The sequence below is a fragment of the Genypterus blacodes genome, unplaced genomic scaffold, assembly GCF_046128005.1.
Source record: "Genypterus blacodes isolate CSIRO-AG114 ecotype Tasmania unplaced genomic scaffold, CSIRO-AGI_Gbla_v1 ptg000017l_1, whole genome shotgun sequence".
Classification (NCBI taxonomy): domain Eukaryota; kingdom Metazoa; phylum Chordata; class Actinopteri; order Ophidiiformes; family Ophidiidae; genus Genypterus; species Genypterus blacodes.
This window is the reverse complement of record NW_027466831.1, coordinates 1,549,712-1,684,995: the sequence shown is the minus strand read 5'-3', so window position 1 is coordinate 1,684,995 and position 135,284 is coordinate 1,549,712. Positions and strand designations below refer to the sequence as shown.

The 135,284-nt window shown below is 43.5% G+C and overlaps 18 protein-coding genes and 2 long non-coding RNA genes across 35 annotated transcripts in view; 15 read left to right on the top strand and 5 right to left on the bottom strand.

Annotated features, from left to right (window-relative positions):
* The window catches only part of LOC142991267 (uncharacterized), a 2,739-nt gene extending 119 nt beyond the window's left edge, over positions 1-2,620 (top strand). Inside the window, exons 1-5 of one of the 3 annotated variants that reach the window (XR_012960879.1) lie at positions 1-87; positions 756-857; positions 1,331-1,394; positions 1,505-1,578; positions 1,744-2,620. The exon at positions 1-87 is cut by the window's left edge and continues 118 nt beyond it. Coding sequence is in view for 2 of the 3 variants with exons in the window: in XM_076141333.1 (XP_075997448.1) it covers positions 33-83; positions 753-869; positions 1,331-1,394; positions 1,505-1,578; positions 1,744-1,815 (378 nt within the window). In the remaining variant the exon portion in view is untranslated. Of the gene's footprint in view, positions 88-752; positions 870-1,330; positions 1,395-1,504; positions 1,579-1,743 lie in introns of all 3 variants that reach the window. The other 2 variants (XM_076141333.1, XM_076141334.1) reach the window with 2 other exon arrangements.
* Positions 2,621-4,681: 2,061 nt separating this feature from the next.
* Positions 4,682-8,090, bottom strand: slc45a1 (solute carrier family 45 member 1). The gene is made up of 8 exons (XM_076140857.1): positions 7,670-8,090; positions 7,465-7,557; positions 7,155-7,379; positions 6,189-7,045; positions 5,937-6,090; positions 5,406-5,582; positions 5,058-5,263; positions 4,682-4,954 (listed from the first exon to the last, which is right to left on the bottom strand). The coding sequence occupies exons 1-8, from the start codon at positions 8,088-8,090 to the stop codon at positions 4,682-4,684; spliced, it is 2,406 nt and encodes an 801-aa protein (XP_075996972.1).
* A 1,791-nt stretch (positions 8,091-9,881) lies between these two features.
* On the top strand, positions 9,882-14,558 carry prxl2b (peroxiredoxin like 2B). The gene is made up of 7 exons (XM_076141180.1): positions 9,882-10,053; positions 10,538-10,742; positions 11,143-11,194; positions 11,302-11,365; positions 11,462-11,537; positions 12,310-12,428; positions 14,285-14,558. Exons 1-7 carry the CDS (start codon positions 9,922-9,924, stop codon positions 14,309-14,311), a joined length of 675 nt encoding a protein of 224 aa, XP_075997295.1. The 5' UTR covers positions 9,882-9,921; the 3' UTR covers positions 14,312-14,558.
* A 1,204-nt stretch (positions 14,559-15,762) lies between these two features.
* mmel1 (membrane metallo-endopeptidase-like 1) lies at positions 15,763-27,481 on the bottom strand. Its single transcript, XM_076140827.1, has 24 exons — positions 27,313-27,481; positions 24,563-24,736; positions 23,713-23,760; positions 23,447-23,506; positions 23,196-23,357; positions 22,987-23,067; positions 22,777-22,872; positions 22,315-22,433; positions 22,155-22,220; positions 21,723-21,857; positions 21,383-21,472; positions 20,965-21,101; positions 20,772-20,865; positions 20,551-20,679; positions 20,365-20,463; positions 20,184-20,267; positions 19,984-20,087; positions 19,590-19,648; positions 19,296-19,415; positions 19,009-19,142; positions 18,859-18,924; positions 18,672-18,767; positions 18,439-18,515; positions 15,763-18,192 (listed from the first exon to the last, which is right to left on the bottom strand). Exons 2-24 carry the CDS (start codon positions 24,717-24,719, stop codon positions 18,093-18,095), a joined length of 2,313 nt encoding a protein of 770 aa, XP_075996942.1. The 5' UTR covers positions 24,720-24,736; positions 27,313-27,481; the 3' UTR covers positions 15,763-18,092.
* Positions 27,482-35,192: 7,711 nt separating this feature from the next.
* miip (migration and invasion inhibitory protein) lies at positions 35,193-39,051 on the top strand. The gene is made up of 9 exons (XM_076141116.1): positions 35,193-35,523; positions 36,026-36,204; positions 37,272-37,374; positions 37,459-37,570; positions 37,676-37,755; positions 37,853-37,979; positions 38,246-38,342; positions 38,516-38,635; positions 38,746-39,051. Exons 1-9 carry the CDS (start codon positions 35,292-35,294, stop codon positions 38,872-38,874), a joined length of 1,179 nt encoding a protein of 392 aa, XP_075997231.1. The 5' UTR covers positions 35,193-35,291; the 3' UTR covers positions 38,875-39,051.
* A 2,645-nt stretch (positions 39,052-41,696) lies between these two features.
* Positions 41,697-45,719, top strand: tnfrsf1b (tumor necrosis factor receptor superfamily, member 1B). The gene is made up of 9 exons (XM_076141462.1): positions 41,697-41,936; positions 43,003-43,108; positions 43,329-43,454; positions 43,561-43,719; positions 43,946-44,039; positions 44,126-44,376; positions 44,501-44,584; positions 44,708-44,766; positions 44,846-45,719. The coding sequence occupies exons 1-9, from the start codon at positions 41,886-41,888 to the stop codon at positions 45,356-45,358; spliced, it is 1,443 nt and encodes a 480-aa protein (XP_075997577.1). The 5' UTR covers positions 41,697-41,885; the 3' UTR covers positions 45,359-45,719.
* Positions 45,720-46,430: 711 nt separating this feature from the next.
* trim62.1 (tripartite motif containing 62, tandem duplicate 1) lies at positions 46,431-71,224 on the top strand. Its single transcript, XM_076140864.1, has 7 exons — positions 46,431-46,503; positions 47,360-47,923; positions 62,465-62,560; positions 64,970-65,226; positions 66,008-66,123; positions 67,869-70,647; positions 70,727-71,224. The coding sequence occupies exons 2-6, from the start codon at positions 47,516-47,518 to the stop codon at positions 68,417-68,419; spliced, it is 1,428 nt and encodes a 475-aa protein (XP_075996979.1). The 5' UTR covers positions 46,431-46,503; positions 47,360-47,515; the 3' UTR covers positions 68,420-70,647; positions 70,727-71,224.
* A 1,065-nt stretch (positions 71,225-72,289) lies between these two features.
* Positions 72,290-79,665, bottom strand: LOC142990963 (uncharacterized). Of its 2 annotated transcripts, XM_076140863.1 has the most exons (4): positions 79,605-79,665; positions 78,767-78,959; positions 74,203-74,352; positions 72,290-73,749 (listed from the first exon to the last, which is right to left on the bottom strand). In XM_076140863.1, the coding sequence occupies exons 3-4, from the start codon at positions 74,348-74,350 to the stop codon at positions 72,662-72,664; spliced, it is 1,236 nt and encodes a 411-aa protein (XP_075996978.1). In that variant the 5' UTR covers positions 74,351-74,352; positions 78,767-78,959; positions 79,605-79,665; the 3' UTR covers positions 72,290-72,661. The 2 variants fall into 2 exon arrangements, with proteins under 2 accessions (XP_075996978.1, XP_075996977.1); XM_076140862.1 differs by lacking the exons at positions 78,767-78,959; positions 79,605-79,665 and adding an exon at positions 75,024-75,099.
* Positions 74,346-83,481, top strand: znf362a (zinc finger protein 362a). Of its 4 annotated transcripts, none has more exons than XM_076140860.1 (10): positions 74,346-75,274; positions 76,832-76,939; positions 80,186-80,249; positions 80,632-80,758; positions 81,094-81,219; positions 81,316-81,643; positions 82,263-82,487; positions 82,817-82,895; positions 82,992-83,150; positions 83,257-83,481. In XM_076140860.1, the coding sequence occupies exons 3-10, from the start codon at positions 80,187-80,189 to the stop codon at positions 83,374-83,376; spliced, it is 1,227 nt and encodes a 408-aa protein (XP_075996975.1). In that variant the 5' UTR covers positions 74,346-75,274; positions 76,832-76,939; position 80,186; the 3' UTR covers positions 83,377-83,481. The 4 variants fall into 4 exon arrangements, with proteins under 4 accessions (XP_075996975.1, XP_075996973.1, XP_075996976.1 ...); XM_076140858.1 differs by having other exon boundaries at positions 80,509-80,758; XM_076140861.1 differs by lacking the exon at positions 76,832-76,939.
* Positions 83,482-86,384: 2,903 nt separating this feature from the next.
* Positions 86,385-90,799, top strand: LOC142991092 (alpha-1,3-galactosyltransferase 2-like). Its single transcript, XM_076141088.1, has 6 exons — positions 86,385-86,597; positions 88,094-88,136; positions 88,287-88,376; positions 88,490-88,585; positions 89,103-89,240; positions 89,454-90,799. Exons 2-6 carry the CDS (start codon positions 88,132-88,134, stop codon positions 90,136-90,138), a joined length of 1,014 nt encoding a protein of 337 aa, XP_075997203.1. The 5' UTR covers positions 86,385-86,597; positions 88,094-88,131; the 3' UTR covers positions 90,139-90,799.
* A 1,815-nt stretch (positions 90,800-92,614) lies between these two features.
* LOC142991090 (coiled-coil domain-containing protein 30) lies at positions 92,615-100,428 on the bottom strand. Of its 4 annotated transcripts, none has more exons than XM_076141085.1 (21): positions 99,791-100,428; positions 98,783-98,959; positions 98,569-98,689; positions 98,242-98,453; positions 98,042-98,137; positions 97,463-97,628; positions 97,098-97,169; positions 96,664-96,779; positions 96,192-96,278; positions 95,783-95,875; positions 95,479-95,577; positions 95,173-95,283; positions 94,954-95,052; positions 94,751-94,848; positions 94,381-94,501; positions 93,915-94,027; positions 93,515-93,656; positions 93,280-93,410; positions 93,064-93,181; positions 92,917-92,972; positions 92,615-92,830 (listed from the first exon to the last, which is right to left on the bottom strand). In XM_076141085.1, exons 1-21 carry the CDS (start codon positions 99,803-99,805, stop codon positions 92,620-92,622), a joined length of 2,454 nt encoding a protein of 817 aa, XP_075997200.1. In that variant the 5' UTR covers positions 99,806-100,428; the 3' UTR covers positions 92,615-92,619. The 4 variants fall into 4 exon arrangements, with proteins under 4 accessions (XP_075997200.1, XP_075997199.1, XP_075997201.1 ...); XM_076141084.1 differs by having other exon boundaries at positions 93,274-93,410; positions 99,791-100,427; XM_076141086.1 differs by lacking the exon at positions 95,783-95,875 and having other exon boundaries at positions 93,274-93,410.
* A 1,114-nt stretch (positions 100,429-101,542) lies between these two features.
* emp3a (epithelial membrane protein 3a (MAM blood group)) lies at positions 101,543-104,803 on the top strand. Its single transcript, XM_076141164.1, has 5 exons — positions 101,543-101,666; positions 103,039-103,146; positions 103,334-103,436; positions 103,559-103,699; positions 103,828-104,803. Exons 2-5 carry the CDS (start codon positions 103,069-103,071, stop codon positions 104,001-104,003), a joined length of 498 nt encoding a protein of 165 aa, XP_075997279.1. The 5' UTR covers positions 101,543-101,666; positions 103,039-103,068; the 3' UTR covers positions 104,004-104,803.
* A 586-nt stretch (positions 104,804-105,389) lies between these two features.
* Positions 105,390-108,434, top strand: LOC142991177 (hypoxia-inducible factor 1-alpha-like). 2 transcript variants are annotated; one of them, XR_012960870.1, is made up of 7 exons: positions 105,390-105,571; positions 106,611-106,681; positions 106,776-106,924; positions 107,030-107,294; positions 107,378-107,468; positions 107,550-107,660; positions 107,747-108,434. XR_012960870.1 is itself a non-coding variant. In XM_076141209.1 (6 exons), exons 4-6 carry the CDS (start codon positions 107,257-107,259, stop codon positions 107,706-107,708), a joined length of 288 nt encoding a protein of 95 aa, XP_075997324.1. In that variant the 5' UTR covers positions 105,390-105,571; positions 106,611-106,681; positions 106,776-106,924; positions 107,030-107,256; the 3' UTR covers positions 107,709-108,434. The 2 variants fall into 2 exon arrangements, 1 of the variants encoding a protein (XP_075997324.1); XM_076141209.1 differs by having other exon boundaries at positions 107,550-108,434.
* A 745-nt stretch (positions 108,435-109,179) lies between these two features.
* On the top strand, positions 109,180-109,688 carry LOC142991316 (uncharacterized). Its single transcript, XR_012960881.1, has 3 exons — positions 109,180-109,363; positions 109,459-109,553; positions 109,601-109,688. It is a non-coding gene; the product is annotated as an uncharacterized LOC142991316 (long non-coding RNA).
* Positions 109,689-109,822: 134 nt separating this feature from the next.
* LOC142991187 (hypoxia-inducible factor 1-alpha-like) lies at positions 109,823-111,209 on the top strand. Of its 2 annotated transcripts, XR_012960871.1 has the most exons (4): positions 109,823-110,069; positions 110,153-110,243; positions 110,325-110,435; positions 110,522-111,209. XR_012960871.1 is itself a non-coding variant. In XM_076141223.1 (3 exons), exons 1-3 carry the CDS (start codon positions 110,032-110,034, stop codon positions 110,481-110,483), a joined length of 288 nt encoding a protein of 95 aa, XP_075997338.1. In that variant the 5' UTR covers positions 109,823-110,031; the 3' UTR covers positions 110,484-111,209. The 2 variants fall into 2 exon arrangements, 1 of the variants encoding a protein (XP_075997338.1); XM_076141223.1 differs by having other exon boundaries at positions 110,325-111,209.
* An 855-nt stretch (positions 111,210-112,064) lies between these two features.
* On the top strand, positions 112,065-112,463 carry LOC142991336 (uncharacterized). The gene is made up of 3 exons (XR_012960882.1): positions 112,065-112,138; positions 112,234-112,328; positions 112,376-112,463. It is a non-coding gene; the product is annotated as an uncharacterized LOC142991336 (long non-coding RNA).
* A 134-nt stretch (positions 112,464-112,597) lies between these two features.
* LOC142991197 (hypoxia-inducible factor 1-alpha-like) lies at positions 112,598-113,984 on the top strand. Of its 2 annotated transcripts, XR_012960872.1 has the most exons (4): positions 112,598-112,844; positions 112,928-113,018; positions 113,100-113,210; positions 113,297-113,984. XR_012960872.1 is itself a non-coding variant. In XM_076141240.1 (3 exons), the coding sequence occupies exons 1-3, from the start codon at positions 112,807-112,809 to the stop codon at positions 113,256-113,258; spliced, it is 288 nt and encodes a 95-aa protein (XP_075997355.1). In that variant the 5' UTR covers positions 112,598-112,806; the 3' UTR covers positions 113,259-113,984. The 2 variants fall into 2 exon arrangements, 1 of the variants encoding a protein (XP_075997355.1); XM_076141240.1 differs by having other exon boundaries at positions 113,100-113,984.
* Positions 113,985-116,498: 2,514 nt separating this feature from the next.
* On the top strand, positions 116,499-121,514 carry fam83e (family with sequence similarity 83 member E). 4 transcript variants are annotated; one of them, XM_076141439.1, is made up of 10 exons: positions 116,499-116,805; positions 117,122-117,610; positions 117,712-117,858; positions 118,587-118,711; positions 118,936-119,376; positions 119,746-119,802; positions 119,896-119,961; positions 120,099-120,300; positions 120,389-120,589; positions 120,940-121,514. In XM_076141439.1, exons 2-10 carry the CDS (start codon positions 117,140-117,142, stop codon positions 121,114-121,116), a joined length of 1,887 nt encoding a protein of 628 aa, XP_075997554.1. In that variant the 5' UTR covers positions 116,499-116,805; positions 117,122-117,139; the 3' UTR covers positions 121,117-121,514. The 4 variants fall into 4 exon arrangements, with proteins under 4 accessions (XP_075997554.1, XP_075997553.1, XP_075997551.1 ...); XM_076141438.1 differs by having other exon boundaries at positions 120,066-120,300; XM_076141436.1 differs by having other exon boundaries at positions 120,063-120,300.
* A 218-nt stretch (positions 121,515-121,732) lies between these two features.
* On the top strand, positions 121,733-125,203 carry utp3 (UTP3 small subunit processome component). The gene is made up of 16 exons (XM_076141322.1): positions 121,733-121,886; positions 122,139-122,226; positions 122,354-122,410; positions 122,493-122,549; positions 122,630-122,720; positions 122,800-122,868; positions 122,967-123,088; positions 123,190-123,345; positions 123,430-123,501; positions 123,649-123,689; positions 123,889-123,985; positions 124,123-124,260; positions 124,368-124,504; positions 124,582-124,648; positions 124,750-124,857; positions 124,956-125,203. Exons 1-16 carry the CDS (start codon positions 121,870-121,872, stop codon positions 125,043-125,045), a joined length of 1,407 nt encoding a protein of 468 aa, XP_075997437.1. The 5' UTR covers positions 121,733-121,869; the 3' UTR covers positions 125,046-125,203.
* A 19-nt stretch (positions 125,204-125,222) lies between these two features.
* Positions 125,223-127,316, bottom strand: ppcs (phosphopantothenoylcysteine synthetase). The gene is made up of 4 exons (XM_076141321.1): positions 127,153-127,316; positions 126,070-126,628; positions 125,888-125,991; positions 125,223-125,804 (listed from the first exon to the last, which is right to left on the bottom strand). The coding sequence occupies exons 2-4, from the start codon at positions 126,623-126,625 to the stop codon at positions 125,487-125,489; spliced, it is 978 nt and encodes a 325-aa protein (XP_075997436.1). The 5' UTR covers positions 126,626-126,628; positions 127,153-127,316; the 3' UTR covers positions 125,223-125,486.
* Between the last annotated feature and the right edge of the window lie 7,968 nt (positions 127,317-135,284).

Genomic DNA, 135,284 nt, shown 5'->3' with positions numbered 1-135,284 from the left:
ATCATTGTTTCTATTAGTTAAGAAAAATAACTATGGCCGACACAGCTGTTGACACAACCGCAACCGCAGAGGTTACAGCCAAGGTGCGTTTCATTCAGTTTTCAAAGGTGGAAAATGTCATGTTTAATTGGAACTTTACAAAGTTCTGGATTTTTCTGTGTTAACTGTTAGTTTTGGGTTTATTCAAAAGGCAGTCGAATATTAAATAATTACAACAAACGTTATCGTCCACCTTTTTCCCCGTGTAAATTAACCTGTAACAGAAAAAAATGCGGATATTGCTTTGATGACTGAATGAAAATGGGAAAAATGCCGCTTGTCTCGACTTCTTTGGTCGTGTTGACCAAGGACAACTAATTGTGTGAGGAGAAGCAGCTGTATGTGATGGTGGTGAAGTGGAGAGAGAGAGAGAGAGAGAGCCGAGTGTGGAGCACACAAAGCGGCAGAGGCGATACAGCTGGTGGAGCGGTGCTGCTGCTGCTGCTGTGGGCGGGAAGCCACAGTTAAAAGCGACGTTACATTACATTACTCACCGGTTCAATAAAGTAACGCTACTAGAAACGCTACTTCCTTTCCTTTTTTCTTTTTTCTTACTCGGTTCGGCAAACCATTCCCCTCTCCATTTTTGTAGATATAGCACAGCAGCTGCCTTCAAAAAAAAAAAAATAAACAAGGCGAAACTCTAAATTAAAATTTCCTTTTTTGTGTGTTGCCCGGATACGTTACATTTTGGGATTCCTTTTATTTTGTAGGAGCTGAAGGAGAAGAAAGAAGTGGTGGACGCGGCGGCGACGGTGGAGGAGACGAAGGAGAAGAAGGAGAAGAAGAAAAGCGAGGACGCACCTGCAAACGGCACAGTGAGTTCCGAGGTCGGGGGACGAGCCTCATGGTCTTTTGTCTTAATGGCCCCTCAGCATGCAGGTGTCGCTGCAGCCGCCGCCGCCTCCTCCTATCCCCCCCCCCCCCCCCCCCCTTTCTCCCTCCTGCCGCCTCCCGCTCAGCTGCTCTCATCGCCGGGCTTTTGTTTGGGTTGTGAGGCGGCACAGATGTTAGCCGTGGAGCTCTTTGGGTGTCTTGGCTCGGGCCTGTCGGTTCTCAGAGAGCTCGGTAGTTTGGTTGATCCTCTGGGGAGGTAATGAGAGCTCTACACGTGCCTCTCTTTATGCATCCCTAGAGGGGAGCTCTACGCCAAACTCTGGGAGGATTATTTCAGTTTGACCCCCCCCTTCCTCCATCCCCCCTGCTTCTCACAATTCACCCTCTAATATTTGCATGATCAAAGCTCGGCCATGACATGTTACTGGACTGACATTTCTCTCTGTTGGTTCAGAACGGTGCTGATCACAGTGACAAAGTGGAAAAAGCTGCAAAGGAAGAACACAAGAATGGAAATGGTATGTTCACATTAATATATTTATATAATATATAATCTCTTGTCTGCTGTCTGCTGGAGCTCCTTTTTACTCACAAGTAGAGACTAAGAAGCTACAAACTGTCATTACAGGCAAGGCAGAGGAGGCGCCCCCTGCTGAGGAGGCTGAAGCACAGCCTGTGAAGCGTGCAGCTGAGGAAGAGGAGGTAGGTTTTCTGCAGCCACATACAGTAGTTAAATCCCTCTTGATTGTAATTCATCTGTTCTATTTGTCCTCCTATGGAGTTCAATCAGAGTCTAGAGTCAGATTTGATTCATTGAGTGTTTGGTCTTTGAAGCTTTGTATGATTCATATATTCTTCTCCTATCAGGAAAAAGTGGAGACAAAAAAGCAGAAGACAGAGGAAAATGGAGATTCAAAAGAAGCAAAAGTGGAGGCTTAGAGCTCTGCCCTGCTTCTTGTTCGCAGCACTGTCTGAACGGCCTGGTCCACATGTTGTAGAGCTTGTGCTTTCTGTATCTTTGAGAGATTTTGTTTTTGTTTGCTCCCACGTTATCACATTGCACTGGAGTCCTGAAACATAGTGGCCCAGCCTCCTTTTTTATGAGATTTTATTTATTGGTCTACAAAATGAGCTTTTTTTCTACTTGTACAAATTGGGCCACATCATGAGATCAGTTTAGTCCTTTTTTATTTTAAGGTTTTGTATCAATATGTTGGAAGCACATTCTCTAAATCGGTGCGGACCAGATGATTCATATACCTAGGCAGCTGCTTCCTTTCAGGCTCATGTTGACCTCTCAGATTCACCTAAGGACCAAAGATAAGTTTTAAGCAGGGGCTAATGGACAGTTAGCATTATTAGTTGATGCTGAGGTTTTGTGTTGAGCTGCTAGTTAATCCTTGGCTTGGCTGCCCTGTTAACAGATGGCATTAATGAATAAAGGGGTCTCTATCTTGTGCCTCCATGATCAGATTGCTTGATGCTGTTTCATGGAGGCAGAATTTTGCAATGTTAATTAACCCCTCTTAAATCTTAAAGCTTTGGTCATTTGTTCTGTATGCATTCCACGCAAGTTTGTACCATTTATTCATCTTTGTTTATCAGTTTTTTCAGTGAGTTTATGTTATGGCTGGGTAACCCAGTTTTGTGTCCAAGACTGCCTTTCTCAGAACTAGAATGATTCGGTTACTTCAGCCACTGCTTTGTATATTCTGATGAACAAATAAATTGTCTTTTTACTTAATTGTTATATTTTTTTGTGTGCTTTTCTAATACTCACTGCTTAATGAGCACATTTCACCTGACCTATTTCTTTTCCTAACATGGAAAATGGCTGGCTTAGATGTAGGAATGATCTTTTATTTCACTGTAACGGAAAAGGCTGCAGTCAATGGTTGGTCCTTTGCCTGGTGTCCAGCTCCCCCATGTGGCGTAGTTTCAAATTGCACTATATAACTGCCGCTGAGAGCTACAAACATAAGAGATGAATTTAATACAATAATTGACACAGGAATCCAAACTGACAAAATTCTCATTTTAGTTTGGACTCAACCCTGAAGAAAAGTAGCTTTTACAGTAATATTGAGCAACAGGTGGCACTGTGTAATACAAGTACATGTTTTTTGCCTCAAGCAAGCTGCAACAGCATGATCCACAGACACCGTTTCCTCAGAAACATGAGCATGATGAGCATCCAACCAGTCCTGGAGGCTAAACTAGTAGATAATCACTGTAATTCTGCGGAGGCAGTGCCAGTTTGTATCTGATACGTAACACTGCAGTGCTCGGTGTGTGAGCTACTCACTTCAAACCATCTATGAAAGTCTGAGAACAGGCTATTCTAATGGTTACCTTTGTTAAGCCCAGAAGTCAGGCTCTGTATTGTGCAGTCAGACTGTTCAGACAATGCAAAGCATAGCTGCTGTTTGACATGGCACAATAGATGATGTACAGTAACTAGGATGGATGGAGGAATACATGTTTTCCTTCAAGGAAGTGGCTTTACAAGGGCATCACACAGCTGTGTGAATGTCAATGGGCTTCAAGTGGTGAAACTGAAGCTTACAACCTACAGCATGCGCCCTAGAGATGAAGATAAGCACTTGTTGCAGGCAATATGAACCCCTTCAGTCTTTCAGTGTTGTCCAACTTCGTGGTTACCCATAGTTCACACGAATCTTCTGAGAATTCTTGCCAGTCAAGCAACTGTTCTGGTTTGTTGAGTTTCCGACCGAATGCTGAATCAGACCTCAGTTTCAACTTCTCCTCTTCCTGATAATGACAAGAATCACTGTCATTACAAAGGTATGGCCAGGAGAAGGCTGACAGCTTACAGTGCTGTCCATGGCTTAGTGTGGGCCCAGAATCTGCCACCAGTACACATTTCTCTGTGTTTTTGAATGTGTGTCTGCGTGTGTGACTTGTTACTCTGTTAGCTATGGCTCAATTAAGTACAAATTTAGGGATATCCCAAAGATGAGTGAATTGTGTGGAGAGTGTGTTTAGTAGCTAAAATGTGGTTGTTGTGACGGCCTTCAAATTGTAAATGCGATTAAGCACTTAACCTTATGTGAACAATAAGTGTGTGTCTGCTAACTTATGCCACCAGAGTTCTTGACTTAATGGAAAAGGATCCAAGTTTTGTGTGAGAGGTCACTGGAATTACATTCGATAAGAAACACAATCCTGTGATGCTAATATGCTAACTCAGAGAAACAGGCAGGGAGACATTCCGTTGGCCATATGACCGCAACAAAACATTGAGATTACACAGCCGCTCATGCAAACGTTAGGCAACTGATATATGGCAGAAGGAGGGAAAAGCTGCGGTTAGCATGTGCATACTGACGTTTCTACTCTAAACACTAACAACCAAGGAAAGAGGATGCACGATGTTACAGCAAAGAAATCAGACATGACAGCTCATCGTTATGCTTTTGGAGGTCACTCACTAAACTGTCACATACACACGGATGCACACAGACACACTCAATCGAACCCAGTAACACCCCACTGCAGTTAAAAAATGTTAAAAACACTTGCAAAAGTTGAGAAAATGCACAGACACACACACACTACATGAAACACACTGGTCATGTACACATATTAGAGAAGTGGCCAATGTCTGTCTGTCTGTCTGTCTGACTCTGAGAATAGCAGTGCTGAATACTGTGAAATGATATATGGAACTGTGCTGTACAGTGTGTATGTCCTATCAGTGCTGTGGAGGTCACCACACTAAGTGCCAGAGGGAAAACGTGCGTCACTGAGTGTGTGTGTGAGGTCAATTAAATTAAGAGGCTTTCTAAATGTGCACCAACAGCGGCTGGGTCTCACTTTCGGGGGGCTCACCCTCAGCGGGGGGGAGGTGGTACACCACGAAGAGAGACGAGTACAGGCAGCCCACAAAAGACATCAGGCTTGAAAAGTACATCACTCCCTGGGCCCCACCCACCAGTGAGGTCAGAGGTCCCATCGCCACAGAGACGAGGATCTGAGCCAAGAAATACTGACAGCTGAGCAGAGAGATGTCCACCCCCATCCCTCGTCTGGTCCCTTCCTCTGACGAGCCACAAAACTAAAAGGACACGTAGAAATACTTCAGTTAGTCCTTTCATCTATATCGTTAAGCTCAAATCACTATAATGATTATAAAAGCAGTACACGTTATTCTAACTAACCTGAGGGCTCTGGTAGTATTCACAGAGCAGAGAGTAAGGCAGCGTGCAAAGAGAGGAGAAGAGCACCCCGTAGGTGACACAGAGAGAAAGTACCACGTAGAGGTTGGTGGACAGAGTGGCCAGACCTGTGCCCAAACCAAAGGCAAGGTAGGCGAAAAAGTAGAGAGTGCGGAGTGAGAAACGCTCCTCCAGCTTCTCCAATATGGCTGCAGACGAAGAGGGAAACCAGAGAGACACAGACAAAACAGGTGTTCAGATGTACACGCCAAGGAAATGGAGACAAATTGCTGTAACCAGTCTGAATATGTCAAGAAGTTACTCCTCCTCCTCCTCCACCTTTGGGCTCACCTGAGTAAAAAGCAGCACTGAATGCATAGATGCACATTCCCCAGCAGCCCATGCTTACTCCAGCATTGTAGCGTTTGTAAGCCTCAGAGTCATGGGGTGCTTTGGGGTCACCTTCAAACACCACCTCCCCCATGAAGTCAGTGTAGAAGAGCAGCATCCCTTCAAAGGACAGCCATCCTGGAGCAGAGAGACACACACACACACACACACACACACACACACACACACACACACACACACACAAACACACATTCTGAATAGACACATCAAAAAACAAGCCAGACAAAGACAGCTTCTTAATGTGCTGTAGGGCTGCTGAGATGATCTTAGATGTACACTGACTGGCCACTATTAGATGTACGTGTACAAGCCAATACACTCCAATATAACACCCTGTAAATGCTGCAGGGTAGAACATTGCCAGCTTCACCACGGGGCTTTATTGGCTTGTGCACTTGTATCTAATAAAGTGGCCACTGAGTGTATATTTTCAAACTCGTCGCTTCATTCAGATGAAGTAATCGATCTCACCCAAAAAATGATTAGTGCACAAGCTCCGCAGAGAGGGAGGCATCCTGTATATGGCCACACACAGCAGCTTCATTGACATCTGGGAATCTGCTGTCTCCACATTCTCAGTCAGATCGCTCTCATAGCGCACGCCATTAAGCAGAATGTTTGCGACCTTCAAACAAAGAGAGATTGGGAGTGTTTGAAATGCAAAACAGCCTACACACAATGTCAAATATTTTGGTGATATTTTTTGTTATCCATGTGTCTGACCTGCTGGCTGAAGGTCACTGTTCTCCTGCGTCCATTCTCCAGCCCCACTATCTGAGTGGCTGTGGGCTCCTCTATTAGTGCAAGACTCTGGGGTCTCTTCAGGATACCTGCAGAGGATGAGCGGTGTGGCGTCGGTCCCGGAGCTCCGGCCGTGACCTGAGGTGCCCCTTGAGGCAGCGTGTCTCCTCCAGGCTCTCCACTTGGCCGAGACACCTCCTCAAGTTCAGACTGTCCCGCCGTCGGGTGAGTTCCCGTCGCTTGTGCCGACCCCTCCGGAGCGGGGGAGTCTCCCGGGGGCAGGGGCGCAGCGGGTGCCAGGGCCTGTGGCGTCTGCTGACCCGTGTAGCAGTCTATGAGCACACTGTCTATGTAGGACGTCCCCAAGGAGGAGGCAAATTCATTGATGCCAGTGAGAGAGCTGTCCCTACTTATAAAGCTGCCATATTTTGGAGTGAGGGGGCTAAGGGGCGATATGGGACTGGTGAGGCCGGCACAGAGGCGCGCACTGGCACTGCATGAATGGGCCATCGGGTCAGAACTGCGTGGGTGAGGCTGTGAAAATTTGTAGCTATAAAGGCCGTCCTCCTCGTCTTCCTCATCCAGTCCCAACAGCGACGCTGGGGGGATGGGGGGAGAGGGAGGAAGAGGGAGGTTGGGGCTTTTCAAGTGTTTTTTGCTGGGCTGGGTCTTTGGTAGCGCTCGTTCAGGGATGCTGGTCAAAGTCATGACAGTGGCAACCACCAGAGTGACACTTGTGAAGAGGTATATGACCCTCAGCTGACCTCCCATGGACTTTCCGAATTCTGTGTGGTCCCAGTTGATGCCACCCACGATGTAACCAAATCCACCTCCTAGTCCTGCATAACACACACACACACACACACACAAAAAGGACCAATAAAACCTTTACTTAACCTCGACTAGATGACTTATACTGTTAAACACTATGATGTGGTGCTTTCTGACCTGCTAAAAGTGCATGTATGTTCAGTCCCCGATCCTGGTCTTCTGGACTACACACATCCATCATATAGGCATGACTTGGGTTGTCAGCTGAGTCAGCGCTGAAGTCCATAAGAACAACTCCACACACTGTCAGGATGATACCCCATTTGTGATTTGTTGCTGTGTCAGCCACTGCACTGCCAATGTCCCGCCCATTCAGAACCAGAGTTAGGCCCAGCAAAGCCCCTGTGAAGGAAAACATATCAATAACTACAGCTGAAAAACATTAGGTTTAGACATTCTGAAGACATACAAGACTAACATGTCTTACCTATAGCCAAGGCAAAAATAAAAGGTCTCCGCCGCCCAAACCGAGACGTGCAACGATCACTCCATGCTCCAATGAGAGGCTGAACTAGGAATCCTTCAAGCAAAAAGGAGAGGACATTTGTTATATATGTATATTCAAAATCACAGAGTTCAGTCTCACACATTATTGTCTACCAGGCTGCAATCTCCCCTTGCCTTTCACTTACCCAGTATGGGGCTAATGAACCACACCAGGCTGTAGAATTGATCCGGCAGGCCCATCTGCAGCAGCACAGGGGTCACATAGGCTGTTTCCATGGCATAGCTGAATTCAATACCAAACAGGACGCATCCATTGAAGACCAGCTCGGGGAAAGTACGTCTTGGAGGAAGCTCACTAAGGTCTAGTTGATCCAAGGGACAGGGTGTGTTTGGTGGCGGCGGAGGAGAGGGTCTAATCAGCTTCCGGCGCTTTGGTTGCCTTTTGAAGTTGTTGGCACGGTGACTGAGGTGCCTCGTGGTGGATGTTGGGAAGCTGGCGGTTTTGGGAAGCGAACTCCTCCAGAGACCCTCCTGACCTGAGGATAACCTCCCTCCAGGGCTGGCCAGGAGAGGGTCAGTGGGTGTTCCCATGCCCGGAGACGACATCTCTCAACCCAGCTTACTATGAGGCAACAAATTAGGGGTAAATCAGGAAAAACAGAATCAAAACTCACTTATGTTTAACACAATTGATGATAAAGAAACTGAATATTTAAGGGCATTCGAGATAATCACAATATTGCATCGTAATATCCACGTGATCTTGTGCCTCCAACAACATGAGGACACTGCAGTCTGCATCACACACAACCATGGCACAGCAGTAATGGGCACGACGCACTGCAACCACTGCGCATGTAGGTAGGTAGTGATGTGCGCAAAGCCCATGTGCTCACACAGCAGAGTGGTATGCGGCATCGCTCTCAAGCCTGACTCCGCTTTAATTTTTCATGGAGACCAAACCGGACACAATGGAGGCGCCGGGGCTGGTCCACACGAGCTACCAAGACATCTGGCTATAGATGAAGACGACCGAATAATACGATCGGGCTACGTTTGATCAACCACATAGTCGAGCGATTGCTTTTTTTCCCCCTCAACCGGTTTATTCAGTACAAGATCATCGTTATTTCCCCCCCTCGACTTGACATTTGGCTCCCAAGGTGAACACGGCGCGATCGAGAAGTGTGTTAGAAGCTGAGGCAGGCGTGCAAAGTGAAACGGTAAAGATGATAATTACCTTCTCGGGGCGGCTCGTCATTGATTGTGCCATACTGTCAGAGTGAACAGATCAAACATTATGCTTTAGAAAAACCGGAGGAGGATGAATGATAGGATTCATGATTGTTTTTCCCCCCTTTGATGCAGTGATCCCCCCGCTCTCTCCTCCTCCGTCCATTCTCTCTCCCCCTCCTCTCTGCTCCCCCTCGATCCGCCGCTTCCTCCCGGTGCCTCCCGTGACGTAACGCCCCTCCCTGCAACATCAGCACCGCAGACAGTTCCTGGTACAGAGAATCATCACAAACATTCTATCTATCTATCTATCTATCTATCTATCTATCTATCTATCTATCTATCTATCTAGGAAAATTTCATCTACATTTCAGAATAAGATATTTTTATATATTTTTCACTTGACAGCTGTATTTAAGAATTATTTTGCAGATTCAAATTTGCATTGTAGACATTATTTCAAGTGTTTTAAAAGTAAAAACAGAACAGGAGCATTTTATCTCAAATTTTGGGGGAACTTTATGATACAAGATGTTCCACAAGTAACAACTACATGTTAATGCGTCGTCAATTGAAGCATTCTTCAGAAAAGTTTACTACATTTTAATTATTTAGTTGACAATTAAGTTTTATTTTTCCATTGTGGCATTAATATTATTATTAATTCAGGTATTTAAGTACTCCAATAAAGATCCTGTCTACAATATGTTGCCAAAAGCAGCTCAAGTAAACAAAGACTGACTTCCAAGGGTTTATAGAGAAAGAACAGCTCAGAAATCTTAAACCTTGAACTCATCTCATCACCTTTGAACTCACCTGCTGCTCTTTATGCAACCAAACAATCATAAAACACAGGAATTTTACATGTGCAAGACACAATCTGTCACCCCTCAGTTACTTATTTGTGTTTATGTCAAGAATGATGAGCTGAAAAAGGAAGACGCTGAAAGAAAATAACGACATCCATTATATGCAGAAAGGTTTAAGGCAATTTTCATAGAAACACTCAACAGTTTTGGTGGTGTGGTTGCACGTGTTCATGTGTTCTTAATATGCCCCGCCTCGGACCCTAGCACTTTGCACTGTGATTGGCTGTTTTGCCAGCAGCTTTAGAATATGATTGGCTGTCAGTGTACAATGGGCGTGTCGGCACGCTGCTGTTTTGCAACGACTAAGTAGGCGTGCGTAACTACAAACTAATGTTATGCGTTTTCTCGCCCTACAGCTCCGTAAACTGTTACATCGGCGTGTAATCTGTAATCCGCGGGCGAAAATGTCAAACATTAATCTTTCTGAAGTGGGGAAGAGCCTGTTGAAGAGCGCTGAGACCGGAGAGGTAAGACACTTGAGTGTTAAATAGTTCACTTCCTCTCTTATGCCACATCTATTACGTCGATTGGTTTGTGATTAAAGATGCTGTGAGACTCAGTTGGGCTCCTCATGTATTCACGTAGAGCACATCCGGACCTATATAACCTGCCATTACCCATAATAACGATTTGTGTAATTGTTGTCAATGGAGCCTCCAGGGGATCATAAGGACGATCTGAAGGGAATTCATGGGACTAATGAGCTTGTTGTGTCGTCATTGCAAAAGTATTCACAGTAAATACACAGTGCACTCACACTGTTACATTATCAGGGTAAAAACTTTTATGATCTATGTGTTGCTGTTCCTTAATCAGTCTTTATTTTGTTATCCAATGTGAATCTGAACAAACTGGCACTTATTGCATTTAAATACAGTGCTAAATTGTAAATGCAGACATCTGGATATTCCACCTGGTTGTGTTGAATCACTATGTGACTCTGTGTTTCAGAGTGTAGAGCTCCAGTCTCTGTGGCAGGACAAGCCGGTGGTCTTGTTCTTCCTGCGCAGGTTCGGCTGTCAGGTGTGCCGGTGGATGGCAGCAGAGGTCAGCAAACTGGAGCCGGACCTGACAGCCAGCGGAGTGTCACTGGTGGGAGTGGGACCAGAGGAACTGGGCCTGAAGGAGTTCAGGGACAGAGAGTTTTTCAAAGGATGTAAGCAGCAAGAAATGTTCTGTTTGTACTTTGCTTTATTGTCTCTATTGTTTAGAATGCTGGATAATTTGGCTTTGGGTGTATTCTTATGTGGCATTTCAGATATTATTTAAAATCACATCAATATATTCCAGAATTAAGGTCTTAGGTCTATACAGTGATGTTATTGGAAGGAAACAAAACAACTGTTGTGTTTAAAGCTGCAGAGTGAATGCTGCTTCCTCTCTGCGGTTACAATCTCAGTCTTTTCGGTCAAAACTTTGAAAGAGCTTTTTGTTGTGCAAGGGTAACGTCCTTGCACAACAAAACCTATGTAACAGGATCCAGACTCCCAGCAGTCAATCATCTGGTACAATTACCAATATATATATAACAACCAATATGATCCTTTTCTCTTTAGCCCTTTATGTTGATGAAACAAAGAAAAGCTACAAGGATTTGCATTTCAAAAGGTGAGTTTGTTATATGTGTGTTCTCTAGAATCCAACTATCTTAGTATCCATAAACTGTCCTGGTAAATAATCAGAACCAATTGATGGTTAATATTTTTCCCACGCAGGTACTCAGCCTTAAGTGTGCTTCCTGCTGCACTGGGGAAGAAAGTAAGAGATGTATCTGCAAAGGTAGGCGGCCTTATGATTATGTCACCTGGGTTTAAATGGCTCAGAATCAGATTGACCGACTGCCTCCTGTCCACCTCTTATCTGTGCTGTTTCCAGGCCAGTGCTGTAGGAATCCAGGGAAACTTCTCTGGAGACCTGCTCCAGAGTGGAGGCCTGCTCATTGTGGCCAAAGGTACAGTTCAGTAGAGACTAAAACTAAAATATGGACAGTTATCTGCTCCAGGTGGAGGATGCTTAAAAGATACAATAATTCATAATGTTGAGTTATCTTTCCTAAGTGAAAATATAGACAGGAAATTGCAATGAAGTGGAACAAGCTCTAGTCTGCACTGATAATGTTTACCTAAGTCAAGTGAATGAGCCCTAGAATAGCATTGTCTAGTCTGTCCTCTAGATGGCAGTGCTGTATCACATCAATTGACCATAGTTGGAGTGCAGCACAGATGAGGCCTGCATGCTCCACAGAGCTGCTGTCCCTCTGCACCTCTTCATATGCTGCTTACTAACAGTAGCACTAATCATGATGACTTCATTGGATCTCTTATTAAATTAGACAGAATATACTAGGGCACAATGTAAGGAAAATGTAAAATATGGTCAAGGATTTTCGAAAAGAAGAAAAGAAATACGTGAAGGAGCGAAACATGTCTTTCTTGAAATTCAGTATTAAGAAAATTAGAGATTAGAGAGATTGTGGCCTGTCCTCTCTATTGTGGTGTGTTGCATGGCAGCTGTTTTTTAAGGAAAGGAGGAGCTTGGGAGATTAGATTCTGTTCTACAATCAAAAGGCCTTACATTTTGTTTTTGTTTTCACCCACATGAGCTCACGGAAAGCAGTTTACTAACAATCTTTTGCTATAATGGCAAAACTGCCAAGCTTGATTTTGAAAGCAAAACTCAATGTGTAATCGTGCACATTTTCTCTACATTTGTGCTCTGCAAAGGTGGCGGGAAGATCCTTTTGCATTTTATTCAGGATTCACCTGGAGACATCGTACCTTTGGAGGACATTTCCAAGGCTTTGGACATCTCGACCAGTGCAAAAGCAGGACAGCTGCCAGTGGTGAGACACAGAACCTGACTAGTTAGAAATAGAGGCAATACATCACATTCTGCCACTGAATGTGTAATGATGTCATTGTTGTAACCATGGTTTTCCTGTGTCATGGGTTATCATGTTTAGGTTAATGTTATGATGGAAGTCATGCTAACCTGAGCAATTCATACTATAGCATCCAGCCCCTCATATCCTTAAAAATCAAATATCCTGCAGGGATAAAGATCAGTGAAACAAAGACAAATGTGTTTTGTAAAGTCCTACATAGCACAAAATATTTAAATCCAGATTAAGTTAGATTTTAAGATCTATGCCGACTGAAGTCTGAGGCTCTTATTGCTTCCAGGAATGCCTCCTCTTCCTCCTCCTATGCAGTGCTTTGTCGTGGAGAAGTGTAATTTGTAGAAGTGGTTGAGAAAATCCAGGCCGGCAAGAAAGCTGTGAACCTCTTAGATATGAAATTTAATTCAGATTTATCGTCTTACACGTCCAGATCTCATATTGTAGTAGTAGAAGATAAAGAACATTCATAAAAATTTCAGCAATCCTTCATTTTTAGCAGGAAGACCATGATAACAGATCTCGGTGTCTTAGTTTTTCAGTTGAACTTCAATGCAATGGAAAACATTCTATAAAAATATCTTGGGTAAAACGTCTAATTTTTAACTAAATGTGGCATCCATTTAGTAGATCATGATTGATTGAGGAGCTGCATCATGAATAGTGAAATCGAGTGGAAAATAGCATGATGGCCTGAACAGTACTTAGGGGTTTGTCCTGTGATCATCAGGGCTTCAAAGTTGCCCCTGACTCCCAGCGCGTGGTCCTCAGCTCTGCTGGCCCCCGGCTCTGTGACGTGCATCGCACCGAGCCATCTGTGTCAGGGCTGTCGCGACAAATCTCTGCAGCCGAGGAACAGAATAGGGCTTGTTTTCCCCAAAGGTCGAAAAAGTGGCAGAATCAAACACGAGTCACACGCCAGTAGATATGTTTGTGTGAAAAGGTCCATGACCAAAAGTTTGCTGTCACGGTAAAGCTGCGGTAACAGGGTGAGGTCATCGGCTGATCTGGTTAACAATCTGATAACAGAATGTTCGCTCTGAAACCACAAAGTTCCACAGCTGATAGACTGTGTCCTCTTTCTTAGAAATCCTCTTATCTGTGTCTGCAGGTGGACATTTCCTTCAAGAATGCTTGTAGATTCAATTCCAGCTCGATTCCTCTGACCAGGATGTTGCCTCACAATCTGACTGGATGAACACATCTCTCAATTCATCTCAATACTCTATTTTAGTTCTATAACCTTTTTGTAACAAGTAAATATAAATTGATCAAGGGAAACCGATCCTGAACTCTGTCAACGCTCTCCTCAGTTATCTCAGTTATAATACACAGACAGTCAGACTCTCCAGCTACTGCATTGTCTTCTGTTGCAATAACATCCCCCCAACAAATACATGGAGCAAAGATCAAACAAGTTATACAGAATGTGAAAACTGAAACAATCATTCTTTGTCATGGGTTGAACTTGGGATTGAAAGGTTCAGGGTCCGTCCTCTCTGCATCGTCCTCTATCACCCGACAGCTAATTATGCATGGGATGGAAATGGGAGAAACAGCAGCGCTCATGCCTTTTCTGCTCCAAATTAGAGTGCATGCTGGGCAACTTAATCGCATTATTATTGATCAGACCTCTGCAGGTACATTCCGCCCATTTTGTTTTATCTCAATATAAACCCTTTTTCCTTAACCTCCTTTCAAACAGAGTAACCTACAGTTGGAGAAGATGATGCTCATTATAGACCCTGTTAATCACAATAAGCTCTATAATTCCATTCCTTGTGCTGTATTCTCTCTTGCAGTGCAACGATGACGTTTGTACACTCTGATGAGCGTGACCATGCTGACTGAAAATACCCAGAACATCATGGAACATCATGTAATTATAAACATGAAACCGATGCCAAATATTCGTTATTGCTTGTAATTTCTTTGTGAGAATGTGCTGTACAACCCAGAGTGATTATATTATTCTAGATATGGATTTGCATGTTTTTGTTTGTACGACCAGCGTAGAAAACCGATTAATTCAGTTTGTGTTTACATAATTCCAATAAAACATTGCAATATAAATCTATCCTCTGCATTATATGACGCAACGTGATTACTTTTTTCTGAGGCCTCTTTTTCAACCTGGAGTTATATTGAATAATCGTAACTTGAGGGAAAAAGGTTAGAAATGTCTCCTATGTTCTCATCCAGGTCCACAGCAGCACATATTTAACTAACTATAATGTATTTTACTTCATGTTATTACTTGAAGAATGACCAACACATATTTGTTTATGTATAGATTTCACGTGTACCTATAAACGTTTTCCAGTCAGAACATTTTTAATGATTCCTAGAAATGTTCTGACCTTTTTCTTACGTGCATGGTTGATGAATGAGACCCATTGTGTTTTCCTTGAATTCATCCCCAGTGGCTACCACCTACTTTACATTCACTGCGTGCATATTGTAGACAGTATATACAGTGTTTGTGGGGCTTGCTGTAAATTCCTTTGTGGGGCTGCTCATGCTCAGCCTCTGTTGACCCGGTGTCCAGAGAGCTGCTGATTCAGCTGAGTGGTAATGGTATGAAGACTGACTGAGCCAATACCTGCGTACAAACACCAATGAGCATCCAGGTTGACTCCTCTCAAGTCAATACCACTAAGTCTGCCAGGCACTTGGGTGTCACGATTGATAACCAACTAACCTTCAAAGATTATGTTGCTTCAGTCCCTCTGTCATGTAGATTTGCACTGAACAACATTAGGAAAAACTGAACCTAGCTGTCAGAGCACAGCTCCTTGTACAGGCTCTTGTTGTAAACCTGAGCTTCATAAATAATAAAAAATGTGTTTCAGTAAAGTAGCCTGAAATCTAGGAGAGGATTAAAGCAGAACAAATAAAACAAACAACTACGAGCTGCAAACCAACCTGTACTTTCCGGATGTAAACATGCAGTCACTAAGCAATAAACCCACACTGGCTTCCATGGCTTTAATACTAAAGCTCCAGATTGAGTAAAATTGTGGACTGCCAGTCATTAAACTAGCAATTCACTTCAGTGTTTCATCCTAAAGCTAGTCCATAGGTTGTTTGATATGCATGTACAAAGGATTGTGCAGTGGTGTACGGGCTGCAGAGTATTGATGTATGTGACATGAATGCTGAAATGCCTAAATGCTCAAAAACACAACCACGTCCATATGAAGCCTTGGTTGCTCTGCGGAAATAAATCATTGCAATGACAGCCAGGGGAGATTTCAGATTGTACAATTAAAGACGGTCACTTTAATGGCAATAATTACAGTTCTGATTCACAAAAATAGCAGTTAGTATAGATAATTACATAGCAGCATGAACATTCATAAAACATCTCTTACATGGGAATTCTTGCAAAGCATCTATATTTTGTATATATATAAATATTCATATAGATAAATAAATAACTCTGATGCATATAGATGAAACATTCATATATTCCAAAACATGTTTAGTAAGTATTTGTCACCATTTAACCGTGAAAGCTAGACGTGAGGTAAGACATGTATACTCATTATTTCTTACCCGGTTTAAATCTAAATACTGCAGTATAGAACATCAACAATTGACAGCAATTTGTCTATTACGTACACATTGTGTTCAAGAGGTCATTTTGAACAGTTTCACTATTTCTTGAGGAAATCTAGACAAACTATACCAAAGTCAAAGCCTTAAGATATTGTTGCTCAACGTTTGCCAAAGCCTCCTGCATTGTGGGAAACACATCTTTGTTGTTTAAGATGATAGAGTGAAACAGTCCAAATGTTTTCTTTGATCTATCAGCGCAACACAACAGTATTTGCCAATATGTGAATAAACACAGCAAGAGTATAAAGCTTCAATATGCACATTCAGTTTGGCTGCTTCTGCTGAGACCTAACAGTCATGTTCAGTTTACCAAGGCATCCTCAATGTGACCAACGTCCAGCAAACCCCATTTGTTTCTCCTGCTGCACTCAAAGCCTTCACAACAATGCCGAGGCTTTCTGATCATTCCCATCAGAACCTCCATTGTCCATCAGCTTTCCTCTGAGTACTGCTCTTTCTCTCTGCTGCCATTACTCGTTGATAAAGGAAGAAAATAACAGTCCTGGCCCTGGGGTCATTAATGACAAACCCTGTTACGCAGTGTCTCTTCCTGTAGGCTCTCGTTTCAGACACAGCGGTCACCACGCTTCAGCGCACTGCATTTCATCCTTTCATCTACAAAAAACTGATCAATGACAGATTAGAAGGTGCACCACTTCATTTGTGTGTCTGAGGGGCTGCTTCTCCTGTAATACCCCTGACCCTCAACATGTAATTGACCATGCACAGAGGCTTTGAGTCCTATAATTATGTCTGAGCTCTAAGATGTGAGCTTCCTAGTTTCCTCTCAGGAGAGAAAGAAAGAACAAACCTCCTTTACAAATACATTACCTTTTTATGTTAATTGTAAACTTACAGATACAACACAATTAATATTATAATTGTAATAAATGTGTGTATGTGCTGTCTAATTAATAGCTACCTGTGTAAAGTTTAAATAGCTATGTATCAGCATCATCAAATAAGTGAGTCCACATGTCCTCAATGTTTTGTATAAGAATGGGATGTGTGGAAGCAAATTTTGGATGTTTTACCAAAATGCAAAGTCAAAAACACATTATTTATTGTATGATTCATGGCATGACCTAACTGTCAGTGTACACATGTTGTTTTACCATAAAGCAAGAATCTTTGGCCAATGGCCGATGTGCGTGATTTTCCATGATCAATCTAGTTCCAATATATGCATTTTTTCACAAGCTTTGAATATAAAGTAGCAAGCCACCAAGAACATCTGAAATCTTAAATATAAACTTTCATGACATACCTACACATTTCTGAAGAAGCCTCTAAATGAGCTTCCCTAAAAATACTGAATAACTTTATCCACAGTGTGAAAATGTTGAAAGCTCTCCCGCAACGTTAATTTAAGGTAAAAGCTGCAAAGATTTAACAGTCTTAAAGTCTTCAGGTAATTGGTTTAATTTAACAGTGAATGACCAAAGTGACTAATTCCTATTGTAGCATTTGTATGGCAAAGCCCAGAGCTTCCATTTATTTCATGTTCTACACAGAGTAAAATTGTTCACGATTGTTCCATTTTAAATGGCACAATGCCCAAAAAAACATCAGAGGGACGATACCACGGCAACTCACAGCCAAATGTTAGTGGATAATCACAACGATCTACACCAAAGATGACAGGATTATTTAAGAGAGAGGCTTGTAAAGAACAAGAACCAGCCACAAGCTTGAACTTCTCACAAGTTTTACAGTCTATGCAGCCTTTTCACTCTCCAGTTCCCACTTATCAGCCATAGTGGTACACAGCCAAACAAAGAATGGACCCACTCATCCAGTGACAGCAGTGAAACTACAGTGTTGTCCAGGATCCACTTCAAACCCCTCTACATGCAATATGTGGCATCCTCTGCCCTCAAATAAACTGGAATTAGTCAGGAAGTCTCAGTGGATTTAAAAAGTATAAACCTCACTATTTTGATTCTTTCTGACCCCATCCAGAAATAAATATCTTACGGGAAAGACTTTCTACCAGACGCGACACTTCTGCTCGGGGTTCATCAGGCTGCCCTTTTTGCATTGGAAAGCCTCAGAGAATGCTTCAAAATTCTGAAGTGATCCTAGCACCCTAAAGACAAGAGAGACAGCAGAGTTAGAGGAGCTCACACATGTTCGGATGCCATATACACTATTATGTGTTAATGGAAGTTTCAATCCTACGCTATTTCAAATACTTTAATACTGTCATACTGGCAGATTACATATGTTGGCAGGTGCTATAAGGTCTAAGGTGCTTGTAAAATATTCTTAATTTCTTTTCCATTTAATAGCACCTTTAACGTGGATCATACCTTGTGTTTCTAAAGGGCCTTACCTGTATTCCAACGGACTGTGTGAGTCAGTCTTGATGGACTGACTTGCATATTCAGGTCGATAAGCACCACACCAAACCTAGAAAATGATATTAACTCAGTTTATGAGGAGTCCAGAGAAAATTCACCGTCCGTGCAGGTGACTCCAGACGGAGAGAAATTGGAGGAATTAAACGTGATGACTCATGACTTTTGCTGAAATAACAGATTCAGAAATGACATTATTGTGACTAACTTGGGCAAAGTTGAGAAAGAAAAGTTGTTTGTGGTCCAGGTCCAGACCAGGCAGGCGAGGCTCCTCACCCTCTCGCTCCACCCACTTCAGATAAGCCTGTAAATTAATTTGCACACATAAAAAATTACATTACAGAGTTTATAGCAAGTTCCTCATTATTTTTTTTCTACTTTTAAGACAAACCAACCTTATATGCTTGGCGAACCCCACCGTTGTCTGCAATGTTCTCCCCCAGAGTGCTGATCCCACTTACCTGCAATCACACACAAACCCACAGTCACTTCTACAATGGTTTGGATGATCAGGAATAACCAAGACAAAGCATCTCATTTCTTACATTTTGTCCACCCGCAAGCTTCCAGTTGAAGTTTCCATATTGTTGCACCATGCACTGTGACTGATCTTTGAAATGCTCTGCAGAGTAATTACTCCACCAGTTCAGCATATTACCATCCTTATCAAAATTACGCCCTGTAATGAAAGATATTGCAGCATAGCATTAAATAAAATTATGTTTTTATTATTCTATAATGACTATGACAATATTTTAGTACAACTCTAGCTGCAATTCTTGTCTCCTGAAATGTTCATGATGTTGATGTTGATGTTTCAACAGCGTCTCACCATTGTCATCAAATCCATGCGTGATCTCATGGCCGATAATCATTCCTATTCCGCCAAAGTTAAGGGCCTGCTGCTGATGCTTACTGAAGAACGGCGGTTGCAGGATTCCAGCAGGAAACACTGGACAGAACGAGCAGCATCAATCAGCTCAAACAAACATGAACGTCAAATACTTCAAAGGGCTGAAATCACTGCCAGCACTCAGCAAGTGCCTGAAGATGCACTTTGTTGTCATAAAAATATCTCATATGTGTCATAGAGGCAGCTGGTTTTTGTAACATGGAAAGCTCTTACCTATCTGGTTTATGTTGGGGGAGTAGAACGCATTCACCACAGCAGCACCAATGATCCATCTAAGACATGATTGGAAAATTAATTAGAACAGATAAACTCACTAAGATCATCAAACTTGATTATTATATTTATTATATTATATTATTATTATATATTTATATATTATTTTCTTTCCTAACAACCAAGGGTTTCATCAAAATCTCAAGCCCTTGAGTCTCCTGATAAGTATCCAATTATCCTGCAAATTATCCAATTACATGATTCTATTTATACACCCTTTTTCTAAACGGAAATCTGTTTCTTCCCCCACCCCTTGTCTTTGGTGTATAACAGTGCTGTATAATATGTGACAGTTTCATCTACGGGTGCAGTGTCAGATGTGACAACAGCTTACAAATCAGGGTCCACAGGTTCTCTGAGCTTCTTCAGAGTTTTGTGTGCCTCAGCCTCCAGGTTCTGCAGGATGTTTTCAAAATAGTGCTCCTCGCTAAAATTGAGCTGAAATGACAAACAGAACCTAGTGAGTGATAAGTGCTATGCTCTTGTTATCTATACTTACAGCCTGGATTGAAAATAAGCGAATTTCTTACTTACATGAGCATACTCCTCATCAAGCTTCTGATTACTTTGCTCCAGGATGTGGTCTGGATAGCCAATATGCTCCTTTATTGCCATGGCCTACAAGAGAAGCATAATCAATCAGTGTTATCTACAGAACATATGCCTTTAATTTCTCTGGAAAGAAATAGAATTATTGATCGGTTATGGATCGTACCTTCTCTCTGGCCTTCTCCTTTGAGGGAGCATCCATCCAAGATAACTCCTCCAACGTTTCCACATATGCTTCCTGGATCTTACTGATGAGGTCACTTACCTGAAAAACATGAAGTGTACTCAGAATTGCATGCATAAATGCACTTTCATTGTGTGACTGAAAATCATGATTAGAACACGGACTCACCATTCGTTTACTTTCTCCAGCAAAGGTCTCACGCACATACAGAGCTCCCACTGCGTTCTCCATGCTGCTCTGGACATAACGCACGCATTCTCGCCACCAAGCATCTTCCACAGTGGTCCCATACAGAGCCTGATCACACGCACGCACACACAACACACACGTTTGACATTTTGACCTATTTTACATGTATTTGTTTTTCTCTCAAGTCATTTCCATCGCACCTTTCTGTAACGGGCTCTGGCATCTTTGAAACGGCGGCTCAAGCTGTTTACTCTGTCGATGACGAGCTGCCAGGTGAGGTAGTTCTGCATAGTTCTGCAAGTATGAATTGAAACTGGAGTGGGCTGTGTTTAGCAATGAAACTGCAATAATTTCATCTTTATATACTCCCATGGGTGACGCCTTTGGACTGACCTGGTGCTGTGTCTGGAGAGGACGTCATTCATCTTTTCAAGGTAGGGGGAGCCGTACACTACCACCTCATCCTCTATTGTTACATCAATGGACACGCTGGACAGAACGCCTTGGATGAATCGGGTCCAGTTAAAACCCTGGAAAGCAACAAAAGGACTTACTTGTCTTTGGGTTTACTTTTGAGAGGACATTTCAGTAAAACTACATATATGTACAAGAAATATTCCTTTAACGTTGCACTTTAAATTTACCATGTGTAGCATTAACTGTGTACAAGGTTAGAGCTCACACTAACACCAACGTACTAGTGTGATAGAATACTTCAATCCTCTGTTCTAGAGGTGAAATTTAAGAAATATATAATACGTATGTAATGTCACCACCATATTATCCACACAGTAAAGCATCATACACTTACATTAAGGCTGAATGTGCTCTGCAGCTCACCCAGCGTCATCTTGTTGTAGAGGACGGTGACATCTTGTCGTTCCTCTGGTGGTAACGTGGCCTGTTCGGCAACAACAAAGTAAAAGAAATGATGCTGGCCTAGGTGCACATTCTGCACCGCCTCCATCTGTGAGCTATCATTCCTCAGGCTCCCCAACAGGAACAGAAACAGGTTAAAAGCCTGGTTGATTTACTGAGTCTACACTTAACACTACTTTTTCAATCTTAATTCTCCTAATTTTTCATCTTGTGACTCTAATTCTTCTTGGCTGCATCCCAGAGTTCCATTTCCTGTTGTGGCTGGTACTCACATTGGCAATGTCTATCTCCAGTTCCAGCACTTGCATCATTTCTTCCCACACACGGCTGTCATCTTCAGTCAAGTTCCTGTCCTCTCGGGCAATCTTGGCGATAGAAACCATGAAATGCAGGTAGGCCTCTCGGACCTTTGATACAATCACAAGCTGGAGTTACGTTACGCTGATGAGCTAGATTCCAAAAGGAGGGTTATGATGTTGACTGTAGACTAGAGTCAGAAGATTGCTTGTTAAGCTTCTCAAACGAAACAAGCAATCTAAAGACATTGACTTGGGCTCTGACAGCTTCTGATGGGTGCATGTTGTCATTATTTTTTGACTTCTTACATGCTTACAGATTACGCCATGAATCAGAAAATAATAAAGACTATACCACAAGCTCAAAATATATATTTCAAAGCAATACTTCTTCATGTATCACATCACCTTTTTGTAGTTTCCATCATTGAAGTAATAGTCTCTTGATGGCATTCCAAGTCCTGGCTGGTCGAGCTATTGGTTATCAGAATACAACACTAGCAATTAGGCGTTTTGAATCTCCAGCATGCATTCCTATCTTAAACTTTTAAGGCAGAAGGTGTCCTACGTAAACGATATGGCGTCGAGAGTCTCTGTCATCTGGCCACACGTGCATGTCCAGCAGAACCTTCTTGTGGAAATGAGCATTGAGCCTTGCCAGCGTGTCCTCGAGGCTCCATGTCTCTTCTGTAATACAAGGAGGAAATGAGCCTCAAACTTAAACAGTGCCTAAACGTAATGAGGCAGGATGTTGAGAGACTCTTATGAGATGCTGCGCATTTAACCAGAACGATACTCCTAAACTTGTAGGTGCAGATGCAGCTATACATGATTAGGGGACGTGCTCCTCTACCCACTCATCACACTTCCAAATTCAACACTTGACTGCCCAGCTGGCCCCTGAGATTCCAGCCTGTACAAATCTAACTACATGTGACAGCCAAGCAATGTCATTTGTCTGTTTGTGTTTGTACAGAAAATGCTGTGCAGACATAAATCCCAATGCGGTTAAAAAGCATTTTTACTCCACCTGTAGTGAGGTTCCACTCATCGGATGCAACTGGCCAGTCTCCAATAGATTCAAGGAGTTTTAGAAGTGGCTGGGAGTCACGCTGCTCTATGAGGCCTGTAGGTCAAATACCACACGTCTCAAAATATAACACCAATACTGCCTTTATTATTCAACCTGTAATCAAACTTTACACCTTCTTTGTTTGGGCTCCTTGAAAGTGACACTTACTTTCATTCATGCAGGAGTTGTAAAGGGTCTTGGCCTTCCTGGTGGCGTCCCTGTCCTGATCATCATCTGTCTCAAGGGCACCTGCAACAACAAAAAATGTCCTCTTTTCTTCCCTGAATGAAACCCACACAAATGACAGTGGTGCTTGACTCTGAAAACCGAGTAAATCCCTGAACCGTGCATCTGACTCTGGAAATGTGCCACCTGACCTTTGAGGACAATCTCCAGCTTGTCCCTCAGAATGTCAAAGACGCTGTGGCGGGAGCTGGTCTCAGGAATGACATGGCGCTCCAACCAACCCCCGCAGGCATACTGGTAGAAATTGTCACAAGGCTTCACGGACTCATCCATGTTTTGCAAGAGCCTGGCAGCTTTAATAGAGGAAGAAGAGAAGGAGGGGACGGTCAAGATCTAATCGCGGCTCGAGCTGTTTTTGAGACAAAGATGTAACGCTGATCACCTGCAGTAACGCACTCTGCAGCTGTGCACACATTGTTGGAGTTGGACTGATGCAGCTGCCCTGGAGAACAACAAAAACTGTCAACAGTTATCAAAGGACACATACATCAAAGACCCAACAGAGAGAGAAAAGGTGCTGTGTGAAGTACTTTAGATGGATCTGGATTGTGGCCTAAATCTAGTGTGTGAGTGCGTGACATGCAGCCTCTAAGTCAGCAGTGGATTTACAGACCAAATAAACCATGAGAAAGAAGGACTAAGACTCACCTCCACTCATCATTGTGATCCTTGACACGCCCTGCCTGCTGGATTGCTCTGAAGACACAGCATAGTGCAAATTATTGCCTCATTTTGGTGATTTGCAGGTAAAAGGCCTAAAATTGGTTGAAAAATCTGTATGTCTAGGTTACATTATTTTTTACTGCTATATTACATTGTGTGGAAGGTTAACATAAACAAAGCCTTAACATACAAACACCTCGTTGTTATTCTACATGTAATCTAGAAGTCTACCCTTCTAAATAAATGGAACCCGATTTTAACGTAATGCCGTCTGCACATCTGATTGTACACAGTGTTAGTTTGTCACGTCTAATTAAGATTAAATTAATATTATGCTTTGCTGTCTGTTTTATTTCTTCTTAAGGTTGCCACCAAAGGCCTTTTACAGTCTCATGATGCTGAATTTATTGTAATGTAATGTAAATTTTTATTAAATCCATTTGTCTTAATGATGTGTTTGTCAAAATCAGGGCTTCATTGATTGAATGTTACAGATGTCAACAACCCTTACAAATGACTTGGAATGGAGATTTGTATTGTCCAAAGGCTGAATCAGCATAAATGTTACATTGACCCTTTTGTTTACCTTTCGGAGTACAAATTGTTAATGATGTGATATCCAAAAGTGAAACATATTTTAGCACTAACATCTGATGACAGAATTGCTCCCATATTGTGCACATATTACTGCAAATGTTATGTAAATCAAGCTTGTCATGGTCCTTTCTATGGCACATGTGAGTGCCAGCTTGCTGCCACAGAGACAGATCAGGGAGACACTTTGCATTACAGCTGCCATCTGGATGTGTGGGTCTTTTACAGTGAGCCTAATTACCTTTCACAGCCGATGTGTAGAGAACCACCAGGCCGGCCAAGGCACAGCTGACCAGCAGCAGCAGCACTGACAGACCTATTTCTGCTGCAGTCCAACGACGCTTCCCTCCTTTACTTGATTTCTCCATGATATCCATCTGGCTTTCCGATTTGCCCATTCTCCTGACTGCCGGATCTGTGGAAACACACCATGGAGTGTGGGACGGGCCAATGTGTGTGTGTGTGTGTGTGTGTGTGTGTGTGTGTGTGTGTGGGTGTGTGGGTGGGTGTGTGTGTGTGTGTGTGTGGGTGTGTGTGTGTGGGTGTGTGTGTGTGTGTGTGTGTGTGTGTGTGTGTGTGTGTGTGGGGGCTGTGCAGTGTGATCTAACTGTGCCAGCTGACCTGCACTGAGTGAGTGAATGTACTTTGTAGTCTTTACATTGCTGTTTTTGAGGATTCTTGTTTAAAAAAGCACAACAATTATTGGAGCAACAGCAGAGGATAAACCCCTACACTCCCCCACCCATCCATCCTCATGTTTGTTGGGGGCTGGGAGGTCGATGGTGTGTCTTTTGAACAAGCATAGGGCTGGGTAGGGAACTGTTGATGTGTAGGCCTGTATAGGTCTTTGAGAAGTTGTATGTGATATCGCGCAATACAATCAAACTTGACTTGAAACGACATGATAGGTCACAAGCCTGCCTGTCACACGTCCTAATCACCATTACCCCCATCCACTACCAAACCATCTTGAACCTTGACTCAGTACTTTGTCTACTACCCAGATATCCTATGTTACCCAGTCCATGGACCCCCAATCTCGGACCTGTAGAAAGATTTCATATAGGCTTATTAGGATCTTGGTTTAGATGATTGTGGACTTTCGACCCTCTTGCTGAATCATGGCTCTGCTGTTCTCGTAACTATCTTGTGCTATTGCTACACCCTTTTTTCTTTCTTTGCAATTGCATTTTTCCCCCACATATGTCTCTAATCACACTGCTGGCCATTGAGGAAGAGATCTGTAAATAGATAAATAAATAAATAATGCATTCATTTTAGTGTTGGTAGCAGCTAACCATATTACCACTATATATAAAAAAACAAATAAACCCAGAAGTATCTAGTATTCCATCAATACTAAATGACCTTTCCTTTTGATTTTCCATTAAGAGTCAGTCCGCTGTGATGAATATAAATAAGACAATTTAACATGACTTTTCTTCACTTGTCATCATTCGCTTGAATAGATTTCAGGTAAAGGTCCGGTGGTTATCCTGATATTTATTTGACTCCATATTGATCAGCCCTAATGCCTCACTTGCTGCTTGCCTTGGCTGTTAAATTGTTTTTTTTTTTTTTAATATAACAGCAATAACAGTCATTCCCTCGGACTCGGCACGCGATTTTCAATAACCCAACTACATTCAATACATTTTGCTCAATGTATAATTGAAGATGGAATTTTTACTCATCTCTTGGTAACATGGTCCATAACACAGAGAGACATTTAGTGTGCCATTTACTCAGGAGATGATTGGCCCACACTAAAAGAGTGATCATTGTTTAAATATTTGCCCGGATTTACACAAAGGCCTCCTTGAAGAGAGCTAATTTCTATTCACAATAATTATGTATGTGTGAACACAATATTGCAAATGAGCATTTGTGCAGGGGACAAAACTACAATCACCCATAGATTTCAGCAGCATTGCTTTGCATCTTTTCACTCCCAAGCACCTGTTTCTCCATAACTAGCCCCATTGCCCTATCATTATGCCTGACAGGGACGTGCTGTAAATCAGGGGTTCATGCTGCTGTGCCCCATTAGCCCTTCATGTGATAAATACTCATAGGCACTGCAATGATGAAGAGCAAGCAGAGACTTTTTAAGCTTCACCGCCACATTCAGAAACAAGGCTGGAAACCCAGAACCACTTGGAGAGGCAGAATCCTCTTATATTGCATTAAAGAGAGCCGCTTTATAGGAAACTGTCCAATATTATGCAGTGAAATGATTTAGTATAACATTCACAGCTTGGAGGAAGACTTATTTATTGTGTATCTTCAGATAGCTTTGCTGTAGAGTCCTCTTCCTCTCCCTTACGGCATACATACAGAATATAGCTGTGCAACCAACACTTCAAGTTCTTTTTTATTTTTAAGTAAGCATTACTAAGACTGTCTTAAGATTAAAAGCTCCTTTTTAAAAATGTTGAAAATGAAAGAATTACAGAAAGTTCAAGTGCAGCAAGCTTATTATGTCACAGAACAAAGTTTACAATGTCGGAAAAATAATGTCATTGGTCAGAAGCTCAGTATGTCAAAACTAAAACCTTATTCAGATGAAAGTAACAGCTTATCTGTTCTGTTTTGTTTATTCGGGCCTTCCCTGCTTAGATTGCATGTGATTGTATCCAGTGACTGGTACAGTGCTTCACCAAACTTAGAGTTACTGCCAAAGAAGGATTAATAAGGAATGTCAGCAATCAACGAAATATCTTTCTCTGTTTCTTCCTTTATTCTAGTCACTCTTTTTGTCCCTCAAGGCTATAAAGAAACAAAAGATAACATTCAAGTGTAAGAATGGTCAAACATGCAACAGAAACTCTCAGAAAAAGCCTCAGGAAGTGCAGATCTGTCCTGGGACTGCTGAGGATCTGACATGATGCCGTTTCAGGCGTCTAACTTTGGTACCTTGTAAACACCTTCACTTAGGTTACTGCTGCTTCATATTTCACAGGATTCTCTCATAAGGACTCTGAGACTTACCTTTCTGTGTGGACAGTAGAAGTCCTTCAGACGTCTGTCCTTTCGTCCGTCCTCCCACAGTGCACTAATATCTCTAACACCCCTGCTGAGCTTCCACTCAGAGCTGGTGTGTGGAGAAATGAGTCTGTGCTGTGCGGTTGAAGGAGACACTGTCCAGTTCGTCGGTGTGTTGCTCAGGCAATGAGTGAGGCAGCAGTGAGCGGGAGGGAGAGAGAGAGAGAGAGAGAGAGAGAGAGAGAGAGAGAGAGAGAGAGAGAGCGAGGAGGCAGATGGGAGGCGATAGTACTGGATTGTTTTCTATCATAAATAAGGGAACAAAATAAGACAACAGACATATTGGTGAGATGGTGTGTGTGTGTGTGTGTGTGTGTGTGCATGGGGGGTGGCATTGGAAAGGTCAACAGGGTATTTATTGTGTTTTCTACAGAGAATCGGTTCCTTTTCCGCGCTGTGGAGTGTCTCCAACTGCAATGCAAAAAAAAGTGCAGCTTTGAAAAACAAAATCTAGAAAGCTTGCAGAGGGCAGATAAGACAAACAAAACACATGTCCATAAAGGTCCATGGAGGCCCTGCACACAGATAATACAGTGTTGCAGCCTTTCTAAATCTCTACTTGCTGCCTTTTTTGTCCCAGCTGACAGGCAGGCCTTGATTTATGCCCTCCTGCTACCATCAAAACAAACACTGGCCGCTTTTGCCCTTGTGTTCCTCTCCTCTTGTGTCTGTAAGGTCACTTCTCCACAGTGGACTTGGATGCCCATGGTGTGTCCCCCGCGGCTGGTGTGAACCCTGGCCTGGTGTCAGATTGAAATGGGATGACGCCCAGGCTAATTATCAGCCTGATTAACCAGAGTAATTAGATGATATTACAGATAGATTGGGAGCCACAGAGGCTGGCTGATATGCTTTCAGACTCACAGAAGCTCAGGTGCTGCTGCTGCTGCGGCTGCTGCCCAAGTCAAGATGAGAGATTAATGAGTGAACACATTTAGTGAAGAAAGAGCCTCATCAAACTAAAATAGGGACACTTGTGTTTTTTTTATTTTTTTATTTTATTGTATATGACCAAAACAGGGAGATCTCTAAAGGTGTGGGGTGTAATGTTTAAATGCATCATCGATAATAATAATAATAATAATAATAATAATAATAATAATATGATAATTACTTGATGGGCCATATTAATAATAATCATAATGTGTTTTCATATATTAGCCCCTTGAGTAAAGATCAAACTCACCTTACTCATCTTCATCCAACCTACTAAGAACATCCTCATTGCTAATATTACACATCAAAGGTTACTGAGCTGCAGTTTTGGATACTATAAAGGTTTCATGGTGTCTCATAGAGTTTGGTGCAGACTACATCCTCATCTGTGTCAGAACACAACTAATTACGTTCAAGTACGGAATCTCAAATTTGATTATTGGAGATTTATTTGCTATATTAAACGTAAGGCAGCATATGTTTGTTGTCACACAGGCCGTGACTGAACGCTGACTGTCAAACTGATTAGTGGATCTGAAAAACAAGCTTGAAAGCTTTTTAATTAGGCTTCTGTTGATGAATGTCTTGTATTTGATGAAGAGGGTTGAACAACTTTGCTAAAAGCCTGGAGCAGGAAACGTTTCATCTGTTTGGAAACTGTAAAGGGGAGAGGATTGCTGTTGTTGCAGTAATCCAGTTTGTATAATTTGGTCTGAATAAAAATGATAGAAAATGAAAACACAGGCTGTGTAATTTGGACCCAGCAGTGAAGCTTAGTTATTTTATTACAATTTTTTATATTATTATAACAAATCAGCTAAGAAAACAGCATGTTCTTATTTGGATAAATTCATTCGACAATAATTCACAGTTTATTTTTATTCCTACTGATTCTGGTTTTGCTTGAGGCTACTCTTAAAGACTTTGGCAGTAATCAGAGCCTCACACTTACTGCTGTCTGTTAATTATGTCTCGTGTTAAATATTGCAGGATTAAGCCAGAAGTTAACATGGGGCTTAACCATGCCAGCACATTTGATTTATCACATAGCTGAAAACTGTGTCATTTGGCCTGAGAAGCTTATTGTCTTCACCCGCCAAGGGCTTTATGTTTTCACCCACATCTGTTGGTTGTTTGTTTTCTTTTTGGCTTGTTTGCTTGTACAGTTTTATTGACTTCTTAAATACATATACATGGCAAATTTATTCTACAAATTATCAATCTGGTTCAAATCGGGATAAGGATGTGAGTCGTGCAGACTAAAATGGAATTGATGTGTTCAGGTATAACGGGACAGAAACATAACAACCATTAACATGTAGCTGAGATGATGCAATTCAGGTTAATATATTATTATAAGCACACAAGGTTTGCCCAGGCCTGTGTGTTGGTGGAGCTCTAATGAGTGTCCTTGCAGTTGATTATACAATAATTACCTCCCCTAAAGAGGCTGTGTTTACAGTCGTGTGTGTCTCTCTGTTCGAAGGAGATTTTAATGAAACTTGCAGGTTGGACATGATCTAGTGGAGAAGCCGTTACATTTTGGTATAGGTTGGCCGGTTGGTGGCGCTCTAATTACCATCTTTACCTATTGGCTTATAACGTTTAAAAACACAAGTCATAGAATCTCATATTTTTTCCCTAGAACATTTGACTCTCTGTGTATCGACTTCTGTGTATTTGAATCTCCTCCTACAATTTAGGGTTAGGGTTTTTAAATAAAGAATGTCTGGACTAAGCTGGACAAAAGTTTGGTTTTTGATACTATACCCCTTATTGCTCAAATATAGCTGTCTGTGAGATAGTGTATCTCATGAATATATTGTATTAAACCAAACTTTGGTGGGCATGTGCACTCACTACAAAAAATGTAACATCAATCAATCTGATGATGGCGCTGCACAGTTTAGGTATTATATGTCCCTTTACATAAATAAGCTTACATTAGGTTACATTAGGATGACTTGCTGAGCGCAGTTCAGCATCGATTGTTGTGTGACACAACAGTCTGTGTGTTACGGTGGCGTTAGTTGTCCGTACAAACTGGCTGACAGCTCGGTGGCACAGAGATTCATCGCCTGCCTTTAGTCTCGAACAAAGGCTGTGATTAACCGGCATGTTCCTCCACTGTTGATTTACTGCATGTGTTTAATAGGCCTCAGAGAAACGTATAGGCCATTAAGCACAGCCATGAAATTTAAAGCCCAATATGAGGTCCCACCACTGACCAACTCAGGGGTTCTAAAACTTAAAGCTCAACTCATGTTCTTTGTCCCGGCTCATGAATCACTGTTTCCAGGTATAACAGGTTGAAATATGGGGACCCACATCGTGACTGCTGGAGTCGCTATGGAAATTTTCACTGGCGCCTTCACTCCTAACTCTTCTTCAGGCAAAAGCCAAGCATGGCTGTGCATAATTGCTTAGAGGATAGATTTTTGGGGAGTGAGTATAAACATTCCTCACTCTGTGTGTCTATCATGTGTGTGGGGGGGTAGGGGGGGGTGGGGGTACTCACATACATGGGTCTGGTATTTTAAGTAAATTTGGTGCATTTTGCATCTTTATAAAGACATACTGTAGTAGATCTGCAGTCAGATCATATGCTGATGTAACACATATTTGAGCTTTTAAGGGGCTATTCCAGGTCCCCTCTGTGATAAATAAATATAATATAATAATGTTGCAGTGCCCAGCATGGTCTCAAGACGTTTAACACGAGATATTTCAAATGTAAAACACTATTAGAAATGGTCAAAACTTTGTTGGAATGAAAACGAAACTATCTACTGAATGAACACAGTCAGGCAGCTTGAAAGTATTAAAACTAATTTCACAAATAGTTTTGTCTGGGGTTATTTTAGCTCTGGGAAAGACTTGTTTATGCTGACAAATGCATTTTGGACTCCCCTTAATCTTGGCAATCATATTAAATCATTAAATGTATCTGATTGAGTCAGCCCTGCCTCAGACCTCTGTGGTCTTTCAAATGTCAAAGAACACTGGAGTCAGTTTCTCCCAGAACATGACCTGTCCACCTGTCTACCTGTCTACCTGCCCCTCTGGGTCTCTCAGCTATAAGACTGTGCCAGGGCTTATCCTCCTTATCTTAATGGCATCCGCCACTATCGCTGGAGCAGTGTGGAACAATCAACCCTTTGCCTTTCTTTATCAGCAAAACCACCTCTGTGACAATCCTGGCCTGTGTCCCTCTGTCCACCTGATCCCTCAACTGATCTTTCTCTCTCTCTATTCTCTCTCTCTATCTCAGCATGGGTAGTCAGAATCTTACCCGATCAGCATTTATTTAAAGAGCCCTGAGTCCAGGTAAATATAAAAAGCAAGCTGTGATACAGTGCTGATGTTGACAAAGACAAATAGCTGGAGTGTGTATGCTGCACACAGGGTGCAGGGGGTGAGTGTGTACCTCGGCTTCTGCTTATTTCCCTTTGCCTTCCCATATTCACACTTTGAGGACGGATGCAACACTGCAACAAGAATTTTACTGATAAAAAAAAAAAGATGATGGTAAAAATGGCTGATGTCAAAACTCAGTGTGCTTGACTTTGTATATATATATATATATACAGTATATATATATATATATATATGTGGTGAGATGATTTCTAAGCAGTTTAATAATATGAAAGTCTGTAAGTACAGTTTGATAACCTCTCTCCCATCTGAAAGTGATGACAGCTGTACACTGTACTTACAACTGTAAATGCATCAGTTCCACTGTCTAATGGAAATCTCTCTGATGGGTGGATGATGCGTCATTACAGGTAGATTTCCAGCACAGATGTGTACCTAATTTAAGGCACAGATTTGCAGGAAGTTATATTACATACCACACAGGTCAGTGCCTAAATGGGCTGTGTCTTAACGCCTTGATAAGCTAGTAATCGGCACGGCACAATTCTGTTCTCTTTGACTCTGGACTATGATTATCTATGATTCCTGTGATGTATAATTCAGTTCTTAAGCCTAAAATGTTTTACATTATTACAACATCCGTGCCAGGCAATAATGGGCAAGTACATTAGGTTGTAATCAAAGCCACCTGATTGCCTCTCACAGCGATAACTCAGGCCGTTTTTATCTGATTTGGATCAGACATGGCAGATTGGTTGGTCTTTCAGTCATTCAGTCTTACTGTATTGAAAGCTTATTTCAGAAACAGTACATTAGTTAAAAAGACAGATAATCCATGAGGCAGGTAATAAACAAGAAAATCCATGGGCTAGTCTAGAGTCCAGAAACGCCAGAAAAGAAGAACAGTCAAACACATGATCACTGGGAACACACGAGGAACATCCAGACCTTCATAAGGATTCCCATCAGATAACCTGGGGGACATGTGCGGACAAATACTGAGAAACTAATCAGCAAAATAGGATGATGCGTGTGATGAGGTGATTGATTGGTTAAGGAGTGGTAAGCAGGAACATCAAGCAGACACACACAAGTAGAGAGGGGAAGGGAAACAGGCAGGATGGTGACAGTGTCTGAGGGATCTGCTCATGTAGCCCGACTTTGTTTTTTGAGTCGGCTTAAATGTTTTTGCTCTTTAATTAAAACCTAGTAGTTTCCAAGGATGAAAGAACTTTTAAAATTAATGTGGCCCGTGAGCCAAAGAGTTTGCCTGCCCCTGCCTTGGAGGGTGGTATCACTTGGTCACCTTATGTGTCTTGGGATCATCAGATAGTTATCCGATTGTGAAAACATTTTCCATTTATACTGAACCACACGAGGACGTCTGTCCAGCTGTGTCCAGGCATGGATGACAGCGTTGGCCTGTTTACCTGCACGGCCCTCTGTCTCTCTCTCTCACTCTCTCACAAACATGTGAGTTAACAGGTGCAGTTGCTCTTCATTATGTTACCGAGATAGCTAATGAAAACATGCTGCAATAGCAATCACGGGCAGCTTAGACAACCTTCCATCATCCTCATCATCATCCTCATCCTCATCATCATCCTCATCATCAACAAAGCCATCTCCCTCTTCTATGCTGGTGTTATCTGCCGTCACCAACACATCTCTGTCCTCACAGCCAACTGTGATACAGGGAATAACCCATCAAGATGGAAACAGATGAATGGGATCATAGTCAAATACACGTCTCTCGACCCATAAGCTTTACATTATGCTGTCATCAAGTCAGACCAGCTGTGAGACAAGGTGAGCAAGCTAACATGGCTGTGAGTGAGTATCAGTATCACATTACAGCTAAAAACTACTATCAGGCACTCAGGGTCCCAAGCTCTTGTGTTTTTGCCCACTTTTCCCCAAACAGAGATTATGTAATTACATGAGCGTGAAAAAAACAACTTCATTAATTTATATATATTTAACATTTCTAATATATCCGTTTAGCAGAAATGTGAATCTGGAGTTAACCCCCTTTTTGTCTTTGTTGTTGTTGTGTCCATTATCTGTATCTAATGAACGATGAAGCATTCCGGCAGCATGCAGTAATTGCTTGGAGCCCAACAGTGGGGGTGTAATTAGAGAGTCAGAGGAGTGTATGACTTCATGACTGGCACTGTTTAATAATAATGGTGTGCAACTCCACACTACTGTGGTCAACTAATCATACTGAATTGGCCTGGACAGCTCTCAGTGCAAATGAGCCGTGACTGGAATACTGAACGCAGCCTCACCCACACAGTTCCACACCATTGGCTCCACGGGGGAGCGGGCATATCATTATGGCTGCAACCCTGTACCACCTGCAACACTATGATTAGGGCCATCACGGATGGACAGGTTTAATGTAAATAATGTCATAAAGCTACACACAGAGGATGAATGCACACAACTCCCACTTTTATAGCCAGTGGGAAGAAAACCAACATGCTTTACTAAATCCATCCTCAATCTTTCAACATATATTTCACAAAGAAGAACCGGAGGCGAGTGATAAATGACTTTCACATGGGTCCATTGTCATCTGTGCACTTCATGCACATGCATACCATGTTATGATGCATGCATTTGTTAGGCAACGTGCAGATTTCAACAGGAGGAACATGTTGACTGTTGTTCCACCCTGTCAAAAACTCCAGCCAGAGAAGCGACAGATATATAGTGAAACACAAACATATTGCAATGTGCCTGGGCTGTCTGCTGACATATATGACACTATTTATGGATGGAGGTACAATTCTGTGTACGCAGTAGGATGTCATGAGATATGTTCAGATTCAAACAGACCCTAACAGTACAAGCAAAGGCTCCCATTCTACCGTGAAATCCAAAAGAGTTGGATATTATGCAGCAAACAGCACATAATGTGACGTCTGATGCAGTCATGAGGGAATCTGGTTAGTGTATATTGACATTGACTCTGATTTTCTTTAATAACACTGTGCTTCTGCATGGTTTCTATGAAAGCAAAATATTCTGCAGTATACCGACTGTGACATTGTCTGCTGAAATGAAAAGTAATAAACCAGGGATTTCCTGTGCAGACTAACAGATTGATCACTCAATGCCCAGATCCATATATTGGGAATGTATTCAGTTGCTTACTCGGTTTTTTTTTTTGACGTTACTCAGCCCTGTAGAGGTTGTTGTTGTTCTTCCTCTACTTCATTTTCATTGTTGTTGTCATGTAATGCTAATAGAAGATGTTTCCTTGACATTTACGGCGATTCTCTGTACTTACGCTGCATAGCGTGTTAGGTCCCTAATTAAATGGTAAACAGTGCCCCCTGCTGCTCGATATTCTGTTTCGAAACTTAAGTCGGGTATGTGTATGTCTCTTTAAGGACAATCTCAGACTGTTGCATGGCATTATGGGTAGATTGTCTTCAGCCAATCAAATCGTTGTTGTCGATGCGTTGTTATGGAGTTTGAGGCATTTAAATCACAAAGAACCCGGAAGTACTTCCGTGTAGCCACATTGTTCATATACCCGTTAGAACGCAGGGCAAATTATAGTAGAATATAAGAAAGATAGAAAGATAGGTAACTTTAAAAACATGTCCTCCGTCGACCAATTGGACGTTTTGCGGGAGCGTTACATGGATTTACTGAAGCAGCTGAAGCGGCAGAGAGAAAAAATGCTTGAGCTGAGCTGTTTCAACCGCAAGAGGGGGAGAGAGAAAGAGGAGCGCGAGGAGAGTGTCGAACCAGTCCAGGATCTGATCCGGACTGAGGGGGACCCAGGTCCAGCCAGAGCGGCCCTCAGGAAACTAGCCGTCACCTTTGCGGGTAATGTAAGGTTTGAATGCCAACTAAAGTCAGTTACAGTTACGGCTCATAAACAGAAAACCGGAATTGTTTTTATTTGTAGTTATTTACAAGTTTAAAAGCAACAGTGTCCTATAAAAGGGACGTAAGATTTAAGGTGTTTTTGTCACATACCGATTGTGCAAATAGCAGCAATAACATAGACGATTAAAATTAAGATTAAAAGGATATTTACACAAAAGTTGTATAAAATTGTGAAACTAGTACTATACATTTCATTTCATTCTTTATCCTTATTCATATTACCATACAGATGTCACCCATTTATTTCCCAGTTTTCCATGATGTTCCAGACTTCACATATTACCTATTCCAGACTTTTCCATATTATTCCGGACTCTTCATCATTATCCCCTGCATGTCGGTTACATTCCAACATCCAGACTTTAATTCATGCCAGGCTCCTGGCTCTGTGCCCAGTCGGCCTGTTCAGTAATCCATCTCCTCTCTGTGTCACCATCAGATACAAGTGCAGTACAGGCAGACGCTGCTCCTACACCGAATTTGACCTCCAGTCACAGCGGCGCAAACGCTCAGCAGACGGCACCATCAGACATTTTAGATCACCGCAGCAGACCTCCTGAAGTCAATGACGGGCAACAGGACTCCAGATCATGTCTTGTAAATCAGGGCAAAGAACAGGTAAGCCAAAGAAAGCATAGGGTGACGTATGTTCATCACAGTTTTAATAGCTCCATAAAGTTACCTATCTTTCTTATATTCTACTATAATTGGAGCACCATTCCTCCAATCGCCTCCAAACCTGACAGAAACATTGTTAAGGAGTTTTTTATTTGCATTATGAAATTAAGTAATAGTTGATGTGAGTCATGAATGGAATTACGAATGATGTCACAATTGTTTTGTATTTGACAATGGCATGCTTGACACACAGACTACTTTGAGTATCATGAATGATGTCACCTCTTACTAAATGTACCCAGTGCTCATTTGAAAGTTGATACACTCTCCCTTCATTCGTCATTAACACTATTGAAGTCAAACTTTTTCTTTCCCACCCCCCTTTTATAGATCATAAGTTTTATGATCTATAAACCCCCTCCAACCGAGCGACCGACCGATGGGGGGCGATAGGGACGGTGGTCCCGGTGGCCGGAAATAATCTTAAAGCAAAAACGCGTTGTCCGTGACGGCGCCCGCGCGCGCAAAACTGATGCCGGTTGTAATATCGTCCCCCCTGTAACTCCCCTGAAACCAGAGGGTAACTCGTTGCAGGGGAGTTACAGGGGAGTTACACACTTGCCGGCAAGTGTGCCGGCAACGGACGTTCCCAGCACACAGCGCGCAAAACGGGGAACCTCCATTGCCGGCTTAGTCTAAGATGCATTTCAGCAGGCAGGGCTTTGGAACATTATTGCTGTAGCCCCTAATCAACTGCATACCAAAAGGAGCTTCAAACTCCATTTAAAGAAAAGATGGTTAAATTGTCCATCGTAGGTTTAATATGTCTTTCCTGACTTGAAGTTTTGTCATCTTGGTACACAGCTTCTGCATTTTTGTCTGTGACTATTCCAACTGTATGATTGGTCTGGCATGTATCTTGTATGTGTTTTCTATACATGTCACTTTGTGGTTCTCGCAGCAGAAAGTCATTGCTATGCAGCTGAAAGTGTTGCATTTGTATCCGGAATGATTAAACGGGAATGTACTCATCAGCCACACTCGGCCCCATTTGTCTGTGTTTCTAGAGAGAGACGCGAAGTCGAGTCTCATTTCATCCTGATAAATGGGAGGAAATGCCAGCAGATAGGCATCATTTGCGGTCCTTACTGGGATATGATTGGATAGCAGGTACGCCTCATTCATCTCCCTCTCACTTACACGCATTTATCTCTAAGGAGTAATAACAGCCAATGTGCATTTGTTCCCTGTAAGGCGTCCTGGATGTGGAGAGCTCCGTGACAGAGCACTCAGACGACTTCTACAATGACCTGCGCACATTTCGATCACTCAATAGAGACGAGTGTGTCCACAGCCCACAAGCAGAGTGAGCGCTTCTCACTTGGTTGCACTTGTGACTGATTATGCCTGGCAAGCAGAACGGTGATAAAGGGTGCTCCATTAAAAAAGTATTATTTGGCCTTCCTCCTAGGTTTGTGCAAGGGAATTCTTCATTCCTGCCCCTGCTAACAGACAAGGACAACACAGAGGCTAATGTGGAAACTCATCAATGTAATATTATTGTCTTTGCTTACTCTCTTTTTTTTTTTTTTTTTACTTTAAGACAGCTAGAATATTTCTTGTTTCTGTCTGCTCTCCTCTTGTACAGGTACATTCAACTATGTCATCAACAGCAGACTTTTCCCAGTTCCTCTTCAATCACAGGAGTGCTGCCCTTTGTGCGAAACTCCCAAATCCAGCTGCCCTCACACTCCTGCTGAGCCAGCTTTGATCAGGTGACCAAAATCTGCTGACATTTTGAGTAGAGTCAGTTTAAAGACAGGACTGACTGATGTGTTTAGAGCCCAAGCATTCAGAGGTGGAACATCAGATGATCTGTATTCAACACAGTCATTAAAATGTGTCTGCATTTGTCATCACCTGACAATGTGCCGAAGTTGCCTTAAATTTAATTGAGTGAAATCAAATGACATGTTACTGTCGCAGTGTGGGTGTGCAGTATATTGTCCCTCATTCATTTTCTTGATTTCTGATTTCTCAGGGTCGGGGTCCCTCGTTCCGTTCTCACTCCGGCTTACCAGTACAAAGCCCATCGGCGTCGCAGCTTTGACCCCTCTGATAGTTTGGGGTTACCATCGGTGAGTGTGTTATGTTCTGATGAGAAAAGTTATAAACCAATGAACTGTGACATATTCCCCCTGAGGCCTTCGGTTACCGTGTTCACTTCTCCCTAGTCATAGTTTTTTGTATGAATACACAGCAGGCCTCTTGCATCGCCACGGATCGTTTTACCACCTTTGCTCCTTTCCAGCACTGTATGACCGGCTGGGTAAACACCTCCCTTGGCAACGTGACAGAGCCCAGACCCCTCGATCTGAGGAGCAGTCTCCACGTGAAGAAACCCTGCGAGGTCCCTCTGCCAGATTCACAGGTGAGGAGACACTGTATGCTTCATATCGCAAAATAAAGACTTTTATGGTTTCAGGGAAGGAAGGAAAAGTGAATATAATTCTAAGATCAAGATTTCCTTATTATTTTCAGAATCTCTCGGCATCCAAAGTGTCCGGTAACCAGCGCTCTGGTCAGAGCGTAGAAGTGCCTGTCTTAAATCGGCACATTTTCCAACACTGTTGTCCGAAAAGAAAGGCGAGCACATCTACCAGAACCTGATAACCAATAACTGATCCCAAGAATTCTGTATAAATGTTGTTAATTTCAAATATAATGATTTTATTTTGAGTGTTTATACATACTGTATATATGTAGAAAATGCTGTTTTATTTTTTTGTAGTTTATCAGACAAATCATTTGTCCATTATTATGATAAAGCTTCATTTTTCAATTCAATCTGAATTGTAACTTGTAATTCAAATATTCATGTGACTGTCAGCAGCATCTTGCTAATGGAGGCTATGAACAGAGCAGGTGACTGAGGCTATTTTAGAATTGCATTGTGCATATTAAATTGTGCTTGCTCAAGTACATTTCTAAACCGTGAATCATCACACCAGTTTGTGTTTCCATTTCTATTTGCTCTACTTTGGCTCTGAAACTGATACACCCTTCTGTTTCTTTAAACTTCATTTGATACTGCCCCTCCCTGCACGCTGAGGAGTCCAAAATGAAACAGCTAAGAGTGATATGCAGAAATACAGTGCTTACAATTCATAGGAAACCACAACCACCTAGAGTTAATGTCACTGAATGTAATGGTTTCACACTGTGCAGTGTTTAACCGTGCTGTCTTGTTACTAGTCAAGATGGTTTACCAGCGACATACTTCCGACTTCCGATTGCTTCGTCTCATAGCTGTACTGCCATCCCTTAAAGGCCTTAGTCATACATGTGGCTTACTGGATAGCACTGGCCACGTGCCTGAGAAGATCTGAACTATAATCTCAAATTCAGTTCAATTAGACTTTAAATTTTTGTGATCTGAGTTGAAAAATTTGTTTTTGATCTTTTTTGTGTTTTATTATATGTAAAATTGAACAAAGATATAATCCATTATTAGGGGTTGACAAACTAACATATGTGTCAGTTTTCTGCCAGTGTTGCGTTCTTGCTGCTTGTTATTACAGAGCGGACCGATGCATTTGTGTCTCAAGCGACATTCAAGTCTCTACAAAATGATACAAAGTACCAAAAGTAGTGTAAGTCAATGGCTGCCTAGGTGACAGGAAGGCCACATTAAAGAACCCCAATGACTCATTTAGTGTGCCTGCAGTAAATTACCACATACTTGACATAAACACTGCAGGGAAGAGTGAGAGCTGATTGACAGGACTGTGATTGGTTTTGTTAAGCAACAGCTACATGTTGAGGATGTAGGAGGGGGAACTTCATTGTGAAATGTCATCGTCTCACACAGGAAAACACAGTGAAGAAACAGGCCATTAAACTTGGCATAAGAACAGAGTGTACAAATGTTAAATAACAGTGAGATGACTAACTGCAGTATGATGGAGCATATCAGCCTGGTGATAGAGTCATCAAATCAAAAAGGCCTGCAGTCAGAGAATTAAGTCAACTCTATTGTGTCTGATTTATTCCTTCACTTTTAAACTGCATGGGCTGATGGTTTAGGCCTTCAGAGAGTCAGTGGCACAGTTCTTTATCTTTTGTTAAAGATGCTGCCAGTAATATTTGAAAAGTTATGACTCATTCAGAATAGGCAACTTGGAAATGATGTGATGTGACGACTCATAATGATATGAGCCAAATCTAGGTCATTCATGCCTCATTGTGGTCTCAGTGTGTGACACAAAAAAGGCCATTTTTCACACATAACAAAACACTGTTGTGAATGATTGCATCGATCTGGATTGATCTGCATAATAAAAACAAGATGTGAGTCTGACTCCTGTTCCAACAGAGAATCTGTTTCAGTTCTCACACAGTCGAACAGCCATGTTGGGCTCAGCACAACATAAATGTCACACACACACCTGGTGGTGCGAGCACAGGTGATTGTTGTTGCCCTCATTACTGATTACAACAAAATTGACGTTTATAAGTCTGTTTACGTAGTTGTATCTCGTACCCAATTCTCAAGTAAAGTGCCATTAGCTCAAACTTATACTTAACCTATCACTTAACAAGATTAAAATGCTTTTGCTACCTTCCAGTGTTGTTGTCCTGTTTGAGAATCTCTTCATGTATCTGGTCTGATGCTCTCATGACTAATTGGCTGAAACTCAGCCAAAGGGAGATTGATATAAAGCCTTAGTGTGGAGCAGCAGCACTCTTCTTCTTCCCCACTCTGGACTTTCACTTCCCCTCACCGCCAACCAACAGATCCATATCCAGAGGGCATAGGTTGCTGAAGCGGGACGGCTTGCATAGATTCCCTGTGTCATTTCTGTGTGGCTCAAAATGCCTCATCAACTGGCGAATTCAATCATGAACCTTCTCTCATGATACAAGACCTCAGCAGGAGCTCTTAGAAGTTCTTACCACTGTAGCTGAATGACAGTGTAGTCGATCGGCAGCATGTTAAAAATGTACAGATATCAATATAAAGCACATAGCTGAAATTACAGTACAACAAAATGTGTTTCCATGAATGCTCATTTTGTTATTTTCATTTAGCAAGAAGAGAGTTACTCATTTAATCACATCTGACTCTTCCTCCCAGCCAGACATCCTGATTTGGCCTTCTGACAAATTATTGAAGCCAAGCATAGAAAACAGGAAATTCCCTCGAATAGTTGTGATGTCACAAAGCTGTGGTTATCCAGTCAAATGAGGAAATAGAAGGAGAGTTTAAAGGTTTGCCTTTATTTAAAAAAAATCATTCGACAACTTCAATCCCGCTTAGGATGGAGATATCTTTAACAATAGACTTTGATTTCTCCCATTCATAGCAGAAAGTATTGTTTTGTTTGTTTTTGATTGACATCCAAACATATACAACAGTAGGCTAAACCTGCATACCCATACATCTAAATATGGGAATCAAATCTTTTTAAAACCTAAGTTGTGGTGTTATTTCCTTTAGTTGACCACAAAGTTTGAACCCAAACTGTGTTTCTATTCATTACATCAGAAGAGTTTGTGTGTGAGCCTGCCTGGCTCATTTCCTTCCTTCAAACACGACTTGAGTTCAGGGAAATGACTCCTGTGTGCACGCCTCCTTAAAATGAAACGGACAGTGCACACAGCAGTCTGCTTGCTTCAAAATGAAGGACTTACTTATACTGCTCATGCTGCTCAATTCCCAAACTGCCGAGGTAGGCTGTCTGTCTGTCTGTCTGTCTGTCTGTCTGTCTGTGTGATCTAGTCTAATCTACGCTAATCTAATAATGAATAGAAAATAGAAACCCAATATTTTTCTCCAAAATGTCTCACAAGTGCATGCTCATTGTCATCTCAAATGCTTCCTTCAAACTAAATATTCAACAACAAGAAAAACAAAATAGAAACTATTTAACCCAATTTGGCACGGAGTTATCAGAATGAGTTCCTGAAAGTCTCTTCTTGGTTCCTTGTAGTCATGCTGTAGCTTTGCACAGTTGGAGTGATAAACCTGTCTAACTATTTGTGGAATCTTACATAGTTTAATAGTGAAACTCCTAATCTTGTAATTATAGGGTGTGTGTGTGTGTGTGTGTGTGTGTGTGTGTGTGTGTGTGTGTGTGTGTGTGTGTGTGTGTGTGTGTATATAGTTATGTTTGGCATATAGCCGGGTGTTAGAGGAGGAAACCAGCTGTTCTGTTGCAGTGAATGTTCATGATTTGTAGCATCTACCTTCACAAACTTGCACCTTTACCATTGCACTCTGCTGTCAGCGATCAGACCACTGCGAGATTCTGACCTCAGAGTTGAGGGCTTCACCTTGGCTGCCTGAGTTGCTGCCTCAGTTTCCTGTTACAGGAGGGAAAAACACACTGCTGTTGTCAGCATTATGTAACTTTTGCTTGTCATTGGAGGGCACTGTGGAAAATTCTCACCAAGGCAGTGTCAGTTCTTACACGCCCCGATGACGCATGTGTGAAGAAATCCATCAAAAACGTGCAATTCTGTTTCAGTTTGTGTGTGTGTGAGAGCGTGTGACAGAGCTGTACATACATTTCCTTATAAGTTTAAATGTATGTTAAATGCATATAATCACATGCTCATTGTTGTGATACTGTTACTGTGTTACTGTCAATAAGAATACATGATGAATGAAATACTGCATACCGTATACCCGTGTATTTCAACAGTTTGCAGGAGAAAATTATTTTTGTCTCATCTCTTGATCTGATCTGAAGCAGATAAGTGGCTCATACTGTATTGTGCTGTGCTGTACTGTAGGTTTGCCTTCTGCCATACCATGCAAACTCAAATGAACAATGTAACAACCCAGACACAGAGTATGTGCCATCTGGGTCTGAACTGTGCTGCAGGAGGTGCCCCCCTGGTAAGTGTTAAAACGTGAATACAGCAAGACGTTGATTCTATTTCCTCTTCCTGTTTACTGCTGAAAAGCCTTATTTACTGACACTACAGTCTTTGATGTTATATGTGGTCATTATTTTGGTAAGAGAGACATCTGCCTTTTATTGAATCCTCTGCAGAATTCAACTCAGTGCATTTTTAGTGAATACATGTGGATTGATGTGCATTTTGTACGATGACAGGTAAGCGTCTGAAAGAGCCGTGCTCTGAAACTGCTGACACTGAGTGTGAACAATGTCAGCCAGGCCAATATATGGAGGGTTGGAACTACTCTCCCAACTGCTTCTCCTGTCCAAGATGCAAAATACGTGAGTGGCTGAATTGAAGCCGTAAATCTTGTTCTTTTTGCTTTTCTTTCCTTTGTCGAGAACGTTTTTTTGGTCTTGTGACGCATTTCTTTCTATCTATATTCAGACAAAGGTCTGCAGAATGAGCAGACCTGCACCTCTACCATGAGGTCCACATGTGTGTGCCTACCTGAAAGGTACTGCATCATGGGATTTGCTGACCCGTATTGTGAAGAATGTAGGAAATACACACAATGCAAAGCTGGTCATGGAGTCTCAGTGCCAGGTACAGTGCCCGCTGTTTGGAAAGCTTAAACTGACCTTTTTCTACTAGGATTTGTGCCGGCATAAAGCATGTTTAAATCAAATAACTTTTTACATACAGCCATTATCCAAATGCCAAATACAAAGCTATTAATCCAATCCTAGTAGATATCATGACGGTGAAATGAAATGTGATCTGTGATAGTAAAGGGTAAATAAATTGCAATCTGCTGGGCTTTGGTTGTCAGGGGGAGCAAACTCAAATGTGAGGTGTGCACAATGCCCCCATGGGACCTTCTCCAGTACGTCCTCCTCCACAGAGTCCTGTCGGCCACACTCAGAGTGAGTGAAGCACATCACATCCATGTCCAGGTTATACGGAGGCTTTCGGTTGCCTGACTTGTCTCTCTCTCTCTCTTTCTCTCTAGCTGCGGTGGGCGAGCTGTGGTTAGGCAGGGCAACACCACCTCAGACACTGTGTGCGAGCCTCCGGCTACCATCCTGCGTCCGTCTGTGCCGAGTGCGACTTCACCTGGCTCTGTGTACGAAGCCAGAAGTTCATTGACGAGCACAGCTTCAGTGAACTCAAGCTTCTTGCTGTCCGTCAATTCAGCTATTTCAGTAGCAACGCTTGAAGACTTAACAAAAACACAACCGCCGATCATTGAGACGAACCTGGGTAAGGTTACTGAATCAACATAACAATGAGGCTGTGAGGTCTAATCAGCGTGTTAATAATTATTCTTTATCCCTTTCACCCTGTGTGTTTTGTGTGTATATGTGTGTGTTTACCTGTCCAACAGTTGCAGTCGTGACCTCTGTTGCTTGTCTTATTTTGATTCTTGCTGTAATTTTGATGGTCGTATGTCCAACAGTTCGGAGGAGAGGTAACTGTCTAACTATCTCAACTATCTTACCCATATTTATCCAACTTTTCAATATTCAATATCATAATTATCGGTTTAATATTTTTTTGGTGTATTCATTGATTCTGCATCTTTCTTACACAGACGAAGAGCTAAAAACTCCTAAAACTGATGCAAATGGAAATTGTGATAGCAGTGATAAAGTGAGTTCACCCATATTTGAATGTAGCTGTGAATTGACAAAATACACCAAAATAACCTTTCCATTTCTCTCTACTACAGGTCGATCCGACTTATTTAACAGACACTCAGCTCACTTCATTCACCGTAACTTCACCAGAGCAACACTGTCTGCTTGAAACACGGAATACCTGCAGTAACCCCAGGAACAATAGTGAAAATTTAATCAGAGCAGGAATCCGCAGCAGCCTGGGGTTGGAGTCCATCGGCCCTCTGCAATCCACTATAGCCCTGCACGATCCTGACACTGCTCTTTCAGAACCCATGCCCTTACGTTCCATCAATGAGCCTGTGAGCCCCCAGTCCATCATTCCCCCGCAGTCCTCCTCTCAGCCCACCACCCCACAGCTCATCAGCCCCGTGGCCAGCAATCCCCATTTCGACGTTAAAATCACTTTCAATATAGGAAACGGGGCTTATGGGACACCAGCAGTCTTGTGCAAAGACGATAGCCTCCCCCTATCAATGGAAGAGGGGTGCTTCAGCGTACCACAGCAGGAAGATGGCAAGCAATCACTGGTGGCAGTGCAGGAGAGTGACGGTTTAAAGCAATGACCTGTAAAAGTGCTCTATAGAATATGAACTTTATATCTGTGATGATGTTGTGAGGGTTTGTGATGGTTTTGGTTAAGATAAGAGATCCAGATCAAACCATTACATCCCTTGCAGTACAGAGAAGGCATGAAACTGCACAGGTCATTGTCATATATCACATATCGCAAAAGTATTGAAAAATATTGTGATGAATAAATGATTTTTTGGCCCGGAATATAACTGACCAAAAAAAAAAAAAACACGTAATGTTCCAAAGACCAAAGATCGAAGACATAAACTGCCAAAGTGGTTTATACTGTCTGTTTATGCTGTAAATAATATTGTATTTTAGTTATAAATTAAAAGAGGATTGAGGTTTTGACCTGTTGTCTGTCATCTTAACAACACTGGAACACTAAATTCAAGAAAAACTCAATTACACCCACAGTATTCACATATAATAGACTCAAATATATTTATATAAAGAGGAAGAGTGATGTGTTTCCACATGTAAAACATCAACACGATCACTGGTCACCATCTTAAAGCATGTTTCCTGTTTACAATCCTCAAATAGCTTTTGCAACGAAATAATAATGCTTTTATTGCCTTTATGAAGACCTGCAGCGCGTTGTTTAAAACATTCCTGCCACCTACTGGCTGAACGTGGGTAGTGTGGCCGATGACCGCCTCTATGGCTTTTGCTAATTGAAAACGTGTCGAGGAGGGACAGTCTGATATCATGTGGATTCATACATTTATTCTTAATGTTAATCATTTCTACTTGTGATGAAGTTGTCGTTATTTGTTACACGTTGCAATGCATCGCCAAGGAGCAAACCGGGGAAGAAAGGTGGGGGTAAGAGGAAGTCTGACTCACTGTGTCATACACAGGGGGAGCTGTCATTTATATTCTAAATACTTTCCAGCTCTTCATCACTCACAAACCATTTGAGGCACTTTATCAACGAAGTACAAATGGTTTTCTATTGTAGTCATTTACGACTCAACTACGCCACGCTTTGGAATATATGTAAATATTAATTTTCCATCGCACCCCTCCCTTTTTACCGGTACACTTGGTTTCGTCTGTTGCCGCTGTGTTGCTCTCCTTCCTGAAAGGAGACTCACAATTTGGACCTGCTGATGTCGCCGCTGGCAGGCTGGTGAGTTTGGACTTTTCCTCTGCTTTTCCCTATTTCATATGTCACACATTATTAAATTAAATTAAATATACCTTTGCGTACGCTGCGACACCGTTGCTTTCAACATTTTAACCCGTAGTTGATAAACTTACTGCTCTGCCCCCTTTTGTGGTTGTGTCCCTCTCGTCCCCTTGCTGTGGCTGCTGTCTTAATGTCGTGGTCCCGGTCGGTTATGTTTACAAATCCAAAGAGACACAAAGGTGAATCTGTGTGATGAAATACCAGGCATGCAAAAGCTCTACCGCTGGGCAGTTTGCAGGAGATAGCCAGTGTCAGAAAGCTCAGCCCGGCTCAAACTCTCCTTTCGGGGAATTTCTAGAAGCTTGGCCAGGAGGAAAGAGATGATCCCTCTGCAGGTGTCTCCCCCTGGCAACCTAAAACTACTTTACTTGTAGTAGTTATATTGTGGGCGCATTGACATATACAGGTGGTTTTTGTCAGAGCTCTCCAGCCAGAGGAACAAAACAGACAATGTAGTTTAATAATTTGGCTAAATGCATAACAATTTGTGGGATAATATAGGCAGATTCTGCGCCACATCATTAGACAAGGATCAAGATACTTCCAGAGTAAACGTCTCCCAGAGGAAAATCAAATTTCAGATATTGCAGGCAGTAGGACATGACAGCCTGCATGAGCAATCTGCTAGATTTTGTGTTCTCTGGTATCTCAACAAAGTCTATTTTGTTAATATGTAACTCAACAACCCCTTTCTGTTAATGATTTCTGTGTGTTACAAATGAATTAGACCATGTGCTGGATAACATCACTGCCTGATATTTAGTCTTGATGTTGTTGTCTATTACATTTTCAACAGAGAGAAACTAAAGGTGAAAGATTTGTAAACCAATTCACAATCTGTCAATCAACACCCACACTGCAACGCACCCAAGACACAACTGAAGAACAAACCAAGTGTATCCAGCTCCAGTACGTCGTCGCCTTAGATGCAGCTCAGTCTCTGTTTTTGCAAATGGCTTGCTGTCTGAAGGATGAGCTCCTCTGTTCCATCTGCCTGAGCATCTACCAGGACCCTGTCAGTTTTGGCTGCGAGCACTACTTCTGCCGCAAGTGCATCACCGAACACTGGAGCCGGCAGGAGCCTCACGGAGTGCGTGACTGTCCCGAGTGCCGGAGGACCTTCGCCGACCCTCTCCTCTTCCCGAGCCTCAAATTGTCCAACATTGTGGAGCGCTACTCGGCCTTTCCCCTGGACGCCATCCTCAACGCTCAGAGGAGCTCCTATCCCTGCAAGGACCACGAGAAGGTCAAGCTCTTCTGCCTGACGGACAAAAGTTTGGTGTGCTTCTTCTGCGACGAGCCGGCGCTGCACGAGCAGCACCAAGTGACGACAATCGACGAGGCGTACGAGGAGATACAGGTCAGTTACTGTGACAGCTGATTAGTGACAGGGATTGCACTCATTTACTGCCTGGCTTGGCGGGATTTACTCCCTTGCTCATGAGCACTTCAAGCCGGTAGCTCAAATGTAATGAAAGAAATTAACTTTTGCCCTTTCCTCGACCAGACACTTGCATTTTAACGGCCACTCTTTCTCTTCAAGTTGCTGACCTTGCCTCTTTGCTAAATAGGGGTGATTTACTTTCATCAACCATGCAAGGAATGGTAAACCTGCCCCCACATTGTCTCTAATGATTATTTTAACGAGGTCAGACGCTAATGTGGGGAATTATTCTTAAAAAAGTGCTTGGTGCGAACAATCACTTAAAGAAACGCCTACGTGGTTTAGATGCATTTGAGCATCATTACAAGAAACGTTTGTCTCAGTCGTGAGATCTTGAGTCAGCAGTGAGTGAAATGTAAGCGCACAGGCAGGTATGTTTGTTGAAAATACGGGGAAACGCTCCATAATCCCTGGATAATCACTAAACCTGTAAAAACAAGAATACATGGTGATACTCAAGTATCAAGACTCAAGTCGTTAACTTCATTAAAGCTCACATTTTGTTTATGTGCCATATTTATTTACGCTGAGGCAGATTTTCCGCATTTCCAGGAACTCTAAACCTCCTAATCGTCATCAATGTGGAACCAAGCTTCCTCTCAGGTTCTTTCTTTATTGAAGTATGTTCTCTTATATGCGGTCTTGTCCAGTTTTATATACTGCGTTACTGTCTCTGTCTGTGACAATCCTAGATGATGTCCAGGTTTGTTCAGATCGGTTCTGTGGGATTCAAAGCCATGCGGTCTCCATTTTCCCTGGCAGACTGCCTGTTGGGTTCTCTGATAGGACGCAGACCGACATGTTGGTAGTTAACGCTCACACTCGGGCTATAAAGGGCCTTACACTCTCTTACTGCTGCTCCGGCCTCTTTTACCGCATCACATCATCGTCTCTAGCCTGGTCTATCATTTTTAGTTATTTAACAGCTGGTTGAATGTGACCTTGACTGCATGTCTGCTGTGTTGTTTTTACTCTACAGTTGTAATTTCAGCTCCATAGTCCAAACTTGTTGCTGACACAGTATTGAGTAGGTTGCCTCAGCTTTGTTTGTTTTTTTACCACCCTGTCCACCTACACACTGAAACAGGCAAACTCCTTTAGGCAATAGTAAACACTGTATGCATATTCTTCAAAACGACTGTCTGTTCATGCAGGATAATAGAGGAAAATCAATTTAACACAAAGGTGGATGGCAGAATAAGACATTTAAACTCAACATAATGGACAAGTGCATTTATCTGGACTGTTTAATTGATTTGGTATGGAGTGTAATTCAGGGCTACATGATGCCCAAGTGTGTACAGAATGATTTATAAATGAAAGTACCACGAATATCGCTGCTGTCTACCATATTTTCCATTGAGACTCTGTGCTGGAAGCATGTGAAAGGTCAAATCTGTGGAAATCTTGGAGCCCAAGTAATTGGGCTCAGCACAAGATGTTTGTCTTTTCTTGGATGCGGCCTGGAGCTCTTTTCAAGGCAGCGTTTCTGGCATTTTGTGTTCTGGCAGGAGGTTTGGAGGCCTCCCAGATCTACAATACTGAAAAGCACGAGCACACAGAGGCCCTGTCGGAAACGACCATCTCCCATGATGAGCTTGGCTTGCCTCTCCTTTCATCTCTACAAGTGGGGTAGTTTGTTATGTGAGGTAGCGTCCTTGTCAGACAACCATAAACATCACCAAGAGGCGACAAATGGTGTTAACATCCTCTTCTTGTCACATTCATTTGAGATGATGAAGTAAATGAATAGGAATTATATTCCAGAAATGAAACCCTGTGTTCCTTTCAGTTTTATTGTAATTTTGTCTTTCGTTTCATGAATCAGATGGGAGCTGTGAGTCAGAAAGAAACAAATGAGCTCTATGCCTGCAGGCGCAAGTTTTTAGCATGAGTCTCAACACATCTTGGCCACCGTGCCAAAACAATACTGAGGTTGTGCTAAAGCACAGCAGTCGGCCACAGTGTTTTGACTATGTAGGCCAGAGGGTCACGTGCCAGTTTTTGTAGGGTGGGAAAGTTTGGATATGAGGGGAAAAGGATTCAGTGGATCCACAGCCAAAGCCTGGACCATGCGTGTGGAATTGTTTGAGTTCAGCACACGGAATTTGAGATTAATGTAAACTCTGTCAGTTTCTATCGAGCCATGCGTTGTTCTTTTGGTGACCTTCCGTGTTTGATTGTAGAGAGTGTGACTGGTTGTTTGGGTGGAGGAGAACATTTGTGGTTTGGCTCTCACGCATGTTTGAGTAATAACGCTCTTCTGCTGAATGTGCATGTTGTACTCTCACTCGATGACCTGTCAGGGGAGCAGAAAGACAAAGACGCGTCCACCCCCTCGTTGCTGTTAACCATCCTGGTATAGAACAACATTCACCAGGGTGTTATGCATGAGATGCCTTAAGGATGACGAAATCAAGATCCTACATCCGCAGTTGATACCCGATTATCTGATACCGACACCCGAACCCTTCTAGCACAAAGCTTGCATTGCAGTAATTGGCGCGCGTGCGCGCGTGCGTGCGTGCGTGCGTGAGAAAGTGTTTATGATGTGGCTGAAACCTATAATATTGATCTTTTCCATGTTTCAGCGTTTAGTGGTTCCTTTTTCTTTTGTTTGTTCCCGCTGACCTTTTAGGAAACTGTCTTTCCAACTGTTCTGAAGTCCAATCTGTTCCTTCAAGGGATTAGATCACACAGTTCCACTGCAGTCGGCCGTGCTTGTGTCATGACATCTCTCCCTTCACTGTGTTGACAGTGTGTTTGTCTGGCCAGTAGCCACAGACTAGAGCAGCTTTTGGTTTTGTGTGACGGACTGTAATCTCCTCAGCCTGGCATGTCACTCCACTGACCCCAGACCCTCGGTCTTACCGCTGCATCAAGGACTTTACCTCCCGTTGATTTGCATCCATTTTCCCTGTAAATGCTCAAACAAATCCAGCAACCCTGCAGGCGACGGTGCGGCTCACAGATCAGGCGGACACACGCAGACACGCACACACGCACACACGCGCACACGCGCGCACACGCGCACACACACACACACACACACACACACACACACACACACACACACACACACACACACACACACACACACACACACACACACACACACACACACACACACACACACACACACACACACACACACACACACACACACACACACACACAAACGTAATTGCCTGCTGCATATTTCCCACCATAAAGGAGCCATTTACTTCAAGGGTGAGAGATTTCAGAGGGAACTAATGCATTCTGATTAGGACAAGTTTTATTGCGCTGGTATGTTGGAGTTATCGCTCTCTAATCCAAAACGATCATCTCCAACTTCCAAACCTTCTGAGTAATAATGACACAAAACAAGGTTCAACCCTAGAATTATTCTTAACATAAAGCTCACAATGAGTGAAAATTCTTGGCTTGTCAGTCTTACTTTGAAGTTATTCAAACAGGATGTAACCTGGAAGCTATCTTCTATCTCATCTCATTCTATCATCCTCACGTTTTACTTTGTGTTTGTTCTATGTTTTGGGACACAAAGCCTTTATTTTAGGCCGCGTGATTAATGGTGACAAAATCGCTGCACAGTCATGCTACACTCAGAGTGCTGACGCCATCCAGAACAGAGGTTGTTTGGATCGCTGTAATCCCCGGTTGTAACTGGAGGAAGTTGGCCCTTCATTCTCAAAGCACTGCGACCCAAAGTTAGTGAAGTGAAGTCATGTAGAGAACAAAGCTGAAGTTGTTAAATCTAATGATTGAAAGTGTTTCTCGGTGGCATCACAGTGTTTTTGGGACCCAGACTTTCCGTTCTTGTGTTCCCGTCTTTATTCTCTGCGTCTCATTAGCTGTGGATATGCAGATGAGACGGTTTGCACTGCAGCCCTGATTACCCTGCATATTGGGCTCTACTTGGATACATAACTGATGATGAATTGGCGTATGATCAGTATTGGTTTGATATTGATTAGATACCAGGTCCTAATACTTTTTACCTTTTTATAATGAAACCTTTTTGCCTTTTTCTACGGTGACAGTTGTATTATATTTCTGAGTCTGAAAATTTGATAATGGGGTAACCTACTTGGGTTCTTAGCCTAGATTTTCAAAGTTGTTGCTAACTGTTTGGACGTTCAGAATGTTCACTATGCTGAAGAACTGACAGGTTCTAGTGGCCTTTCAGTCAACATGTCCATTGTACCGTGCTATTCCTCCATTCACGCCATTCTTACCTTGTTCCTCATTCCTTATCAGACTACAAACACAGGTGTTATGAATGAGGAGGTATTAGCATTTTCCTTGTCTGCTCCGCCGTAACACACAGTGGTTTTGAAAAGGAAGCGGAGGCAGAGCAGCACCCATTGGCCTCTGATATGATCCCCAGGTGGTGGAAAACGGTGCTGCCTTTCACCGCCAGAGTGTCGGAGCTCAGTCGAGTGTTCGCTACCAGCCCGACATCACTATGTACGGGCGCCGGCGCTGCTGCAGTAATGAGTCAGGCAATTTCAAGGGCACCCACGGCTGCCGTCTCCCCTGTGGTTCTCCTCAGTCTGCTCTCTCTTCCCGCCGCTCCATCTTTCCTCTCTCGTGCCATCTTTCCCCTAACCTTCCGCTCATTCCCAAGGCGTGTGGTTTACAAAAACAGAGAGATCCATTTTTTTAAGAAACTCCTCAGGGGGGGGTGTATAGTGACTCCCGGCGCACCCCTAACGCATTTTTCGTGCTGCCATCCACCCATCCAACACAAACAAGCTTCTCCAGCTTGGCAGTCGGGCAGGATGGCGTGTCAGAGAGGCAGCATTCATGTGGAAATGGAGCCATGGGGAGAGACAGGACAGTCATGTTCCATTAGAGGAACCCTGGCACAATGTCCTGATCCAGACAGAGGCGGTAGCTTGTACTTCCCTTGTTACTGATGCTGCTGATGGTGCTTGAGGCTGGACAGAGTCCTGTCTGCTGGTCACTCACAGAGCCGTGCTTTGGTAGATAAGCAGATAAACAACTCCTTTCACAGGGGGGAATAGAACTGCCGCATTCATCAGACACTACATGTGATCTTGTGGAGGTGTTTAGTTTGACCTGCTCATCCCCTTGATGTTTGGATTATGGCCCTTGCTATGCTCCGCAGGCCTTGTGTCTTCTGCAATTTCCAATGTATTGTATTTATACATAGAAATGGTCCTAATTAGGAAGGAATGGAACAAACAAAGGAAAAATGCCTGCAGGAAGAAGGAATTGAGTTGAATATTTATTTACAACTATTTTAAGATTTGATGATTCCAGCACTGAATTGCTTTTTTTTCTTCTTTTCATATTCAGTCAGTACATTTATAGGTGTATATATAAACTGCTCTCTTTGTTCTTCAGATGCTGTGAATGCTCTGAAGGCCCTAATGTCCTGCCCATGGTTTTTAGTTCCTGAATAATAACGTTTTCTGGCACCATTTGTCCTTTCCATGTAGCCTCCTCTTTCAGTGCTGTTCTGCTGTGTTTGATATACGTTGTCATAATTTCCATGACTGATACTGTCGCTCCCCGGGCAGCTTCTACTGTAAACAAGTGAGTCATTTGGGTGCACGTCAGCAGTCAGTGTGGTTGGGCAATTGTGGTCCTTTTAAGAGAGAGAGGATACATAAGAGAAGTACTTTACTACAGAGACGCTGCCTGATTAAATGTATCGGCCACAAAACTACAGCCTCAGACTCGGCCATTGGTCTGAATCAATATCTCTGGTCACAGTAAAAAAAAAAGAGGTATTGTTTTTGATTGGTTTAATGGTTATTTTGTGTCCCTGTGTGTTAAAATCCCAAGACTCGATACTTAAACAGTATGATGATATGATTGTGAAACATAGCTTAGCTGCTCCTGTATGACCTCAGTACTTTGACTTGTACCTCTCTCACTCATCGAAGGAGTCATGTGCTCGTAAGAGAACAGGTCTGGCAGGTCAAAGAGGAGTAGGAGGGATCACTGGAGAGGGAGCATTTGCTGGTAATTCGAGAAAATGCAGCTCGCCAGTGACTTCGCCGTGACAACACTGTCAAATAAAGAACAAAAGAAAGAAATCTAAAGGGCTGTTTTTATCTCCAGCTCCATCATAAGTAGAACAAGACCTACTTAAGATAAAATGAGAAAACCCAAAACTGAGCTGTAAATGTAAATGTTGTGATAAGTATTCAGTCATTCTTCGGGGGATGAATATTGGGTTATGAGCTCTAAGCCACCATCACCACCCTTAGACTCCATTCCTAGTGGTCCTTGATTAGCAGGGGAATTAAGTCAGATTACAGGCCGGCGTTCTCAGAGGGTCTGTGCTGACCTGGACTGGGCTGTAATCTCTTGTAATTCCCTGTGTCGATGATTTGCTGCAGATGATTTAATTAGACAGAACTGAAAGGTGTCCTAATTTACAGCCTCCCATTGGACAAACTCCGATATCGCACCATCCATGCGTACCGCGTTTGATGTAAAAGAGACAGAGGAAGAGAGATGAAGCTTTAAGTCGCCCTGCAGAGAGACCATTTGCTCTGTTTACCCACCAACCTGATTTCTCGTCGCGGCTCACATGCAGAGGACAGGAGGAGACCACTAATAGGCATGCTGGGAAACCTTCACATGCTCAGTCTGCCTCGTCTTCGCTGTATGTTTAGGGATATGGTGTCAAATTAAACTGCAGGGTCTTTGTGAAGCAGTTTCCTTATTATGAGGCAGTTGTGGAATGTAATGCTGGCTGTGAAATAATTGTTGTTTTCAGTGATTATCTTTTGCATGATAAACAACAGATGTAAGGTAATAAACGCCTGCCATGCCGTAACAAGTTTTGCAATAAGACTGTACCATAAGTTCCGCATCATTCACTTCAGCCTCTAAGTGTGCAATAATCCATAACCACATTAGCAATTTAAAGACTTCTCGGTGGCTGGTTGACGTGAAGCATGCTGACGCCTTGTTTCTCTGGCAGCTATTCTTAGTGCTTGTTTATTTCCCATAATACATTGGTTCTTGCGGTCAGGTTAATCACCAGGGAGCAGGTAGCTACACTAACTGGCCTCACCCACCTTTCCTCTAGATGACATTGCTCGCAATGAATCATCACATTTACAAAGGTTTCCATCTCTGTCCTCGGGGCCAAAGCAGTCTCTAGTTCCTTCAGAGCTTGCATCTGGTGAACATTCCTCAAGCAGCCAGATATTCGAGCGCTATGAAGACCAGTTACATCTCTCTTGTTGGCATTCTAATATTACTGAGGATCAAACTCCAAACCTCGGCACCTCCTATGTTATCTACAAAAAAAAATCACATATGCAAGGAAGGTGAAATTGCAAGTAAATGGCATGTACATTTACGCGGACAAAAGATTACAAATGTCTTTCAGTATCCTGCTGACAGTCACACAATCCCCTCTAATCTGGATTGACAGATTACAGTAGAATTTTAATCTAAACCTCTCTGATACATTTGAGCTTCAAAAGGTAGGGTTTAGTGCAGGGCTATTGTTAATGGATTGCATTAGATCCTACCTAATTCAGTGTATGCCGTCTCTCTTTCTATACATGTACATTTCAAAGGGGTGAGTTAGTTAGTGCCCAGTCCGTACAGTTCTGTCACTCATCGGCCAAACAAAACAGAAATAGCCTTCCATAATACAAAAGTGAAGCGTAGTGCAAACTGAACCAGGCTCGCAATCAAAGGCAGTATAGCACAAATGCAACAGCTACGACCACATGACTTCCAGCTGCGTCCACACCGCCGACAATAACCGGGGGCAAACAAATGTGTTTGTCATCCTTGCAGTCCTTCTACCTTGTGTATATATGCAAGGACATCATGTTTTTCCACAAGGGGATTTGTGTTCCTGACACATTCGCGGGTTTTTTTTTCTTAAACAAAGAACATGCTGAGGTTTTGCAAGTCCTTCTCTCTAAAGACCGTACAGTACATATCTAAGGGGCATTTTCTGTGTAGTCGCCTGAGTTAAGTAGGAGTATTATTAGAAAATCCAGGACTTCAGAGCCACGTTGTTGAGCCTGAGTTTGGTGTTTGTATGGTCGGGCAAGGTTTCCAAATATTCCTAGTGGTGGAAGCTGGTGAAAATTATTACAGAAATAATGGTTTGCACTACAGTTGGTGCTCATGCAAGTAGAATCATACCGTATGACATCACTTTAGGCCATCTGCATCAAATAGACCTACACATCCACCAGCCTAAAGGTATCACAGCAGCAGGCGCAGTCCATTTAAATCAGTCAACAAAACGTTTGACCTGAATCGAATCAATGCTGTTTTCACGTTTACCAACGGATTGTCTCTACATCATTAATTAATCGAATGTCAAAGCAGTAAACGGGTCGCAGATTGAAAAAGCACCACAGTCGACTCTGCCGGATGCAAAAAGTCAATACAGGGACATGCCCAAAGCACCAAACACAACATTTAACTTGAACACCAGAAGCACTAAGCAGACAGCAGGTGCGCAAACACACACACACACACACACACACACACACACACATACACATACACATATACACACAAAAAACTCCGGTTCTCTGCCTTCGATGGATCCATGAAATTCTCTTTGGCCTCAGGATTCAAAGCAGCCAGCGCTCCACTGCAGTCTACAAAACACACAACCGTCTCTCCTAGCACAACATCAACAACTCTGTCAGGTAATCTCAAAGTCCGTCTTTTCCTCTGTGTCCCTCTGTCCAACAGTTGCTTCCACTTCAAACTCACAAAGTTTCTTGTCGAGTGTGCGTCTTCTCTCTGTAACAGCCTCGGCGGTGTGAGCGCAGAGGTGTGCTCAGTTTCTGGGTGTATTCGGACGCACTCTTCACAAGCGTGTCCGCAGTGATCAATCCCATATCATAGTCCGGTTGGCAGCTCTAAACTTTCTGAACTCGGCGTGCTGTCGAACCAAAGCTGCGTTGTGCTCCGGCGTGAAGTAGACTTGTAGCTTTGACCTGCACCTCAGCTCCAAAGTGTGTTCTCCACCTCGGCTAATAATGTGGATGTATCGAAGAAATTCTTCAGCACAACACTTGACAGGTTGTCAAATGGCTCAGCTCGCCTCTGGTCATACAGTAAATATCTACTGTCTGATCACTTTCTGCTTGACTTGACTGCTGACTACAAACCAGCTGGGAGCTCGCAACTACAATCATGCGGGTACAGATAAACTGCGTTACTTCCTTTGTCAGGATGTCGACTGACTAGTGATGAAAAGCAATCGACTGTTTCTCTATTGTAATTTTGGAAGGAATATAAAGTCAGTATTTTTACAGTTTTAACAGAAACGTACTACACTTTTGTTTTCATTTCAAATGCAAATGATGATACAAAGGGCCATGTAAGATGATATTATTATTCAACCGATCTGGGCGCCAGTGGGGGGGACAGTTGCACTTCTGTGAGCGGGCCCGGCCCCCCTAAGGCCCCCCACCCCTCACATTACTGACGGCCATGCTTCAGATGATGTATTAGCCCTCTTTCCAGTGAGTGCCTTGCTCCCAGCAGGCGTGATTGATGGCTCTTCATTGATGAACGCGCTCACTGCACTGCTGATATTGTGATAACCGTTGGGAACCAATATGCTGCTGTCTGCCAAATGGATTCCTCATTTGAATCGAGGGCATTGTGCACCCAGAACTTGCTGTTAAAAACCCCCGCTCAGGTTAGCTCGACTCAAAAATCAGTAGACGATGAACTATCCGGGGCCCAGGGAAGCGGTGATTAGCTTCTGTCAAGCTTCTGGCTCGAGGCTCTTATCACTCTCTCACTCGCTCAGATTTCCACTTCCGTGCCAACAGCAAAACCTCCGATCCTCTTAAAACGGCTTCTCCCGCTTTGGGTATCAAACACTGAGGGCTCCGCTTGTCTTTCATCACTCCGACATCCTCCTTCCTCACAGCAGCACACATTGTCCTCGCTGCTCCTCCCTTACTGCTCAGTGGGAGAACCTGCGGACCAGTCAGCTATTCAAACATCATGAATCTTTTATTTTAAGGACATAAAATGAATAAAACTGACATGCGGTGGTGTTTTTTATATGCTGGGGTATTCACGTTTGCGATGATGCATGTGTGTACTCGGTGCCCTTCCTCGCTGTAGGAAGCGGAGCAGCGGCATTCATCATTTGCGGCCCATATTCTGAGCACTGAAGGAGACCAGCAGCATCAGCACTTCACCTCATCGCCAAATTCATCACGTGAAAGAGGATCGCACGTGATCCTAACACTCAGGATGTGAAATTAGCACTTTCACAGCTCACTTGACCTTCAAGGGGAACTGACCACTTCAATAATCTCATCATTATGAAACGGTTCTGTGTAGACTTTGCAGCGTGACTATCAACCAGTAGCACTAATATCTTCAGACAAGCAGACATCTTTCATAGCTGAGCGAGAGATTCTGGGCTGTCGGTGGGTGAGACCTGGCACCTGTGAGATAACAGAAGGGGGTGGGACGCAGGCAAAGGACAGCCCGTCTGCCTTCACCGGGACAGATCCTTAGACGGATGCGGGGCACCGAGGCTCTCCAACCTCCTGCCATCTCATCCAGCTCCGCTCAGTCAGTCGGCCCTCCCCCCTGCGCTGCTCTGCTGATGCTCCAGGAAACAAAGCGGTAGCAGCATGTGAGGCACAGCTTGAGCTCAGGTTCACGTCTCAGAAAAAACAAACACGCCGGAGTTTGCAGCCTGAGACAGCAAATTTGTTGCCCTGTTTTTGTTTAACTTCTCCCCAGCTGAAATCACAGAGGGGAGGGTCGCCAGCCCATCAGACAGGCAGGGGAAACCACACATCTTTATGAATAATGTATGTACTATATTCTATATTCAGGGGGAATATGACGAGTTATACTGCCTTACCTTCCTTTGCCATTTCCTCTGATTGTCATTTTAAAGTAATGACATCAGGCCTTTCCTCTATCCTTTTCATCTTTCCCTATACCATCCATCCATCCATTCTGACACATAAAGCCACACTCATTCACACTCATGTCTATAGGCAATTTCATTCCGTTCATTCCTTTCACCTAAGCTGCATGTCTTTGTGTAGGCAGCGGTGCGAGTGTGGATGATATACGTCTGGCGGTGTGAATCACAGTCTGTTCATAAACCCGGCCTGACTGTAATGGCTGCTTTGTGTTGGCTGCTGTGCCGTTTACCCTTCATGCCTGCTATGGGCCAAATCATGTCCCGACCCAAGGTTTGATGAAGGTTATGCTTAACTGCCCTTTTTTCACTTTTCACTTACGCAGTTGTGATGTCACTGTTGGCTGTGATGAGCACTCGTCTCCTGAAGAGAGGTGGCAAATTGCTTTCTTTATGGCTTTCAATAAGAGCCTTGGCTTGAATTGGAATGAAATGAAATGCCCTCCAGTTCAGGAAAACTTTCAATTTCAATTAACTGTTGCTCTGGATTTTGTGATATTTGATTGAATCCTTCCAAAGCATTTAAACGGGTGTAAAATCCAAGTGTGTCAGGTTCAAACGGCAATCGGAGAAACATTCACCTATTTGGTGTGTGTGTGTGTGTGTGTGTGTGTGTGTGCGTTCTGTGGCGCTGTTGGCCTTGATACACACTTTCAAAACAAGGAGGCATTTTGTGCTCTGAATCCTCCTCTGAGTGCTCTACAAGCTCCCAGCTGATCATCAGATTCACAGCATGAGTTTGGGGATGATTTTGCAGCTGTGTGTGCAGTCGAATGTAATCAATCTCACAAAAAAGAAGAAGAAGCCTTGAGCGATGAATGACTACATGCCTTGATCAGACCTCCGCACCGCCTGTGTGATGTTGATGAAACAGACACGCCAAACTGCTGTTATGAGAGGTCAGCAAGTGGTTGAATATTAGAATCTCCTCAGTTATGTTTATAGTAAAAAGCATAATGAGAAATCATCATTATTAGAGATGTAAAACATTTTTGGGCTTCGTGTTTGATCAAAATGAAATGTAAATTGTTTTTTGATTGTAGTTACATTTTTATGACTTAATTAACATTTTCAGGATTCAAATTGGAGCTAAATGGGGTGTGTGTGTGTACAAGTTCTTCGCCTCATAGGCTTTTTTTGTATTCCCGCTGTGACGCTGCGTGTTGTTGTGGTCCCGTCTTTATCAGCCTGAAAGCCTCTTCAAATCCCCAACAAGCTGCTGAATACAATAAAGCTCGCAGCTGTCAGGAAAGTTTAAGGGAATTTTAAGCCCTCGTATGCATTCTGCAGAAATGTGCACCCGGGGTGTATTATTTAATTTATTTAGCTGTAAATAATTACCCAAGGGCTGCAACCGTAACAAGAGGGGAGGAAGAGGGAGGAGATGACAGCAGGATGAAATGAGTTTCAGATTTATAATCCCCCAGCCGTGACCCCCATTTCCTTGCAGTGTGGCATCCTGGGGAAATGTCATATCAGACTTTTGTTGGCCAGATGAGAAGGACTCGCGAGATGCTTTCACACATGCCTAACCCGCACACACACACACACAGACACACACAGTACACTTGGATGCACAACCTTCCCTCTTAGTAGCTTTTTGCAGCAGTGTTCTTCTAGCTGTGTATCATGCTCACCTTTTCTTCTCCATATTAATCACATGCAGCTCCTCGCTCTATGAGTAAATAATGAACAACACAGCCGAGGCTTTACCGCTGCAAATGTCATCGCAGAAAATCTCCACCTGTGGATGAGTGAGAGGATGTTTTTGCTTCCAGGACAGTTTAGGAGGATCATGTAATTGCTTGTTATGAAAGTCATTTGGTGCCTAAGCACGAGAAGACCATTTCACAAAGGTTGTTTATTTTTTTCAAAAATGCATCGCAGTGCTTTCTTTACACACTGAAGTACGGCTGTAGAACCTTTTGCCATGATTGAGGGATACACACACGTTTACATGCACACTGTTATCACATTTTTGTCTGTAATGTGGTGAAGACAATGATTTGAGTAAGACGACCGTTATGGTCTTCATATGTAGTTTGTTATTGGACAGATTCTCCAACGTCTAAGCTGATATGTGAGTCAGTAGGAAGTTTTCTCTGATCAGTTACTGAGGTGAGGTGCATCTTAAAGTGTAGAGGCTTGTGTTTTCTCCGCCTGTGTGGATTTTCTTCAGTGCGTGGGAGTGCAACCTTTGACCTGCTGCAGACAAGAACCTGCTGTAGCTACGAGGCAGCGAGCCGGCCAAGCCTGCTGCAATCCTATTATTAACATGGAGAGTCACGCTCTCCCTCTGCAGCAACACGTTGTCTGTGTTTGTCCTTGGTAAAGACACCCGCTTCATCTCCAGCAGCCTTCCAATTCTCTCCATTTTTATAACGGAGGTCAAGGGAAAACAAAATGATGCATAGCTTTTTCCTAATCTTTCCATTTCTGCCATCGCCTTGTTTCTCATTTGCACTAAAGGCGGAGATCCTGATACCTTTTTCCGTCACTGGAGGTCTGGGTTGTGATTCATTCCAGCCTTGTAGCTGAGTGATGCCTGATTTAAAAGCCCTCGCTCTACTGACAGGCCCATTTAGTGGATTTTTGCTGCTATCGGTTTTCAGGGCCGGCGTCGCCCTCTGGATAACAGAGAAGGTGACAGGCGGCCTCCACCAGCAAACAGAGCGGGCAGTAGGGTCACCTAATGAGGAGACTAAGGACTGAACATGGGGGGTTGGGGTTTCATTTTATCGCTGGTTTCACTGCCACATACTGTATTGTCCTTTAGTGTATCGGGATTTTACTACTACTTGACGAACAACTCAAATCATCGGTCGATCATGTTCAGCAGCAGTAGTTGTTGGTGAATTCTCATAATCAGGACCAGGATGGTGCTGAAGCCAGCGTGTCTGCTGAGCTTCTCCCCTCGGTCACCGCACACCTGCGTTTGCACAGGGGACCTGCCAAAAACTCTGCCTGTCCATTTGTGAGAGCAGCCGGGCCGGCCTCCCAGCAGAGCCCCACCCCCGCTTTTTGGAGAACTGTGAGGTGCTTAGAGTCGCTGCCTCTGCCAGCCGGTCCCTGATTAGAGAGCAGATCCAGTTTTCTGTGACACAAACATCTCCAGAGATTTGGTTCACATTTGCTTGTATTGTACCCGAGCCGTAAGATTCGCTCCCAGTACCCAAATACGATGAGCAGTTGTGTTACTTCAAACGATTTCAGTACATATAATTGGAGTGCCTCAGCCCCCGTTTGTCCGTCTGTCTGTCCATCTGTCTCTCTATCACCAGGATTACCCGAAAAGTTATGAACTTTGTGGGCAGGTTGCACGTGAACTATGGAAGAACTCGGTGTTGTTCGGCCTGATGTGGATGTAATAACTGTTTACATTTTGGCCTATCAATCAAATTCAGGGTCTAGTCGATAACCTGTTAAATTTCATCGCTGAGAGACAGAGCCAATGAAGCTTTGGTGTAAAAGTGAATCCCTTGTCTGACTTGTTTGTTATTGGTGTTGTTGTGTTGCAGAGGGAGATGAAGGAGCAGCTGTCCACCCTGCAGGACAGTGAGAAGGGACACTCTGAAGCCCTGCAGCTCCTGCAGAGACAACTCACCGAGACCAAGGTAATGCAAACTAAATCCCATTCTGAGCCGTATCAGCAGTGATTATTGTAGATTAATAGTAATCTTTGATCTCACGATGAGAAGCATGTTATTCATCTGTTTCCAATCTGAATTTGATATTAAATGTCACTCAGCAAACTGCAGAGCAGGAAATAAATGAGAGTTTGATGAGCGCAGACTTTCACTCAGAGATTTTTCGTCTTTTAGGATGACTGATTTGAATTGACAGCGGAGCACCGACATGCAAATTGGTTTGTGGAGCAGCTCTTTAATCCTGACACCTTGTTTTAATCAGTGCAGCTGTAACATCCACCCCCCCCCCCCCCCCCAGGTATGATCTCTCCTAGCAGCTAGATTGAAGCTGTGGAACAGGAAAGGATCACTGGCAGCGATGGTGTCACTGCTGTCAGGAGAACATCTTTACTTCTCCACGTTTTGATCCACTTTAGTCCAATTGTCCCAGCATCACTTCTTCTTTCTGTTCATCTTCTGCACCCCAGGACAGGACAGGCCAGTGGCATGGCTGTCCATTTTAGTCCTCCCGTAGCCTCAGTACCTTTCTGCCACCCCCACTCTTCACTGGGAATGAGCTGATCTCATTAGGTTTACATCCATTTGCACAGAGTGCACTGCCTGGAACGAGGCCACATTGCCTAAAGTGATCTCTGCATCTCTGATGCTTTTAGGTAGCTGACAATGAAATGTCTCCCTGTTTCCACATTAGCGCATTTCTGTAGGACCCCATGATGTACACTGCAGTGTGACACTGCAGCACGGAGCAAACCAATCCAATCCAAACATCAAACTCTGCATCACTAATTCCAAGAATGTCTTAGATTTTCGTCATCTAATTAATTATAGGATTAGCAGAAGTCGTTTCTATGTGTGTTCCCCATTATACAGTTCTGACTTGATTTTACGTGGCAAATATTTGAGTGAGCTGCGTCTCCCTGAGTGAGATTGAGAGGAGACGAGTAGGAGGTGAAGCACTGCAGCAGCCCGGCTCAATTTAACTAAATGTGTCTGCCTGCCTGCCCTCTGCTCCAGTTTGAGTCCTTGGCTCGTGTCTGGGAGTGTCTCAGTCTGAAGGGTAGACATTGTGTTCTAATCCCATGCCCACGGGGGGAATCGCTTGATAATCGCATGCTTTCCTGAAAGGTAGCCAGCCTCCTGTCTCCAAGGGCTGCAGATACCTGCACAAAGCCATCACAGTGTGTCTGCTGGGCCACACCAGCAGACACGTCGGTGAGACTGATAGCTGGGCTGCTGCATTCATCCTCCTCCTCGTCTATATCGCCAGTTTTCAACCCTTAACTAGGTAGGAGGACTAAGACACAGTGATCCTTAATGACACAGCTCCCATGCTTGCACAGAAAAAGAGATTTTAATCAGTTCCCACTGGCAGAGCGAGAATGTCCACCCTCATCTCTGAGAGACCAGCAGAGACCAGCCTGCTGTTTGATGGTGATTGATCAGAGTTTCTGGCACATCATAATTAAACTTCAGATCACAGTTCCTAAATCCTCCTCCTCTTGAACACATCAAAGAGCAGAACACAGAAAACACCCCTCCTTCATCAAAGAATCTCACAAACATGTTATTTAGCTTGTCTAGCGGTTCCACTGTGATTCATCCGTTCTCCTTTCATCATCATTTGCTCTTTGTACACGCAGACGTTGGAAAATCAAAACATTTGTCAAACAGGACCTGCAGTAGGTGTGTGTTTTGATTAAAATAAGTCTCCGCATAGTGATGGAAGATGAATCTTAAGGTCATAAATGTCTGAACAGCGCCTCAGACTCCAGGCTGCTGCTGCTCTCTCCCTCACCTCCCGCTATCTTTTACAGCCTTTTCACATCACAATCTTTTATTCCAATCAAAGACCCAGGCTGCGCTTTGGTACACTCTCTTTGATATCCATCCTCTCCAAATTTTCTCCTCCAACAACAAATCAATGTCTTCATCTTTTTTCTCCTCGGCCCCGCCGCCTGTTGCCCCCTGAAGGCTGCAGCTGTGTAATTGCTCGGGCTTATCTGACTGGCAGCAGGGTCTCTAATCACCTGGCGTCACGTACTCGCCGTCCTTCTCTGACCCCCCACCTGATCAGTATTTTAAAAAGGCTTCTCCAGGACACCAGCATTTGTTTCTCCCTCGCAAAAAATATGTCAACTGCACCGTATCGTCTCCTTTTAAAGCTTGAAGTCGATACTGGCACAAGTCGAATCGCTGAACAAATGACGGTTTATGTTATATGAACTTGAATAGAGCAATTTGTAAGTCCTACAGATATGGAGCTTTGTCTGCTTAAGAGTCAGACTAGAGTGACAAAAACTCTCCAGTGAAGTGGAGCGACTCGAAGGCCAGGCTGAGAGCGGTGTCATTGTCTTAAGTAGATCTTCTCTTTTTCAGTCCTCCGCCAAGAGTCTGCGCGCAACCATCGGCGATGCGTTCGAGCGCCTCCACCGCTTCCTGCGCGAGCGGCAGAAGAGCATGCTGGAGGAGCTGGAGATGGACACGACCCGCAAGCTGGCGGACATCGAACACAAGATCCAGCGCTACAGCCAGCAGCTCCGCGACGTCAAGGAGGGCATCCAGATCCTGCAGGAGCGGCTCAACGAGGCGGGGCGCCACGACTTCCTGGAGGGAGTGGCCGTCACGTCTGAGAGGTGCGTCAACCTTCACCTTCAAATTTACCTGTAGCAGTATTTGGCACGTGACAAGCCAGCAATCCATCCAAACATCGGATACGCAGCATGATTGGTATTCAACTCCTCGTGGTAAATGTGATGCTGGTGATTCTGCTCAGACCTCAGCTGCAGCAGCAGCAGCAGCTTCTCCTTGAGCAGATGGTGCATTAGGCCTGAAATAGACCAGCTGTAATGTTTAATCTTGGAGGGGCACTTGAGGACAATTTAACAGAACAGTTTGTTAGAGGAGCTCGATAAGGTCAACCACCGAGCTCAGACTGAGGCCGGCAGAATCAAACCTCACAATATTTCAGCTTCAGTACCTCGCTTTTTAAATACTCGGTGTAACAAAGGGGGGCGAGTGGGAAACGACTTTTTCTCTATCAACTTATTGTGTGGAATTCCTGCACGGCAACCGCGTGATTCAGACGGCCCAGCGACCGGCCCGGCACGTAGGAGTGCACTGAATGATTTATGTGGAAGTTGATTTAGTAACGTCATAACAGCTGACCCTGCCCCCCCCCCACTCCCCCCCTCCCCTTCACTGATAATAATCTCTGTTGCTGTGGGAAAATGACAAAGGAGATTGATGAAGTCATTGCGTCAGTTGTTGAACATCAATAAAGGCACATTTCAAAGACACAAACCACATTAATATCTGGAGACGTCGACTCGATGTGAACAAGGGGCAGCGTCGTCGGAGAAAAGGCAAGAAATTGGATTTGGAATCTTGGTATTGATCTGTTTTTGTCTGTTACAGGATTAAAGGGAAGATACATGAGACCAATCTGACGTACGAAGACTTCCCGACATCCAAGTACATGGGCCCCTTACAGTACACAATATGGAAGTCCCTCTTCCAGGATGTCACGCCAGGTACGTGTCGCCGCACATAAAATGGGAATAACTCAAACGTGTCCGAAATGATCCTGCGTGGGATTCAGTGTGGAAGCCCCGCAGGTGTCGTCTAAATTAGGTTTTCAAATTTTCCCTCAGCGGAGGAACGGCACGCGCTGCAGGAGCTGATCCGTCCCTACATGAAAAGAAAAAGATTTCTCGGATTCCTTTTCCCCCCACCTTTAGATATGAAGCGTTCATTGAACTGGGAGCGCTGCGATGGCCTCCCGGAGCAGAGACGAGCTAATCTCCCTCTCCGCCCGCAGCCATCGCTCACCCAGATCATTTCAAATAATGTGCTGAGGATTTTAATTTACTTTCTCTCTTTTTTTTTTCTTCTCTCTCCCTCAATGGACTCTCTCAGCTGAGCCCGGCCGCCGCTGAGGGGAGGTCGGGCATTTTTTCGGCCTCCCCTGACTCACCGCCAAATGGAACCATTGGTTCCAATCCATCACCGGCAGTTGCAAAAGAGAGAGAGAGAGAGAGAGAGGGATGAGACCGAGACATTCATCTCGCCATCCTCCGTCCCACTCATCACTGATGGGTTATGGGGTGGGGTTGAGGGGGTAGATGGGGTCGGGGGGGGAGGGGGGTAGTTGGCAAACCAGGTGGGACACTGTTTAGCCACATGGCACAAAGATGCACTCAGATTATGAATTTTTAATGAATCGTCTGTAACACACACTGGAAAGGTCTTTGATTAGAGAGGACGTCGTCTCGTCCGTTGGCCATCTGCCATTCTCTCTCTCTATCTCACTCTGCCTCTCTCTGTCTCTCTGTCTTTATCTCGCTCTGTCTGTCTCTCTCTGTCTCTCTGTCTTTATCTCGCTCCGTCTCTGTCTTTCTCTATCTCTCTATCTCGCTCTGTCTCTGTCTGTCTTTGTCTCTCTCTCTCTCTCTCTGTCTTTCTCTCTCTCTGAGCCATAATTGTTCAGTCTGGTACATTTTGCTAATGGCAGCCTGCTGAGCTCGGGGTTGCAGCGGCTCCCCTCCCTCAACTGCATAACTGCGCCACCTACCAGCCTGGAGCCTGTGGAGCCGTGCCCCTCCCCTCAGCTGTAATTAATGCTGGCTGCTACAGTTGTTTGCGCTCTTTTGCGCGCTGTGATATCGCTCGGATTGAGTCACGCTACCCAACTCGGGAGAGCAATTGACTTTGAAGGTCCATGTTTTTTATGCATGAAGCGTAAAAACAGGCTGTGGGAGTGCGTCGCGTTCACACTCGCTGCTCTGTTCCTCGTTTGGTATTCCTGGAAATAAAGCAGAGAAGCAGCTGGGCGCACCACATAATAACAAGCCGTCAGTCATCTTTGACCACAGGAGGTTACTTTGATCATCTCCTGATTCTGGCACCAATGGCGCACACTGTCATGTTTCTTCTTGTTTAAACGTACGATCTGTACGTCTGATCCCCAAATCCACAAACTCATTTCATCTCATCTCACAATCTGCCCTGTAATGACTTTTTGTTTCAGGTGCAGCCATTTTGCAGATCAGTTCCTAACCTTGACCCTGCATCTCCTGTAAAGTGGCTCAGCAGCCCGGGTGCATTTACTCGCTGCCTCAGCATGAAAATCTCCCAACAATAAAGACAAATGAGGCGATTCCAATGACACTGCAGTCCTGGATGTTCTGTTTTGGATCTCTCCTCTGTGTTAAATGTACCGGCATGCTAACACCGTCTGTTCTGTTCCCTCCATTCCCCCTTTTTGTCGTCTCTCCAGTGCCAGCGGCGTTAACCCTTGACCCTATCACAGCTCATCAAAGACTGATCCTATCAGATGACTGTACAATTGTAGCTTACGGGAACCTCCACCCGCAGCCCCTGCAGGACTCCCCGCGTCGCTTTGACGTGGAGGTGTCCGTTCTGGGTGTGGAGGGCTTCGCGTCAGGCATCCATTACTGGGAGGTGATGGTGTCGGAGAAAACCCAGTGGATGATCGGCGTGGCCAACGAGACGGTCACCCGGAAGGGGAGCATCCCGATCCAGCCCAGCCGCGGCTTCTACTGCATCGTTATGCACGACGGCAACCAGTACAGCGCCTGCACCGAGCCCTGGACCCGCCTCAACGTCAAGAGCAAGCTGGAGAAGGTGGGGGTCTACCTGGACTACCACAAAGGCCTGCTGATCTTCTACAATGCAGAGGACATGTCCTGGCTTTACACCTACCGAGAGAAGTTCCCAACCAAGGTCCTCCCCTTCTTCAGCCCCGGCCAGAGCCACGCCAACGGCAAAAACGTGCAGCCTTTGCGAATCAACACTGTGCGCCTTTAAGAGCGGCTCGCACACGACAAATAAATTGCAAATGACGTCATAGGACCTCTGTAGGCTTCAAAAGAAGTGTGTGAAAACAGTTAAAAAAGCGTAATAGGGTGCTTCAAATGTTTGTTTTTTTCAGTACAGTGAGATTTGTGCTTGATGTTGCTCTTAAAAATGTGTGCTGGTACTTTTTCTGCGTCTAGACTGAACCCTGACGACAGCCTGAGCTCCGGCCCGGATAGGAATCTTTGATTAAAAAAGACGAATGGAGACAAGCGACAGCAGGGATCCCCGGGCTCCTCCGGGGGCCCGCGGCAAACTGACCCGACCGGTCCCGGGCCCACCTCGCACACTCCCAAGGGGCTCGGCTCTCCTTATCAATCTCCAGGCTTGTCGGACAAAGTGTGCTCCCAGCCCAACACCGCCAGCTTATCTCGCCCGCGCTGTAACAGCTGGCTTTGCTTTATCCCCGGAATGTGGCGACGGGACTCGACACACAACTCGCCGTTGTCCGTCGACACTTCTGTCTGTCTAGGACCATGATTGCGATAATGGCTTCGTCCACACGTGTGTCTGTTGGAAGTCGTCATCATTGCAAGGAGAGCTCTTGTTGACTTTGAATAACTTTAAAAGTAGTTTATAGGTGCGTATGTCCATGTGCTCCACAGCCAGGCCCTGTGTGGTAGGAAGGTAAGTTTGGAGGAGGAAGAGGAGGAGGAGGTTGGTGAACATGTGCTGCTATTGTGGGAGTGAGGACTTGCATGTTTGTATATATAGTGGAATTCTTATCTCAATCTTAATTTTTTTCCTCTTTCCAGGGAACCTTACACAAGTCTTACTCCAGCTTAATCAAGAATGTCTGGACTTTTTTTCAACGACGGCAAACACTAAAACCAGCTAAATACATTGGCACTTAATGAAATAACTAAAATAAAATGAATGATTGACAAGTTAGTCGCTTAGGAGAGAGATGGCAGAGCTCAAATCTGAATGGTATAAACGTAATATTGCTTGATTTGCCATGAAGACCCAACAGTTCAATCATATTTTGCAGATAACTGCTGTATATTTGGCAAATTCCAATTAGACTGGTAATGGCACTGTTGTGTTATTCCCGTGCCGCCGGCATTCACAAGCATGCTGCTGCTGCTGTGTCTCCTAATGAAGAAAGACTCAGATGAATCCTTCTCCTTCCTCAAGTGCTCTTGGTTTTACACTTTACACTACAGAATCTACTGTGAGGATCTTTGTCCCATAGCCAAGTCCAGCATGCTGAGCTGTGTGTGTGTGTGTGTACTTGTGGGTGGGTGGGCGCACGCATAAAGGCATCAAGTACAAATTTAATTCCAGCTTCAATTGTGCCCATCTGCTTGTGTTCATGTCGCAGCCAAAAGTGTTTATTACAAAATACTTTTGGCTTTTCTGAGCAAAAAAAAAAAAGGGGAAAATGAAAAGAAATCACCTCACGCTTCCTTCCGCTGCTGTACATTTCTGCATCTGTGTGTGTGTGTTTGTGGTCTGTGTAGCCCATTTAATAGAAGATTGGGGCAGTGCCTCGGTATAGTGGGATGTCTCCAGTATGTGCAGTATGAAGTAAACTGTAGGTTTGGATTTTGTGCTTTTGCAAAAACAAAAGTTAGTGTTTGTTCTAACATGCATGGATTAGCAGATGTGGGCTCCGATGGATAGGACCAGACGGTTTAGACAATCCGGACAGGAATATATTTAAGGTATTTAACCATTTAAAAAGTTAAATACTTCATCCTGACCGCCTGGTGTTTGTTGCAGGTTAAAACAAATCCTAAATATTGTACATAGTATTTAAGCCCACTTTGTCGTGGGGTTTTGCTTTAAAGTCCGATTTGTGGATGTTAAAATAATGAGATTATTGTGAGACGGTGATGGGGTATGTTGTGGTGGTAGTCATGGTAATGTTTAAAGTAATTATGATAACTCGACACTTTTAATGATTATAATTGTCTCTTGATGATGGTCGCTGTGCACCCATCATTGTGTGAACGCCCTCTAGTCGCTGCTAGAGGGCCGTGGGAAAATGTTTTACTCAATGTGCTATAATAAAGGACTCAAATGGGACCGCACTGTTAACTCTTGTGGTGATTTTCCTGTGACGCTGCAGAGGATTTAAATGTGCTCCAGTGGAAAAACATCTGGCCTGCAGATGACTCCTGACTTAGCGAAGTGAAGTGGCTCAGCTTGTCGATACCTGCTCCGCCTCCTGCCAGGTATTTCACTCGCAATCTGCCAAACCGTGACTCCACTCAGCTGCAATGACGACGCTTTATTTCCGCTTCCTGTTTTCAGGCCCCGGTGCGTGCGACATGAGGAATTAGACGAGATGTCTGCCCGAGTTGTGCCCCGACCCCACCCCATCCCTCCTTACCGCAGGCGAGCTGCAGCCTTCTATAGTTCCTCCTCGTTCGCCATCTGTGCAGGTTTGAAAGGCTGGGACAAATTACCATAGAGTCATTATGAACCGACAGTGACATCTGAATCGCAACACCGCAGAAACCCAGAGAGGGAAGCGTTCCTTTCAGCAACACTGACTCCTGCTGTTTTATTATTTCACACCCTCAATGCAAATGACTCTTGTTGCGTTGTGATTACCGCAGTTACAGTGTAAACCCCAGTCAGACACATGCAGCCATTCACTCGCACACAAACCCTGGACAAGAGGCTTTTATCCTCAGCTCTGATACTGAGGCACGTTTCTCTGCTCGCTCAGCTTTCACTCTAGAGATGGAGACATTCTATCTGAGACGGTGTCCATACTTGTATTGGACATTTTACTTCAGGCAAAGACGTCCATTGAAAAGGCACCGGGGTCTATATTTTTTCTTCTTCTTTTGTCGGAAATACCCGGATCTTATTCCAGGAAAATGTGGCCCGAGCTCCTGAGGTGCAAACGTAAGATGATGCAAAGGATCATCGGGGGGGGAGAGAGAGAGGGAATTCTCATCTATGATTATGGGATTGGGTATCAGATAAAATGTGTCTTGGAGCAAAATAAAGGTCACACAATGCACACGTTATAGAAGCAGATAGAACATCCTTGCTTCTCTCCTGCGTGTGTATGTATGTGTGTGTCAAGGCTCCTCCTGAACTCGGAACCTGGGGGCACAAATGCAGCTGAATCCAGATTAGTCATCACGCTGGCAGCTGATAAAATGCATGTAGGTGTGCTAAGAGGGCAATTAAATAACATCACAGGCAAGATAACGGCCCGTCCCACACACACTTATAAGCTGGCAGAATGGACACATCAGAACATCTTGTATCTCAAAATGACAGATTTGCCTTTGATAACACTTGAGCATTAAGAGTCCTCATCTGTTCTAACACGGCAAGAGGAACTTGGCTTTCTCGCCTCAGTCTTGTGTGCTGCGGTTCAAGTATTTGCCCGCACAGGCCTCTTGCACTTTGACACAAAACAGTGTGTCATCCTCCACTCACTCGCCCTGCACCCTCTGGCTTCATCAAGAGACGGAGACAACCTTAAAAATGGGCTCTTTTGTTCCCAGAATCCCCCTCGTCTTTCTCCTGTTTCATCCTAAAGCTCGCCTGTCAAACCGTCAAAGGGCCTGGACGTCAGCTGCTGTGGAGATGTTGTGCCACAGTGCCCTCTGCTGTCTATCTGTGGTCCTGCCCGGCTTCAGATCCCAGCATTTGCGAGCCCAAGCTTAATGAGATGAGTGTGTTTATGTATGAACACACAGCAGATGCTTGCTTTCAAAAGATCCCCATCTCCACTTACATGTGCGTCTCTTTGTACCACCTTTTCAATCTAATTCTATGAGATGTGCACAGAAACCAAACAACAAAGACATCTGTGCTACACACCTTTTGTATTTATTTTTTGCTTTGTGCTTAGCCAGGTAAGCACATTCCACATTGCTATTTTTAAAATGGTGTTTGCATCTCGACTAGGCTTATTTAAATAGGTGATCCTGGTTTTGTGATGACTAAATGTTGCAGATCTTGTGCTTGTGAGGAGTAAAAGCCTCCTGGCCGTCTGTTTCGCCTAGATTTGGTGTCTGCACGTCTCAACCTGCCTGCTCATTACCTTCCTACTTATTATTCCACACATCTGAATAGCTGCTTAGAAATGCTTATTTACATTCTGACACCACACTTGACAGCCAGATCCTGCTGTGTGCATATAGAGGCGATATTAATCTGATGGTCCTGTCGCACAATTCACGCCAATCTGCACCCGTTCTGCATCTCATCAGCCGGGTTTTACAGACGCTGTATCGTTGTTCCCGATTCTATTAGGGATTTGATACATGATTCCAAAAAAGTCTCTACAGTCCTGATCAGAAGAATGTTCACGCTGAGGTTCAGAGGCAGAATAAAGATGGAGAGCAAAGCCACGCACCCTATCATTACATTCACCCCCAGGCAGGGAAAACCCCTCTGTAGCTGCACATGTGGGCTCCTGAGTTGTAAGTCTATGATGAATGCCAGAGGTGTACCTCTCAATGTCCTCTGTCCTCCCTTTTCTGCAGACAAACATTCAGGGGAGACGAGGACAAAGTCTCCATGGTGACATGCTGACATCTGCACACTGTTCCCGGAAAATATCCTGTGAACGTTGCAGCTGCTGTCTGTTTTCTCTGGGTCAACAGACGGTGCTGCCTCTGACTCTGCAGTGACAGGGCTCAAGGGCTTGGATGACCCAGAAGGTTCTAGAGCCAGGTCTTGCCAGGCACTATTGCTGTTATTGTTATCTCCATTCTTCTTTCTGTGTGTCCTTGCCACCTGGGTCTGGTGCATCAGGCCTGTGGTAGCGGTGAGGAACAGGAGAAGGGAGAGGAAGGCCATGCCCCAGCAGGGATCCAGGGAGCGGTGCATGGGGCTGAACAGGTTGGGCAAACATCTGATCAGGGAGTTTGTTGTGTGCAAACAGGCACCAGCCCACAGCTCCTCCACCTTCCACTGCCACCTGACATTCAAACCAACAACAATCCACACTGTCAGGCAGCAGAGGTAACCGGCTACATGGGACATCCTGGTGCCTTGGTCTCCTTCACTGCATTCATTCCTGTCCTCCTCCTCCTCCTCCTCTTGTTCTATTGTCATTTCCACAGTGCAACTAGATTGTCCCACAGTACCATGACAACCCTGCTCACCCACTGTCCTGTGATTGACAGTGTGAGCCTGCAGGAGCCTGGTCGTTGTCTCCACAGCGATCACAGGAGTGAGGAGAAGCAACACTGCCCCATATGTGTGGCTGAGAAAGAGCAGGAATCTCAGGGCGATGACATCACTGCGCGAGGACAGCCGAGGAAGCCACCACTCCGAAATGTAAAGGAGGCTTAGGAACACTGTGGAAAATGAAACAAAGGGTCAGTGAGTACAAGGGAAGCGTGTCAGTACGTACAGTATTAACGCTTCCATATAATCAGATTATCCATTTGAAGCAAAACATTGCACTTTTTACTAATTTGATCTATTTTCACTCCACTTTAGTTTGAAATAAGATCATAAAGCTTTCTAAGTTGATAAATAAATCAGGAACTCAGATCAGTTCCCATTTTATGTTTTGATAACAGATTAATAATACTACAATTCAATACTGAAAACAACCAGTTTACCCAGTAACTACTCCTAAAATTTGATTTTAAGATTCAAAATTAAGACTTGTTTTCTTTTAATTTAAATACAGGACTCGTATTTTTCCACTCTCCTCTTGTTCCTTTGACCTAGTTAAATGCAAATGCTTCTTCCGCCTGTAGTTTTGGAGGCAGCGGGTCTGTTGGGTTCGTCCTGATACCAACCTGTAACCAGGGCGTCGGTGAAGACCAGCAGACAGCAGCAGCAGAAGCTCACCGGGGAGACAGACTTTGACAGTGTGGGCAGTACGAGGACGCTGCAGGCCAGTTTACATGCACACAACACAGCAGCTCCTTCCAACACACCGTCCATGGCTGAAACCAGAGGACACACACACATACATACAGACACTAGGGTTAAAATACCAGGAAAGTGGTTTTGTTTCCCTCCTGCCTCAGGGTGGAGGAACACTGGTATGCCGGGAACTCAGCTGACAGTAAACCCCCCACGTAAGATACTACTGTAGCATGTTATGAACCCTCAGAATGATGAGTCCACTTTCAGTCTAATGACATTTAAATGTTTTGACCCATAGGTGCAGATCAATATGCCATTGTGTGCATTCGTCATGGACCCTGGACTAAACTAGTTACACTTTATCTTAAGTAAACTGCTGTTCTCTATATAGTTACGCAATATTTGTATCAGTTTCACAAATTCTATCCACCACAGCTCAATTAATAATATTGTGTAAGTGGTGTAACACCGTCGAACATTTAGGATCTTGTTTCCATACACACGCTGCTCGTTGTTGTTGTTGTTTTAACTCGGTGAAGCTTTAGATCCTTATGCAAATCAACACAACACTCCCTCAACATTGTTTTTGTAACACCAGACTGGTTCAACCGGTAAAATAATGTTCCCTCAACTCTTGTCGCAAAAATGTAAGGAAAATGCAAATGACAACATAGTGCATGCAAATAAGAAACAGAAGGGAGAAACCTGAACACAGATCCAAAGTGTGGTTGCTATATGAGTTTCCTACCTGTGCCCTCAGAGCAGCATGTCAGCGTGTGAGCCTCAGATCTATCATCCAGCTTTCCTCACCTCCCCTTTGCTCCACCTCTCAGGGATAATGACACACCTCGTCCCCACCCACTCGTCCCCCCTCACCCGTCTGCCCTCCCTGCACCTGGCCCGTGTGAAGGTGAGGCAACATGTGCGATTCAGAGGGTGTGGCTCTGTTTGTACAGACAAGAAAACCTGCCAGACCAGTGACTGAATACCACAACACAGGTCAGTTCCTTTTTATTTTATTTATCATTATAGTTGTATGACTGTTTCGGGGTGGGACGCCATCTCTCTGGTTCTTTCCTTTCCTGTTTGTTTCTCCCCTATCTCTCTCTCTCTCTATCAATCACAACCTATGATGCGATTTGTACTAGCCTACTTTGCTGTTTGACATCATCCTGTAAGTTCTGTATGTACCCTATGACATCATTGCAACTCCAGCCCACTTGTACTCTACCTCAGGGTCTATGTATAAAGTTCAACAACAATAGTAGGGATAACACAACCTTCTCCTCCCTTCTCTCTCTCTATCTCTCTATCTCCCCCACTTTCTATATAAAAAATGATCTCCAAAATACCCTACACCTGTATGCACAATGTCATGTACATAATCTGCTTCAATAAAAACAAATTGCAAAAAAAAAAAACCTGCTGAGCAACTCACTCCCTAGCCAGAGTGTCCTGTGTGTACGTGTGTGTGACATGTTGAAATAAGCAGTTGACATTTTAGATGTCTTGCAGTAGACCATAGATACAATACACACAATACACATGATACACCTCTGTGTTACACCCACCGTGTTCAAACTATCTTAAGGTTGAAGTGAACACACCTGATGGCTGTTCCATCATTACAATGTTGGATGGATGATGAAATGTTTGTGAGATTCTACAATGAAAAATACTCTTTTGCAAGTAAAAGCAAAGTTTAATTAGTTTTGGTCCGTTTCAATTAAAAAGTAATGCGTTAATACATTATTATGTTAACAAATGAAAAAGAAAACCCCCAAATTTGGACAAAGCAGGCTGCCTCATTGTTACCTCACTGTGTTTGTCAAAATAAAGTAATGTGCTATCTAATCTGCTAAATAAAGTGGTTAGATGAAGGCAAAGTGCAAGTACCAATTGGAAAAGTACTTCCAGCTGGTATTGAGCTCATTTGTATTGAAGCAAGCAGATACTGGAATTCAAGGGGAATTTTAAGGTGGAAAAACAAGAATATAACAGTTTCAGTATTTGGCACTTTGACACTAGAACGTATTCTTATATATAATTGATTATGAGGCTACCTGGTTTATTTCTATATCAAGAAACAGCCTCGTTTTTATTCCCCAGCTCAACCTCACACACACACTTTGGGCAAAGGCCAGTTCCACCTCTTGCTGAGCTCAGCACAGAGCATATTAGAGACATGAGAGGATTACAATTCATATCAGCTGCAAGCGTCCATCCGTCTGACACAAACATGCAACACTATTCTCACAATTACAATACAGTGAAATCTGAGCTTTTATGAATTCTGCGATTTTTTTTCATTACAATTGAAATTATTAGAACATTGGATCACTGTTAACACTCTCTCTTCTATCCATGCACATGCAAATACCCGCTGTGCAGAGACGCCAGGACACCCCTGCGTACAGTTTCATATTATGTACACGAAAACGCCAGTAGGCTTTGTCTTTATTGCGATGTGAAGGCACAAAGTGGGCTCAGAGATGGTGTGGGCTCACTATTTGACGCCGAGCGGGGTGTTTTTTTTGTTTTTTTTGTTGCTTGCAGCACCCAGAAGTGAACAGCAGGCGACCCGGAAGGTTTGAACTCCGGTTTAGAGACACAGAAAGAAGAGCAAAACCCCATTATTTAACATTTCTGCTCCCCCAGCTCCAGGTATGTGCTTCTTCATCCCTCCTTCTCCCCTTTCCTCCTCTTTCCATCGCAATCTATTCCATTCTCCTCTCCAAGTCGTGCAAAAGTTAGCATAGAAACAGACTATTTTCAGTGCGTGTGTGTGATAACAGATTTCCCTCCTCTTGCTCTTATTACGCGTCCGTGAACGCATCGGCGTATGCTTTAACAGTCTCCGCGGCTATCCTATGTTGTGTAAAGGCACGGTGATGATGGCGATGATGATGATGATGGCTGATGTAGGAAGTGTCCGGGTTTTTTTCCCTCATTGAACCGGGCTATTCAAACCTGCAAATCAAAGTAAACAATCATCCCTGCGCGCAATGCAAATAAACGCGCGTCTACGTGCATCCAGAGCCTTTGAACGCAGCATCGCGACGTCTTATCGCCGTATAATTTCACATCTGCAGAATATGGCGTCCAGTCCTTTATAAAAATAAGACCGGGCTGCCATTTTTGTTTTCCTTTTGTCTGAATTTTTTAATAAACCGTCTGAGAATGTGGGAGAGGCGCTGCGGAGGATCTGAGAGGAGGAGGAAGAAGAGGAGGAGGAGGAGGAGGAAGCAGCTTGCTTAAAAGCGATTGAGGTGCAGATCAGAGGTGATGCGTTTGTGTTCAGGATTTTAACGTAAATATAATTCACCATAGCAGGTTTTTTTTTTTTTTTAAAGGGGGGGGGGGAGTTCACAGTTTAGTTTCACGTGCAGCTGATCTATCACATCAATCTGCCACAAACTGTTTGTTCTCTGTTGTGTACTAAAATGTATACATTGGTGTGTGTGTGTGTGTGTGTGTGTGTGTGTGAGTGAACCCAAATATGGAGAGAAACACTGACTTTCAGTAGCGTTATTATAGCGCCTACACAAATAGATTCAATGCACTGATCTGATGGTTTACAATTACCACAAACACAGACAGCTGAGTTAAGCTTGTTCCCATAAACGCAACAGAATAAAACATGGCTGCATTTGTCCAAAAGTCTAATAGTATAGTATATAGTATAATATAAAGTGGTGCAGTGGTATGGAAAATTCTGCACTGAATCAAAAAAACAGGAAACTATTGACATTTGAAAAATTATTACAAGTAAAATGTGTTAAATTGTGGAGGTACTTGGATCAAAAAGTCTGACGAGCACTGATTTAGTAGATAAGGAAAAAACACACAAACATGATCAATGAACTGAGAATGACTTCAGACCCTTTCAGTGTGTAACAGAAATTATCTTTATACAGCAAACATCTTTCTGTTTTCATGGTTGTATCTGTCTGTGTATGACACAAGAGCTGTGATTGGCCAGCTGTAACTTTCATAGTGCAGAAGTCTTTCTGATCAGCAGCCAATCAGAGAGCCTGTTTCTGCTCCGTGGGTTGGACGTGATTGAGTGTCTGATTTAAAGTGTCACTAAATAGAAACTTTAAACATTAAAGCAAAATACCATTGAAGGCTTAAGGCAGGAAGACCCATCATGAATATAAATTAAATAAACAAAAGGTATAATTGAAACATAACTTTTATTTTTATCTTGATAATAAGTATTTGGCACATTTCTCAAATGGCTCATTTTATATCTTTAAAAATCGATGAGATTACAAGTCGCACAATCATCATGATACAAATTGGCCCTCATTATCGGCTGGCAGGTGAACTCGTATCCTAGTAACAGATCTCATCTCATTCGTCATACAGTTATTTTGAATCAGAAACGGAGAAACAGTCAGCACTGCTTGTTCTCTATTTACTTGTCAGAATAACAGAATTTTAGGAAAATATGTAAATTTATTAGAAATAAAAAACTGAATCACATACTGTGAGTATTCAGAGCCTCTCAGCGTTGAAGCCTGGTGGCGGCAGCGTCATGCTGTGTGGCACTGGGAGACCAGTCAGAGTGGACGGAAAGCTCAATGCAGCCAAATACCCATCGACCCCTAAGCACACAGCCAAGACAACACAGACAACTTGGCCAAGTCCAACAGTCCCCATCCAAAGAGTTTGTGACGACCTGCAGAGAAGAATGGGACAAAACCCCCAAATCTAAGTGTCAAACCTCCTCATATCATTGCTGCCAAACAAGCTTCAACTAAGCACTACGTAAAGGATCTGAATACTCTTATCATGTCTGTTTAATCAATTTGAATTACATTAGCAACACAATGAAGTGTGCAACAATGGAAGAGACTGAATACTTTCTGTACCAACTGAACTGCATCACTCATTTTCACATGAGGGACAAGGACTTGAAGCGGTAAACTGTGGAGTCGGTTCAAAAAGCCTCCCGGGAGTGAAACCGATCCCCTCTGGCATCATTATAGAAATATTTAGCTGTAGGTTCTCGCCGTGGACGTATCGTTTTTGTTTGTCTTGGCTCCTGCGAATGGACTGTGCTATGCCTCTGCTAAGCCAAACAGACTTAGGAATGGTGAAGTGTGCCAAAGCATGCAAAACGGTCTAATAAAGTGCTTCATAAAAGCTGAAAAGACATGGAAAGAAAGAAAGAGAGTGAGAAAGGCCTTTGGAGCAATTTAAACAGCAAGCAGGACTCAGGTCTCCAAAAACCAGAAGTTCTAGGTCCACTTTAAAAATGGTTTCTGTTCAGAATCATCCTTAAAGTTGAAGCAAGCTCATAATAGTCAGTTGTTTTACTAACCTCTCAGTGTGTGAGATACTTCAGTCAGCTCTTGTAGTGTTCTGAGGGGAGACAGTTTGGGCCCCTCCTATACTGTACGTTTGAAGAAGACAGTGCCAGATTAGCATTTGAGCTACATCATTCTAAACGTCTCTGCTTTCTTTGATAACAGACTTTGGAGTGTAACTTGCCGCTGTAATCATGTGAGCGCCTCGTTATCTCGGCAGTTTGCCCATCACGCAGTCTTGTGGTGCGGGATCCTCAGAAATAGCTGCAGGAGTGAGAGGGAGGGTGAATAAGACTTCTTTCATCTCCATCCCCCCCTCTTCACTTAAACATCTACTTAGTAAAATCTCTAATGTTTGCAATCCAGAACCAGTTAGTCCGCTATCTGTGCTGACATGAAGAAAGTTTGATAAGTGTGTTGTAATGAGGCAGAGTAATGGAGGTGACTTGTTCTAATTAACTACTATGGTGGTGCAGCTCTGAACATCCTCCTTCAGTTCTTTGTCACCACACATATTGGCCAATTTTGGATTTGGAGAACTGTAGATTTTGGATCCTTTCTTTGTTCTGTTTATGACTCTTTGTTTGTGTTTCAGGATGGCTGAACCTCGTTTTAATAATCCTTATTTCTGGCCTGCACCTCCTGCGATGCCTGGACAGGTGAGAATGTCTCATATTTTTAATTCAACTTTTACACAGTCTTTTAACAGTTTCCTGTGAGATTGTTACATTTTGTCTATGTTTTTGAATATATATGTATTTCATACATACAGTGTATATGTGTTGTGAATGCAGAAAGTGGGAAAAGCAGAAAGTTATGGGTACAATGTCGAATACAGACCACTAGAGGGAGGCAGCGCAACATAAAGGGGCTCTGAAAGACCTTCTCTTGTTATGTTGTGTGTTCCTTGGCTGTCAGCTGGACAATCTGGTCTTGATCAATAAAATCAAGGAGCAGCTGATGGCAGAAAAGATCAGACCACCACACCTGCCCCCTGCCTCATCTTCTTCCCAGCAGCCTTTGCTCCCTTCTCCTGCCCAGATGGTAGAAAGCGGCCACCATGGGATGTCCAAAACACAGCACAGCCCCAGTATGCACAGCCACAGCCACAGCCCGTCCCACACAGACGTTGCCCTGCACGCCCGGACGGCGTCCAGCTCGGTCACAGGTACTAACCATCTCTCCTTACGCTGAACCATTACATTTACCCCCAAATCGTATATTTCTACTGCATACATTTACACTGCATTTATGTATATTTTTTAAATAAAATTTTCTCTGTGGAAGCAGCACTTTTGTATAGTATTACATAAAATGTATAGCAAATATTTCAGGAATTGACATACATATTTTATGCAGAACTGAATTAATTTAGTTGTTTTTCTACTAACTTAAATCAAATGTATACTTCACACCACAGCTTCATGCTGGCTGTAATATGAGACACATGATGGAGGGATTTGTGGATTTTGTGCTGTGATGTTAATTCTCCTTCTGTAACAGGGCGCATACTGGGGGATGTCAATTTGAATCTGGATGATAAAGCAGCCCTGAAAGCTAGAGAATTGTGGGAAGACTGGCATTTGTGGCACATCATAGACCATCCTACCAGAACAAACCACGTCTCAGGTGAAAAACGAGCCTTTCATCATCACAACAAATGTGATCTCCATTCATGATGACTCACTCCAGTCTTGTCCTCCTCATCACCTTTGCACCCATCAGGTGTGGCGCTGGCATCCAGAACAGGTAATCTGAACACCTCAGAGATCATCACGCCCACCACGCCCACCTCCAGCAGCCGGAGTCGGCTGGTCGGAGCGCCCGCGCCGCACCTCATCTCAGGGGTCGCCGGCAGCCACGGCTTGGAGCACGGAAAGAGCAACTGCAGCATGGTGGGGCTACTTGGGCCTCCTCCTAAGGCGGAACGAGGCCGTAAGAAGATCAAGGCAGAGAACGGTTCATCTCTTCTGGTGGTGCCCTACCCGATTCTTGCCTCAGCCAATGACCAACCCTGTGTCGCCATCACTGCCAAAGAGGGAAAAACATACAGGTAGTAAAGAGCTTTGAAGTAAATCCACTTAGTTAGATCCAGCAGATCACATTCTAGCCTGTGCTCGCTCATCATGTGTCAGGCTCAGTATTTATCATTCAGCCGTTATACTTGACACTGTGCACAAATGTACAGAAACCCAAACACTACTGCAAGGAGCATCACTTAAGTTTGGTAGCCAGATGGCAGCATTTACATGAAGCGGTCTGAAAATCAGCAGTTTGAAGTGAAGTAAAGACTAACAACCATCAGCACATACTAAAGCAAACGCAGATCCTGTTGCTATGTATGCAGAGTTTACAAACGCCGCCTATAGGCATGAAACCTAATACCTCTCCTTTGTCTGACCGTTTAAATGGGGTTTCAGTTACGTCAAGGTTTAAGTCGTTTTTCATGAATTGTTAATATGGCATCTCACTGGTTTGCTATTCTTTCATGGCCATCAAATGGAATAAGGTATTCGAACTGTAGTGGCACATGGTTGCCTCTGCTGTGTGTAGATGTGTCACCTCTAGTATAAGCTTTACAAACTCAAATGCTCATTCAAATACTCCTGAACTTGAAACACTACAAAGGCAAATCTGTGACCTCTATCTGTCCCTGTGTTTTCTTACGGCAGGTGTAAAGTTTGCCCGCTGACCTTCTTCTCCAAGTCAGATATGCAAATTCACTCCAAAACCCACACAGAGGCAAAGGCTCACAAGTGTCCGCACTGCACCAAGTCCTTCGCCAATGCGTCCTACCTGGCCCAGCACCTGCGCATACACCTGGGGGTCAAACCGTACCGCTGCTCCTACTGTGAGACGTGTTTCCGACAGCTCTCCCACCTGCAGCAGCACACCAGGTTAAGCTTTGTTTGTATTGAGGTTCAGGTTACTTTTTGCTGGATTGATCTTATGTGTTTGTTGACGACCTGATTGTTTTGTATGCTGACTTTGGTGTTTAAAGTAGCACCCCTCCCCTTAAATGGTCCCCTTTGGGCTTTTCTACGGTTTCTTGCCGACGCTGCCTTAAAGTCTTTCCTCTGATCTCACACCCTTCATCTGTCACCCATCTGACTCCCTTCACCAATACATGTTATATATTAGATGAGAAGTCAGATTGAAAGATAAATAGACGTTGTTTTGACGGCTCTTGTGTGATTACGCCTTTGTCCTATTTGTCTTCCTTCAGAATCCACACAGGTGATCGGCCGTACAAATGCCTTCATCCAGGGTGTGAGAAGGCCTTCACTCAGCTTTCTAATCTGCAGGTAAACAGACACTTCCCATTCCCTGTATGTCACATGGTATGCTTTAATGTATCTCAAGCCAGGGGGGTGGCTGACTCTGATTGTGTGTGTTTGAAGTCTCACCAGAGGCAGCATAACAAAGACAAGCCCTTCAAGTGTTCCAACTGTTTCCGTGCCTACTCGGATTCGGCCTCGCTGCAGATCCACCTCTCCGCTCACGCCATCAAAAACGCCAAGGCCTTCTGCTGCAGCATGTGCGGCCGAGCGTACACCTCAGTGAGTTTGGAAATCTGAGTCAGTCCTCGATGTCGATACAAAAGACAAACGCGTCAAACTGTGAAATCTGATGTCTTCTCCTTTCTTTTCTGTCCTTGTCTTCCAGGAGACTTACCTAATGAAGCACATGTCCAAACACACACTGGTGGAACATTTGGTGACCCATCACTCTCCTCAGCACAGGACAGAGTCACCCGCTATCCCTATACGGATTTCCCTCATCTGAGCTGCTCCCCCGCCTTGATCCGTCCCACCCCCAGAGACACGTCCAGTCTATTGGACGTGTGCCACATTGTGCTCGTATCCTGTGAAGAGGTGCTGTATAAACACAAGCACCTTCTTTCCTTTCACGCTGACCAGATAGTGTTATTGAGGACATCCAAAGATGACTTTTTCAGCACTTTCAGGCCTGGAAATAAAAGGCCTAATGTTTTTTAGTGTGATTTTATTTTTCCAGGCAGCTACATGAACTTCTTGTGTTATTCTTAACTCTCTCTCTCTCTCTCTCTCTACTCGAGTCTTTGTAAAAACATATTTCCGTCAAAACGTCTTCCTTTGTACAGTATAATGTGGCCAAATGAACATAAAAATGAAGCCTTACATGTGTATTCATATATCGTGTCACCATTACGTCAGTGTTTCCAGTGTTTTGCTACTTACGTGGCCATAATCTGCACATAAATAATGCGACTGTATTTTGTATTCTGTCCGTTTCCTTTCGGCCTTTTGCATTTGTGTCCAACATGAGACGGGTCGTCACATATTTAAGGCAGTCCATGTTTAATCTGGTATTGTTTCAGTGTTTGGGCTCTGCTACCACTGCCATGAAAGACAAAGAACCACAGATTAGTCCAAAATGGTATTAACAATGAATGTGAGAATTAATATACTGAATCAGATACTTGTGTTCTAGTCAAAAAAAACTTGAAATATATTGATACGGCTATAAATGAGGACATTTGATCCTTATTTTTGTTTGCCTAAACAAATCAGACCCAAATGTTACATCACCATCAAACAGACGTGCTTCTACTTTTTGTGTGTTCAATTTTAATAATATGTGTGTGTATCTTTTAGTATTGATTTTGCCATTGTGTTACTAATCAACATTTAAGCCTTAACTATGTTACAACTTGGTTCCACTCTCTCATTATGGCTTTTCATTCACATATCATGTTACAGTATACAGTATACTGTAAATAAGAGTCCAATCAAGTCCTTTTATAATAAATACAAATTCAGCAGTTTTGTTGTCTGCATTTGAAGTGGGAGCCTGGTACAAAATGTTTTTTAAAAAAGAAGAGAGCGATACACTGCTATATTTTGCTTGGTTGTGAGAAACATCTGTTATTTAGTGGTAATGGAGATGGAGTGAGAGGAGCCTCATTAATATGATATGTGACAAAGTAGGTCACAGGCTTTATTTACTATGTTACAGGTGTTACTTTTGGTTTCTGTAGGTGATGGGAAAAGTTCACAGTTACAGGCTGCAGGCTTAACTCACCTCACCGACCAGTGCTGAGACAGATAAGCAATGTTCAGTTGCCTGAGTAAACAGCCATGACATGAGAGGAGCATCTCTGACCAGGTCTGAACATTAGGGGAAACAAATTTGGCCACAACCATGGAGAACAATAATTTTATAATCCTGTGATCAAATACAGGATTACAGCTTTAGCCTTCATTAGAAAACATTACACTGATGGTATACCAGGTCATCGGTAAAGATGTTTAATCATATCTTTATTTTTTAATGAGCCAATCATTGTAAATGTTCCCTTTTCCTGCAGGGATTTCTGGTTTTCCTGTGATGCTGTTAAGTAGCTTTCTAAAATGCATTACATGTCTTTTTCATGAGGGTGATGTTGGGGGCGCAGGGACCTATTAGGATTTTCTAGTCTGTTCAGTGGTGAACATGCTCAGAGATCAACAGGATATGATAAATAAACAAGATCTGCTAGTAGAGAACTGGAAAACAACTAGTGCTCACTAATTATGCTTTTAGAAAAGTGAAGATTTCTGCCTTTCCCATTTGTGATTTCCTCCAGGGTGTCATGCAGTGATATAACGATGACACAGTTTATGAGGATCAGTGAGAGACATTGTGCTGAAAGGAGCCCAAATAGGAAAATGGAGGGGGAGGTTTGGGTATAGGTCACATCAGGTGAGCCGGGAGGACGCTAAACTCTACTAATCAGAACTGGAAATGTACTCGGGGAGATGCAGTGTTCCCTATGGATCAGCAGCCCTGTGATTCCAGAAACAGTTGACCCTCACCACCCTGTCAGTTTGACCACAAAAATGTGACAAAAGCTGTTGAGTTATTGCTGTTATGCCAGACAAATGCCAGTCATTATAATACATCTTACCATTAGCATATTGTCTCCCAGTATTCATAAGCCAAGGTGAAAGGTCAAGAAGATATTATTTATGTTATTAAAATGATACATACTGATTAGTATTGTAGTTAACCATTTAAGCCAAAGTGAACCTGATTCTGGGTTATTGGTCATATTTTTTTGATGAATAAAAAATGATTAATAATGGCTTTAAACACAGCAAAAACTGACAATTTAAGGGGAATTCCAGGTTCTCTGAACTAGAAATAAAGCCCAGACTGGCCTATGGTGTGTGGTGTCTGGTGGCCACAGAGGGATCCTGCGAGCCTTGCTTGGAAAGGTATTGTGCAGATTAGTTATTTCCTTGTTGCTTGAACCGATGATAATAACTTCCGTGTGTCTCTGTTGTCTTTGTAGTGAGCCACGAAAAAGGAGGAGCGGAGAGGAAGAATGCATCAAAACAGGTCCATTTGTACACACCCACACCCACATAGGGAATAATGGATTGTTTGATAAAGGGTGTGTGTGGGTGCCGTGTATAGTAAATGGGTCGCATTGTTTGTATTGTTCTGTTCTGACTTGCATTGCAGTCCTAAGGATCTTTATTATTTTGTATTTTTAAGCGCATTTTCAATTAGAAATAAAAACAAATACACCTCACACACACTCCTCAGTCACACAAATGAATCAGTCGTATTTCTTGTCCTCCAGCTCTGCTCTGCCATAGGCCTCTTGCTCCTGGGCCTCACTTCCTCCTCCATCAGGTAAACGTGAAGCACGCAGCTGAGGCGTGTGTTGTCACAATGTATAGGTGAGCGTGGCCAGACCTTCTTTATGCGGTAAACAGGTACGTGGAGCCAAACGTGCCTGTACGCGCCCCTGTGAGTGTGTGCGTGTGCGCGCGCGCGTGGGTGTGTGTGCGTGTAAGCTAAAACCTCGCGTAAAAGGCGCCACTCCCTGATGCTTGGGTGGCTTTGGTTGCTTCGAGAACGTTTGTATCAGAGGACTAACAGGCCGATTACACGCAGAATGACCATAGAATGACGAGAAGACGGGACGCGTGGACGCTTGAGACCGGATATGGATGAATGAGGACCCCAGCCAACAGGTGGGTCCTTGTGGATCAATGCGTAAAGACGCTTCACGGCTTCATATCAAAGAGTCAAGCTCAGACAGAATGTGGCGACTTGTTTTGTAACTTTAAAATGTAAGTTAATTTGTAAATAACGACAATATCGACTCATTAGTTACAGTTTGAGAAATTACACCTCGAGTCATTTAGAGAGGAAATGTTTGTTTTACGCAGGTACGCAACAGATATATTCAGACTTCCTGGAGCCGTAAAAGAGACATTTACGAAAATAGTTGTGATAATTTTCAACTTTCCACCGTAATGATCCATGACTAATTGGAAATTTACTTCACTTTAAAAACCCTGGGGGGGAAATAGAAATCCAAAATGACAATCAGAGGCGTTGTTTAATATTCTTTCTTTAATTGAAGTCGGGTCATTTAATTTTGCATCGATTTCCGTTGTAGATTTGCATGGTTTAGTCATTCTAGGCAATAGTCCAAAGACGTAGCCAGCTGCATCATCTGCATCTGTTTAGAAGTGTGACCTGTTCTCTAGATGTGGACCAAAACACTGACATCACTTGAGATGTATTTACACTAACAGTCAATGGCTAAATCTAAATGATAACAAACTAACTATTTCTAACTGCAGCTTAGAAATGTTGGTAAGTCTGTGTTTGATAATCTTTGTAAATCAGGCCTATTTTGGAATTCTGATCAGTTACAAACAGACAATAAGTGATCCATCTGAAGACCAAACTGTCATGTAGGCATATGTAATTAAAATAATGGTCAAAAACCGCTGCTCGGTCTTTAACATAGTTGGGGTAAACTCAGCTATACGAGGGCATTCACTGGGTTTCAGACTAGCCTGGAAATGTACAAACATATCTAACAACTTCAAATGTGGCAATAGAGCCATAACAGCCAAACATATTCATCATAACTGAGGAAGACGCTGCCATTTTGTACCGGGGGACTCAAGGTAAAAGCTGCCACAGTGTTTATGAGGAAAAGACGGAAGAGAGCATTAGGACAGAGCTCCAGCAGTCATCCTGTTCAACAACATCCATCTCACTTGTAGGAGTCCAAAATGTTTTCATATTTTTTTTTCTTCTGCTATTTGTTTTTATTGAAGCAAACATTTTACATGACATTGGGCATACAATTGTAGGATATTTTGAGGTGGAAGAGGAGAGAGAGAGAGAGAGAGACAGAGAGAAAGAAGGAAGGTTGTACCATTAATAATATTGTTGTTGTTAAACTTTATACGTAGACCCTGAGGAAGAATACAAGTACAAGGGGGCGGCAGTAGCTCAGTCCATAGGGATTCAGCTTGGGAACCGGAGGGTTGCCGGTTCATAAGTGGACTGGTAGCTGGTGAGTTGCGAGAGAGAGAGAGAGAGAGAGAGAGAGAGAGAGAGAGAGAGAGAGAGAGAGAGAGAGAGAGAGAGAGAGAGAGAGAGAGAGAGAGAGAGATTCAAATCGGCCTGATTATCTGTAATGATTAACAGTTTTCTCTCCACACAGACGTGCAGCTTTCTACAGTCAACACATCATATTCCACAATGGGGTAAATATCTTTCAATGTTAATAAAAAATTGAAATCACACATTTACCAAAGCATTCGGTATCGTATGAATTTAGTTTTTTACGTAAATGCAAAACAATTCAGAGTTGATATTCATCTTTTCATTTGTGTGTTTGGACTTCATCCCTGCAGGTACTCGTACAAGATGAGGATTGTTTTAAAGTGTCTATTCTGTATTCCTGTCATGTGCTGTGTTGTCACCTTCACTTTTCCATGTTTCAAGTGAGTACTACTTTACATCTGAATGTCCTATTTAACTCCAAAGTCAAGCTTAAGCGTTACATTGTGATACCTTTACTATAGATTTTCATGCCATCACATTTTCTGGTTTCTAGATATTTTGTTGGATTTATCCCGATGAACAAATGCCCTTTGGAAAGGGGAATGATACTGGATCTAGGTGACAGTATCGATTCCAGGCTCGATCTTTGGTAAGACTTTAGTAGTTGTGTCCCAATATTCTCTCATCTGTCCGACTGTGTGGCTGCGTGGGGCTTCCCAGCTTAAAGGCTTAAACCAGTGACCTGTTTGTTTGTTTGTTTGTTTTTATGGGACCATTTTTGCAATGTTTTTATTCATACGGAGGGGAAGAAAAGAAAACAAGAACGAAAACAATGATGGGAGCAAAGATGTGTTATGTACTGCACATGTGAATGAAGGCAAAGGGTTAAAAAAAAAAACAGGCGACAGCAACCAACCACAGCCAGCAAAGACATATATGATGAAATGACAACACAATGTAACCGTGGAGACAGTGAAGAGACAACAGTGCAGTTTTAACAGGATGACCGCAATACACATCATGGGCTGTGGGAAAAGAACACAGGGGGGAAACAAAAAAAGGAGCAAAATCTGAACCTCACTGAAGAAGAGCCTTCATTAATAATATTAGAAATGTGTCTTTATGCAGCTGGTCTAATTGTGTTTATGACTAAACTTTGTTTTCAGGTCCAGAGACGACGTTCAGACATGCACAGGTTGGAAAGCTCCCATCATCTGGGAGGGAATGTTTGATCCGGAAGTTTTTGACAACATCCATAAGGCGAAGCGCTCATCTGTGGCCCTCACTGTGTTTGCTGTTGGCAGGTTTGTGCCGCCGACATGCTGAGGGAGATTAGAATAAAGTTTCTCTCTTTTTCATGTCTGCTCAAAATAAAATAATGATATGTACAAACCAAAAGAGTCACCAGGACTGTGGAAGGATTCAAATATACACAACTGTAACACACTTTCCTACAAATCCTGTGTGTGCTGTCATAGCTATGAAACATACTTGAACATGCTTTTCTTCTTCTGAAGGTACCTGGATGCCTACCTGGGGATTTTCCTTAACTCATCGGAGCGTCATTTCATGGTTGGTTTGCCAGTCACGTATTATGTGTTCACCGATTTCCCCGGCAAGGTTCCAAACATCAAGCTCGCTCCTCAGAGAAGTTTGAAGGTGATCACGGTGCAGAGGCACTCCAGGTGGCAGGACATCTCCATGATGCGCATGAAGACCATATCTGACGTCATCGAGTCGGACATTCGACACCACTGCTCCCACGTCTTCTGCTTTGACGTGGATCAGGAGTTTACGGGGAGGTTTGGCTCGGAGGCTCTGGGGGAATCTGTGGCTTTGCTCCACGCGTACTACTACCACCTCCCAAGATGGTTTTACACCTACGACCGCAACCCAAAGTCCAAGGCCTACATGGACACGGGGGATTTCTATTACCACGCTGCTGTGTTTGGAGGCTCATGGAAGAGCGTGAAGGCCCTGACTGAGGCATGCTACCAGAGCATCATGGAGGACAAGAATAACAATGTGGAGGCTGTGTGGCACGACGAGAGTCACCTCAACAAGTACCTGTGGCTCCACAAACCCAGCAGGGTGCTCTCCCCCGAGTACTGCTGGGACAACAGTATTGTCTACAGGAAAGACATCCACGTTACCCGGCTGGAATGGGCAACAAAACAATACAACACTCTCCGCACTCTGTAGTGCACTTTAAATGGCCGAAGATGGAAGGCAAAAGCAAAGAGCAATTAAGGGCACAGAATCTTATTAGACCTGTTTTCCTCATTTCCCACCCTGGCTGCTGGTGGAGAGGGAATCCCTCTCTGAAGTGCCTGTTTGGGGGAGTTGTTCCTTGTCTTCCCACAGAGCTCTGGCCTCAGTCAGGAACCGTCTGCTGTTGTGGGTCTGTAAATTCCTTTGAGCTATACAAAGACCGTTGATTTGAGGGTACTGATTGTAGGCGTGGCTTTGACTTTATAGAGATGATCAGGTGAAATATCTGTACTGCGTTTGTCTGACTTTTGAAGGATGAGACTGAAGCAAATTATTATTTTACAACCTGAGCACCTGTGTGTGTGTGTGTGTGTGTGTGTGTGTGTGTGTGTGTGTGTGTGTGTGTGTGTGTGTGTGTGTGTGTGTGTGTGTGTGTGTGTGTGTGTGTGTGTGTGTGTGTGTGTGTGTGGGGAGTTTTTAATTCTTGCCATTTCAAATGGATAAGAAGTCTTTGTTTGCTCAATAACACAGTGGCAGGCGAATTTGACCTCTACCACTTGATTTCTTTTGTGCCTTGCAGAGAGTTTAGGTGGCTTTGTTAGCACGTCAGTAACATTTCCCTTTCAATTACTTCCCTTCAGGAAATGCACAAGCTGCCTTTTTGTTTCAGATGTCGTGACGTGGGAAAACAATGTGAAGCATTGAAAGAGAAAGGAGTGTTTGTGTGGCTGCTCTGTGTTCAGGGCTAGTTCTGCTGCCGTGCACGTGTCAGATATCCAATGAGATACGTATCTACTGGCCTCATTAACTGGTTTGACACCAGGTCGTGTGTGGTCGGACATATGGGGCGTGTGGTGAAAATGTCGGTGCAGCATCCTGCTTTGTCACCTGGTTTGATATTAGTGTCTTTGTTTGTCGTCTCTCTGCTGTGGACTCTATCCCTATACTTTTCACTCTCGGTAATATTGAATGCTTTCTGTCCTGTTACGCAATCTTTCCCCCGTAACTTTTTCCGTTATTTTTTCTGATAGATTCCTGATTATTTTCTTTGATCCACGTTGATTAGATCATTTAAACTTGCCCTCTTTCTGGATTAGTTTCAAAAGTTTAAAAGTTAATGGTTGTATGAGCAAGATTAATAGTGAAGGACTGACTGATAAGAACTTATGTGGTTTGAGTCAAATAGATGGCACCTTTTTACTGATTACACAGAACTTTTTTGTAGCATTTGCATCAAATCATTCCGGGGGGGGGGGGGGGGGGTGTCGTGTTTCAGTGGTGAGCATTGTGCTGCTGAGTCATCATCCTTGCCCAAATGCCTCTATTGTCACTATGTATCACAACAAAGTTCCCACTAAACCAGTATTTCTTATCTTGTAAATGATGTGGACAGTGTTCAGTGTTTTGGACGTCAACATCAATGTTGCTTTTATTAGAGTAATGTGTCTGAGGAAAATTCCAGAATATCTGGTTTCACTTGTGTGAGGCCTTGTACAACCATGAAAAGCAATTCTACTTTTTTTCTTCTACGTGTTACTTACTTTTGTTATTGCCATGTGTATTGTAGATGTAAATACATATTTGTATGTGTGTGTGATACTTTGTATGAGGTTATTTTTTCAATAAACAGCATTTTGAAATCTGAGAATCTTACTTTGATGGCACGAGTGACATACTTCATCTCATCAACATCTTTGCCAGCAGACTGTGGACAAACAAGAATCAAAAGGTTAATACAAACAATTTTTATTGGATAGAGAAAAATCCTCCAAAAACAAAGACTCCTGGCCCGATGCCAGCTTTGCATTAATGCAATAAATAAGATTACAGGTCTGTGTCGCAAAACTTTAGTTGCTTTCATAATGTTTCCCCCATTGCACACATTTATCCGTCAGTTCCATAAGCTGGAGATGCGGCTGCAGCGCCCTCTGTTGACCTGTGACTGAAACACATGTCTGATATTATTTGCTGTGCTCATCGTAGTGTGCTTGTGTTTGCTTAATTTTGTTGGGATTTAAGTATGAAACAATGGATGGGACATTTGTGTGTTGAAGAGAACAATGATCAGATCAGAATTTCAGAATGTCTCACACAAGCACCAAAACGAGGAGGATGAAGAGTGAAGAGAGTACTTAGGGCCCGGGACTGAGGGCCATGTCAGCCCAATACAAGCCAGCAGAGAGGTTTGGATGTTTCAGATGCTTTGCTTTGTCCTCAGTAAAGTACAAGTGAAAGGTTTCCAGCCTGTCCATGGAAAGATCTCTACTTGGACTGATGCTGTGCTGTAAACAAACAAAGTGATGTAACATCCACAATTATCACACACCTCAAAGCTGCCATACAAGGAGGCTTGATGATGTCCTGGCATCACGTGACCCTCTAAATGTAGGCAAGGACCACAGAGAGCTTCATAAGTATGTATTAATTTAGTTTACTTACAAATACAATATACATTTTTGAGGGACAGAAGCATCAGGTAGATACATCATCTCTGCCCGTGAGAGGCCCCGTGGTGGCCGAGTGGTCTGAGCGTCCCAGTGTGGAGGTCAGGTTCAGGTAACCCATCTCTGCAGGCCGGGCCAGGGACACGGAGATGGGACGGCGAGGTGGAGACAACACATCCGCCTGCTTGGTCCGAGTGTCCATTACATCCTGAATATCACAGGGTTCAGGCATCGTCCCACTGTGAACCCAAAACGCACCATTGTTTAATGTTCCTTCTGTATTTTGCTGATAATAAGTGCGGACGTTGTAGGGACTTCAACCTACCGAGAATCTGGAGATGTGAGGAAGGCCTGCTGCAGCTTCGAAACTCTCTTCAGCTCCTGACAGAACAGACACAGATTTATCCCTGCAGTGTGTAAAGCATTATTAAGTGATGACCCAGTAACCCAGCAGATGTCAGTGTCTCAGTACCTCAGCAAAGTGCAGTGAATGCAGGTTCTGGAGGCTTCGTTCCAGCACAGACAGCTGATTGGACAGATGGAGGATTTTGTTTCCCAGTTTCTTGTTTTCCATCTCTAGGAAATCCACTCTGGGATTGAGACAGACACACAGAGTCTAAGCATTACAGTCATTCTACTTAACTTCATTTTAGAATAATACAATAGTTACTTTGCTGCTTACCTGCACCTGGCTAAAGAGGCTGTCAGGTTTCTGTCTTTCTTGTTGTGCTCTTCTTCATTTAAATGCTGCAGCAACTTCCTCCTTTCAAACAGCAGTTTCTCATTTTCCACAGTAATACTCACAACAAGCTCCTTCTCCTGGATAGAAAAAGGAGAAAGGAGGAATTTCACAGATTGTTTATGTTAGTCAGATAAATACAGTATGTGTAGGGAAAAGGAGAAAGATGAACCTCCAGACTGACCTTTGCTAAAGAGTGGACACTCAGCGACAGCTCCCTCTCCAGGTTTTTCATCTTCTCGTCGCGCCATTTGGTTTCATCGTCAAGCTTCCGTTTGACTCGACACTGCTTTGCTTTATGTTTTTCCTTCATCTCGTGGCTCTTACTGAAAGTGCACGCGCGCACGCACACACACACACACACACACACACACACACACACACACACACACACACACACACACACACACACACACACACACACACACACACACACACACACACACACACACACACACACACACACACACACACACACACACACACACAGTCTCAGACGGTTTATGAATTTATGAAAGGGAGAAAGTGTCAAACTAAATGTGTTGTGCTTTCTAAATAGTGAAAAGATCCTGCACTGACATCACCTTTTCTCTTTGTCGAGGCATTTCAGGGTTTCACAGATCTCCTCCTTGAGTGTCTCACACTCGTCCCGTGTGGCCTGCAGAGCCTTTAATGCTTCTTGATGATCAGAACACGCCTGTGGTCCAGAAGTACATTTTCATGAGAACAATCGATTGGCAAGTGCAAGGGAGGACGATTGCATTAAAGTCAAATGTAATGCTAAGAAGCTCTGGCCACAAAGCACAACAAACCAAGTAACAGTGAAATCATGAGGCATGTAATGTTTCCCCATTATTGTTCTCTATACATAATTCATTCTACAGTCTACATTTTATTGTGGGCTGAGCTGGTTGTCAAATTTCTATCTCTGTCTCCATGGGTGACCAGGCCTTGTTTCTCTATTAAATGGCAGCACATAAGAAGAAGACGCACATGTTACAGTAAACTCTGATACATCCTGATGCACCACTGAAGGAGGTGAGACCTTACCGTTTGCTGTGTGGTGGTGTTGTTGTGCTGCAGCTGTTCCTGTTGATCTTTGGGTGAAAAGGATTCTTCATGTTTACACTGAGTGTTTTCACAGTGTTGTGTATCACGTTGCTGCCATAGCCTACATAAGCACACACACACACACACACACACACACACACACACACACACACACACACACACACACACACACACACACACACACACACACACACACACACACACACACACACACACACACACACACACACACACACACACACACACACACACACACACACACACACACACACACACACACAGTTGGAGAGGTGACATACACATTCTGTAGAAGCTGAAGCTTAAATGGTTTGGAGGAGGAGGATCCTACTTTTGACCCTGTAAGGTGATTGTGTTGTTGCAGATTGTAGCTCTGAGGTCATCCAGGTCACTGTGGGAAGCGTCCAGCTGCTTTTTAAGGGACTGCAACTGAATCATGAATAAAAGTGAGTTTTCACATTTTTTCCTCTATATGATTATGATTGAGCAATTCCTCAATCTCTGTGTAATCCTCTCATAAATAGTGTGACTCACTTCTGCCTCCTTCAGTGAAAGGCACCTGGTCTGCGCACTGAGCTGCTGCTGTAAATCTCTGCAGGTCTGTTTACTGTGAACCAGTTCAGTTGCTTGGGACTGAGAAGCACAACAACACTCAGATAAACACTCTGGCCAACTACTACAGTAAACTCCAACCACTGTGACTTTGGTCTGCAGTGTACATAATGCTTGTGATTGCAGTGTTGGTGGACTTACTCCAGTCAGCTCTGTGGCCTGGTCAGCCTGAACCTGCACAGTCTGGAGCTCCTGCTGCTGCTCCTGCAGTGCAGATCTCAGCTGGTCCACCTCCTTCTGCAGAGACACCACCTGAGACAAACACATACAGATGGATGGTTCTGTGTTGGGACTAACATAAGCCACATCACAGTGCATCTGACTGATGGGACGTTCAACTAATCTAACAGCCCATAAAACAGAGCATTTTATGGTACCTCAAGAATGTTACAGCATGCTTGGGAGGAAGCAGAAATCAAGGGTTGCCTCGCTGCTTCAGTTACTCACTGTTGCGCCTTTTTCCGTTAGGCTTCTATTGTGAGCAGCAATCTTCTCCTGTAACTCTCTGCAGGTCTGGCTGCTCTGTGTCAGCTCCTCTGCATGGGACTGGAAGCAGTGAGAAACATTAAGGCACATTTGGATTGTGTCACTCCTATTTATGCTTGGTGATCACAATGGGTTATGTGGCAACAAATACGTTATAGTCCTGATGTTGCCCACAATATATTAGCATTTACTGATGCAGTCCAGGAATGGTTTAGTAAAGTATGACAGTAACTGTGTCAGTTGGGCTCTGTGCTGCTGGACTTACTTGAGCCAGCAATGCCGCCTTGTCGGCCTCAACCTGCACCTCCAGGAGTTCCTGCTGCTGCTCCTGCACAGCAGATCTCAGGTGGTCCACCTCCTTTTGCAGAGACACCCCATGAGAGTACATACAGTAGGCTTACATGAGACATCTTCGTATGTGTGTTTCTAACCAGGGTTCCCATCCACAAGGCATCATAGAGGACTGATTATTGTATAGTATTTTCGGCCCTTTGCAATAGTTTTACAATAAACAGCTTTACAGTTTTACTTATCAGCCTGCAACAACAATGCAGGCTGATATGTATATATTTGTTTGTTTACATTATTGGGTATGGCATATGGGTAGAATATGATTTCTTAGTAACTGCTAACCAGTAAGCTGGTAGGTAAAAGATCTGTGCTGTTGGTCTTACTTCAGTCAGCTCAGTGGCCTGGAGCTCCTGCTGCTGCTCCTGCAGAGCAGATCTCAGCTGGTCCACCTCCTTCTGCAGCAACACCACCTGAGACAGATGTATGCACAAAACCTGCTGAACCTGGCCCACCCAAGGGATTCGTTGGGCCACACGGGTGTCACGTGAGAGTTATATAAGGGCGGCTCTATGACTGCACTCCATGGCACCTCCCACAAATAACACATGTCACTGTGCCCAAGCTGTGAACAACAACAAATTAGTTTGAAGAAGCTGTAGCAGGTCCAACGTCCTTAAACTCCTCCAATGATCTGGATTACCCTGAACATTTGTGATTTGTAGGCAGAAGTGCTTCTTTTCCCACAGTTGAATCTATGATGACTTAGCATCGAGAATAAGTGACTCGTTCTTTGTCAGTATGAGTTGAGTACAAGTTAAGCTTATCATCCCTGGCAGTCAAACAAAGACCTCTTACTGTTTGGTGGAGAGAGCTTTTCTCAGCATCCAGGGTGCGAACTCGGTTCCTCAGCGCTCTGATCTCCACGTCCAAGCGATCGTTCAAATCTTTGGCTTTTCGATGTTCCACCATTTCTTTTGAAAAACAGCAGGATAAAGTCATCGTTTGAGCCGAGTCAGGATTAGATTAATATGTAAAAATTGGGATTTAAGGAAAAAAAAAAACAGGCAAAATTCAAGTAAATGCCACAGTGATTGTGATTGCAAAAATCTAAATTAGTGTCATTAAGCAGCAAAACCTTTGAAATTTAAATCTGGGCTGGTAAAGATTTAAATACATTTGTGTAAGAACATTAAGTTGGTCTATGCCACACAACCAACCACAGCAACCAACCACAGCCAACTTCCCCTGAGTGAGTTTAGTTCACATTTTTATAAGGTTACATTTCTCACCGCACTTCTTCAGTTTTTCTACTTCTTGTCTGAGCTGCTCGACTTCTTGCTGGGCTGCTTGCATCTCGGGCTCTGAAAACACACACACACACACACACACACACACACACACACACACACACACACACACACACACACACACACACACACACACACACACACACACACACACACACACACACACACACACACACACACACACACACACACACACACACACACAGAGTTTCTTAATTATCTGTTGTTGCTTCTGTATATTTGTTTTAAAAATGTAAAATCAGGAAGGTTACAACTTGGGATGTACACACTCTGTGTCATGTATTAACTCTTAACTGAAAAGAAATGAGTTGATCAGTCTGCCTCACCATAAGCTCTTTGGGTCAAGTGAGCCGACTCCAGCTCATCAGTCAGACGTCGGATCTCGTTGTGAGCCATGGCCAGCCGACGGGAGCCCTCCTCCAGGTCTCGCTCCAGCCGGGAACACTCCCTCTGCACGCTGCCCGCATGCCCGGCCAAATGCCTGGCCTCAGTCTTAAAAAGAAGGGAACAGATTGTCTGACCTTTGACCTTCTGGCTTAGATTACAAGAGGGCGCTGTGATCTCTAACCGTCACTGACAATACTGTGAACTACAAGCAAGGGTAGATGAGATACCTGGAGACGTGCACTGTTTCTAGACGCATCAGTGGTGTGTGAAGAGGCTTAGGATTCCCATCATGCCATGCAAAGTTTCTGATCGGTAGTGGTTAATATGGATGCTGATGAACAGACAGACAGACAACATGCAAAGAGCTACTTAGTCAAACCAGCACAGTGGCACAAACAAATAAATCTCTGCAGCTTTTCATATTATTTCCCCTTCAAGTGTTTAGTACTTGTTAGTGTTCTTTGAGACACAACACTGTACATATAAAGTATTACTTTAATTAACAGAAAAGGACATACAGGAATAAAAGTACGTTTGCTCTGTGCAGCTTTGTGAAGTCCAAACAGTTTCTTCCAAGGGCTCTGGACATGGCGTGGTGCCCCCTTGTGGGGAGACTGTGGAACAATGTTGCAATCTTTACTAGCTCTCTCTTCTGTGATTGATCAAATAATGGATATCACAAGAACCCAAATGTGAGCCTTGGTTGTTTTCCTCTCACCTGGTGCATGTTGTCGTTTGGTCCTGCGGTCTTTGCTGCCAGTGGGCCGCCAGTGTCTTCGTGGCCTGCCAGGTTGTCAGGATTGTCCCTCTTCTCCAGTAGAGACGCTCGCTCCACCAGCAGGTAGGCCACCTGCTCACTGGGGCTGCTGTGGATCAGCTCTGTGAGACCCTGCTGGTACAGCATCTTAGCCACCTCACTTATCTGGGCATCTGCCACAACACAGAGAGCAACGCCGATGTTTAGTAAATCAATATTTCATTTTCAAGATGATGCTGATGCTGTCTCATAATATTGGTATGCTGATGCTATACCAATATTTCCAACCTTGCAGGGAAATTAAGCGACGCAGCTGATCCTTGAGCTGGTCATTCTCATCTTGTATCTCCAGAGCCAAAACATCCTTGTGCTCTGTAAAGATACGGATCTGCTCCAAGGACTTCTGGACCTAATTGACACACAAAACTACAACTCAGTATCAACCACAATGTTTGATCTTGCATCTGTGATTGGCAAGAGTCATTCAGCAGTGTTCACTCACTTCAGTCATCTCGGCTATGTGTTGTGAACGCTGGCTGTCCAGGTTGCCCGTCGCACTGAGCAGACGGCTTCTGGTGTGCTGGAGGGCTCGCCACAGGAAACACAGCTGGGCCTCCTCAGCTGCTTCAGGAGCGAGTCCTTCCTCTCTCAGCCAAGTGGCAATCTGCTCAAATTCCTCCTGGAGATGACATGGAGGACATGAAGAGTGGGGACCACAGCACTATATTCTACTATATTTTAATTATATCCAAGTATATTTTTAGAAAGGCAGGGTGCAAAGGACCAAGATGCCAGACCGAACAGTGTTTGAATTCCTTCATGCCTGCCAGAATTATTATCTGGAGTTAACACAAGCAGTTGCTCCTTCTTGTTCTGTTTTTATTTGCTTTTTTAGTTATTATTGTTTTTCTTTCATTCTTTTTTTTACTATTTTATTATTTATTCATTTTCAAATGTATTTTATCCATGATATTTTTCAAAATAATTAAAAACTTTAACATACATTACGCTTTGTTATGTTATATAAAGATACGAAAATGAGACGATACAAAAGCTGAACATTATGTGACGAAGAGAAAGTCTAACAAATCAAACTAAATGTTTTCAGAATTCACCAGTTATAAACAAACACCAGGAATGTGCAAAATTCCACTGCAATCCCAGCTGACTGCTAAATAAAGCAGTGGGAGACAAACAGGATCAGAGTTGTAGGGAGCAGATGCTAATTATGGCACTGTGGTCTGTAACGTTCAGGGCTGGAAGCTGTAGATGGTAACACATCATCTCCATGGACTTGTTGCACATTTCGGGGGGCAGCTGTGTTCCGAGGGAGCAGCTGTGACATTCCAAACAAAGTTAAGACAAAAAAAAAACAGAGATTCCTGCTTAAATCGTGTTTTCCTGATTGATTATTCCATCGATTTAACTCTTGCTCTGCTTGCGCTCTTGAATGTAACTCGGGAATAAAACACAAATAAAAACAAGAGAAGAAAGAACGTGCTCTCTGTACCTTAGGTTGATCCATTTCTCCTGTTGTGTAAAGCAACTTTCCATAGAGATTTACTTTGACATTTCACTTCATCGTTTTTACTTTTTGATGTTGGAAGTCCGGTAAAACGTAGTAAATCATCTTTGTTTTGTGTTCGACGTCCCGTATCACTCTTGAGGACTGTGGTCAAGACCGCCGCCGTGTTCTCATCTCATCTTGCGCACTTATTCTCTTCATGGCGACTGCAGCGGAACGACTCAAAGGGGTTCGTTAGATAAGTACAATCGCGTTTTAAACGGATTACTTGCCCATCTGAGTTATCGGTATATGATCTTTGTCAAGGGTTCTGCAGCTTTTCGCAAAACTTTTGGATGATTTAACGGAGTGTAGAACTTGTGCTACATCCTGTTTTCAAAATAAAAGAAGTGCGGTCTACAGCTTACCACTATACAGTATGAAGGAATATACTGTTTATATCCGGATTTGTTTGCGTTAGAGTTACTACAGCAGCTTTGAGCTACTTTCCATGACGCCCAGGAAATCCACAGAATAACCAGTAAATTAAACCTGTTTAATTTAGGTGGTGCCCGGATGTGTTTGTACGTTTTTACTTTCAAATAAAATTGACACATGTTGGCGCTGAAACCAGACTCCGTTTAGGATTTTAACTTTTTTAGGGCAAAACAAGCCACTCGTTTATTTTTCCTGTGATATATCTTTATTATCTTATGTTTTGTTTGTCTTCCTTCATTTTTGAATTAACTGCAATTAATCATTTGATTATTGATTTGAGAAGCACAGAGAATACAATGGGGTTCTATAACATAAATCAAACCTGTTTGCAGAGATGTAATTTGGAATGAGTTTCACTATTATGAATGTGTGTGAATTAAGGTCAGAGGTTAAAACGTCACAAAATATGTTTTGGCTATTGACAGCAATCTTAGGATCTTACTGCTCTCCCTCTTCCTCCAGTGACATCTTGGACCTCTGAGGTGGAGTTCTCATCAGTTTGCTGCCCTTTCTCATGCTCATGAACACAATCTGATAAAGATGACAACCATCAATCAAAAAAACCTTTTCTTTTGTATTTTACAAGAATAAACAACAACATTAGAAATCCCAATACAAACAACCTTAACCTGCCTGGCCTGGGAGAGGATTGTTGATTATACAATTCTTTTTATATCAGCCTATTTGTGTTTGTTCTTGTGATCACTTTGCTCTGTAGTCTCGCACAACCTTTTGTGTTGTAGATGATGATGTATGTAGAAGCAAAATGTTCAAATTGTTCTATGGTGCAAGTAAACTTCTATGCAGAGAGTAGAAAGGTTTCATCAGACTTACTCTTTGTGTGTAGTGTCCTTGGGTGGGCTGAGGTTTCCGGCACATTCAGACAGAATCAGTGTTGACAGTAATCAGCCCCTAATTTCCTGCCTCCAGTTGACTCACTTTAGGAATTGTCTGGTGGTCTTCATACCAGGCTGCACAGGGATGAGCACCGCCGGTGTCTACAGAACCAGCACAAAGGTTTAGCCTCAATACTGGCTGCTCCACCTGTGTGACCCCCATATAGATTGCAAGGTTGTATTGTGCAGAATCCATAGTTGTAGTGAATATCTGTGCAGGTCCAGAGGTTTGTTATTTTTGAGTTGGTCCAGACCACAGAAATTGAGAGGGGGGGCAGGGAACATTTGGAGGAAATGGGTGTTGAGAACCCCTCCTATATCTCACCCTGCATTCCTCCTCTGTACATTTCTGGTCAAGTTTTGGAGCTCAAAACATCTGTGAGGAAAGAGAGAGCAAGAAGGGAAAGGAAGGGAAAACAGCAACTTGGAGGTAACAAAAGAAGCCAGAATCAGAATCAGTCAGCCGGAGTGGAGACGCTAGCTAGAGGGTAAGAACTGCAGCAGAACCTTTGACATGATGAATTTTAATTGCAGCATGATACGCATACGGCTAAGTCCTGACACATCTGCTTATGTGAAACCACAGAAAACCGTTCTAACATGTTTATTATGTTGCTTTAATCTTTCTACCAATGTTTTTCTCCTGTACACTAAAACTTATTTACAATATGTGTCATCACAAGTCTGCTCTAGGTCTGTGCCAGGTACCGTCACGCTGTTATATAAACCAGATGTAGAACATAATCACACACATACCTCTCAGAGCTGTCCTTAGCAATAGCAACAGTGTTTATCCTCTGCAGGCTGGGCAGAGCCAGAGAGATTAGAGTTGGGAAAGGCTGAGAATACTGTGTGTCCATATGAAATGTCCAAATTAAGCATCATTTCATTCATTCACAGACAGATTCAATAAAGGAAAAGTTTGGGGCTTTGTAAGATAAAACAGTCATGCATTTAATTTGTGCAGCATTTGCTCATTTGCTATTTCCCTTATAGAATAAAGTCTAGACTTGTATTTGTGCTCTAATCCCTTGTCACATGATATGCATTTCCAAGATGGCCAAGATTACTGGGAAAGGTAAAAGGGTGTGTAGTTTAGTCTAAACACAATGAGTTGAGGTACATTTGCATGTGGCAGGATGTAACAGCAGATTAATATCTTTTATATGGAACTAATACCCCCAAGTTCACAAGAAAAGGAAGGACAGAAACAGGCTGGCAGGCAGCAGATAGGATTTGAGTGCAACATGCTTGTTTATAAAGGTCACAGGGTGCTGATGTCCTGATGTATTCTTTAAAGATAGGCTGAATTCCTCGGTCTGACATGGTTGTGGCTGTATAGATGTTGGAGATACGTAACAACGTAATGAAAGCACCCTGGAGAGGAAGAGGGAGAACCAACTGCACTGGGCCTGAGGAATCTGTCTTTTAATGGCGGGCAGTAAAGGGACAGGGAGTGACAGTGGACAAGTTTGGTTGTTTGGCTTTGAGGTACAGTATGTGTTCACCTGAGAAAGGCAGTGAAAGCACTCATGGCACAAAGCAAGGGACATGTCCATCTAGGGACATCATAGTGAAACAGTGGAACAGACATGGAAGACAAACTGCACAAATAGACTGATGGCAAAGATATGGAAGTTTTTTGCAGTTAATTTTGAATGTCAGGCAGTTCATGTTAAATTCAATCAAACACAATTCTTTAGGACATAGACCCCCAATATTGTGAGACAAAAAAGGACAGTCTATACTGTATGTGGTATATATAGTAAGAGTTGGTGGTGTCACATGACTAAGAAGGTCCAGGTGAAGACAGTGTAAGAAAAACATTGCAACATGTGTCCATTTTCTCACATATGCAAGAGGTGGACATCCTGACGTCTCCCAGCAGCCATGGTCTTCCTCCTCGTATCCCTGACTGTTCTGCATCTTGTTGCCGTGGCAATGCTGCTCATTGCCACACTGGAGAAGGTGAGTTATGCATACAGTGCAGCAAATGTTCTTTCATGTTGTAGTAGATGTCACTAATGTTGTTTCTTTTGTTCGATCGTTCGTTCCTTCGTTCGTTGTTTCTTTTGTTCCTTCGTTCCTTCGTTCCTTCGTTCCTTCTTTCTTTCTTTCTTTCTTTCTTTCTTTCTTTCTTTCTTCGTCTGTGCAGTCATGGTGGCTGTGGGCAGACTCAGAGATCACAGATCTTTGGTATAACTGCTTCCATGACAACACTTCAAACAGTTGGCTGTGTGCTGCCACCAATGAAAACGGTACGTTGTCTCATCGCATCTCTACTCACTTACCTGATATGCACCTATAGTTCCTGGTCTGTGTGTCAATTTGTCCATGTGTGGGTGTGTCAATCAGTGTCTTGTGTCCTCTGCTCTCACAGACTGGCTGCAGTCTGTCCAGGCCCTCATGGTCCTCTCTGTGGTCTTCTCCTCCATCTCCTTCCTGGTGTTTCTGTTCCAGCTCTTCACCATGAGCACAGGAGGGCTCTTCTACTTCACAGGCCTCTGCCAGGCATTTGCAGGTGGGGCAGATTATTGCTTCATCCATATAGGAATAGAAGCTGTAAGGCACTAAAGTCCTTATTTGTGGTTAAACTAATCAAACATACAGAAATAAGTGTTAATTTTTCATTGATTTGTGACTCTTCAGGTTTCACAGACTTTGCCGCCTGCCTCATCTTCACCTTCCACAGAAAGGAGATCTTAAACGACTCCAGAGATATGAACATGGGGCGCTATGGTTACTGCTTCATCCTGGCATGGCTGTGTGTCCCCCTCCTCCTCGTAAGCGGAGTCCTGTATGTCCATCTGCACAAGAAGCAATGAGACAAAAAGAAAAGGACCAAACACACTGTGGTGCTCTTCACTCTTATCAATCAATACAAATGATCAGTAAGAACACGTAAACGATGAGATGACTGAGAATGAAATGCCTCATTTCTTGGTATGTGAGACATTACGTCATCACGGTGGCGTCTCTTTATGTGTCTTGTGAGTGGACGCAATATTATGAACGCTGCAACTGAAGAATTAAACTCCTGACACTTGCAGGACTTAGTTTAATGCTTAATGTGTGTGTAGTATCTTTACACGGACATATTTGCGATGGCATGAACTCAGACCTCATGAGCTCCACTGTGTATAAAATATGGTGTTTATGAATCAGAATCAGAATCAGAATTGCTTTATTTGCCAATTAAGTTTACACTTCAGAGGAATTTGCTCTGGTTCTAGGTGCGAACGTATAACATATAGAAAAGACAACAAGAAACAACATATAAAACAACATATTTAAGACAACATATAGGAACAGCAGCTTGACGAATACTTAAATTATGTTAATGTCATGATCTGGTTTTTCTGTTTCCTGTTTTATTTTGTTGTATCCTGTGTGTTTGTGTTTCTTTCATTATGCTCCATTTTGTTCTCGCCTGTTTCCATCAGTTAATTGCTATGGCAGGCCTATTAGACATTATTCATACTTGCTCACACATGCATAATCAAGATCACACACGCACCATCGACATCACACACACACACACACACACACACACACACACAATCAGTTTGAGAAGTGTCTTTATAGAGTTGCTGTTTTTGTTGATGATTAAACTCACAAATGAAATGACCTTTTAAACAGAAAAGACTTGATCTTGTCTCTGCATCTGGAGAAGTTAAAACATTGATGAGACAAAGCAGAACCAGCAGCAAAGCTCTGTCCATGATGAACAGAGCGTTTTCATATTATTGTGAGAGTTTCATATTATTGTGAAACCCACAGCTCTCTATAGACTCACTGGAAAGAGGAAGCATGGCACACACACACACACAAACGCGCGCAAGTATTGACTTGTCTCTTGTTTTGACTGAAACTCTCTGTGATTCCTTTTGATTGCAGATTTATTCTATGTATCTTATTCTATGTAAATGAGGCACCATTTATATTTCATTTAAGAAATTACTGTTGTTACATTCAGCGTAACAAGCTTCCTGAATCTAAGGAAGGCTATGGTTTAAAAGACGGGGCTCTTCTATTATGACCGGCGCCGCTTTTACAGTTTTTACGGTAATGGTTTAGCGAGGAAACCGCAGAGACCAATTGCATGCGAGTTTAAACCATCCCACGTGATACTACTCAAGCCAATCAGGTTTGTGCCTTCTGGCGGGTAAAATTGTGACGTTCCACGCAGACAGGTGACGTCTCCGGTAATGGTTTAGCGAGGAAAAACTCAGAGACCAATTGCATGCGAGTTAAGCCATCCCACGTGATACTACTCAAGCCAATCAGGTTTGTGCCTTTTGGCGGTTAAAAAGTGTGACTCTACACGCAGACAGGTGATTGCTGAGTCAGAGCCAAGTTGAAAACGGAAGCGGGAAAAGAAAGAGCGACACAGGTAAGTTGCTCAAGTAAAAATGTTGTTGTGCTTTAGCTTGTAATTCTCTGCTTTAGAGTAAAGTCGGAACATTTTGCTGAAGTGTGTTAAAACTAAGAGATATATACAGACGACTGAGCCGGAGAAAGTTGAGAAATAGGAGTGAGGCGGAGAAAGGGAGACAAAATGGTGCTCTCCAAAATGGTGTAGTCGACATACTTGTTCAGGATCGGTGTTCCGTATTAAAAGTGCCAATGTGAAACAGCATTATGAGACAAAACATTAGGGTTTTGACAAATATAGCCGCTAAAATCTGAAGTGAGATCGTAGAAAACAATTGGTCTTATATAATATGAGCAGAGTCCACCGAGATCCGCACATTCAATGTTCCCTCAGAGCTGCTGGTATTATTCTTTCCTCGTTTTGTGTTGAGATTTATTATCTGTGAAATCAGTTGGGAGATTCAAGCATTTGCTTCCTTTATTTTATACAAGTTGAGCATTTTATTTGAACATGCTGAATTATATTTTGAAATGCAGCCCTACTCTAACTTGGTACATATATGTTCTATGTTACGTGACAATGAATATTGTCAAAACGTTTTTCAATCGTACTAGATTCATTTGATTTGACAGTCAGGTATTGATTACAAGCAGATGTTGATACAACGGGCTACTTAAATATCTCATAACATAGTAAGACATTATGATCTTCCAGACCTTTGCTCCGAGAATTTTTCTCTGCTGGCGCTCTTTAAATTGTAGTTGAATCCCCCTGCTCTACAACATATCTGCTCCATTTTATTTCATTGTTTTATTTTCTATTTTGTTTTATTAATATATTTATAACTTTAATGACATGTATTTTAATGTATTTTGTATATTATTGTATTAACTCGTGTTAACTTAAATGTCTTTTATTAGATTAAATTACATTCAAATTACTTTATTTTCATTTAATTAATTTCATTTCATGTGGCATGTTGAGCTTGAAATTCTCTGCTTTAGCATAAAGCTAGATCACTTTGCTGACATCTGTCTGTTTTCTTCACATTTTCCAGGGTTGGTGGTTCGGTGACCCAGGGACTAAGCGGCGGTACATCGGTGTGATGATGCTGACGCTGACACAGAGGTAAATGCTAAATGTCATGACGTCTGGTGGCTAAGCTGCACAATATCTCACCATCAGCTTTGACGCGTTTTGTGTGTCTGTCATTTCACTCCAGCATTGTTGCCAAGCTAAAGCCGAGAGACCCGATGTTCCCGGACGTGGCTCACAGCATCCTGATCCACAGGGTCATGATGGCTCTCCAGCCAACTGGTTGAGAAGCTGTTTGCCATTGATACACAACCCAGGACGCCAGTCACCACACAGGTATGTTACGGTTAAGACGACTGTACTTAGGACATCCTTGATCTAATGTAGGGAAGGTTTCCTCATCCCTCATTCACTCATTGTATCTTTGTCTGTGTCTCAAAGGCAATGGGAGGCTTGGACCTGGACATGTTGGCTCCCTACATCCCCATGGACGATGACTTCCAGCTGCGCAGCCTGACACTGGAGGAGCCCATGTCGTGTGGATCACTCACATCTATTGAAATCTCTTCTGCTCACAGCACACAGGAGGTGCACAGCTCCTATCCCAGCTCGCCATTCAGCGGACAAAGCAGTCGCGCAGCATCACCGGCCAGGCGCCGCCTGAGTCAATGGATGCTCCCGATCCAGCCGCAATGATCGCTAAGAGGTAAAGTAGGTGTCAACAAACTTTACTGCATTTCCTGTGTCAGATCTAATTTATGTTGCTAAGTCACTGTTACTGTGTTGCAGGGTGTCACAGTTAAACAAAGAAGCGTCACTCAGGACATTGGCAGCTCAGAACCTACAGCGCAAAAGAAAACTGTCTGAAATTCTCGGACAGGTGAGCCAGACATTGTTCACACATCAGGCTTTACATCTACACATGCAGGGTTTGAGCCTCTGTGTTTGATGTTTTCCCCAGGGAGCATTGCTCAACGACCAACAAGAGCAGAAGAAGATTTTGAAGGTCTCCGAGTCAGAGACACCGGCTGCGGTCTCCCATCGGACCATGCTTCTACTGCCCACAAGTGAAGTAACCCATCGTCCTGACAACGCTTTACATTTTTCAGCACAGCTCTGAAGAATCACAGTGATGATCTGTGTTTTCATCTCTTTCAGATCGGGCGAGTCGTCTGCTGGGCAGCACGTCAGAGAGCAGCTCCCTCCTCACCTTGCCGCACCTCACCCGCGACGGTCAACGCCCCCCTGCAGGGCCGGCAGTCCCTCCTGCTGGGAGAGGAGCTGCTGCTGATGCTGCTCTGGACAATGTTAACTGAGTCGATGCTCAGCCTGCTCACTGCTGGACCAGACCGGACACTACAGTTTCTCCCCAACGTTCTCAGTCCCTCTCTAAGGCCCCGCCCCTTATTTATGTATCTGTATGAGTCTGACCTTAGTTTGGCTGCCGCTTGTGCACTTCATGTGATATCTGCAGCATTCCACCGTACAAACGCCACAGCAGTGTCTTGGGTTTTGGTGCAAAGGATTCCCTTTTCCAGCTGGTCACTGACCCTGGGGCTGCTGACAGCAATGTGTTGTAAGCTAAAGTCTCACAATTTCTATTTTCTTGAAAAGAAAACTATTACCAGCAATTTATATCAAGCCTTTTATTTTATTTTCCTCGTACTTGTATGTTGTAGTACTTGTTCTTAACAAATATGTTTACTCCACAATTATAAAGTTATTGTTTAAACCTTGAGTGGTCTGAATGTTCTCTCCATTTAACAGTTATCAGTCTGAGGTAAATACATTGAATTGTGTAACAGTCCAGTACATGCCTCTTTAATACATTACTGTAAGTGTGTTACTGTACATAGTTCATTCATATTTTACTTGTGTGTGAACTAGATTGTGATGGAGGAGGTGAGGATGGACTCAATGATGGAAGAGAAGTGCACCATCATTGTCTTTAGCAGGTTGAACTTCTTCAGCAGGTGGGAGCTGATGTTGAGCTCGGGGTCCTGGGAGATGATGGATCCCAGGAATGGAAAGGACTCCACGGTGTCAGCTGGGGAGTCACACAGAATGATAGCGGGCGGGGCTGCGTTGAGTCAGAAATCCACAACCATCTCCTTTGTGTTCAGAGCATTAATCTCCAGATTGTTCTGCCTGCACCAATTCATCAGACGGTCAACCTCCCGCCTGTAAGCGGACTCGTCCCCATCAGAGATGAGTCCACTGAGCGTGATGTCTTCCCCAAACTTCAGGAGCTGGACCGACAGATGACTGCAGGCGTTGGTGTATAAGGAGAAGAGCAGAGGAGAGAGAACGCAGCCCTGATGGGAACCGGTTCTTAAGTAGCGTTTGTGAGTTGCTCAGTTAATGGTGGTCAGTATAATACCATTGATCCATGCCCTGCTCTACAACATCAACATATCTGCTCCATGACGCTCTAGTAGTGTGTGCCTGTAAATACGGTGTGTGTTTTGGGTCTAAATCCAAAGGAGAAAATGTTGTTATGTTATGTTGTTACTTTATTTATTTAATTGAATGTATTAACTTGTGTTAAGTTAAATGTCTTTTATTAGATTAAATTACATTTAAATTACTTTATTTTCATTCAATTCATTTCATTTCATGTGGCATGTTGAGCTTGAAATTCTCTGCTTTAGCATAAAGCTAGATCACTTTGCTGACATCTGTCTGTTTTCTTCACATTTTCCAGGGTTGGTGGTTCGGTGACCCAGGGACGAAGCGGCGGTACATCGGTGTGATGATGCTGACGCTGACACAGAGGTAAATGCGTAGAAGTCATGCCGTCTGGTGGCTAAGCTGCACAATATCTCACCATCAGCTTTGACGCGCTTTGTGTGTCTGTCATTTCACTCCAGCATTGTTGCCGAGCTAAAGCCGAGAGACCCGATGTTCCCGGACGTGGCTCACAGCATCCTGATCCACAGGGTCATGATGGCTCTCCAGCCAACAGGTTAGCATGTTTACAGATTTGTTAACGTGTGCATCTCTGCCCTTTAGGCCGACAGGACCTCTGCTTCCCCATGGACTCAGACATGAGCTCAGATTTCAAACTAGACCTGCTTTAGAAGCTGTTTGCCATTGACACACAACCCAGGACGCCAGTCACCACACAGGTATGTTACGGTTAAGACGACTGTACTGAGGACATCCTTGATCTAATGTAGGGAAGGTTTCCTCATCCCTCATTCACTCATTGTATGTTTGTCTGTGTCTCAAACGCAATGGGAGGCTTGGACCTGGACATGTTGGCTCCCTTACATCCCCATGGACGATGACTTCCAGCTGCGCAGCCTGACACCGGAGGAGCCCATGTCGTGTGGATCACTCACATCTTTTTAAATCTCTCCTGCTCACAGCTCCTATCCCAGCTCGCCATTCAGCGGACAAAGCAGTCGCGCAGCATCACCGGCCAGGCGCCGCCTGAGTCGATGGATGCTCCCGATCCAGCCGCAATGATCGCTAAGAGGTAAAGTAGGTGTCAACAAACTTTACTGCATTTCCTGTGTCAGATCTAATTTATGTTGCTAAGTCACTGTTACTGTGTTGCAGGGTGTCACAGTTAAACAAAGAAGCGTCACTCAGGACCTTGGCAGCTCAGAACCTACAGCGCAAAAGAAAACTGTCTGAAATTCTCGGACAGGTGAGCCAGACATTGTTCACACATCAGGCTTTACATCTACACATGCAGGGTTTGAGCCTCTGTGTTTGATGTTTTCCCCAGGGAGCATTGCTCAACGACCAACAAGAGCAGAAGAAGATTTTGAAGGTCTCCGAGTCAGAGACACCGGCTGCGGTCTCCCATCGGACCATGCTTCTACTGCCCACAAGTGAAGTAACCCATCGTCCTGACAACGCTTTACATTTTTCAGCACAGCTCTGAAGAATCACAGTGATGATCTGTGTTTTCATCTCTTTCAGATCGGGCGAGTCGTCTGCTGGGCAGCACGTCAGAGAGCAGCTCCCTCCTCACCTTGCCGCACCTCACCCGCGACGGTCAACGCCCCCCTGCAGGGCCGGCAGTCCCTCCTGCTGGGAGAGGAGCTGCTGCTGATGCTGCTCTGGACAATGTTAACTGAGTCGATGCTCAGCCTGCTCACTGCTGGACCAGACCGGACACTACAGTTTCTCCCCAACGTTCTCAGTCCCTCTCTAAGGCCCCGCCCCTTATTTATGTATCTGTATGAGTCTGACCTTAGTTTGGCTGCCGCTTGTGCACTTCATGTGATATCTGCAGCATTCCACCGTACAAACGCCACAGCAGTGTCTTGGGTTTTGGTGCAAAGGATTCCCTTTTCCAGCTGGTCACTGACCCTGGGGCTGCTGACAGCAATGTGTTGTAAGCTAAAGTCTCACAATTTCTATTTTCTTGAAAAGAAAACTATTACCAGCAATTTATATCAAGCCTTTTATTTTATTTTCCTCGTACTTGTATGTTGTAGTACTTGTTCTTAACAAATATGTTTACTCCACAATTATAAAGTTATTGTTTAAACCTTGAGTGGTCTGAATGTTCTCTCCATTTAACAGTTATCAGTCTGAGGTAAATACATTGAATTGTGTAACAGTCCAGTACATGCCTCTTTAATACATTACTGTAAGTGTGTTACTGTACATAGTTCATTCATATTTTACTTGTGTGTGAACTAGATTGTGATGGAGGAGGTGAGGATGGACTCAATGATGGAAGAGAAGTGCACCATCATTGTCTTTAGCAGGTTGAACTTCTTCAGCAGGTGGGAGCTGATGTTGAGCTCGGGGTCCTGGGAGATGATGGATCCCAGGAATGGAAAGGACTCCACGGTGTCAGCTGGGGAGTCACACAGAATGATAGCGGGCGGGGCTGCGTTGAGTCAGAAATCCACAACCATCTCCTTTGTGTTCAGAGCATTAATCTCCAGATTGTTCTGCCTGCACCAATTCATCAGACGGTCAACCTCCCGCCTGTAAGCGGACTCGTCCCCATCAGAGATGAGTCCACTGAGCGTGATGTCTTCCCCAAACTTCAGGAGCTGGACCGACAGATGACTGCAGGCGTTGGTGTATAAGGAGAAGAGCAGAGGAGAGAGAACGCAGCCCTGATGGGAACCGGTTCTTAAGTAGCGTTTGTGAGTTGCTCAGTTAATGGTGGTCAGTATAATACCATTGATCCATGCCCTGCTCTACAACATCAACATATCTGCTCCATGACGCTCTAGTAGTGTGTGCCTGTAAATACGGTGTGTGTTTTGGGTCTAAATCCAAAGGAGAAAATGTTGTTATGTTATGTTGTTACTTTATTTATTTAATTGAATGTATTAACTTGTGTTAAGTTAAATGTCTTTTATTAGATTAAATTACATTTAAATTACTTTATTTTCATTCAATTCATTTCATTTCATGTGGCATGTTGAGCTTGAAATTCTCTGCTTTAGCATAAAGCTAGATCACTTTGCTGACATCTGTCTGTTTTCTTCACATTTTCCAGGGTTGGTGGTTCGGTGACCCAGGGACGAAGCGGCGGTACATCGGTGTGATGATGCTGACGCTGACACAGAGGTAAATGCGTAGAAGTCATGCCGTCTGGTGGCTAAGCTGCACAATATCTCACCATCAGCTTTGACGCGCTTTGTGTGTCTGTCATTTCACTCCAGCATTGTTGCCGAGCTAAAGCCGAGAGACCCGATGTTCCCGGACGTGGCTCACAGCATCCTGATCCACAGGGTCATGATGGCTCTCCAGCCAACAGGTTAGCATGTTTACAGATTTGTTAACGTGTGCATCTCTGCCCTTTAGGCCGACAGGACCTCTGCTTCCCCATGGACTCAGACATGAGCTCAGATTTCAAACTAGACCTGCTTTAGAAGCTGTTTGCCATTGACACACAACCCAGGACGCCAGTCACCACACAGGTATGTTACGGTTAAGACGACTGTACTGAGGACATCCTTGATCTAATGTAGGGAAGGTTTCCTCATCCCTCATTCACTCATTGTATGTTTGTCTGTGTCTCAAACGCAATGGGAGGCTTGGACCTGGACATGTTGGCTCCCTTACATCCCCATGGACGATGACTTCCAGCTGCGCAGCCTGACACCGGAGGAGCCCATGTCGTGTGGATCACTCACATCTTTTTAAATCTCTCCTGCTCACAGCTCCTATCCCAGCTCGCCATTCAGCGGACAAAGCAGTCGCGCAGCATCACCGGCCAGGCGCCGCCTGAGTCGATGGATGCTCCCGATCCAGCCGCAATGATCGCTAAGAGGTAAAGTAGGTGTCAACAAACTTTACTGCATTTCCTGTGTCAGATCTAATTTATGTTGCTAAGTCACTGTTACTGTGTTGCAGGGTGTCACAGTTAAACAAAGAAGCGTCACTCAGGACATTGGCAGCTCAGAACCTACAGCGCAAAAGAAAACTGTCTGAAATTCTCGGACAGGTGAGCCAGACATTGTTCACACATCAGGCTTTACATCTACACATGCAGGGTTTGAGCCTCTGTGTTTGATGTTTTCCCCAGGGAGCATTGCTCAACGACCAACAAGAGCAGAAGAAGATTTTGAAGGTCTCCGAGTCAGAGACACCGGCTGCGGTCTCCCATCGGACCATGCTTCTACTGCCCACAAGTGAAGTAACCCATCGTCCTGACAACGCTTTACATTTTTCAGCACAGCTCTGAAGAATCACAGTGATGATCTGTGTTTTCATCTCTTTCAGATCGGGCGAGTCGTCTGCTGGGCAGCACGTCAGAGAGCAGCTCCCTCCTCACCTTGCCGCACCTCACCCGCGACGGTCAACGCCCCCCTGCAGGGCCGGCAGTCCCTCCTGCTGGGAGAGGAGCTGCTGCTGATGCTGCTCTGGACAATGTTAACTGAGTCGATGCTCAGCCTGCTCACTGCTGGACCAGACCGGACACTACAGTTTCTCCCCAACGTTCTCAGTCCCTCTCTAAGGCCCCGCCCCTTATTTATGTATCTGTATGAGTCTGACCTTAGTTTGGCTGCCGCTTGTGCACTTCATGTGATATCTGCAGCATTCCACCGTACAAACGCCACAGCAGTGTCTTGGGTTTTGGTGCAAAGGATTCCCTTTTCCAGCTGGTCACTGACCCTGGGGCTGCTGACAGCAATGTGTTGTAAGCTAAAGTCTCACAATTTCTATTTTCTTGAAAAGAAAACTATTACCAGCAATTTATATCAAGCCTTTTATTTTATTTTCCTCGTACTTGTATGTTGTAGTACTTGTTCTTAACAAATATGTTTACTCCACAATTATAAAGTTATTGTTTAAACCTTGAGTGGTCTGAATGTTCTCTCCATTTAACAGTTATCAGTCTGAGGTAAATACATTGAATTGTGTAACAGTCCAGTACATGCCTCTTTAATACATTACTGTAAGTGTGTTACTGTACATAGTTCATTCATATTTTACTTGTGTGTGAACTAGATTGTGATGGAGGAGGTGAGGATGGACTCAATGATGGAAGAGAAGTGCACCATCATTGTCTTTAGCAGGTTGAACTTCTTCAGCAGGTGGGAGCTGATGTTGAGCTCGGGGTCCTGGGAGATGATGGATCCCAGGAATGGAAAGGACTCCACGGTGTCAGCTGGGGAGTCACACAGAATGATAGCGGGCGGGGCTGCGTTGAGTCAGAAATCCACAACCATCTCCTTTGTGTTCAGAGCATTAATCTCCAGATTGTTCTGCCTGCACCAATTCATCAGACGGTCAACCTCCCGCCTGTAAGCGGACTCGTCCCCATCAGAGATGAGTCCACTGAGCGTGATGTCTTCCCCAAACTTCAGGAGCTGGACCGACAGATGACTGCAGGCGTTGGTGTATAAGGAGAAGAGCAGAGGAGAGAGAACGCAGCCCTGATGGGAACCGGTTCTTAAGTAGCGTTTGTGAGTTGCTCAGTTAATGGTGGTCAGTATAATACCATTGATCCATGCCCTGCTCTACAACATCAACATATCTGCTCCATGACGCTCTAGTAGTGTGTGCCTGTAAATACGGTGTGTGTTTTGGGTCTAAATCCAAAGGAGAAAATGTTGTTATGTTATGTTATGTTGTTACTTTATTTATTTAATTGAATGTATTAACTTGTGTTAAGTTAAATGTCTTTTATTAGATTAAATTACATTTAAATTACTTTATTTTCATTCAATTCATTTCATTTCATGTGGCATGTTGAGCTTGAAATTCTCTGCTTTAGCATAAAGCTAGATCACTTTGCTGACATCTGTCTGTTTTCTTCACATTTTCCAGGGTTGGTGGTTCGGTGACCCAGGGACGAAGCGGCGGTACATCGGTGTGATGATGCTGACGCTGACACAGAGGTAAATGCTTAGAAGTCATGCCGTCTGGTGGCTAAGCTGCACAATATCTCACCATCAGCTTTGACGCGTTTTGTGTGTCTGTCATTTCACTCCAGCATTGTTGCCGAGCTAAAGCCGAGAGACCCGATGTTCCCGGACGTGGCTCACAGCATCCTGATCCACAGGGTCATGATGGCTCTCCAGCCAACAGGTTAGCATGTTTACAGATTTGTTTAGATTGTTTAGATTGTATACAGATTTGTTAACGTGTGCATCTCTGCCCTTTAGGCCGACAGGACCTCTGCTTCCCCATGGACTCAGACATGAGCTCAGGTTTCAAACTAGACCTGGTTTAGAAGCTGTTTGCCATTGATACACAACCCAGGACGCCAGTCACCACACAGGTATGTTACGGTTAAGACGACTGTACTTAGGACATCCTTGATCTAATGTAGGGAAGGTTTCCTCATCCCTCATTCACTCATTGTATGTTTGTCTGTGTCTCAAAGGCAATGGGAGGCTTGGACCTGGACATGTTGGCTCCCTTACATCCCGATGGACGATGACTTCCAGCTGCGCAGCCTGACACCGGAGGAGCCCATGTCGTGTGGATCACTCACATCTTTCTAAATCTCTCCTGCTCACAGCTCCTATCCCAGCTCGCCATTCAGCGGACAAAGCAGTCGTGCAGCATCACCGGCCAGGCGCCGCCTGAGTCGATGGATGCTCCCGATCCAGCCGCAATGATCGCTAAGAGGTAAAGTAGGTGTCAACAAACTTTACTGCATTTCCTGCGGCAGATCTAATTTATGTCGCTAAGTCACTGTTACTGTGTTGACAGCCGACCTGCCACATCACATTCAGGTGCATTCCTTACATCATGGGTATATGATGAGACTGGCATGCTGTTGCTACTCTGATACTACACTGTTACTGCAGTACACTATAATGCCCACTGCTGCCGTGTGTACCGTCACGTTATGCAACATTGTGTTTGTGTGTGTGTGTGTGTGTGTGTGTGTGTGTGTGTGTGTGTGTGTGTGTGTAGCTGTGGGAAAGTTTTACAGCAGTATTAAGACAGTACTGAGTGTGTTTATGTTTTGTGAAGAGACACAGAATCAGAAACAAAGAGACATCTCTCTCTCATTTAATAACATGCAGCTCAATTGCTTTTGTATTATATGCATATCTTACTTACTTATTTAACTACCAAACTCAACACATTGTATGCAGTTACTCTATGATGATGATATGTAAGCTCAGATTCATTGTTTTGCTTCTTGTGGCACACAGGCGATGTAGTAAAGTGACATAACAGGGACAGCAGAAGGGCGTGAGGCCTTTCAGTCACTCTTGGTATTCACTGTTGACTTTGTTCCAATACTCAAGCGCTGTTTTTTTCAGAACAGGAAGGCTCATCAACCTTTGGCAGAGCTGGCTGGTGACACTCCTGTGTGCTATTACAAGCATCCATATATGATCAGTATAATTAAACAAGAGCGCATTGGCTTGTAACATCTCAGAGATGCCGATGCTGTGTCTGCTGTGCTGCGAACTCACCGGTCAGGCTCAACCGGTCTGGAAAGGGAAATGAATGGGAGCCTCTTCTTCACAGACGAAAGAAGTGTTTAGAATACGCGACACTATCATACAAGGCAACACCTGTGTGATAAATGTACTGAAGACAAAATACCTGGAGGTTCTTTGGTTTTCGCCTTCTGAGGAGTTGTTGCAGTTGGATTGTGGCTCAATGCGCATCTGTCACCTGCTGAATCTAAACAATTCCAGCAAGAAGGAGTGGAAGACAGATGACATGACAGGTGTGGGAGTGAACACCTGAGCAACCATAGCGCCGTACAGCTCACCTGTGATGACTGAGCCGGAGAGGTGACACATGCAGCCCATAAGGTGAGTCTTTTCCCTACTTTTGTGTCCTATCGAGAAGGTAACAGAGAACTGATCGCTGCTGTCTGCTTATTTGTTTGTTTCCTGTGTCAAATGAGCCAAGAGCCAATATTAGAAGCAATTAAAGCTACTAACAAGAACTCAGGACAGAGCGAAACCAAGCCGCCCACTGTGGAGCAACATTGCCAAAAGCATCGAGACAGATAATGTCTTAGATAGGAACGATGTCACCATGTCAAAATGATGAATGATGATGAATGAATGATGAATGATGAAAATGATCACCTTCATCTGGTGATAGGTTGACCTTTTCCCATAGATACTTTAGGCTGCAGTGATGCCAAAATCCCAGGAGCAGAGCCTGGATGAGGATGCAGTGTTCCTGCCTCTGACCGAGTCGTGTCCAGAGTTCCTCCATAGCGAGAGGGAGCGGAAGGCTGTGGAAAGACTCCTGAGTGCAGGTCCGGAAGCTTTCTACAGCTCCATCGGCGCCGAGCGCTCAGGATGCTTCCTCTCTCCTGAGGAAGTGAGCCAGATAAGCAGCTGGGCTCAGGACTATCACGTTAGCCAGGTTCAGGTGCAAAGGGAGGAGGGTGATGAAGAGGATGGCGACTCGCAAATGGGGGATTACTCCTCCACCTACTTCCCTGCTCACTCAGACACTCCCGCTCCATGTTTGGATTTAGGCTGGCCGGAAAGATTCTCCTGGCAGGGACGGGGATCTGTTACTGTCCACACCAACCCTCCTGCTGAGGAACAACCTCACATCAGGGAGATCATCCGCCGGCATTTGCAAAAGGCCAGCAAGGTACGCAAACATGACGTGCTTCATTTCACATTCCCAAAAAAAGTCTTGAGATGTGAATAATCCCGGCAATTACAGCTAACGTTTCACCGTGTGCTATGCAGGTAATTGCCATTGTGACAGACAAATTAACAGATGGTGCAGTCATAAAAGATTTACATAATGCTGCCTCCCGCGGCGTCCCTGTATACATCATCCTGAATCAAAGGTCTACTCAGGAGAAATTCATGCTCAACTGGCTCAGGCATCCGGTGAGTCACCTGCCGACAAATCAGCACACACCTACAGAGAGTACCACATCTTTGTGGATCAACCACCAAAAATTCTAATTTACCAAACACCAGGAGCCACACCTCTGGACTCTGCAGTCTTCAACTTTACTAGACAGAGCATCATTGTTTTTCGAGATCAAGTTGTCTTTTATCTTTCATATGTTCTACTTCTGTTTTCTCATTTACATAATTCACTTTTTTAAGCTGAAGTTGCAAATCAATAACATTCTGGGATCAATAATTTGTTTTCCCTGGACCACAAAAAATAATATTTTTTTTATCATTTATTTCCTTTAGATTGTTTTAGATGTTGTCTAGAATGTTGTCTTTTTAGGTGACAGTGATTTAGACCCCAGGTGTTAACAGATCAACCAAAAGTATACAAATCAGACATCTTTCTCTCTAAAACACAAGATATCTTTAAAGCTCATCTGTTCATCTGCATAATCAAAACTTGACACTCTACTTGTGTATCTTATAAACTGGATACATTGTTTATTATGATGTTCGGAATGTAAAAGTGTTTGAAGCAACACACAGATAAACTGGTTGCACAGCTTTCAGTGCAGCTTTCTGCTGAGAACGAACAAAGGGAAGAGATGAGTGACAGAACAGAATGACAGGTTCTCTCTCTGTAGCTGGGCTGCTTATAACTCTCAATGATGATCAATATATCTAAAGTATTCTCTCTTCCCTGGCTCGCTCAGAACATGCAGGTCCGTGTTCTGGGAGGGAAAACCTTCTGCACAAGGAAGGGCAGAATGGTGGTGGGGGAAATGAAAGACAAGTTCCTTCTGGTGGATTTAGAGACGGTGATTCATGGCAGCTACAGGTAAACAATCACATCTTTCATCACGTTCCTTTCACGGTTTCACACACACACACGCACACTTACACACGCACACACACACACACGCGCACACACGCACACGCACACACACACACACACACACACGCACACACACACACACACACACACACACACAGACACACACACACACACACACACAGAAAGAGAAGAGAAATGGCTTGACAGGCTGTGTTTGTGCTCTATAGCCTCACATGGACAGACGCCCACCTGCACAGGCAGCTGATCACCGTTCTGAAGGGCCCAGCTGTTGAATCGTTCGATAAAGAATTCCGGATCCTTTTTGCCGCCTCGCTCCCCATCCCAGAAACGCAGAGGGGTGACGGTCTCCATCTCGACAGCAACCATAGGATTAAAGACTTTTCCCATCTCAATTTTTTAAATCAGCTCTCCATGGAGCCTGAGAGTATCGGCCCTCCATCTCCACCCGCTGACTGCCCACTGGACTGGGAGGCCATGGGAGTGATCCAAAGAGACGGTTTCTTCCCAGGCAGTCCAGTCAATCATTACCAGGAAATCATGGCGATAGAAAAGCCTCTGGAAAACAATATTCAGTTTCAAACAAACACACCAGTTATGGAAAAAGTTTCCTATAACAGAAACCGATTTCCGGAACAGGGAGGGTATACGTAAGTATTAGTGCTATAGGTTTATTATATAAGTAAACCCATAATAATAATCTGTGTTATTGTTTCATTCCAATATTTGAATTACGTCAACCTGTTATCTTCAAAACGGAAAATGCAAGGTCGGCACTCCTCTAGGGGCCGTTCATAATAAGTACTTTTGCTCACTTTTAGTAGAATTTTATATGCAATATGTCATGATTCCATTGTGCTATTACTACATTTACTTTGGTAAAAGGTCTTAGTACTTTTCCACCACCGGCTAGAATTAACTGAAGAATTCCGTCTGTCTTTACATTCTCTGCATTCTCTTTTTTGCCTGTTTTTTGTCTGTTTTCACTAGTTTTATTCTCCTTTCTTTGCACATTGCAGGATACATGAAGACACCCCAGAGATAAACAGTATGCGAGATAGATCACCAAGTTTCAGGTAAGTCATGAACAAATTGTCCGTTTTGATCGCTCGTGCATGTTGATCATTGTTGTGCTTTTCTGTTTTGATCTGATCTGATTATTTCCACAGCAACACACATTCCTACAAAACAATCAACCTCCCCTCACCAGAATTGACCACAGATAGACAGAAAAGGTAAAAAAAAATTAAAAAAAAGGAAGGAAAGAAAGGCAAATAATCTCACAGTGACTTTGGGAAATGTGATTGCAAAGTGAATGTTTTTTTTTTCCATCAAGCAGGATCGAACAAAAAATTGGGCTTTCCATTTCCAGGCAGAACTCCAAGGAAAGGATCCCTAACCTAGATGACAGAACAACAACAAGACCTGAGGAAGAAAGTCAAGAGCAAACACACAATATGGGCTTCTCCTTCAACCACAGGAGAGAGAGGTCGAAGAGGGACAGCATTTTGGAGGAGAATGAGGAGAGCAGCGTGAATGAAAGCTTCAAGGCTGAAAACACACCATCCTCTCGAGTATGTCGCCTACACTGTCCCCATCAAAACACAGGACTCAGCTCATCATCGACAACCAAACCCAAAACTAAAACTTTTCTTCCAACAGAAACCCTTGATCCTGAAGGTGCCGCAGACTGACTCCTTCGGCTCTCTGAGTGACATCATGAGGAGGCTCCAGGCCCAGCCAAGCGTGGCAGCAGAGCACAGGAAGGGGTCAAAGTCAGAGCTGACCCGGTCCATGATGGACCTGAGTCCGCACATGAGCCGTGAGGAAAGAGGATCCACGCTGCCAAGGCTGCAAACCAGCGTATGTTTCCTTTTATCGTCACGTTCTACATCTTCACTATGCAACTGCAATAAGAAATGACTTAAACAGACAACATCAAGTATTTAGATCGAGCAAAAAGAGATTAAAAAGATGGACATATTACCTGTATACCTTATACTGTGTACCTCACAGCAGGACCCTTATATCACAAGTATTTGACATTGTACATCAATAATTCTTAAGCATTGACAATTTCAGGGTCAATGATTGATGCATCTCTACATGTAAATGCTGTGAAAGTGCAACATTTGCCTCAGACAAAATGTGGACTTTTCTAATGGAGCTTCAATTCCCCATTCACACACTTTCATTCTGCTTTTCATTGGTAGAACTTTGACACCAGTACAGCGACCCCTCTTCTTGCTCTGATGAAGAAGAGGAACGAAGATGCTAAATCCCTGCTCTTCAGAACTCAAATCTCCTTCCAGCCCAACAACAGGCCTCGCAGCTACAGTTTTATGGACTGGAGGAAGCCTCGGAAAGACAGGGAGGAAGGACTGGAATGAAGGATGAAAGAAATAAACAATAAACAATCAAATAAACAATGTTCTCCATTAAAAACAGCTGCAGGGATACCTGGAGCCATTACAACCTCTGCAGTGTTAAATACCTCTAAAAAGCCGCAACTGGCGGTAATACAGTACACATTCAACAACAGAGAAACAGAGAAAGTGAGATTACATGATTATAGTTGCTACATGAACATTACAAATGTAAAGACCAAACTAACTGTGAGTATGTAGTAATAAGCAAATATTACTATCTTAGTCTGATGTCATGATTTGAACTGATCTGATTCTAACTGGATGTAATGATTTGACGTCTCCTTGAACCTCAGCGTCTCCCTGTTTATTATGTCTGAGGATTCAGGTATATTTGCAATAAAAACATAAATTATGAAGAGTGATTGCAGCAGTGCTTTAATTTTAGACAGTGTTTTAATTAATTAAACAAAAGTCTGATGAAGTATTACTTTATTTTACCACAACTCACAGCAGGAATAGATAGTTGTTATTCCCGATATTGAAACTGCCCCAGATCCTCTTTATTGTTGCAGGTCAAACTAGTGACCACTAGGTGGCGGTCGCAACAAGCAGCGAAGAACAAACTCGGCATAGAAGAAGACAATACGGAAGCACATGGGAGTCTAAGCAATGTGTTAACACGACTGCATCTGGAGTTTGAGTGTTTTAGTTTATTTTAATCAACAGATTCAAACACTATAGTTTGTTCGAACGCTTCGTGTGAACTTTGCCATCATGGTTCGAGCGAGAAGGTGAGTTGCTAATGTATCTAATGTTTCAATAACTGCACAGCACGGTTTGTTTTCTGGTGTACAAACAGACAAAGAGTGAAGTATTTAATCTAATCATCTCTGAAAAAGCACAAACGAGGTAGAGACTAACTGAGGTTAGCGTTACAGGGAAACGTTCGTACTCATTTGTAATTTGTAACTAATCAACAGTTCAAATTATTTGCACGTGTGTGAAAGTCTAACTCGAACTGCTCTTTGTCTGTAACTGCTCAGGGCCAAATCAACTCCGAGGCCCAAACGGTCAGAGCAGTTTGATGCTGATGACCCAGAAGCCTACAAGGACATGCCGGTGCCTGATAAGGTCAGAGGTCACAGCCTCAATACTCAATATGGCCTCAATGTCCATTACAATGAGTCAAGAGTAACAATATCCTGATGTAAACATGGCTGATGTGTTATGAACTTGTTGTCTCTTCATTGTTTTCTAGAAATCTTCACTGTACTTCAAAGACAAAATTGACGTGTACCACGATGAAAAGATCGCGGTGAGTTTCCATCATCATCTTCATTCCTATGATAAATGTCTTTCCTGCTTTTCTTCATCTCTTGCATTTTCTTTCTCCGCAGAAACTTCTGGCCCGTGGCGTTCAGATGGAGAGTGAGGAGGAGGAGCTGGATGAAGAGGTGATTGATGATTGTTAAGCTGTTTCTCTTGGAATTTCTGCACGACATCAGCCGGTTTAAACCTGATCTGATTTTCGTAGGAAGAAGTGATGGCACTGGACGATTCAGAGGAAGATGATGAGGAAGATGGGACGGATATGGAAAGTGATCTAGAGGGGAAGAAGGAGGAAGGTAATAACATATCTGAATGAACTTCTATTGCTGTTCAGTCTCCGACTCACAGTATTGTGTTTGAACTCCTCTTCCTCAGATCTTCCTCATGAACTGGCCTGGGGCACCAAGAAGAAGATGTTTTACGACTCTGACTATGTTTCTACCAGTAAGTAGTTTTTTTTATCTCTCCTGACCATATTGAGGCTTCTCCTGGTCATTTCGTTGCCTTTGTTGCTAACGATTGCCGAAATGATGTCATTACAGAGGGGAGAACGCAAGAAGAGCTGGAAGCAGAGGAGGAGGAAGAGGAAGTAGAGGCTAAAAACATCCAAAAGCGTTTAGCAGAAAATCTTAGCGAGGAGGATTATGATTTAAACCTGTTCAAGGTAAACTTGTCGCAAACGTTTCCCTTCACACGTGCAGTTAGTTTGACATGTGAGGATGAAGAATGTTTACCTTCCGCCTTCATCCGTCTGTCAACATGAAGGAGTTTGCTGTGGAGGAAAAGGACGAAGAGAAGAGCGGAGAAAAAGAAGAGAGGATCGTGAAAGACCTGAAGGAGATGTCCAAGAAGGAGAAGATGAAGCTGCTAAAGAAGGAGTCGCCCGAGCTGCTGGAACTCATTCAGGACTTCAAAGCAAAGGTTACTCTCACTCACACACTCACTCACTTACTTCAAGTCTAATGTCTCAGTCAGTGATTGATGTGGTTGCTCTATGTGCTTTAGCTTACAGAGCTGAAGGAGGAGCTCCAGCCGCTGGTGCAGATGGTGAACGATGGTCTGATCCCAGCAGGAAAGGTGCGACTTGCTGTGACATCATCAATATTCATGCAATGCACTTTTTGTTTAACAAGCCGCTGTGCAAATGGGCTCTTTGTTTTCCTATTCAACACCATATTGAATTCACTAAAGAGTCTGATTCCATTTTCATTCTGCGTTCTAAAGGGTGCCGACTACCTGAAGACAAAACAGCAACTTTATCTCAAGTAAGTTGAAAGTGTGTGTGTGTGTGTGTGTGTGTGTGTGTGTGTGTGTGTGTGTGTGTGTGTGTGTGTGTGTGTGTGTGTGTGTGTGTGTGTGTGTGTGTGTGTGTGTGTGTGTGTGTGTGTGTGTGTGTGTGTGTGTGTGTCACATTCTTCTCTCTCTCCGATGTGCAGCAGTGGCTAATCTTTGCTTGTCTCCCAGTTACTGCACAAACATCAGCTTCTACTTGGTGCTGAAAGCGAAAAGGATCCCGGCTCACAACCACCCGGTGATCGAGAGGCTGCTCACCTACAGGAATGTGAGTCGTGTTGTCAGTTGCTACACGTATGCGCAATGAGGCAATCTTCCCCCTCAAATATCGCACATACACCATCATTGACATAAATCTCACCCGTCTGTTCTCTGTCTGACTTGGTCCCGGTTGCCTGTTTGCAGCTCATCAATGAACTCGCCGCAGTAGATGCCCGGCTCGCCCCGCAGCTCCGCCGGCTACTAGCCTGCAAGCAGAAAGAAAAGGCCCCCGGCAGGGTGACAGAGGGCAAACAGACTGGAGGCTCCAGTAAGAAGGACCAGGTGAGATTGAGGCTTCAGCCCTCTCAGCTCCTCTCCACCCAGAGAGCTGAAGGATGTTCTCGTCCCTCAGCTCCTGCCGCGTTAGTAACTCTGCTTCGTTTGCTCAGGTGTTTGCAGAGGCGGCGCCCGAGACCGCGCAGGACTCGGACTCCGAGATGGATGAGGAGGCGGCGTTGCAGTTCTACAGAGGAGTGGAGCAGCGGCTGAAACAGAAGAGGAAGAGCACAAGCAAAGATCCCGAGGAGTGAGTACCGACCTTTGTGTTTAAGCCACAAAGACATAGAAGCGAGTGGGGATCTAATGTGTTTGATGTCTCTTCAGGCAAATGGAGGGTGAGGGCGAGGACGAAGACGAAGATCCAGATGCTAAGAGAGGCATCACTTACCAGGTAAAGTGACGGGAAACATGCCAATGAGTTCTGAGGCCATTACTTACTGCAAAGATGTTATAAGTATGATGAACCTCTTATCTACTTCTAATCAATTCCAGATGGCCAAGAACAGAGGTCTCACACCAAAGAGGAAGAAGATCGACCGCAATCCCAGAGTCAAGCACAGGGAGAAGTTCAGGCGCGCCAAGATCCGCAGAAAGGGACAGGTAATCCACATCGCACTTACAATGTCCCCGCACTGTCCCCGACGTGTCCGGGGCTCCACAGTACTGACGCCAAATGTCCCGTCCGCAACGTTCCGCAGGTCCGCGAGGTCCGCCGGGAGGAGGTGAGATACAGCGGCGAGATGTCCGGCATCCGCGCAGGAGTCAAGAAGAGCGTCAAGCTTAAGTAGCCGGGATGTAACGAGGGACACACCGCCGGGCGTCGCTTCGGAAACGAGACTCATCCAACGGACTAATCGTAAAGTGACGTCACCGGTCGGCCATCAGCCGTCATTGTGCAGAACGCAGTGAAACCCTACTGTTTGTGTTGTGAATAAATGTTGAATAACGAGAACAGAAACTGTTCATTTGTACTTTTTTAAAGCAGAAGAAGAAGCTTTTATAAAAAAACAGCATTCATCTGAACACACCAACTTGTTGCATCATCAAAGGCCCTAAGCACTGACATTCCTTTTGCACTTATACAGTTTAGTTTGGGAGTCAAAGATCTCCAAAGGGACTTAAGACTAGATATAATATTTTCAGCTTTAGTAAGAAACAAAACTACATGTCTTACATACAGGATGATAGACCAGCTGCAGCGGGACCGTAACACACACACCTCAGTCCCTCTATTGAGATATGAAGTGTGTGTGTGCTGATGTCAAGTTGCTGACTATCCTCTCCTCTATCTCCACGTCCTCCTCCACTTCCTGCTCTGTTAGGACGAGCTCATGCTTTGCATCGGGGGTCACCACCACCACGTAACCTCGTCTGGTGTCCAGCACGTTGGCCACCACCGCCTGGTGCCTATACGTGTCCAGAGCCCGGCGAGCTTTGTCCAGCAGGATGGCCGGGTCCGTCTCCAGCTTGAAGGACGTGACGAAAGCCTGCGGGGCCCAGTCCTTCACCAGCGGGGACAGGATCTTGGGGACCATTTTCATGCTGATCTGGAGGACGGAGGGAGAGGTCAGTGAATGCACAAAAGCTGCACGTGTTGCATGCTGGGGTCATTTCATTTGACTTCACTCACCTGGAGAGGCCCGTTGGAAGACTGGATTTTGTGCTCGGGCATGTCGGACGCTGGTATATAGAAATCGGACACGGCTGCGGCCAAGTAAAACATGGCTTTGGATCCTGAGTGAGTAAAGATGAAAGGGGATGTTATGAGTGTGTATTACGTCAACCTGTGAGATGAGGTCAATCAGTCAGTACCTATTGTGCTGAGCGCCTGTGCTGCAGCTTTGAGGAGGTGCAGGTACTCCGACAAAGTGCTGAATTCGATCGGTAGAACAAGTCCGGCTTCTTTGACTTCCTGATACCGCCGCAGCACTTTGGCCACGTTGGGGAGCGCCTGCTGGCTGACCACCACCACCTCCTCCTCTGCTGCTGAGCCCTCAGATGCTGCTCCTCCTCCTCCATCCCTGAACTGCAGGGCATCCAGCAGGTTGACGGTGGAGAACATGCGTGTGTACGGGCACAGGGAGCGATGCCTGTGCAGGAAGACCACGGCGTAGCCGGAGTCTATGAAGTGCTCAGCTGAGACGGCTCCTCGCCTGCCGCTGCTGAAGTTGTCTAGGAAGCGGACCGTGCGGGACTCCAAGGGGACTTTGGTGCCTCCAGATGTGATGAGGACCACCCGACCACCAGCCGCCCCGTGCCGCTGAACAAACGCAGTCATCCTCTCTTTGACCTCCTCCACGTGGGAGGGGACAGCAAACTCCTCCGCGAGCTTCCCGTCTATGGACGAAGCTCGGGGTTCTGCCATCATCACCTAGGAAACGACATCAGGGAGACGGGATGTGGTAGATGCAGTGTGTTTAGAGACACAGTGAGTAGATACATAGAGAGTGAAGGGATGGAACTTAAAGCATTTCTATATTTGGAGTTTCTGCTTTAACACATTTGAAATCACATTAATTTGTATTTGCAGCTCCTCTTTTGTTTTCTAACAGGTTTTGAGATAAGCAACAAAATTTAACTAAACTCTTCACAACAATGTATTTTTCTTTAGATTTGGGTAAATTTTATAGTTTATGCTTATTTATTTTTAAATGCATTATGCTACATACTTACACGGACTTTGATCATAAACCTTAACCTGAGCACAATACGTTGCTCTCACAGTTTGTTTGTATGTCTGATAATACTGCACACAATCTCGTTTCAATTCATGCATATCGTTTGACAATATACTAGATTTGTGTTAAATTCCACATTGTTGGTGGTCTTAACTTTAATCTGCAGTTGGAGGTGTAACTCCTCCTGCGCGAGTGTTTATAAAATAACACCACGTACCTGCTGATTGTCAATAATCTCCCACGTGCTGCAATCGGAACCTGATTGAGACAAAAGTAGCGTGATCGGTAATTGACAATAACAGCTAAAGACAACAGCGATCCAGCACCGACTGAAGCCTCCAGCTGCTTGTCACAACAGCAGCATTTCCTACAGGCGACCGTGTTCTTCTTCTTATAGTGTGTGTGCGGCGAAACGGTACAATACCCCCATCTAGTGGTGCGGAGTGGGACCGGGCTTGATGGCTGAAGTTGCAGGCTAAATGTAAACATGACATGCAGTGTGCCACATGTTATGTTGGGAAGGTAAATGAAAAAAAAATGATAATCTCAATAAACATATGGACCAAAATAGAACAGGGATAGAATAAAGAATAGTAAGAATAGTCAAACTACTCTTCAGAAAAAACAAAGGAACAATATACAATAGAATACATCACTGTGAAAGAAGTGTCAGTAACCGGTTTTGTACTGTTCTACGTAATACTTTATAACTCACTATATACTCATCACAGAATCACAGAAATTGAGTAAATTGAAGAAGGTGAAGATTAATTTTTTTTAATGATCACATGTAGGGCTCAGGCGACTGCATAAACGTGCGTCGATTGCGCGTCGCAATGACGTCAGATGCGCCAGGTAAAGCTATGGGCTAAACCGGAGAACAAGCTGCGGTGAAAAAAGTGTATAAGAGTATTTAAGACAGACACTGAATAATATAGTGTCATGTAAACTCTGCAAAATTGAAATGGCTTTTACAGCAGTTCAACTGTAGAACGAACACCTTAAGCGAAAGCATCCTGGAGCGAGTTGGCAAGACTGCAGCAACACAGCGACGTAAGTTCTGTTCTGTTCTGTACCACCTGAGCATGATAAATGAACGTGTTTCTGTTTGCGGTATCGTGAGTGAGTTAAATGCCGAACTATGTTACTCTGGACACGCGGAGACCCGTGACCCAATAGAGAGAGAGAGAAGGTGAGAGAGGGAGGGGGAGAGTGTGTGTGCTTGGGTGTTGTTTGTGTTATTGAGATATGATTGAGATTGCAAGTTTTAGTTTTTCTTGTGTTCCTGAAATTGGACTAATTTCACTGCAAGATTATTTTTATGTTGAGCTGAGGTTGCACAGCTACTTCTTCTAACGTGATTTGAATACTACATTGCCTCGTTTATTTTTGTTGTTGGGTTGCCAATTGCAGATTGCACTCGGATCACTTGTACTTGAATTGCATAAACACTTGCTTTTAGGTGGGACTGTAAAACGCAGATGATCAGTTACAACAGTTAAAAGAAGATGATTTAATACAATATTGAAATATTAATGAGGCAAGTTAGATATTTATTTTGGGTAAATGAATTGTTAAAATGAATGAGTAATACAAAATAATCTGTAGATTAATCAACTAATAGGGACTGTAGATTAATTGTTAGGTATCGTTAGGTCAGTGGTTCTCAAACTTTTTGGACGGTGGTCCTGGTGGCCGGAAATAATCTAAAAGCAAAAACGTATTGTTCGTGACTGAATTTTTCTTTCGATTTACAATGATCCTTTTGCCGTGTGAATAGTCTTCTTTTCCTCAATTTTCCCTCACTTCTTGTCAACAAGTGTACCAAATGTGAGATAGTCCTCTAAAAGTACTCAGTTTTCTAGAAGTGGATTCTGTATACAAATAATCAACTTTATTGAACAATTAAGGTGCAGAAAAGGCTGAGTGACTGTTTTGTCTATTGTTTAGGGCCAATTACCATCGGATAAGGAAACAAATCATGTTGCCTGCTTCTGCAAAGGCTTTTGTTAAGATAATGCCAAATACCAGTAAAATGTGTTCATACTGGCAGAGGGAAGATGTAAGCTCACATATTGCCACTAGGTGGATGTGCAGGATCTTGTGAGAAGTGAGTGTGTCTACATCTACTTTCAGTGAAGAGCTTTGTAGCTTGATTGCAGCCTGTAACTCCTTATGTATATCAAGCTTAATGTCCAGACTTCTGTCCTGTAACGAGGAGTAGCTGAGAGAAATTAAACTAAAGTACCATTCCAAATGAAGCTGAAATCATTTCAGTGCCTCGTTTTGACTCCATGGTCTGACGTGGAACACATCTCCTTTAGTATTACAGTAAATAAAAGATGATATAAATAGGTTTATTTATATATATATATATATATATATAGTTATAGCCATTTCTAAACAAATTCAGTTTCTGTGGTGCTGTTTAATGACACTATTTCAAACAGTGCAGTTGTAAGAAAAAAATGTTTTTCAAGATCATTATTTGGTCTTAAATCAGGCATTAGGAACAGAACTGTGTTGTTTGCTTCATGCAGAGCACAACTGCATACTGAGCGCTTTGATGCTGATGTTTACCTGTTGCAAGGATACAGAAAAATATGTGTGGACACACTTATAAGGTGAGCTTGTAGGTTCATACTCGCCACTTAAGTTCTGAAGCACTGACCTGTGAGTCCATGTGTTGTTTTGGATCCATTGCTCCAACCAACAAAAACAATTTGAAAGAGAACAGAACAGGTTCAGATTTGAGGGGGGGGGGGATAAGATTATGCAGAAGGCACCTATAACATCTGTTATGATGTAATTGATGACTATCACAACATCTTGAGTTTGAATATATCTCCCAGTGAAAGCAACATATAGCTCGGCTTCATTATTGATTGATCATGTCCAAATCTTAAGAAAGCTGCTGCTGTTCTGTTTATTAATGTGCACATTCTGTGTTTGTGTTCTGCATTAATGAGTGTGTGCACATGTTTTTTCTTTTCATCTCCTTTTCTCACAGCATCTGTTATCATACATTAGAATGATAGATGATCGTTTCTTAGCGTGGAAGGGAAAGTAATGATCTTTTAATAAATCGCATAGAAATGGGGTCACATCATTAACAGGTGTAGCAAAGGAAAATAGGTGTGAAAGGCACACTGGTGAAGGTTCTCTGAACTGTGTGTGTGTGTGTTCCTGTCTTTATAGAGGTTCAAGGAGGGGACATTCGCTATATGTGTGTGGATATGCGTCTCTAATATCTCCTCAGCTAAAGAGTGATGCTTCCACTGGTAACGATGGCGACGGCGGCTGTGATTTGATCATTTGCGTTGAATTGTCTCCCGCCTCACTCGGTGGCAGAAGAGTGATAGAAGTCACGTTTCACAGCGTCAGTCCCCTTTTCTCCACTGCTCCTTTCATGCCTTTGATGCCTAAGAAAAGTAATTACGTGAAGCCGGAGTACAGAGCCATTTATTTGGTGTCATATTTCTCTTTCTGGTGTATTTTCACATTTCTCTCTCCATCTATGCTAAGAGCTCTGAATGAATGAGTCACTGCTGTAACGGATACTAAATTTATTCTGCAACCTTCTCGTTGCGTTCTTCCGCCCTAGTGTAGGTTGTCCAAAACAATATTTCATTCTTCTCAGGAAGTGAATCATCTTCACTTCGTTTTACTTACACTTAGTTTATTTAATGACCTTTAAAAGTATGCAAAGATTGGCACAAATTCTAATAACAGCATCACACCTTTAACACAGCAGCAAAAAAAGAGAATCTTAAACCTGAGGGAGGTTGGAATATCATTTTCCAACAATGTTCTTGAAGCAAACTATAATTTTTGTGTCATTTGATAAAGAATCATTTGGAACCACTTACAGCTAGCTACTGCATATCATTAGCGTAGCATGGCATATGTCACTGAAATGGTCTCTAATGGTTAAACATCTGCTCACAGGAAGGTCTTTGCACCGACACTGACACTTAAACAGAACTATAGAAACTTTGCAACCACACAGCCTATTTGACAAACGGTAGCACATAAATCCAGTGTTTCTAGCAAATAAATTCACTTTACTTTGCCGATTACGGTGTCTGACTACTGCAGCAGTGAAAACCAGTCAAAATGCACGATAAGCCACAAGCCAGGGGTTGAGTTGCTGCAGGCGAGTGAACAGTCGTCTACTCCAATTAGGACCAGAACCAGCATTCGGCTACTCACTTACTTACAAGTTGCGTAACTGGGCTGCAGTTCTTGCATATCCAACGATTAGTTTCTGCCTTTGCACATATTTCATCATCACAGAAAGGAAAAGAGGACGTTGTCTCTCGGCACTGCATGTCCATTTTGATGATAGAATAACAGGCTAGGCATAGCTCCATTTGTCTGTGCTATGTACGTACTGTATCTCTCCTTCCAGACATTTGCTTCTCGTCTTTCCTTTCCTCCTCCTCTGCCTCTTCATCATGTTTGCCAATGTTCCCTTTTGACACACTGGTATGAACAGCTAATGAGGGACGATCCATAGTCAAACTGGGAGAACAGCGAGACGTTAGCTTGCTCTTGTACTGGATGTACATTGCTTTCCTTCCAGTGGTGTAACACTAACACATCCTTACATTATTTCAAAATGATACACAGTCTCTACTTAACAGTCATGGAGTTGCTGGCAGGGATTGTTTAACTTTGTTGTCGTGCATTACTCACTGTGAGGTCAATGAGGTTAGATGACAGCGGCGTTTAGTGTCGAGATGCCCCCAGAACACGTTGCCTCCCACACAGTGAGGATTGTTGGCTGAGAGAAATGAAGCTGCAGAGGAATACAATATCTTGACAGCCCATACTTTCTCACCACCAGCTCTCCGAAAGGATTGTTTGTACTTGTTCTCATCAGAAACGCAACAAATGAAATGATATATGGCTTGAAAAGCGTTCGCTGTGAGCTGAAGCGCGTATTGTAATAACCTTAGATGCAGCCGCCATTACACCACCGTCTTGAAAGTTCTGCTTGTATAATGTCAACATGTACGCCAGGAGGTGAGTCTGACTTTGAACACCTCCGCAAAAAACAAAAGTTACAGGACAGAAGACATCTTAGCGGGGTGGATCAGGACAACAGATGCAGCGTTGTTGACCTTTGACCCCGGCGCCTCTCGCTCTTTGAATATAACGAGCCTTACTTGCGCTCGTCAGACTCAAGGCCATCTGCCTGAGCCAGAACAAGAAATGTCCTCTATTTCTTTATAAGTAAAAGAGAGGCACCCAGGGAATCTATAATGTTTTTCAGAGAAATATTTAGTTTGAAATAAATCTATTTAGTTATTCATTACAACACGCACGCACGCACGCACGCACGCCGAAAACAGCATCTTTCTCACATGGGAAATGTATGAATGAAAGGGAAATATAGATTTAGATGAATAGGATTAAGAACTATCACTGTAATACTCATGCTAAGTGTCAGGTTTTTATTTATTGAGATAACTATCAAAGATGCACATCTAACCAATGAAAAATACATTTTACGTTTGCAGAAGCAGGTTGGTGGCCTTGTTGCTTTAGTATCATGCTGGAATATGTATGTAAAATCTATAAGTGAGAGACGAAGCTTTCCTCCTGAGACTCTTGACCCAGTATTCTCTCTGCAGAAGTTACACTTTGAGAGAGAATAATGCACTCATCTCTATTCCACAGCGGCCTCTCCGCTATACATTTTTCTCTCTATAGTAGAAACGAAATCTCCCCCATTTTCTGTAAAAAGGGAAAAGACGCTGGCTTTTCACTGTGGTATTTCCAAGATATAAATCAGATTAAAGAAGCTTTACTGCAGTAGGAATATTAATATCACAGGAGCTCATGAGGAGCTGAGAACATTTCGTCAGGGCAGGACATTTATATTTTTCTATCTCTAACCCTGTTTATGTCAAACAGTTGCACTCATTCTCTCTTCTCTTCTCTTCTCTTTTTGGTATATAGAGCTGTGATAAATGCTGCTGTTTCCCTTGCATTAATGTTTGGGGCCACATTTGCATTTGAGTAGGGACTAAAATGACAAAGATTGTTCTGCAAAATGGAAACGGTGCAGTTATTTGTCTTTACATCTCTTTATTTAGACATTCATTTTCCTCTCATCTCATCAACACAGTGTGCAGGAAACATTCAAATTCACACAGCACAGAAGACACATCATTATTAACCGCAACGTATGGTGTTTACACATAACGCCAGTGTATCGGTGAGGTTTTCTCCGAAGCATATGAGGAATAAGTGAAAGGTTTGCAAATACACCCTCGGAGCCTCGTCTGTTCTGCTCACCTGCCCAGATGGCCACCACATACCGTGTGAGAGCTGACTGATGAGCTCTACCAGTACACCCAAGACAGAGAGTGAGCTCAGGCGTAATAAGTTTCCACACATGTGCAGTTATTGTGTGCGTGTATGCTGCTGTCACAAACTATAGCCTGAAAATATCTTGGTGCTTGTTTTCCAGGCTTTGACCTTCTCAGACTCACCTTTTCCTGACTGTTCCTCATGTTACCTCAGCTGCAGCCGGTTCAGCCTCAGATGATGAGTTTATATCAGCTGTGGGGGATTTTTTTCGAGAGGACGGTGGAAGAAAGCGAAAGGAAAATACCTTTAACAAACTGGGATAAAATCACTTAGACACTTGTGGCGACTTGGGGGGAGATTATCTTGAAAAATGAATCACAACGCGGCCGTGATCAGAATTGATGGTTCTTCCTTGACAACACACAGCGTGAAAGGCAGCAGGCTGGAGATGAGACGGCGTCAGATCACCACAATCGATCACCCAATGAGAGGTTTGCTCCAGATATCAGTAGCAGCCTCTGTGCCTACATGCGTGACTCTGCTTTTGATACGTTTCAGAAAATCCATAAATGATGTGTTTGTCATAACAAGATAATGAACTTGCAACAGTGTGATTCAGAAGTCCCCTCTGCCTTTCTCCATTTCTATGACAACAACCATAAGGGGGAACATAACACACACATGGAATTGTTTTTGCTTGATTTCCACGTTTACTGTGAAGCTGTGTGTCATTACAGCTGTGCACACTGCTAGACTGAAACGCATGAGAACAAAAGCCCTAAAATTGTGGAACCTTTTTACAGAAACCTGAATAAGGCTTCAATCGTTCTGCTGCCTGCCCACACAGTCTGATGATGGCTGCCTTGATGTTGAGTGCACATTAGTCTGAAAATGTGTAGCTGATTAGTCACACTAATGCATTAGTGTGACACAATCATTGTCAGGAAAAGAAGGAAAGGTTCTCATTTTGATTTGTTTTTGTATCAGTATCCAAGATAATTGTGGAATTTCTGGTCTTCATTGGAATAAGATGCAGAAATCATTGTATTTACTTATTTGTTGAATATTGTGGAAAAGTTAATTTATTTCATTAATAAATTCAAAAAGTGAAACTCATATATATATATATACTAGATTCATTACACACAGAGTGAAATATTTCAAGCCTTTATTTCTTTTAACTTGGATAATTATGGCTTACAGCTCATGAAAACCCCAAGTTCAGTACCTCAGAAAATTTGAATATTGTGAAAAAGTTAAATATTGTAGACTCACATTGTCGCACTCTAATCAGCTAATTAACTCAAATCACCTGCTGAGGTTTCCTGAGCCTTTACATTGTCTCTCAGTCTGGGTCAGTCAGCTACACAATCATGGGGAAGAAGACCATGTTCTAATTTACTGAGCTGCACCTGTATATATACTGTATATAGTCTGTGATTAGGGCTCCAATAAGATAATTGAATCAGTGCAAGAATTCAATAATATTCAAATCGAACAGTAAGTTTGATTTTTATTAAAGTTCATTTTCAACATGTTTACATTTGGTATTGTCGTGAACAAACCAAAGCACATCAAAAACACAAACATGTCTCAATGCCATAAGTCAAAATAGTACATTATACATGAAATATAGTCTGTATACAGGTTTGTCTTTGTAACTGTGAGATATAATGAAAAAGTGCCAGTTTCCTTATGTACACACAGTATTTGCTTAGATGGAATATATATAGCAAATATAGATTTTTGACCACTATTATCTAGCAATAGATAGATGTCAGGGTTGTTATAATACTACATTTTTGGCATTCAGTGCACAACATTAAATAAGGAAATGTTACAGCAAAATACAGTATACGGCCAAAGGACAATTGAGACAAAAAAACTACTCTGAAAAGCTCTTCGTCACAGTCATCAGCATGCACGTTAACCTGTAGTTACTCTTCCTCGTCTCATCTTCTCCTGTTTCATTGAATTCAAGAGTAAACAAATCATCAAAAAGCACAAAGCACTCTACAATTGAAAAGC

Coding starts and splice junctions, on each gene's coding strand:
- slc45a1 (XM_076140857.1), bottom strand. CDS start 8,090: ATGTCGTCTCCGGGCATGGGAACACCCACTGACCCTCTCCTGGCCAGC. Junction 7,558..7,669: donor GTTCATTAGCCCCATACTGG/GTAAGTGAAAGG, acceptor TTTTGCTTGAAG/GATTCCTAGTTCAGCCTCTC. Junction 5,264..5,405: donor CAGTGCTGCTTTTTACTCAG/GTGAGCCCAAAG, acceptor CTTCGTCTGCAG/CCATATTGGAGAAGCTGGAG.
- prxl2b (XM_076141180.1), top strand. CDS start 9,922: ATGCGTTTTCTCGCCCTACAGCTCCGTAAACTGTTACATCGGCGTGTA. Junction 11,366..11,461: donor TAAGAGATGTATCTGCAAAG/GTAGGCGGCCTT, acceptor TGCTGTTTCCAG/GCCAGTGCTGTAGGAATCCA. Junction 12,429..14,284: donor AAGCAGGACAGCTGCCAGTG/GTGAGACACAGA, acceptor TCTCTCTTGCAG/TGCAACGATGACGTTTGTAC.
- mmel1 (XM_076140827.1), bottom strand. CDS start 24,719: ATGGGCAAATCGGAAAGCCAGATGGATATCATGGAGAAATCAAGTAAA. Junction 22,873..22,986: donor CAACTCCTGCATGAATGAAA/GTAAGTGTCACT, acceptor TTTGACCTACAG/GCCTCATAGAGCAGCGTGAC. Junction 19,143..19,295: donor GCATGGATTTGATGACAATG/GTGAGACGCTGT, acceptor CTTTCATTACAG/GGCGTAATTTTGATAAGGAT.
- miip (XM_076141116.1), top strand. CDS start 35,292: ATGTCCTCCGTCGACCAATTGGACGTTTTGCGGGAGCGTTACATGGAT. Junction 36,205..37,271: donor TAAATCAGGGCAAAGAACAG/GTAAGCCAAAGA, acceptor CTGTGTTTCTAG/AGAGAGACGCGAAGTCGAGT. Junction 38,343..38,515: donor ATAGTTTGGGGTTACCATCG/GTGAGTGTGTTA, acceptor GCTCCTTTCCAG/CACTGTATGACCGGCTGGGT.
- tnfrsf1b (XM_076141462.1), top strand. CDS start 41,886: ATGAAGGACTTACTTATACTGCTCATGCTGCTCAATTCCCAAACTGCC. Junction 43,109..43,328: donor CTGCAGGAGGTGCCCCCCTG/GTAAGTGTTAAA, acceptor GTACGATGACAG/GTAAGCGTCTGAAAGAGCCG. Junction 43,455..43,560: donor CTGTCCAAGATGCAAAATAC/GTGAGTGGCTGA, acceptor ATCTATATTCAG/ACAAAGGTCTGCAGAATGAG.
- trim62.1 (XM_076140864.1), top strand. CDS start 47,516: ATGGCTTGCTGTCTGAAGGATGAGCTCCTCTGTTCCATCTGCCTGAGC. Junction 62,561..64,969: donor GACAACTCACCGAGACCAAG/GTAATGCAAACT, acceptor TCTCTTTTTCAG/TCCTCCGCCAAGAGTCTGCG. Junction 65,227..66,007: donor GTGGCCGTCACGTCTGAGAG/GTGCGTCAACCT, acceptor TGTCTGTTACAG/GATTAAAGGGAAGATACATG.
- LOC142990963 (XM_076140863.1), bottom strand. CDS start 74,350: ATGGACGGTGTGTTGGAAGGAGCTGCTGTGTTGTGTGCATGTAAACTG. Junction 73,750..74,202: donor CACCGACGCCCTGGTTACAG/GTTGGTATCAGG, acceptor CATTTTCCACAG/TGTTCCTAAGCCTCCTTTAC.
- znf362a (XM_076140859.1), top strand. CDS start 80,187: ATGGCTGAACCTCGTTTTAATAATCCTTATTTCTGGCCTGCACCTCCT. Junction 80,759..81,093: donor GGCGTCCAGCTCGGTCACAG/GTACTAACCATC, acceptor CTTCTGTAACAG/GGCGCATACTGGGGGATGTC. Junction 83,151..83,256: donor GCGGCCGAGCGTACACCTCA/GTGAGTTTGGAA, acceptor CTTGTCTTCCAG/GAGACTTACCTAATGAAGCA.
- LOC142991092 (XM_076141088.1), top strand. Junction 88,377..88,489: donor TTCACTTTTCCATGTTTCAA/GTGAGTACTACT, acceptor TCTGGTTTCTAG/ATATTTTGTTGGATTTATCC. Junction 88,586..89,102: donor GATTCCAGGCTCGATCTTTG/GTAAGACTTTAG, acceptor CTTTGTTTTCAG/GTCCAGAGACGACGTTCAGA.
- LOC142991090 (XM_076141084.1), bottom strand. Junction 98,454..98,568: donor TCGCTTAATTTCCCTGCAAG/GTTGGAAATATT, acceptor GTGTTGTGGCAG/ATGCCCAGATAAGTGAGGTG. Junction 95,284..95,478: donor TAACGGAAAAAGGCGCAACA/GTGAGTAACTGA, acceptor TGTTTGTCTCAG/GTGGTGTCTCTGCAGAAGGA.
- emp3a (XM_076141164.1), top strand. CDS start 103,069: ATGGTCTTCCTCCTCGTATCCCTGACTGTTCTGCATCTTGTTGCCGTG. Junction 103,147..103,333: donor TCATTGCCACACTGGAGAAG/GTGAGTTATGCA, acceptor TCGTCTGTGCAG/TCATGGTGGCTGTGGGCAGA. Junction 103,700..103,827: donor CCTCTGCCAGGCATTTGCAG/GTGGGGCAGATT, acceptor GTGACTCTTCAG/GTTTCACAGACTTTGCCGCC.
- LOC142991177 (XM_076141209.1), top strand. CDS start 107,257: ATGGATGCTCCCGATCCAGCCGCAATGATCGCTAAGAG. Junction 107,295..107,377: donor GCCGCAATGATCGCTAAGAG/GTAAAGTAGGTG, acceptor ACTGTGTTGCAG/GGTGTCACAGTTAAACAAAG. Junction 107,469..107,549: donor TGTCTGAAATTCTCGGACAG/GTGAGCCAGACA, acceptor TGTTTTCCCCAG/GGAGCATTGCTCAACGACCA.
- LOC142991187 (XM_076141223.1), top strand. CDS start 110,032: ATGGATGCTCCCGATCCAGCCGCAATGATCGCTAAGAG. Junction 110,070..110,152: donor GCCGCAATGATCGCTAAGAG/GTAAAGTAGGTG, acceptor ACTGTGTTGCAG/GGTGTCACAGTTAAACAAAG. Junction 110,244..110,324: donor TGTCTGAAATTCTCGGACAG/GTGAGCCAGACA, acceptor TGTTTTCCCCAG/GGAGCATTGCTCAACGACCA.
- LOC142991197 (XM_076141240.1), top strand. CDS start 112,807: ATGGATGCTCCCGATCCAGCCGCAATGATCGCTAAGAG. Junction 112,845..112,927: donor GCCGCAATGATCGCTAAGAG/GTAAAGTAGGTG, acceptor ACTGTGTTGCAG/GGTGTCACAGTTAAACAAAG. Junction 113,019..113,099: donor TGTCTGAAATTCTCGGACAG/GTGAGCCAGACA, acceptor TGTTTTCCCCAG/GGAGCATTGCTCAACGACCA.
- fam83e (XM_076141436.1), top strand. CDS start 117,140: ATGCCAAAATCCCAGGAGCAGAGCCTGGATGAGGATGCAGTGTTCCTG. Junction 119,377..119,745: donor CCGGAACAGGGAGGGTATAC/GTAAGTATTAGT, acceptor TGCACATTGCAG/GATACATGAAGACACCCCAG. Junction 120,590..120,939: donor TGCCAAGGCTGCAAACCAGC/GTATGTTTCCTT, acceptor TTTCATTGGTAG/AACTTTGACACCAGTACAGC.
- utp3 (XM_076141322.1), top strand. Junction 123,690..123,888: donor AAACAGCAACTTTATCTCAA/GTAAGTTGAAAG, acceptor CTTGTCTCCCAG/TTACTGCACAAACATCAGCT. Junction 124,858..124,955: donor AGATCCGCAGAAAGGGACAG/GTAATCCACATC, acceptor AACGTTCCGCAG/GTCCGCGAGGTCCGCCGGGA.
- ppcs (XM_076141321.1), bottom strand. CDS start 126,625: ATGATGGCAGAACCCCGAGCTTCGTCCATAGACGGGAAGCTCGCGGAG. Junction 125,992..126,069: donor ACAGGCGCTCAGCACAATAG/GTACTGACTGAT, acceptor TTACTCACTCAG/GATCCAAAGCCATGTTTTAC. Junction 125,805..125,887: donor CTTCCAACGGGCCTCTCCAG/GTGAGTGAAGTC, acceptor TCCGTCCTCCAG/ATCAGCATGAAAATGGTCCC.